Source organism: Ambystoma mexicanum, chromosome 8 (genome assembly GCF_040938575.1).
Source record: "Ambystoma mexicanum isolate Mex_15411 chromosome 8, UKY_AmexF1_1, whole genome shotgun sequence".
Classification (NCBI taxonomy): Eukaryota; Metazoa; Chordata; class Amphibia; order Caudata; family Ambystomatidae; genus Ambystoma; species Ambystoma mexicanum.
The window spans coordinates 1,161,237,035-1,161,381,213 of record NC_090929.1 but is presented as its reverse complement, the minus strand read 5'-3'; the positions used below and the strand labels follow the sequence as shown (position 1 = coordinate 1,161,381,213).

General features: G+C 44.5%; 1 protein-coding gene across 1 annotated transcript; it reads right to left on the bottom strand.

Moving 5' to 3' along the window:
• Window positions 1-36,701: 36,701 nt before the first annotated feature.
• On the bottom strand, window positions 36,702-131,859 carry IPMK (inositol polyphosphate multikinase). Its single transcript, XM_069611237.1, has 6 exons — window positions 131,388-131,859; window positions 99,850-99,935; window positions 93,324-93,420; window positions 89,312-89,484; window positions 58,631-58,712; window positions 36,702-45,378 (listed from the first exon to the last, which is right to left on the bottom strand). Exons 1-6 carry the CDS (start codon window positions 131,533-131,535, stop codon window positions 44,744-44,746), a joined length of 1,221 nt encoding a protein of 406 aa, XP_069467338.1. The 5' UTR covers window positions 131,536-131,859; the 3' UTR covers window positions 36,702-44,743.
• Window positions 131,860-144,179: the final 12,320 nt, after the last annotated feature.

Genomic DNA, 144,179 nt, shown 5'->3' with positions numbered 1-144,179 from the left:
CACAAGGCCGAAAAAGAGACTTCTTCTAGGCCACAGACGACATCCTAGCCAACGATACCAAACGCACGTGCAAAAACACGAAGAAACACAAGGTGATCCCAACAGTTTGGAGACGGTTGAAATCTGAAGGGAAGCCGCGGGCGGGGCTATTTATACCAGGCGGCCTATTGGTGGGGCCTAAAGCACCCAAAAAGGACTTTGATAGGACACTAATGTGTCGAAGTTTTCCATAGGAAAATTCTAAATTAAAGTTACCTAGGTTTCCCAGCCTGACGACGGGGAAATATTCACAGCATAAAAATCCATGAAAGATCCAATGCTGGAGAATGAACATTGCTGTTATCCCGGGGTTATACGAAGAAATCATTATTGGCACCAATTTTCCAAATATTGAAATGTTACATCAGAACATGAACAAACCTGTATAATCGTCATACTTTCTGGAGGACTCTTGAATCCACGGAGAATCCAGTCTGGGACAGGAAACATGTCAAACCACTAGGAATATGGAGGAAGCTGAAGGCGAAGAAATAGAAAAGAAACCTAGACCAGGAGGACAGGTCTTTAGTGGAAGGGTATGTGATGAAACCTGTTGATCCCTCACTTAACCCCTCCCTAAAATATTCTCCCAGGTGGCCAGGGAAAGGCAGATGCTTCCTGCTCCTGGCCTTGGGGGTGGTGTTCTGTGGGAGGATCACCTGGGAGGAGAAAAGCCCAGGGGAGTGAGAGGACTCGGTGGGATGAGACACAGTATTTTTCTTGCTCTAGAGAGGATGTCTCCTTAATGCCAAGGTGTGGAATGGTTTGTTTTAATAATCATCCTTTCGTTCCGCAAGATACAGATATAAATAGGGGTGAATACAATCAACTTCTAGGCGTTGGGAGATATAAACAGCCATCCAAAATCCTAGAGACTTGTAAAGCTAATAGCCTCTATAAAACCCAAAGGTATAGTGAAAGGAAACTTATGAACAAAAACAGCCAAAAAGAAATGCCTTCCTTTTTCAATCAGGCTTGATAACTAATTCTTGTGATATTCCTCTTAATAGTATTGCAAAGAACCGACGGGCTCAAAAATAAAAAGCAAGCTCGGAAAACTGACTTTAGGGCATTATGGGACTTGAAGTCCCTAATGTCAGCTACTGGGACGAAGAAGGGGGCTGAAAAGGTACAATGTTGCAGGAGTTGACAGTTCATTAATTTTAATGACCCACACCTGAGGGAGACAGGCTTAGAAAGCTCCCTCAGGGGCAGGCCATAGAGAAAGCAGGAAAGGAGAGGAGCAGAGAATGCAAACAGTAGGAGCGTGGTACTTGCTTGCAGCCCAAGCAGAAGTTGGGAGACACAAGGACCACTGGACAGCAGCACATTTAGCTGTTTGCATGTCCCAGACAGGCATTAAGTTGAAGAGCAGCACTTACGTATGAGTGAAAGTCATCTGAAGTTAATTTTGAATACCAAACCATTGGAAATCAGCAAATGCAGCCCTCATGGGTGAGTGAAAGCGTTCCCCAAAGCAATTTTGAATACCAAATAATTGAGCAGCAGCGAAAATCATGTACAGCGAAGTCAATTCACTAGAACTTGAGACGTATAAGTCTATGGAAAACCCAGCCACCCAATGGGGCAATATTGTTAGAGGAGATGCCCACAAGTATTAGCCAAGCCAAAAATCTCTTAAATCAAGGCAGATACAAATGAACCTGTTGCCCATATGTTATACAACACTGGGTAAATGTCGGTTTAGACTTACTTTGCCAAAGCCAATAGAGAGGCAAAGTAAGACCCTATGCTTGTCAATGTTTGGTTGCCACTGTAGTGGGGAAACAAGAGTGACAAAAAGAGGCTGCCCTTCTGGAAAAAATATTCCAAAGAAGAGGAGCATTATTTATCAAAGAATATTTAAGAGCACAAATGTGAACTCTGCTTTCCCTAAAAAGTTGCTGAGTTTTCAAGCTGCAATTTATTCAATACTGAGAAGCTGTTGTGAACCTCTTGTCAGTTGACCTTAACCACAAAAGCACTTGTGAAACACTGTTCGGGCAGGGGAGAATACCCCCCGGATGGCAGATCTTTGGTGGCAGTGGGTCTGGCATGGGAGTAAACCAGGTAGAAGTTGAAGAAGTGCTACAAAGTAGTTTTGACAGACATTTGTTGTGCTTGTGCTACGGAAGAAAGGAGCGGTGTCAGTGTAAAGCTGCCAAGGAGTTTTGTTTCTTTAAACTCATCAGGTGTGGCAAATCATCCTGACCAATACCCTTATTCTTACTATTGATGAACTGAGAAGTTGTTCTTTGTCTGAAGAAGTCAGATTATAAAAGGAAGAAGAGCTTTTGTGTTTACTTTTTGTTGGTCAATTGAACTTGCAAAGAACTGTTTCAGACAAGGATTTTCTTATTTTTTTTTCTTGAACTGTGATGCAGATAGCTGGGGAAGGGGAATATCCCCAGATTCTAAGAGACTGTGTTTACCATCAATATTGTTTTGAACTGCTATGCATTTCCTTATTCATTTCTTTTATGTATAAGAGTGAGGGACAGATATATTTTATTAGAGTGTTTCCTTTAGTTATTAGAGGCAGGGAAATCCTCGTTTGGGTAGGGATAGTGAGGTGTTTATCCAACCTTGTTATAATAATAACATGGCATTTGTTGAGAAAGCTTTACAAAGTTGTCTGCCTCATATTTCTGACCCCCAACTATATATAGTACCATTTCTCTGCCAGTACTGTCATCAGCTTTACTGAGTGTCTCCTGCACTCTTCCTCTGTGTTGCTGCACAATAAAATGTCATCTACATATTCTATCACTATGCTGTCAAGTTGTACATTTCCCAAGTACATCTGCACGATTCAGAGACGAAGGAGGATTCACGGTATCCCTGGGTAACCAAGTATATTTTAGTCTAATTCCACAGTAAGTGAACGCGGTCAAGAACTGGGATTCTTCATGCAAGGGGATGGAAAAAAAAACATTCTTTAAATCAATCACTGTAAAATATTTATCTTTGGATGGGATGTTACACGATGTTGTAGCTGGGTTTTGGACCAATGAAAACTGCTTCAACAATATCGCTCAGGGGGCGTAAGTCCTGAATAAATCTCCACAACTCACCTGTTGCCTCTTTATTGGGTACACAGCCATGTTGCATGGCGATTCTGAAAGCACTAATATCCCCTGTTGCATTATGGTGGCAATGGTGTCATAGATAGTTTTATCTGCTTCTTTTTACATGGTATATTGTCTTACTTGAGGTAAAATAGCTCCTTGATTCTATTTAATTTTAACTGCCGCCACTTCTTTTAATAGACCAACGTCATATGGACTGCTAGTTCAAAATGTGGTTGGTACTTATGCCAAATCTTCCTGGAGAAAGGACGGTACCTTTTTTGCTAGTGACATGCTCTAATGTATCTCCCTATTTTTAATCTTTAACTGATATGAAGACTTATATTAAACATCACCTTCTCATCTGAGTCGCCATCTGTAAACAAACTTCCATCTGTCAAGTCAATCAATCAATGTCCTACATCAAGAGCTAACAATGTCCTCCAGTGTGTGCCTTCCTCCTCAACCTCATGTAAAATTACTCTGTCGTCTCGCACCATTGCTGCTTCGAATTCATTTGTAATGATGTGCCCTTCCTCCACATCCATGGGTATTTCTGGTCGAAATAGAAATTCTATAGGTAACCGCAATAGTCTGTCTTGTATTGCTGGCAGCCTTGCTAATAATATGTGTACCCCGTAAAGAAATACTTCCAGGTTCAATGGCACGCCTCTTTGTGCTTCCTGAAAATAGAATGCGGTTATGAATTCTTGTGCATTCACATAATGGATCCCTTGTGAAGAACATATGTCACGATGCCCGCTCCCGGGGAGCCGGCTCAGGCCCTGCGTCCCCGAAAGCGGAAATCAAGTCCCCGGGGAAGGTCCCAGCAACCCCTTATAGGGGCCCTTTGGACAGCGTCCTGGCGCCATAGGCGCCAGGCTCATAGAAGACGTCAGTCCTGGCGCCATAGGCGCCAGGCTCATTATGAAAGTGTTTGGGTGCAATTACCTGATGCAGACCATGCTGCATGCAGACCATGCTGCAGAACCCTGGCCTCCTTGAGGCCTGAAAGGAACTACTTTACCTGTGGGACTCATTTACCACCCGGGCGTGGTCGGGGAAGGATACATACCTGATTGGAGGAAGGCCACATTCTAGGTACTTCTTCCAAGGCTATTTAAACCACACCCGATCAGCCACACGTGCTTCGCGTTGTTCTGCATCTAGCACCTGGACGCTCACCGTGTCTGCTCCTGCATCTTGACTTCTGCCACACCTGCCAGCATCCTGAATCACCTGCAAAGGAAGGGAACAAGAGAACAGAAGAAGGAAAAGGCCTCACCTGCTACATCTGCATCCCAGAGACATTTCGCCGACAATCCTGAAAAGGAAGACATTTATTTTTAAAAGCACATCGCATCGATCGCTGCAGCGCCGCATTCTACTCACCTTTACAGGGCGCCTCCATGTTCAGCAGCGACCATCCGGATTCGCAGTCGCGCCCCCGCGCCTAGGGAGAAAAAGACAAGAACAAAGGTGAGAGAAAGAAGGGAAAAGGGAAGCTAAAACTCCATGTCAAGACTTACCTGTTGGGTCATTCCCTTTTCATTTCGGGTCCGCGCCGCATCCAGGCATTTTCGGACCCCGGCCCCTAAGGGGAAAAAGACATCAGCATTAATGAGTGAATGAAAAGACATTACCAAAACACTCATTAAAGACTTACCTGATTTCCACAAGGATTTCACCGCTCACCTCGGGTCGGTGCCTGTTCCCCGGCATTCCGTACCCCGGCCCCTATGGGGAAAAAGACACTAGCATTAGAACATTAATGCATGGACACAAGGGGAACCACTTATAGAAAAACTTACCTGGAAGCCAAGCAAGTTTGGTTCTCACCCATCCGAAAATCCACTGACGTAACTGGATACCAACGCGCCCCTGCATCAGAAGCAGGATGGAGAGCTCGTCCTTCCAGGCCCTAAGGTGAGACGCTACGGGGAAGCACAGAAGGGTTTTGAGGAGGGTGAGAGGGGTAAGTGGGAGGCCGATTGCATTACCCCGCAGACAGTTAACCCCCTATTCTCACCTACAGAAGGATACTTCTGCGAGTCAGACAAGCCAGATCTGGGGCCCGGTGCAGTCCGTCTTCCGAACCCTGCGCATCACCTTAGACGAGGTCACAGCAGCGCGAACCAGGCCAGCGCCCCCGTGGGAGTCAGGTGAGCGTTACACATATTATACCCTGGTTAGTGAATGATATTGTCATGTTTAATTTGCTCATCAGATCTCTTCCCACTATGTTAACTGGTGTTTTGCTGGAATATAATATTGACATGGACATGTTGTATTCTCCAATGGTAATAGGTAAAGAGTCTGTAAAAGGAACTGAGGTTCTCGCCCCAGAAAATCCTTGTGCATTCATGGCAATGCCTAACATTGGGAATTTCCCTTTTCTAATGCATAGGATCGAGACTCCCCCATATCTAATAAGGAGGAGAATGTTTTGTCACCAATGGTCACTCCGATCCTCAGTTTTTCTTGTGGGTCTGGTGTAATCGATAGGATGGGACACATCAAGACTTTCTGTAGGCTGTCCTATTTTGAGTACATGTCCAGTCCTGTGCCAGTGAAAGGCTTCCCTCCTACTACTGTCACACCCCTTATTCTAGGTGTAGGTGCCTGTGGAAATATGTTTGCCCTCCATGGTGTTACTGCATTGTTTTGCCTGTGTCTGTTTTGATACTTATTGTTTCTGCATCAAGGCGTGCTGTGTATTCACTGGTGCTTGCTGTCTTTGGGGTGGCATCCCTTGTTGTATCAGTTGTATTGCTGGTGCTTCTGCCCGATACTGTGTGTGATCTTGGACATAATATTCAGATGGCTCTGCAATATATGGTGGGGTAATGTGCTCCCCCTTCTTGGATCAGCAGCTTGCCAACCCCGTTGCATCCCTCCCAGGCTTCTGTATTGGCGTAAAATGTGCCCCATCTTCCCAACTGTCCAACACTGCTTTGTATGTCCCCCAAATCTGGCAATGGTGTCATAGATAGCTTTATCTGCTTCTTTTGACAAGGGATATTGTCTTACTCGAGGTAAAAAGAGCTCCTTGATTCAATTTAATTTTGACTTCCCCCACTCCTTTTAATAGACCACATCAGATGGACTGCTAGTTCACAATGTGGTTGGTACTTATGCCAAATCTTCCTGGAGAAAATATGCTACCTTTCTTATTAGTGACATCTTCTAAAGTATCTCCCTATTTTCAATCTCTTTAACTGATATGTAAGATTTATATTAAACATCACCTTGTCATCTGAGTCGTCATCTGTAAACAAGCTTTCATCTGTCAATTAATGTCCTACGTCAAGGGCTATCACTGTCCTCCAGTTTGTCCCTTCCTCCTCAACGTCATGTAAAATTACTCTGTCGTCTCTCACATTGCTGTTCTTATTAAATTGTAATTATGTGCCCTTCCTCCACATCCATGGGTATTTCTGGTCGAAAAAGAAATTCTATAGGTAACTGCAATAGTCGGTCTTGTATTCCTGGCAGCCATGCTAACAATATGTGTATCCCGTAAAGAAATATTTCCAGGTGCAATGGCACGCCTCTTTGTGCTTCCTGGACATAGAATGCTGTTATGAATTCTTGTGCATTCACACAATGGATCCCTGGTGAAGAACATATTATCCCCTGGTTAGTGAATGATATTTACATGTTTAATTTTCTCATCAGATCTCTTCCCACTATGTTAACTGGTGTTTTGCTGGAATATAATATTGGCATGGACATGTTGTGTTCTCCAATGGTAATAGGTAAAGAGTCTGTAAAAGGAACAGAGGTTCTCGCCCCAGAAAATCCTTGTGCCTTCATGGCAATGCCTAACATTGGGAATTTCCCTTTTCTAATGCATAGGATCGAGACTCCCCCATATCTAATAAGAAGGAGAATGTTTTGTCACCTGTGGTCACTCCGATCCTTGGCTCCTATTGTGGGTCTCCTATAATTGATAGGATGGGACAAATCAAGTCTTTCTGTAGGCTGTTGTATTGTGGGTACATGTCCAGTCCTGTGCCAGTCAAAGGCTTCCCTCCTACTACAGTCACACCCCTTATTATAGGCATCAGGGCTTGCTGTGTATGCATTGGTACTTGCTGTGTTTGGGGTGTCATCCCTTGTTGTATCGGATGTATTGCTGGTGTTTCTGCCTGATACTGTGTGATCTTGGACATAATATTCAGGTGGCTCTGCAATATATGGTGCGGGTATGTGGTCCTCCCTCTTGGGTCAGCTGCTTGCCAATCCTGTTGCATCCCTACCCTGCTTCTGGATTGGCATAAACCATGCCCCATCTTCCCAACTGTCCAACATTGCTGTGTATGTCCCCCAAGTCTAGGTTGCCCCCATTAAACCCTCCTACTTGTGGAGCTTCTAATCCAAACATTCTGTCTCTGGGTGCAAACCCTTGCCTTTGTGGGAAAAGGTAATGCTCTGCTCTTCCTGCAAAATATCCATTCACTGCTGATTGTACCTGCTCTGCCCCTTGTATGTTAAAATATTCTCCCCACTAGTCAATACTGCTCCTTCCACTGAGAATTTTAAGTTTTTTCTGAACTAATCTTGCTTTCTCAATCTTCCTGTCCTCCATTTCCTTTCTGTCTTTCTCTTGCTTTAATCAACAATGGGGAACAATTGTCAACTGAATCTCCACTCATAGTTTCCATTCCCACAATCTTTTTCAATTGTCTTTGCACTTCCTCGAGAAGACTGGGCATAAAATGTGATAAAAAAATAGTTATGTTTTTGTCCCATGGTTCTCTGGTTTCTCACCTCCACTTCTGAGTATCCAGAATATATGCCGTTGGATCTCCGTCCGCTTATGTTACACGAGTCATAATGGTGCTCATTTCTGATGATTTTATTTACTGAAACCGAAGTGCTCTCCATATGTTAGCTCGACCGCTATTAAAGGGTGCTCCGTCATGGTCGGTACTTTTGTGCAGTCACTCCAGGATAGCCTGCCTGTTTTCAAATGTCATGTGATTCCTCCCCCAATAGGGCAGCAAGAAAGCTTTTTATGTCACCTACTATTAAAGGTCACCCCAGCTGTCATTCTCTCCAATTCATAGATCCATTTACCCACCCATCATGCCAGTGATGGAAATTTACAAATTAAATAATTTATGGCCATTTGTGGCTACAGAATCTATTGCAGCAGTCCCCTCTTTTTCACTAATAAGGGGGATTGTGTGAACCCAATGCACTGTCTGAGTGCAGCCGCACTCTTGGTCTTTGTCACTGCGTCTGGCATAGTAATTCTCATCCCTCCTGGTAAAACCCTTAGTCTGTTTACGTACAGAATTTTCTCTTCTATACAATTTGATTGCATCTTCAGACATCTGGGATATTCAACAAGCTCTGGCCTCATCATGGTTAGATTTGGAAGAACCAGTGAGACCTCTTTCCCTATCACCCTGTTTGTAGAAGGGGCTTGTGCGGTCTCCTCTGCTCCGCTTTCCTCTCTCTATTCATCTTCAAGCATTGTATCATAGCTTTTATTGCCTTCATCGTCTTCTTTGTCTTCAAAATATAGTCTCCTAGGGGCACTCTTTATATACATTCCACTCATCACTTCCTCCAATACATTCCTTCCTCCATCTTGCAGAGATCCTCTTCTAATCCCCATCATGCTGTTAGTGCCATCCCTTCTGCAGGTTACAAATCCTCCCTCATATGGCCTCTTCCTCTCCATCTGGAAGAGTATTTTTTTTAAGAATCTAAGCTACTTCCTTGCAGTTTCTAAGCTCCTCTCGCTTTCTCTCTGCTTTTGTCTCCTGTCTCTCTCTCTCTCTCTCTCTCTGGGAGCGTACATTCCCTAATAATTTCATCGACTTCTATTAGTTGCCTTTCCCTGCTTATTTCCATTTCGTGTTGCCGTTTGCTGTCCCTCTCTTCCGCGTTCTGCATTTCTCCATCTCTTTCTTCTTTTTGTATCTTCTCCCTTTCTCCATCTACCTCCCACTTTTCTTTCTCTGTCATTCTTTCTTTCTGTCTCTCCTCTCTTTTGAGCCCTCTCTGTCCTCGTTACTTTTTCTCCTCTTCTTTGTCCTGACTTTCACTTTCTTTAAAATTGTCCATGTCCTTTCCATCTAATTTCAGCATTATCTGTCCTCCTACCAATTCATTCAGCACGATCGGCGTCTAATCCTTATTTTGTTTATGTAAACATATATATAAGCGCCCATGGGCATCTAGGTACTAGTTACGGTGGAACAAAAACAGTTGCAGAGACATACATGGGGAGCTGGTAAAAAAGCGGGTGCACATTAATTGAATAGGTGGGTTTTGAGCTTTTTTCTGAAAATGTTGTAAGGCTAATTTTGTAGCAGGGAGATTGTTCTAATAGACAGCGGCGCAGACAGGGACACTGGGGCCCCGGACCTTTTGCAATTAGATCTGGGAGTGAAGAAGAAATGCTTATGGGTCATTCTTAAGGGCCTTGCTGGGGTGTGTTTCTTAATTTTCTGAGTGAGGTAAGCAGGGGCATCGTTTGACAGGCAATGGTGGGCAATGGACAGGATCTTGAACTTGATTCTGTCCTTGCACGACAGCCAGTGGGCAGATTTCCTGGCTTCTGAGATGCCCTGCCTTCCTCCATCTCTCTGAAGCTGCTCCTAGGCTGCTGTTAATTTTTCCTGTAAATCGCAGCGTTCGTCAAATTCCACATGTGTGGATACTTCTTTGTTTACTTATTTTTTCACCACTTACAATGTTTTCACTACTGTATGTGGGTAGCACATATGTGGGATTAGTGTACCCCACCACTATGCCCACTTCGTCATGCTGATTGAGAATCCATTCTTTTTTGGGTGACTCCTCTATCTCTTCCCCATACATTTTCCACAGTTCCAGAATGGCTAGTTGATCTGAAACTGTTTCCCCTTAAGCGAAGCATGCAAATATGTGCATGTGTTGCAGTACTGACTTTTAATGAGTTAATGTGGCCAGGGCATAAACATTTTGCCTGGAGCGTCTGGCACCCACTAAGTGTGGTAATTAAGGATTTTGTCCTTGTACCGGGGTAACGCTTTGCAGAGATGAATGATGGGAGTGTCTCACATGGTAACGTATCACAGTTTAACTTACCAATACTTATCAAATGTTATCTCCATGCATGTTCACACTATTTTACCTCTCTTTCACACCCTTCCACAAAAATACCTCTCTTGTACTTCATATTTATGCGTCTCTCTGCAAGACCATGCCTCTCCCGTCAACCAGTACTTCAGAGCGGCATCACAAATGCCATTTGCTCTGAACAGCCACACCTCACTGTCCCCTCCAAACCTTCTAAATGGCACCACAACCGTCATTCACACTCTGAGCAGTCCCACTTTGTTGCTCCCACACTGCACCACACTCCTAGGCCACACCACAACTTCACGTCCTCTGCAATGTAAACCAATATGCACTAAAAGTTAACTTCACAAAATCTAAATGGCCTTACAACATGAGGCTTGCTCTAGCAACTACTACACAAATAAATACACTACGGCCGTCTTCCCAACACCTGGAGAGGTTATCCTTTTCTTATTATTATTACCCCATAATGAGGTGTACCAAGTGATCTTTTCTGACCCTTGTGTGAAGATATCTCTTTACCTCTAATCTTTTTATCTCATCACAATCCCCCAAAATACAAAGCAATCCCTTTCCCCCATTTTGCCAGGCCAATGTCATACTTACATCCATGGTGGATATGCTAACAGTCTTAAGTATAGAGTCTCCATCAACGGCCAGCTGACGTCCGTTCTATGGGAAGTCCAGCAGGGACGGAACAGGATTTTTCTCTAAGGGGGCTCCTGTCGATCTCTCTCTGCCAAGCACAATACCCCACTTCCCAAAGGTCACCTCTGTAATCTTTGGGCTCTGGTAGAGAACCCTCGACAATCCGAGTATTCTAGTGAACCATCACCTCTGCTACCATCTGTTAAGATGCCCTGGAAAGTACCAAAATTACACAAAGGGTCTGGGGCCAGATCATACCAGACTCAATTATGGAAATAGATAAAGTGGAAGGCAAAAGCCAGCTTTATTAACATCAAATAAAGTAGGCACAGTATAGAAGCATAGAATTGTGTCGCTCTCAACAGGGTTTATACACAATATACTCACAGTTACCAAAACCTACGGGATGATAAGTTAATAGGAATGTCTACATAAACATTATATAAGGGTTCTTTTCCTAATTGGGTAATTCTTATCTAATGGCTCCTCCTGGTACCACCTCTAAATTAATAACACTAAAGAGACATAATCTCTGCAATAAACTATTGGTTGACTTAACATTGGGGGTTTTGATTAGTTGTCTTTCTACTGACCACCCTGGTCATCAAGACATGAGCCAGACAGGAGTAGGGGGAGAGAGGACCTTGGACTGCTTTCCCTTCTATTAAAGAAAATACCATACCTCACTTCTAGGCCATGAACCAGGGCGATCCCTTTGTAGTAGGCCTTGTGTGGCATCTTGTGTCCGGGGATATGCGCGAGGAGTGAGGCAGGTGTCCTATTTGTAGAATTGATATTTTATTTATATTGTGCTCATACACAAGTGTTTATGAGCGCGGCAAGGCTAGGGAGGGGAACAGGGGAGAAACAAAAACAACTAGAACCAGTGACATTGAGAACACACAAGTGCATGGGAAGGGAAAAGAGGAAAAGTGCATGGAAGGGGGAGAAGTGGAAAAGTGCAGAGCAGAGGAGAAACAAATACAATAAATAAATAATAAGGCAAGAAGCAGAGGTAGTGCAGCCAGCAAGTGGCAAAAGCGGAGTTTAGCCGACAGGGTATGCCTGATGAGTGCAGAAGAAAAGAAAGTGGGGTGGGGGACTGCATGGATACAGATACAGACCCCAGTGCAAGGGGTGGCCCAGAGGCAGTGCAGGAAGGTGGCAGGGTGAGCAGGTACCTGGGCCCAGAGGACCGGGTGTGGCCAGGTGCACAGTTCCGAGAAAAAAATAGATCGGCAGGAGAGAAGGGGGGCAAAGGCAGAAGCAAAGAGGAAGGGTCTTGAGGTGCTTCCGGAACCGGAGATGGTTCTCCTTAGGTTTCAGAGTGCCAGGGAGGATGTTCCAAAGGGAGGCCCCAGCCGAAGACAGATCTACTCCCAGCTCGTTTCTTTGAAAACCGACTGACCCTCAGGGAGTTAGAGGTAGAGGAGCAAGGAGCTCGAGAGGGGAGGTATTTACAGAGGGATAGTTGAAGGTATTTTGGACCCAGGCCCCAGAAAGCCTTGTGGACAATGCAGAGGGTTTTGAATTTAATCCTTGCATCCACTGGGATCCAATGAAAGGATTTCAGAGCTGGAGAGATACAATCCCAGGGCTTAAGGCTAAGGACAAATCTTGCAGTCCTGTTCTGGATACGATGTAAAGGGCGACGAGTAGAGGCGGGTAGATTTAGAAAGAGGCTGTTACAATAGTCCAACCTAAAGAGAACCAGTGCTTGGGAGACAGTGAGCTTCTGGGGGAAGGGGAGGAAGGGCAGAGTACCTCTGTGGAGGTGCAATAGGAAGTTTGACTTTTTAGAGATGTCAGAGATGTGGGCGGAGAAGGAAAGTGTGGAATCAAAGATGACACAGAGGTTCTTAGCCTCGCAAGTAGGGGTGGGGAGAGGACAAAGGGAGGCCAGCCAGAGAGTAAGGGGAAAGGATGGTGAAGTTGTGCCAATGAGGAGAATCTCAGTCTTGTTGGCATTTAGACAAATATCATTGGCGGCACACCAATCTTGAATGGCAGTTAGGCTATCAGAGATGAGGGAAGGAGAGGAGGTGGCCGAGGGCAGCCTGAAAATGAGTTGAATGTCATCAGCATAGCACTGGAAATGTGAGCAGAAAATGGCAATGCAGTGGGCAAGAGTTGCCAGGTATAGGTTAAAGAGCCAAGGCGAGAGGTTAGACCACTGGGGAATACCACAGGTAGAGGACGATAGATGATAGGAGGACCCCAAGTTGGACCTGTGAGTGTCAGAGAGGAAAGAGGTCAGCCAGGCCAGAGCCTGATCAGTGATACCCAGGTTATCATGGAGACGGTTAAACAGGGTGATTTGGTTGACCGTGTCAAAAGGCAAAAGAGAGATCGAGTAGGATGTTGCTAATTAATAAACAGTGTTCTTCAATTATGGGTCACGTGTGATAAGACCTTGTTTAGAATTATTTCATCCTGCATTTATTGGGATTTTAGATAATTTTAGTGCAAGTGTTATGGTTCCTTTTACAACTACGCACACTCTTGAGTCATTGATTGTAGGGTATTCTTAGGTTTATGGTTTGCTCACACCAGGCTCACAATGGTCGGTTGTGCTCTTCCATACTTTTATTAGATGGGGAGCATTCTTCTTATGTCCTGGTAATTGCCATCTCATGCTTTCAGTGCAACGTTCCGACCCTCCCTAATTTCTCAGTAACCTTGGCTCCGATTACCAGCTACTGCCTGGACTCTGCATGGTTCTGTTGTGTGTCAATTTAGCATTGAGGCCTTTCGTTTACTTAGAGGCGTGTTGCCATTTTGGAAAAGATGGCTGCCCATTACTCTTGCGTTTCTATTTTAGTGAGCTATATTTTCGTGTTGTTCATGTTGCATTCATCTTATGCATTGCTTATGTTAATATTCTTCATGTATAAATGCATGTATTACGTAGTGTTTGCATTCTTTATGTTGAGTGCACATTTGCTTGGTGTCGAATGCATGCACATTTAATCTTGCAACATTAGTTTGGTTTTACTTGTGCTATCTTCAGCTTAAATTGAGTCTATGTCCCACTGTACCTGCATGGGATAAGGGCGGTATGGTTGTCTTAGTAACACTTCTCACCTGTGCGGTTCTGGGCTGAGGGGGGTATAGCTATGGATAACCTATCCATTTGTCTATCAACATTTTAGTCATAGAAAAGGGAGTAACATAATAGTTCAGGTCCCATTTTCGTGGTTGCCATCTTAGCATGTGCAATATACTTGTCATAGCGTGTATAAAGTATGCATTTGCAAAGATGACCACTACGTTTAAGAATGATCTTCCATTAGTATTAACATCTAATTAAAGCTAACATTATAATTGGCGACATTGTTATTATTGTCATCTTACAATATGGATTGCAATTATCAACATGTGGTATTCTCAAATAATATTCAATTCAATGCTTAAAGGGGTAATTCGGTCAGAAATGTTATTTGCCCAATCGATCAGGCATGTATTTTTTACAGCATACATCGATCGTTCTTAAAAATATTTTAATTTCAACTGAGAGTTTTTCTCACTTTAACACATACGAAAACGACGGGTCGGGTACCGTCATATTGTGCTAATCTTATCCATTGATCCATCGCCCTATGTTCAAGTGCCTATGCGGCACTCATTTCAGACCACCCGCCCCCACCATTGACATCACTAGACACTCGCACCATTTCACACCCCCAATGCACGTCTCATGTCATGTTTGCATGGAAATGTCAAGATGCCTCATTACTCGATAAGTGTAAAAAAATCTTTCTGATCACACAACGTTGGAGTTACTTTTTCGTTCGTGTCGGTGTATTTCATTTTGCATTTCCCTTATTTCTTTCTACTCTGCTCAGCTATCTGCCAAGTACGAAACACTGCGAACTGGTACTTATACTGCCTAAAATGAATTAACTCAGTAGTTGCTTTTCATTTCTTATATTATGGACAAATGTCTTTACCAAGCCATATCTAAACATGTATCCTTGCAAACTTTTAAAGTTTGAGCCTATTAACCTTGCCTTTTCACAATGTGTTTTTGTAACATGGCTGTTTCTTCGGTTGTCTTTCTTTAAAATCCATTGTTAATGGGAAGCCCCTTTTCTTTTCATGGATACAAACAAAAACATTTTTATTTACCTCACTGTTGATTCTGTGCTTCTTCACTCTTCAGGAACTATGGTAACAATTCAGCCATACCCATACGAGCCTGAATATTCTGAAGAGGAAATCCTTGAAAGAGGAAAAACTTGAGACTATGTGGAATCAGATGAAAGTCATGAGGATCTATCACAGGAGCCTGAGCCCAAGTAGGGTGGAACATGTTTCCACCTGGTGTACCTGCCATCATTGTGAGCTTATGCCAACTCTGGACAAGAACTGCTACTGCAGAGAAAACTCTGGCTGCTGTACCTACATTGCTGAAGAAGAAACACCACCGCTATGCATTACCAAGCTGCATGACTTCAGGGCAGCCTGCCTTATAAGCCATGTTATATATATGTTGTGTATTTGACAACAGAGACCACTAACATATTATGTTGTTCCCATACAACAAAATAACTTAGATGGATTGCTGATGAACGAATTTGTCTGTAAATTGAATAAATTACTCATTGTAATCTGAAAACAAAGTGTTCAACTTTAGATTTATCATCCGAACAATTAGGTTTCTTTTACTTGGAAGGATCTCCCAAACTGTTTTTGCTGGAATGTGCGTTCACGTTTGTAATTGATCCCTACTTGAAATCAGAAGTCGTGACAGTACTTTGCACAGAAAGGTACGTTTTAAAGCATAAAAATACCTTACATTTTACAAGGTAGAGTAAACCAAACAAAAAATGGGTTCATTCAAGTAAACTATTTCTGTACCTCTTACACAGGTGGTACACACTTGTGGAATATCGTGCCTTTGCATGGTGGAGTCATGGAAGACTGGGATTTCGCGTTTGACAAGTAATACTTGCCTGTGTGGTTCGAGCCATTCCTGATGCATTCTCCAGTGACCACAGACAATACCATGGATTTATACAGACAGTACCACAACTGCAATAGTATAATGTGTAGTGTCATTGCCCTCCACTTTACCAAACTAAATAAAAACATTAAAAAATTAGTTAGTTAATCTGAACAGTTGTTAGAAGGTTTTTGTAAATCCACAACACATCCAAACATGTAAGAGTATCATACAAGATTGGTGTGCTTTAACAAGTTCACTAGCCTATCAGGCTCCTCTCATCCACATCCATCCCACTCCGCTATCAATGGCTGTTCGCACCTGTGGGAACGTGCTCGCAGGGGGGCTGGGAATGCTCAAGGTGCCGAATACCATGTACACCACAATGTTTTTTTTTGCATGGGGACCCTTATCCACATGTCAACCACAGACCCAGTGTCGCCAGACTCCCCTTTGAAGACCCCATTCCTGCAATCAACATATGTCTGTGCCTTTGACTGTATCCGTCAGGTCATCAATTTGATTTTTAAGATCTAGGATGGTGGTTTCTGTCCCGTGGCCTGGATGGAATCCTGATTGCCACAGACCTAGGAGTTGGTTTGCTTCCAGGAAGTTTTGAACTTGTTGGTAGGTTGCTTTGTCCAAGAGTTTTAAAAGGAAGGGCACTGTAGTAATGGGCCTGTAGTGGGACATTTGGGTCCAGTGTAGGTTTCTTCAATAGTGGACGTTCACAGGCTTCTTTGAGGCATGAAGGTACAATGCCAGATGTGAAGGATGCATTGATGAACGTCGTCAGGAAAGGGGCTAGAGTGGATGCACAGTCCTTGATGATCTGCGCTGGGCAGGCATCCCCTTTACGGTTTGATGGTTTCATAGATTTTAGGAGAGCAATGACCTCGTCTTCATCAACTTCTTTAAAGGAAAAGGAAGGGGGTTTGTGGGTGGATTCATATTGTAGGTTGGCCATTTGTTGACTGAAGGCTTGTTGATGGGCAGTTATTTTGCTTTGAAGAAGGTGGAGTTTGTTGATCATGGCCGATTGGATAGAATTACACAAGTCTGTGTTTTTGATGATAGCCGGTGGCTCAGATTCCAGCTACCTAAAGATGGTAAATATTTCTTTGGAGCTTGATTTTGTATTGGCAATTCTGGTGTTGAAGGCATTACTCTTGGCCTTGATGATGCCCGCTTTTTACTCTTTGGAAATATTTTGAAAGGCTGCTTTGGTGGCTTCACAGGGTTTGGCGACCCAGGAGGAGAGTGAGCGTCTTTTTTTGGAGCGCATCTCAAGAAGATATGCTGTGAACCATGTGTTAGTCCGATTGTTTTGCCTGGCTTTCTTGAGGCACATTGGGGCAATGGTCTCTACCGCTTGGGTAATGATGGTGTTGTAGGCAGCTGATAGGGTATAAGGGCCATTGGAGAATGGTGCCTTGAGGGCAGGTGATTGAAAATATGGGATGGGCCGTTCCTTGGTGAGCTGCTTGGAGCTCCTGTATAACACTGATGGAAGGGGATTCCCAGAAAGTGGTGACACTTCGTCAATGGTTAGGGTGAAACAAGTGGCATGGTGGTCTGACCATGGAATTGGAGAGATGGTGGTGATACTCGGGGTACAGTTATGGTGTGCCACCCAGTCTAGGGTACAACCTTTTTTGTGGGTGGGTACTTTCACAGTTTGCTGGAATCCTAGGGATGTTACTGCTTTGTTGAAGGATGTGGCTTGAGCCTCATGGGGGTAGAAGAGCCCCAAGTTGAAGTCCCCCGACAAGTCAGATCAAGGGACTGGGGGCTGGTGCACTAAATGCAGGGCGATTGTGCAGTTAGCAGATGGGTTGACTTTGATGCATAAGTAGTCACTGTTGAAGCCCATGTCTCCTGCTGGAATTTTTCTGATGGAGAGGGACTCCTTTGCAATAAGGGCGACCCCTCCTCCTTTCTGGATAGGGCGATCCTGCCTGAAGATGGTGTAGCCTTGTGGGAGGGCCATTAATACGGCCGGACCAGAGGCTTCATGAAGCCATGTTTCACTGATGAATAGCAGTTCCATGTTGGTCAAGTGGCACAGCAAGTAGAGCGCTCGCTTTGACATCTGTGCAGAGCCTGCTAACGCAGGTTTGAATCCCGGCTGGGCCAAACTCAGCCTTTCATCCTTCCGGCTGGGCCAAACTCAGCCTTTCATCCTTCCGAAGGTCGATAAATAAGCACCACACACCGTGAGTAATAATAAGCAGCGCTCGGATACCTGAGGGTTCGTAGCGCTATATAAATGCCAAATTATTATTATTATTAATTATTTATGTTATGGCTTGTAATGAAGTCATGAATATCAAGCGCATGAGCTGATATTGAGGGTGCGTTGATGAGTGCACAGGAGAGAAGGAATGGTGGTGATTTATTGGGATTGGGGAGGGTAATGGGCATAGAATTTGGTCGTTTGGGAGGGGCCCCTGGATTGGGAACAGAAAAGGTGGCACTCATGGGCAAGGCAGTGGGCGCAGCCTGCATGTCAGACAAAAGCAATAGAGTAGGCATAGCATCAACAGTAGTGGGCACAGCTAGTAGGTCACCAAGTATTACAGTGGACATCACATCCACAACAGTGGGCACAGCTAGTGGGTCACCAACAGGTTTAACAGTAGATATAGCATGGGTTTCAGTGAGAGGCACAGCAGTGGGCACAGCCAGCGTGGCATACACAGGCCTTACAGTAGGCATAGCATCATGAACAGTCAGCACAGACAGTGGGTCACCAAATGTTACAGTGAGCATTGCATCAACAGCAGACACAGGCCTTACAGTAGGCAACACATCATCAACAGTGGGCACAGCTAGTGGGTCATCAAGTATTACAGTGGGCAACGCATCAACAACAGTGGGCACAGCTAGTGGGTCACCAACAGGTTTAACAGTAGATATAGCATGGGTTTCAGTGAGAGGCACATCAGTGGGCACAGCCAGCGTGGCAGACGCAGGCATTACAGTAGGCATAGCATCAACAACAGTAGGCACAGCTAGTGGGTCACAAAAATGTTTAACAGTAGATATAGCATGGGCTTCAGTGCGCGGCAAAACCGTGGGTACATCCTGCCTGGCATACGCATGCACTTCAGCCGGAACAGTGAGCAGGACCCCTGTGGAGCGCTGCATTGCGTTCCATAGTCTATGCAGAGGGTGTCTTTTAGTGGTCTTGGTGGCGATACACTGTGGGACCCAGCGTTTCAAAGAATAAGCAGCAGCAGTGCTGCTGGTGCAGAGGGGACCGGGAGAGGGTGGAGCCTTAGAAAGGATCACCCGCGTGTCTGTGAAGGGCAGACTTGGGTAAAAGCGGGTAGCAAGCGGCAGCATAGCACAAGTGAGCAGTAGGTCATAGGACCTAGAGCCTAGCCTCCGGTTTCTTATGTGTGAGGGTGGGGGCGCGGCAGCGAGCGGTGCACAGTAGGTACAAGCTCTCAGACGCTCATTCCTCACGGTAAGCCTCGTATGAGTGGGAAAGGATGCAGGAGGGGCAAGGTGGTGGACAATGCTACGAGGAGCAGTCGTACCTTTCGATGTAACAATTCCTGCATGACGGGCACCAGGCAGCCTCTCCCAGCAGCAGAGAGCTGCAGAGAGTGAGCTTGGCCTTTTCTCCTGGCCTTCGCTCCTCTGCGGCTTCGCCTGTCGCTGCACCTCCCCTCCATAAAAGACAGGAGGGGAGGGACGGACAGGGCCACAGGACCAATTGCAGCCTGTTGTGGGAGCTTGCTGATTTCGGGGTTCCCATGGAAACCATAGCAGCGGCCATCTTATGTTTTCTTTCAACCTCGAATCGATGTGGTGTTATGTATTTTTATTTTATGGTGCTTTGTTACCAAAACCAAAGATGTCTGAAACACAAAAATCGACCACTGAAAGAGCAGCATTAATGCTGGGAGGTTTAAGAATGTATCATATATTGCAAGCCGATACACTTGTAAGCTTGTATGGTACCATGAAGGCTGCAAACTATTAGTAGGTTGGAGATTTTAGAATTTGAATGGACTTTGGTGTACTTCCTAGAATCATCTCAAAGTTGCACTGGAGTGAATAGCACTGCAGCACCTCTCTGGCTGCAGATGGGCGAAATGTATGTAGCTTAACTTCACTGAAAGTGTATGCTAATGTGTGTGCACGTATGGTGCAAGTTGGGGAAATTAGTAAAGTAAAATCATCTGGGTGCAGGAGACTGATTTTGATGATTTGTCTTTATATTCTCTTGTTTAAACCCTTAAGTGCCAAGGACGAGTAAGCTCGTCCGTTTTGCATAGACTTGCATAAACTATATTTCTGCGAAATGGGAGTAGCTGCATATTTTGGTATTGTTTATTGATTTGTCATTTTATTGATCAGTGCAGGAAATTATTAAAACCTTCTTGTGATATTATGTATCAGACTATGTTTGTATAATGAACTGCAATGATTAGACATTTATTTTCAGTCTCCATGAATTTGCTAAAGATGTAATTTTCCTGCCATTTCTTTTTCCCTGAATTTTATGAATTGTCAAAATTATGTTATTGTATATTGTTAATGGAGAAATTCGATTGCATAAATAAACTTACATGGATTTGGAGCTGTAGGCTCTTTTTTTTGTTATCTTATTCGTGGTACGGTATGGGATGACCTATTCATTTAGTAGGTAGTGATACAACCAGGAGACCTCCACATGAGTGGTTTGTTTAAGGTCTAGATCAAAAGAGTAAATGATGTGAAGTGCATTGACTACTTTGTGGGTGGGCTTGTTTATCCAGTGGTTGAAACCCAGTTCATTCACGATATGGTTGCATAATCTTGAATTCAGATTATCCAGTTGGTCGGGTTGTAGGTTAAAATCCCCAAACATTTTGCTTGAGATGGCTTGCATAGTCACCAAACGAGTGGTCCAACCACACCAAATGTGATGAATTGAATGGCAGATGTCGAAAAGAATGCAATGCATAATCCGCTTCACAACTTCACAACACAATCCAATTATTCACAAACTGAGATGAGTTAAAGACTCATGGAAGAAGCGCGAGTGGCAAAAAAAAAAAAAAAAAAAAATAATCAATGTAAGATCTCAAAAATGTTAAATATGAAAATAATAAAAATGTATTTGCTAAATACTACTAAAAGGTTAAGCTAAAACCAGTAAACAATTGAGAAAAGTAATGTAAAATGGCCAAACATGGAATAAAGAGAACTACAACAAATTCTTATTTTGCCTTCGGAATATGCAGTTTGTAGAAACAGGCTCCACAAATCTTGGAAACAGGAGCAAAGCAAGGTTGTGCTGCAGGCGAGCCAAGCCAGTGTGTAATGGGAAAGTGGACATATTAAGAAAAGTTACCTTTACACGTGTGCTCATGTAAGAGCAGTTAATTATTCATCCATACAGATACACAGTCTTTGATCAGCCCAACATAGCCAGGAGATTAAAACAAAAAGCAACATACTCCGACTGCTGAACGAGGGTAAAATTGCACAAAGAGGAAAGAGAAAAAGAATAAAACATTGAGAAAGAGGCCAAAGTGGAAAGAACCAAGGAATACAGGAGGGAAAACTAAAGGAAACATAAATAGTTTCCCGAAGTCATTTTACAAGATTATTTATACTTTGTTTTCACACAATGTAAGCTAAAAAGTATGGAAAAATGGCAAATTAAAATAAATATTTTAAAATCAAAAATTGCTTAAAGACACGCTTGGCTTTATAGTTAAGGGGAGGACAACTGGCATGCAACATATGTGAATACATATATGTAGGGATGGAGAAATGAAAGAGAAACATTTGGTGTTGCAAGGGCAACATGTAGGACTGGTTCGGGTAGTTGTAGCTAACATGTCCTATACAATACTGAGAAAAGTTGTGTAGTGTTCATTTTTTAAATCACTGGGATCCCTTGAGCGGTTGCCCTGCTCTGCTTTACATTTTGTTATGTAGATAGGTTTTCTCTTTACAATAGGTGTCACTATTAGAACTGATTCGCTCCCGTAGATAGTTCTATATGGAGTTATTCACTTGGTTCAATTTATTTTCCACATTTTAGGACATAAAAACACCAGTCTAAAAATAGGAATCCATGTAGGGACTGGTCTCTGTGTGTGATTTGTTCTCCAGAACATGCCAGTTTCGTCTGGCCTTCCATTGTATGCTGCCAATCCTGGAGAAACAAATCTAGTAGTCACCATATGTACATCCTCATCTGATTCACCTTACTGGTTTGAAGCTATTCCTGCAGCTCACACTAAACAATATTCACATTAAAGCAGAAAGGTGGCCCAGAAAAACATTTAGCAAGTTAAGTTTAATGCAAATGTACAATTTGTAATACTAATCTCACCATGATGAAAATGTCAGTAGGTCTTTTATGCTAGATATCTTTCATACTGAACCAAATCACTTAAATTGTTTCAAAACATGGAGGCTTGATTTTCTGTTTGATTATTTATAATGCGTGCCAGACCAGAGGGTATCAGGGAGCAGAAAAAAACAAGAATATTTTCAGCTTAGGTTACAGTGCTGTACAGGTATATACAGTGGTTATACATGTATATACAGTAGGGATAAAGTCAACAAATACAGTCACAGGTCAAAAATAGGAGAAAGAGATATTAGCAGCTCTAATTAGTTTACAGGTGTAAGCAGTGGCAGAGGCCATGGATTTGACCTGTTTGTTGAAGGAGAGGGGGCATCCAAGTAGAAACCTAATGTTTTAACTTCTTTGGCAACTTTGATAGTGTTACCATCTATAGTAAAGCTGGTGAACTTGTGGCCGAGTTTATTGAGATTGTGGGTGGAGCCGAGGATTATGAACTCAGTTTTGTCATCATTCAGGCATAGACCGTGAGGGCCCATCCATGCCTGGATGATGAGGTACACCCTATTCACCAAGGCCAAATCCTGGTCATAATCTCCCGTCAACAGTATGAGGATCTGCATATCATCTGCATAGTTAGTGTAGGTGATACCAAGACCATCAAGATCATCGAAAAGGGGCTTAGTGAATATGATGTACATGGTAGGAGAGACATGAACACTGTGGTACCCCGCAGGTGATGGGATTGGGGTCGGCCAATGCTGAGGGAGAGAAGACACGCATGGACCTATTATTCAGGAAAGATGTATCCATCCTATAGCTTAATGCAGAAAGCGTGCGGCCGAGTCCAGGTGGTTGCAGAGGACTTTGTGGTCCACCAAGTCGAATGCCGCTGACAGGTCAAGAAATAGTAACAGGGCAGCTTTTCCATTGTTCACAAGTGAGTCAATTTATGCCTTGAGGTCTATCAGTGCAGTTTCAGTCCCACGTTGGGGCCTGGTGCCTGACGGACTCCAAAGAGATGGTTTTGTTCCAGATATTGCTGTATTTGGAGGTATGCTACCCTGTCTTAAGATTTTGAGCAGGAAAGAAATGTGGTGATGGGTCTGTAGTTTGTAGGTATGGAGGGGTCCAGTGATTGCTTTTTGAGAAGTGGGAGTACCCAGGACTCCTTGAGGTTGCTGGGGATGGTGCCGGTGGAAAATGAAGCATTAATTAGCTAAATAAAGATAAAAGGTGATCGGTCTCTGGCAGTGTCTTTAATAATTTGGGCTGGACATGGTTCTCCATGGCAGTTAGATGGCTTGAGGAGGAGGATAAACTTTTTCGACTTCTAGGATGGTCACTTTGGAGAAGCTGAAACGAAGTGTGCGTTTGTGTGAGGAGTACGGTATGCTAGGTTGTGGTGTAGAGTTTTGGAGGTTTTCTTTTTTGTTGGCTATTTTGGCCTGGAGGGATGTTACTTTATTAGATAGGGCTTTTTTAATACTAGCGCACCCGGTTTTGTCCTTCATGCAGTTGTCTGGCACAGGGATAGGAGTTTTGAGTTCTTTGAGGTTTATTAATAGTTCTTTTATGCTAGAGTTGGCTTGCATAATTCTCTTGTTTTAGGAATCTTGTTTGGCTAGGAGTATTTCTTTCTTGCAGTGGGAGGAAATATTGCTCAGGTTGGACTTGTTGGCGTCTGATGGAGAATGTCTGCATATAGCTTTGCTTTTTCTTTTTTCGAGTCTCAGTGACTTGAGGTCTGGAGAGAACCAAGTATTCAGATGCATTTTAGGTTTGCTCTTTCTCGATTTTAGTGGAGCAATGGAATCTAGGGCTTCAGACATTATTTTATTGTATTCCTCAACTAGGATGGAGGGGTCGGTGGACTCAGGTAGGGAGTTCAGTGTTAGTAGTATTAGTATTTTTCTTTTTGTTTTAAATTGCTCCTGCTAGACATGGAATCCAAAATAAGACTAAATAATTCATTTGAATAGCAGACGATATATGCCTAATTTTTGGGTTGGCATGCACCTTTTAGCAAAAAAAAAAAAACACTCTTTTGCAACAATAGACATGGCAGTCTACGACTATTGATAGGGCAAGTTTTTCTTTTCAGCCTGTCCCGTCACTCCCTGACGAGGACTTCACGGAACCTTGTTTGGAAGGGCAAGAAAGACGAGGGCAACACATGTTGGTGCACTTCCAAACTTTTTAGAAATGGTTAACCTGTGTGGTTTCTCGGTGTGATAACAGATTTGGGCAACCCACAGGAGGTAACCCAGAACAGTCCCATCTTGTTTTGGGGAATTTACTAGTAAATGCCCTAGCGATGGGCTGGTGGCTTTCAGAGTACTACTCTCAACGAGACGGGGTGCTTTTGGCCCTTTCCGCTGCTGAAACAATAGCTGCGACTCTCGTGTAAATTGGGCAGCTGTATGATATATTTCGACATGCCCGTTGGCGTCGCCATGGTTTGTCGTCTCTGCTGAAGCCTTAGGAGCCGACGGGCTCTTGGACAGTATGTTGGCGCTGATGTGTTTTTTTTTGAGGGAACGCCTTTATGAGTAGAATGCCCAGTTGCATGCCGAGAAACGGTTGCGGGGAGGGCGCCAGACTGCAAGGCTCGGCAGGCACCGAAGTCTTCAGCGGGCCTGTAGGCGTTTGGTGCTTCTTCGAAATATCTGTCGAGGAAACTCTGGGGGTTGTGTGCTTTTCCTTGGGTGGTGTGTGTGACCCTGCCGCCGGGGTGTGAACTCCCCATATCAGTACCGGTGGTCTGTTGGGGCCAGGGAACGGCAGCAGGGAACCAGAGGGTTATGCTAAAAGGTCTATGGACCCCAGGTCAGAGCCATGGCTACCGCTAGAGTCCTTGTCGTCGGAGGCAACCTTGCCAATGGGGGGGGACAACTTTCAGCCTGCATTGCGTAGGGCGCCTACGTTTTAACGTCTTAGGACGAAAGAGTTTGCAGGATTTAAAGGAACGCTAGTCGTGGTCACGAGGTAAGCACCTATTGCATTTACGATGGGTGTCTTACCAGGGGTATTTTCCATTACATGATGGACAAAACTTAAATGGAGTCCTCTCCACGGCAGATGTGAATGGAAGCAGCCAGACTAGAAAGAGTAAAAGGGGAAAAGGAAATTAATTCTTAGAAAGAATCAACCCAGGGCCCCACTCTCCCTACTGTAAGGGCCTGGCCAGAGGGCCGAGGCCATGGCGTCGACAGACGTCAATCGGTGCACCAGTAGCCGAACAGCAGTGGATGTCTTCGGCGTAGGGGTCCAAGATGCAGTCGTCAAAGAAGTAGTCAAAGACTAGACGAACATCAGTCGTGGGAAAGCGAAAGAACTATTTTGCAATATCAACTTTTGCAAGCTCTGCATAAGGTGACAAACTAGATGGGCGGAAAAAAAAACAATCTGAGGGACCGTAACGCGTGAGGGATTTTGGGTACACTACATGTCAAGTTAGGGATAGTGCTACATTCACAGCCATGTTGACGTCCCCTTTCGATCCTCGAAAGAAAGAGGCAATACTCTGCGATTACCACTAGATGTCGGACTATATACACAGCATATGATTCTAAGCAGATTAAAAAGCATCGGAAAGGCGCTTTATAAATAAAAATTACCATACCAGTGAAGAGTTTTTAGGGAGGAGTAATGCACTCCCTGGGCTTGAGGCCAAGGATAAGACTTGCTGCCCTATTCTGGGGTCATAGGGAAGAAGAAGATAGAATCAAAAGAAGACTATTGCAGTAGTCTAGCCTAGAGAGAACCAGAGCTCTGGTAACATTGAGCTTCTGGGGGAAGGGAGATAAGGGAGAATTACTTTTAGAAGGAAGAGGTGAAAGTGGGACCTCTTGGCAATGTCCTTAATGTGAGGGAAGAAGGAAAGAGGAGTCTACGATGACTCCAAGGTTTCTGGCTTCAGATGAAGGAGAAGGGGGAGAACCCATAGGGGATGGCCAGATTGAGGGTAAGAAAGAGGGAGCAGGAGTCCAAAAAGTAAGGATCTCAGTCTTGCTGGCATTGAGGCAGAGATCGTTGGAAGTGCACCAGGACTGTATGGCAGATAGGCAGTCTGGGATGATGGAAGAAGCAAGAGAGTCAGCAGGAAGTTTGAAGAAGAGTTGTGTCTCATTACTAAAAACAATGCATAGCTGTGTGATAAGCACATGCAGCGCTGAAACAGATCCTTAAAACAGGTTCACATGTATTGCTCGAAAGTATGTGTAATCCCGTCCAAAAACAAGCTGTAGAACTGTAATTCTAGGGTTGTCAAGCTTAGCCGTCAAGAGTAGCCCTGTCAACAATAGCTTGTGTGACCGGACATTATAGATAGATGCAAATAGGGCAAGTATAAAGGAATGGGCCAGATAAAGTCTGGTACCTTTTTGTTTGCAATGCTCTGGTGATGCGAGCATGTATTTGGCTCAGGGTTGGTCAGGTTTTGAGGCCTTAAGCACACCTAGGTCTGTTGAAATAATTTGCAACGGTACATTAGATCAAATGACCTTTTACTTACACCTCTGCCCTTAAGGGCCAGGTTCTAAAGACAGGAGAGCTGGGAGGAACTAGAAGCACTGAAACACTTGTGTATGAGCGCAATATAAATAAAATATCAATTCAATTCATTTCACTGTTAGAGGGTGGGCTTTGAACTGTGGTTCCTCTGTAAGCAATTCCCTGGACCAGGCTGCCTGGAAGTTACTAAGACCTGATAGAAGCATTATGAGGATGGCTAAGGGTGTGGGAGCATGGATTCCACTTGGGCTGAAACGGGTGAAAATTCTGCTTCCCAGATTATATGTGTAGGTCTGTGGTGTGATGATCCCTTACATTACCTTAAAGTGTATTATTTGGCAGTTGTGGAGTTTACCAGTCACCTTCTAGGTTCTTCAAAGTGTTTTTCAGCCTTCTATAAAGCAACACCACAGTGAGAAATATAATAAAACATGATATAACATCATAACAATCAACAGGGACATCAAAACTGGCATTGTGTCAAAAAAAGGTGAAGAGATTAATAGACAAAAAAATAGAAAAAGCTGAAAAACAACTTGTAAACTGAAAAATTAAATTTGGTTACAATACTGAAATGGAGAAGCGAAAATTAAACATGGTGGGACAGCGTTAGGTGGAGAAGCAATGATGGAGGAAATGCAATCTGGGGGTGAGGAGGGGGAACAACATGAATAGATCCATCAGACCAATGTAGCACAGCACATAGTTTATTGGGTTTGGTTTGCTATGCTATATTGTGCCATACCTTGTTAAAGCATGGCATTTCAAAGCTGGGCTGAGTAATGAACAAAGTATAGGGTAACCTAGCAAAGTCACATAGCAAAAACATAGATTAGTTTACTGTATCTGATAAATGATACTGGAAACTTACCAAAAGAACACTGAAACAATGGAATACTCCAAATGAGATATTAGAGTGGATGTTGGAAGGTGTCAGTGTAAGGGAGCCAGCAAAAGTCCAGGAGGACATGTGGACCTATAACAAGGCTAGAAACTCCAAAAATCCATGAACATTTTGTGACACTTTCATCCCATGCCCAAATACAATAGTGGCCACCAATGTCCACATAGACAGCACATGCACTCAGAAAACACTGCTCTAGACTACTCCATTTCAATTTCAGGCCTGTTCCTCTGTGGTTTAGTTGTCAAAATAAGAATGGAGACCTGTAGTGGACAGAAGGGAAAAGCATTTCACCCTTGACCCCTCATCACTCCTGCCCTGATGCAAATTGCTCTTCCATTTATATAGAGGGGTTTCCTATCTACATGAACACATGTAGGGCCCTTTTTCTATTTTCACACGAGAGAACCTGGCAATGGAGGCATATTATTACTTGCAAGAAAAGTGGGCTTATGAATAATTTGTACAAAAATGCGTTACAAAATTTATTGAAGAATAATTTTATTTGCAGTTGATAGCCAAACATACAGCTATTTTTATTCTAAATGTAAATTACAAAATTTTCATCAAAGCATAGTAGATTATTTCATAAAATAATGATCATGTTTAGCACGTAAAACACTGCATTCTGTTTAATTTAAAAAATAAAATCTGAATCACAGTCAAAACACAAATCAAGACAGGCGATACAAAAAATACATAGATTACACTTTTTAATAAAATATTCTGAAGCTAGACCTGGTACATTCATTAATCAAGTAGAATAGATCACATTACATAGTTATGATCCACAGTTAATGTTTTAGGTGCAGTTTCAAATAGTTTTGTACACTTTCCAGTCCAGATCCAGGAAAACTAAAGTGTCAATGTGCGGTCTACTTTCAATACCCAGGAGCAAATGCAATCAGATGCTGAAAAAAGGAACTCAATCTTTCAAGCAAATTTAGTTAAGGTACTATTAAGTAAGGATGGTATGCTGAAGACCTAGGCAACCTCATTCCTGTATTATTCACACTTGTGGTAGAGTGGAAATTGCTCCCAAGCAGTTTATAACAAGGAAGGCTATACAATGCTCAGTGCATAGTTTCAGTGTTCCTTCCCACTGTAATACCTAAAGTTGAGGGCATTGAGGGGAGACTGGGGGGAGGAGGGATGTCGGTAATGTACTACAAAATCACAATTTAGAAAGGGATTGAGAGTGGGTATTGGTAACACAGGAGAGTCTGCACTCTTATAGCAATGTAATTTCAAGCCAGGGATGCTGGGAGATTGACCATTAAACAAATCTGATTAAGTCGTTTTAATACAGCTCCATGACTAAACCATCATCTGCCAAGAAGCTTTCCTAGAGCACTTAGTTTACAAACTTCTTGCCATTTATCCCAGGGCCGCTCAACATCTATTAAATATTTTCTATCACCACTGTGAATCACCAGGAGAAGAGCAGAGCTGTAAACAAACTCCCTTGTGAGGAAGCCATCGAACCGGCCCATTTAGGACACACATATGGGTTTGAAGTTGTGCCTACTGGTGAATTCCAATATGGTTATGGTGTTCAATTTCTATTTATGAAGACTATTGAATCTGCAGGTCCCTCAGATTCCAAATTCTTCAGTCCTGCTATATTTATAGTGAAAATGGGATCAAATTCAGGCAGATTTCAACTCCCCAAACAATAGATACCCCCTGCTTATAAAGGCAATTCTAAACCATGGTTGTTTAATATACAACGAGGCCACTTTCAGCTAAAGCAGCGAGAAGGAAGATTATGAATTTTCAGAAATAGAGATTTGAACAAAACACGTTTGTGGGCAGTTTCTTAGCATTCTTGGAGTGGGCCCATCATTCTGAAAGTGGCCATCCAAGTATCCAGAAACCTGTGCCATCGTCATGAGCTAACAACGGTTAAACTGAGGACAGATTTCATAAAGTTGTTCTGGTTTTAAACCTATTCCAGAGGGCTAGGTAAATAAACGAAAATGTGTAAGCAGCATGCAAACTTAGCACTGCACACATTGCAGTCATTATCAAGCTGTGAAAAGTAACACTGTGTATTAATGGATATCAAGGTAGCAAGGAGAGTGCACGAACTTGCATTTATTTAAAATAACGGTCGCAAAATGTCTGGTTTTACCACTCAGGTGAATTTTATTTTTTATGCAAATGATATCAGTATTTCAACTTTAAACAACCAATCTGCTGGATCAGTGCAAGCTATTTAAGGGCTGTCATGACAGTTGTGAACATATACTTTTAGATGTAGCTACTTCATATAAAAGAGAAATGTTATTTAGGAGAAATGGTAGGATTTAAGTGTTCATTTGCTAGCAACGACCTGTATAAAGTGATCCTTACATTAAACAGTCAAGCAAATTATAATTTATAATTGTTCTATCATAACGCGCCTAAGACCGGAGACCAGTTACTAAGTGCGAGACCGGGATTCAAACCTGTGTTGCTAGCATTGTCTTGCTTACAAGACAAACGCGTCGCCCCTGAGCTATCAGCCCATTGGGTGTCCATTAACTCTTAGGGAAAACCTTCATTGAGTTAGCGATTGAAAAACGTACCATAAGCTAACCCAAAAGTGATTAAGAGATTTCAATTTAAAAATCCTACAATAACCCATTCTATGGCAAGACTGGAGGCGAGCATTATGCTTCAACTTCTTTTATTACTACTCTTCAGCAGTTTCAACAAACTATAACAGAAACAACAACTTTGAAATGTCCCAAGTGACTTTTCCACTTTTTGAACTACAAACCCCTTAGTCTCTGTAGTCCTTCACTCTCCAGCTCAGCTATGAACACTTCCTGTCCCTGAGCTCCTCCTCTTCTTTTACTGCTCTTCAAGCAGATAAGTAGCGTTTTCTTTACCTCCCTGTATACCTATAGGAGAGCAAGTTTTATATATCATGTCTTCTTATTTGAAAGGAAAGTATGTATAAGACAGGTTATGTAGAGCTTAGCATTGTACAGCGCATTAGACTCGAATTGTGCAGATAGAAAGTATCACACGCACGGCCGACCAGCGTTAATTTCAGTGCGTAGTGACCGTAAGAGGCAGCATTTCTGCCCGCCCGGAAAAGATTTGGTTAGGACGTATCATAGAATTTAGGTGAGCGCCAGCGGCGCTTCGACCCCGTGCCATATGACCGGCACCTCAGGGGTTTCGCCGATTAGCCTGCGGAGAGCCTAGTGCGTTCGGTCCCCCTCCCTTGTGGAGGCGGAGCCAAGCACCGCGTTCGTAGCAGGCCCTCTGTAGAGGGTTAAAAGACGCCGAGCGCTCCGGCCCCCACATTTGCGTAGGCGGAGCCAGATCCCAGTGTGTTCAGCTCTGCGTCGCATTCGATCTGAGACGTTGAGCCTTACATGCCGGAGAACACTCACGTGCGATTTTAATCTGTTAAGCTGCAAAGGATCACAAGAACGTTGTAGAGCTCATGCAGCTCGCGGATCATTAGAGAGAGATCCTACTCAAAGAGACTTGAAGCCTCAGCCTCACAGGGAGGAAGGCAGTCAGGATCAGTACCCATCATCAAGAGCAGTCATTTTCCTGTGTATAAGAGACATTAAGCCTCACACTAAAGAAGGAAGAGGCATAAAAAAAATTTCAAAGTTCGGTGCAGCCACAAAAAAAAAAAAAAAAAATAAAAAAAAGAGAAAGAGAAAGGACACTACGGATTTATCCCAAGTAAGGTCATCTACTATCGAAGTGGGCGGCAAAGGCACCTTCACCAGGTACCCAGGCACACACCACACTCATAACTATGTCAGAGTTTGAATGGAGCGAGGAGGAGAAGTCATTAGACTTAGCCGCCAGCTTCAAGGAGGTGCTGGGGAATTCCCTAGTATATGCTGTGGCTCAAGGGGTCAGACCCCTACAAGAAAGACTGCAGACCTTAGAAGCGATGCTTCACCAGCCAAAAGATAGCACCACGAGGACAGACCGCACACCCACCGAACCCTCTGGAGCAGGGTCTAAGGGGAGTAAGACCCCCAGGGCCCTATGGATGGGGCGGAAGTTAAGGCCCCGGAGGTTGCCGACGCCTTTGCAAAGCTTAAGGAGGCCTATTTGTGGCATCAGGCAGTGCCAGACCTCACGACCCCCACTCCTGGGGAAGACAATGAAGGAGAAAAAGACCTGGGCTCGGAAGAGGAGCCAGCAGAAGGGGACCTCTCCCCTCAAGAATCAGAAGAGCCAGTCGAGGAGGAATGGGCAAAGCCCCGTGGGGGGAAAAAGAGCCCGTAAGCAGAAGCATCTCAAGTAGGAGCAAGATGACATGTTTGATCCGGAGAGCATCTGTAACCCGAGATCATCCGACCGGCAGCCATCCGCAAGGGTGGCACAATACATGACACCAAGGCCGAGAAAGGCTTTAGACAAGGAGGTTAGAAAGCGCCTCTGGGCGGAATGCCCATGTCCAGACCTGCCTGGAAAAGTGGCAGAGACCCCCGAGCTAGACCCCAAAATGCTTACCTTTGTTTCCAAGACCAGCAAGGACCCACATAAGGGTATAGAAGATCATGGAAGAGTTGCCAGAAGAAAGTGCTAGAGCTAGCTGGCCCTCTCGCTAAGATCATGGACCTGGCAGAAAGAGCGAGAGACACGGGGGAGGAAGTAGATCCAGAAGCCCTGGCAGGTTGGCAGCAAAGAGCCGTTTGCCTTCTGGGGAACACTAACTGCGCCATTGCATCGGAGAGAAGGAGAGGTCTACTGCTCAAGATCGACCCGAAGCTCAGCAACCTAGCGTCTTATGAGGCTGGAGAAACAGCTCAGGGTCTCCTCTTCTGAGAACTTTTCGGCAAGGAGATGGGCCGTTTCGGGGGCACTTACATCGCTGGAGAAAGCCCAGGCATCCATTTGAAAGATCTTCCCGCATAGAGTTTTTGCTGGGACCGGTCGTTACAGGGGTCGCAAGACCGGTCGCCAACAAGGTGGGAGAAGACCCCCCCCCAATCATAGAGCTCAATACTGGGAGAACAGGCAGCAGGATGAGTTCTTCCCAGCCAGAGGCCGCATCACCAGAGGGTGCAGAAGCAAAAGGTTTCAGCCGAGGACAGGGAATTACACCAGGTAAGAGCGATTGCCTACCCCCCAGTAGGAGGGAGGACAAATATGTTCTGGGAAAACTGGTGCGCTTTCCAGCGATGCCTGGATTTTGCAAACCGTCAGAGGTCTGCAGATAGAATTTATGCAGACCTGAGTACCCCAGCGCCCGTGCCTAGCAGTAGCAGAAATCTCTAAATATCGAATTATCGCTCCTAGCTAATAAAAGAGCCATAGAAAGATGTCCAGTAGCCCCCCCTCCCCATCCCCTGGGTTTCATAAACAACATGTTGCTTGTTCACAGGAAGGAGAAAGTATTACCGGTAATACATCTGAAAGAGCTGAACGGATGGATTGTCTATCATCATTTCAAGATGGAAGGGATCCACCAGCTCAGAGACTCCCTGGAGAGGGGGGACTGGCTGACGAGACTAGACTTAAAGGATGCTTACCTGACAATCCCAGTGCAGAGGCAGTTAAGGAGATTCTTTGTTTTTCCCTGGAAGAAGCAGCTCTGGCAATTCAAGAAGATGCCCTTCGGGCTTGCGTCAGTATTTTGGGCTTTCACCAAGTTGATGAAACCAGTAGCAGCAATCCGAGGGAAAGGTATAAGATTAATATATCTAGACAACCTTTTGCTCCTAGCAGAGGATCGGGGAGCGCTAGACTATCATACGAAGTGGGTCCTAAACCTACTGCAGTCGTTAGGTTTCCAAGTAAACAGAGAAGTCAGATACCAAGCCAGCACAGAGGCTAGATTTTCTCGGCTTCGTATTAGACACAAGAGCTACGCTGGAACTTCCAGCAAGGAAGATTCGAGATATCAAAAGAGAGATCAGGATGTGTCTGAGGAAGAAAGTGATTTCACTGAGGTTCCTTGCGAGAATAGTGGGCCTCTTAGCAGCCTCCACACAAGCCACATTTCTGGGTCCCTCGCACTATCGAGCCTTACAAAGGTTGAAAATAAGGCACCTTCAACAGGGGCTGAAGTACCATCAATTGATACCATTAGATCAGGAGTCCACCACAGAACTGGAATGGTGGTTGCAGAATATGGATGCCTGGAACGGGCGTGCCATTTTCAGAGACCGACCAGACCTGATCACAGAGTCGGACGCCAGCCGTTTAGGCTGGGGAGCACATTGCAGAGAGTTGCAGACAGGGGGCAAGTGGAGTGAAGAGGAGTTAAAGTTACACATAAACTGCCTAGAGCTTCTAGCGGGCTCCTTTGCAATAAAGACATTCACGAGAGACAAAGTGAAGTCATGCGTACTGCTGAAGATGGACAACATCTCAGCAGTTCGTTACATAAATCACTTCAGCGGAACGAGATCCAGGATGCTAGTGGAGCTAGCGAAGGATTTTTGGCACTATTGCCTGCAGACAGGAATATCAGTGACAGCAAAATACTTGCCTGGACCACTGAACGTGGTAGCAGACTGGAATGCCAGCTACCTCACAGACTCCAGCGACTGGAAGCTGGATCCCGCAGTATTTCAGATACTGGATTGGAGGTAGGGTCTGATACACACTGGTCTGTTTGCATCTCGCCTCAACGCACAGACAACCAGTTACTTCAGCTGGAGGTTAGACCCAGACGCAAGCGGGACAGACACACTCCTGCAAGATTGGTCAAGCGGACCCCATTACGCATTCCCTCCTTTCATGATGCTGAGCATATTACAAGCGAAAGGTCGGAGGGAGAAAGCGGAGCTAGTGATAGTAGCACTGTTGTGGAAATCGCAAGTGTGGTTCCCAACGCTGATGGAACACTCGATAGATCTGCCGAGAGTCCTCCCCGAAGGAGAGCGACTACTCACGGACCCAGCTGGACAGTGTCATCCTCAGAGTGAGAGGGACACTCCCACTCATCGCGTGCAGGATATCAGGAAACAATGGGAGCTACCAGGCATTTCGATGCAGGCTGCAGAGCTCATCGCAGAATCCTGAGTTCCGTCTACTAGGAGGAGCTACGAGGCGGCTTGGGCCAAGTGGACTAGCTGGTGTAGAGGGAGACATTTTCATCCCATTTCAGCACCTGTAGTAGCTATACTGAATTTTCTAGCACAGCTCCTGCAGGACGGGAAAGCATTCCGCACCATAGGAGTGTACAGGTCAGCGATCTCAGCGGGGCACTTACCAATCGACGGAGTGCCAGCAGGAGAACATCCAGCAGTAATTGGGCTCATCAGAGGAGCTAAGTTTAAAGTACCTTCTGAACCTAAATACAAGGTCCTATGGGACGTGACAGTGGTGCTGCGGCTATTAGAGAGCTGGCAAGCAAACAAATATCCATCTCTCAAACAGCTTTCAGGCAAATTAACGATGTTGCTGTGTCTCATATCTTGTAAACATGTATCGGATATCAAAGCATTGGAGATCAATAGAATGATATTGGGCATGAAGGTGTGTCCTTCGCGGTAGTGCAAAGGACTAAGACAGGCACTTCAACAGTGCACTATCCGTATTTCCCGAATAATATCAAATGGTGTGTAGCAAGCTGCATCAAGGTGTACGAAGCTAGGACAGCAGAAAATAGAGCAGAGAGTACTACTCAATTGCCAATAGCGCGTAGGAAGCCTTTCCATGCTATAAAGACAGCTACCATCTCGAGATGGGTCAGAGAGGTAATGCAAGCAGCACGGATGGATTTACAGAAGTATGGGGCTCACTCCGTAAGAGGAGCGATGGCATCTAAAGCATATACAACAGGAGTACCTTTACAAGAAATCATGTTAGCAGCAGACTGGACTAATGATCGTACCTTTAGAGAATTTTACTTTAAGCCTTCTGAGAATATAGCTGTTACAGTATTGGAGCAGCTTTAAACAAGCATAATGCTCGCCTCCAGTCTTGCCATAGAATAAAGACTACCCCTGCTAGCTGCGCAGGGAGTATTCATTCTATTAAAGACTAGGAGGCGGGCATTAGTTCCCACCCACTGTTATTTGTTAATCATATGTTCTGTATGCTTATTTGGTGATGATATGATAACAAAGCTGGACACCACCCTGATATTCTATTTTGTATTTTCGATAGAAGAGCAGAATAGTTAAGTGAGGTGGCTAGTAAGGAGAAGGCGAGAGAGCAGCTTGAGGAATTGGAGTGGAAAAAGTATTCGCTCTGTTGGCGGGACGAGAAGTTTAATGGTTAAGTGACATTCAGAGCAGGTAAAAGAGGAGCAGCTCAGGGACAGGAAGTGGTCATAGCTGAGCTGGAGAGTGAAGGACTACAGAGACTGGGATTCGTAGTTCAAAAAGTGGAAAAGTCACTTGGGACATTTCAAAGTTGTTGTTTGTTATAGTTTGTTGAAACTGCTGAAGAGTAGTAACAAAAGAAGTTGAAGCATAATGCTTGCCTCCTAGTCTTTAATAGAATTAATACTCCCTGCGCAGCTAGCAGGGGTAATCTTTATTGGTTTGCCTACAAAAGATATTGAACCCAGTCCCGCACTGTTCCAAAACCAGGGTTGAGAACATCTAAAGGGGAAATGGAACAAATGTTTCTAGCTGAATGACTTGACAACATTTAATGAACAGAGTAAGCATGTAATGTTTGGAAGAGTTCTATAGTGTGTGAGGTGATACTATTTAACAGATGGAAAAATACTGTGTAGAGGGAAGGACTTTGGCGTTTACTTTTAATAATCATATCCAATAAGGCAGTTCAGATCAATAAACTATGTTGCACAACACTAGATAGCCATCAACTGCTCTAACTCCACTCATCTCTGATGTAGCTTCTCTATGCTATTTATAAGAATATATTTTGTATTTGTGAGAAACCCATTATTGTGATCTTCGTTACAACCTTTTTCAGCTTTAAGAAATCCTAAAAATAGCAAATATTTATCCAAAAATTCTAGCTTGGACAAACCTGATTGTACAACTGCATTTTCCACAAATAAAGTAATTGATCAAATAACTTTAAACAGAAAATTCATGACACTAACATCTATTTACGAGATCAAAATCCTGTTTAAACAAATATTGAATGTTGCTTCTTGTACTGTCACAAAGGGACCCCATGCAAGAACTAAAGGTACTCCTAACAGCAACACCAAAACATTGTAACACAAACTGTCAAAAATAGTTTTAAATTTTACAGTAAACACGAATATTGAAACTTAGGACACATTTATCGGAAGCGGTTTATATATTTGAACCAGTTAGCCACAGGAATGTTTAAACCTTTAAAGGCCATCTGTATTGCCACGTGCACTTACTTTCACTTCATATTAAAGGCAATTAACATACAGTCAATGTAATTTGAGAAGCATTTGATACAAAAAGTTCAGTCTTAAAATATAGGAAATTTAAAGCATCCGTAAAATATACAGTATTGCACAAGTCCTTCATCCATGGTTAAACAACAATGTTATTGTATATGAGCCAACATCATGAAACAAATTAAAGAAAACTAAAACACTTTCTAAACGCCAACAAATTAAAAACTGAAGATTTTACACAAAAATATGAGGTAACTTTTTTCCCCATATTCACAATGATGATGCAGAAACAATGTTAAGACAGACTTGTCACATGACAGAACATTTCACTGTTCAAAAACTCAAAGTGCAAGTAGTCAATGAAAGCAATTCAACAATTCCATTATTTAAAAAAGTTACTATACCACACAAAAATAAGGAGTAGGTTAACAGATCCGTTGGCCCTCTGTGGAGGCAGCAATTATGGCAGCAAAAGGATTTAGGTGGTTCATGAGAAGTTAGTATACATAGCATGCAATACACTTTAGGATACAGAAACAGATGTGGAGACATTGTTTTATGGGGGGGTGGACGATTATGGGATTAGCTGTGGCCAATCACAGAGGAAACATGTGTGGCCAATGTCTGGATGTACAATATAGCCATCTAGTAGACTGTCTATGTGGATATATGCGGAGGACATGTACCAGATTGGTTGATTGGGTCTGTTTTGCAAAGTCAATACAAAAGGAAATATACAACATCAAATTACAGTGAAATGTAACCGCATCTTGAAAGTAGCTTCATCAGCAGAAATCAAATTCAGAAGATAACATTTAGGGCAGTAAAAGATGTAAATAATGGGCATTAGACACTTTACATATTAACGACGTAGGACTTGGGTGGAAGATCAAATGTTGGAGACCATCAGCAGCCTGCCGCGAGTGTGTTTTTTAAAAGAAAACGGTTTTGGAAGCAGCCCTGGCTGCAATAGAGGTGGTGGGTCAGAAAACTGTCAGATATCCTTCAAAGTTAGTGTTCCAAATAATTTCTCAAACTGTCATGCTCAGTCAAAACAAGAACATACGCGATTTGTTCTCTGCTTCCAAGACTAACGTGTTTCCCCTGAGCCATCCTCTGGTATGTTGATTTTAGCTGTTGCTCTTTGCAAACCATCTCCAAATGCTTACCGATCATATGGGGATGGTCTTCCAGAGAGCCTTATTCTTTCACCTGGGGAACTATCAAGTTCCAAAACCGGCCAAACTTATTGAGATTGGTGTAGCCCTACTTTCACAGAGTGGGCTGGGATTGCCAGAATCTAATCTGGACATTAAGGGGAAGAATAGCACGCTTGAGAGCTTGTTGGCCATGAAGCGAAGCCCACAGCTGAAAGGAAAACATGTGCTGCTTTGATAAATACCTGCCTAATTAAGGCGACGCATCAGAAGCCACTACCTCTTGAAAGATTTGGGGAGTTTAGGGGCTTGGTGGTTGCCCAGTGGAGTTTAAGCTCCTTTATGCTGACTCAACATCGAAGTGATTCAGTGACAAAGCACTACGATCTTTGTCTACAGCCTTCTTGATAAAAGGACCCCGACTACAAAGAAAGCTTGCGACTTCTGTTGAGGCACAGACACCAAGGCGGACGCAATATATAGCCCATATCCCATGGAGGAGTTCAGATTAGCCCAATTCATACTGGAGAAAGTTAGAATGCCTCTCACAAAATGTCCTATATGGGATGGGATTGTGCTGTTTTGACTACAAAGTGAAAAACTGTTGTATTGTCCCCTTCCATATCATCACAAAGCTTAGAGCACATTTGGAACAGAGAAGCCATTAAGACAGATCAGAAAAATAGGACTGTTCCAGAAAAACAGCCAAAATGTTGTTGTAAGCACTTTCTCCAGGAGAAAGCCAGAAACATATTCAGCTTGTTATGTCACAAGGTTTTTATACTATGCCAAGTCACCACCACAGTAGTCTCAGCGTGCCTGCGCTTCTTTGGAAATCTGTTAAGTTGTGCAACCACTAGCGGAGTCTCGCGTAAAAAAAAATGAAAAATAAAATTAAACAAAAGGCTCAGGAAATTTAACAGAGCTGGCAAAAAGGAATGTCTTCTGAGCAAAATCTACAACAGAGGTTCAGGGACCCTTTCGTAAGGAGTATAAAACGAGCAGGAAATTAAAAAAAAAACATAAAAAACAGACCAAGAGTGCAGAGTTCCAGAAGAGAATTATGGGTCGCCACTGCTGTCTGCTTCAAAAAGGCAATTCCCCTCTGTTAGTGATTTCACTCTGTGATTGGTTCAAATTAGATGAGAAGTTTTAAAATTGTTTTTTTTTTTAAATACAAAAACATGCCCGGGACAAACAATGATTGGGAAGAATCCAAAAGGTGAAGAGAACTTTGCACACCTTTAAAAACAAATGCTCAGTAGTCCGATGTCCTGTAGAGAGTAGAGCACAGGAGCATTGTTGTGCCCTCCGAAGAGCCAGTCACCACTTGGCAGAACTAATCGAAATAAATATGTTTAGACATGGTTCACAAGCATATCTTTCAGAAACACTTGCCAGCGAAATGTGCTCCGTGGGAGGAGAATTTGGCTCAATAAGTACATTCACATTTAACCATTTCAGTAAATGAGGGATAAATTATGGCTTCTGTGGTCATTTCTCTTCAAGATGACAACAGACAAATGGCAGCTCTGTTATTTAGGGTCTAGGATAAGAGTTGTCATGTCCACAGTCCATCGATGCATTGTGATGCATTAGCTAGCTCTCCTCCAAACATCATGTTGGAACAAGGAATTTCAGTGTGTTGGCACTGGAAACCACTGGCCTGGATAGTTAGTGGGAAAACTGGTAAATGGGGCAACCATATATGTAGAGACAGCAAATGATTGCAAGACATAATGGAGGAGTGAAGGAAATGGTATTAGCACCCTTATGGGGGGTGGCAGCCAATCAGGTGGCTTGGATCACGGGCTGAAACGGGCGACCTCTGGCCACTTTCCCTACTGCTTGACTGCCGGTTCCCCTGCCGCCATCTCTTCCCCCTCCCCCACCCCCCGCCATTACCTCATTTCGGCTGGGGTACTCTTGGGTCCCGGAGGCTGCCATGGAAAATGAAGAGGGGCCCCGCCTTCCCTTTCCATGGTGGCCATCTTGGAATAGTATTTTCCTTCACTTCAAGAAGAGGGCTGCCGCAAGGTGTCCCGTTCACAGCAGGAAAATACATTAAATTAGCCCCATCCCAGCATTTGGAACGGGTGCTAATGGCGTTACTGGTTCCAAGTGCTGGAACCGGGGCAACGGCCAAGCTGCCTGGCTGTTAACCCACCCATCCCCCGTTCCATTCCTAATACCACAGTAAATGTTTTAGCCGCATTAGAAGCAAGGGACTCCTGATGCACAGATGGGCCCTATTCAACATAGATCCATGGAAGAGAAACTATACAAGCGGAAAGATCCCATCCCTAGTGCAAGAAGTAATTAATAGTGGATAGATGGCTTTCAGAGCGGTCTCAGCACAGTTGACCTGGTCCAGCGGCTATCCTTGATATTGCAGATGTACACTGTTAAAATCCATGAACATCTATGCAGTCTTCGTGGATATGAAGACTGCTTTTGACAGTGTACAGAGGGCAGGCCTGTGGGCCCACCAGTCCAATTTAGGTCTGCCATCGGGTATACTGGGTGCAATCCAGTCACTGTACTGTAATAATGAAGCAGTTATTCGATAGTCAGGGGGTGGCCAGGTATTCTTTAGAATAAGAATTGAGTCTGGAGTACGGCAGGGATAAGTTCTTGCCTCCATTTTCTTTTGCCTCTTTAACAACAGAGTGATTAAGTTGCTTCTTGCTGAACAGACAGATGCCTCATCTTTGGTGCGAAAATCCCCATTTTGTTATTTGCTGATAATGCAGTTCTGCTTTCCCTGACTGGCAATGGGCCAGGGAAGCAATTAGCTATTTGTGGCATTTTGCACAGCCAATGGACTCGCAATCACTTTACAGAAAACTCAGTCCATGGTGTTTTGCAAACCCCGTGCTAAGAAGCACCCACGCCTGAAGTGGCTTTGAGTGGCGGCCCCATTGAACAGATTGTGAGCTTCGATTATCTGGGGGTCCGTTTAACGGCCAACTGTGCTTGGACGGAACAGGTAAAGCTCCAGGAACAGCATGGCTATATCAAGATTCACCCAGGCGCACGGGTGGGTCTGGTCAGTGTAACCTTGCATATCTACAAGAGCCAGGCAAGGTAGGCAGCTCTCTATGGGGCTGAGCTGTGGAATATCTGCAACCTAGCGCATCTCCAGGCCACGGAACAGAAAGTCCTCAAAATCGACTTTGGGGCTCTCTGTGAATGCATCAAATGCACCCGTGGTGTGGGATCTGCACCTGCAGAGTATTGGGTTTATATTTCTGCTGAGGCTGGTGCTTCTATGGGCTAGACTGCAGTCCAGAGGTAAATTGGCCCGATATAGGAGAGTCATTGATGTTTTGGTCGCCCAGGTGGCCAACCCTACCGAGGTTCTGGGCGAATCGTAGGGAGCTACACGCGGTGGGCTTGGAAGGTTACTGGCTGCAACCTGATTCTAGGAACTTCAAAGAACTATTCAAGAAGGCCTTCAGGGTTAGATGGCAAAGACTAGAGCGATCCTTGCAATTAACCACAGGGTTTGCATGCATCTGGATATCATGCCCCCTAAATTAATGAGGGTCTTGGTACATGAAGATGTGTATTTGCATACTGCCTTTGGCCTCTCTTAAGCATTCTTGGAATAGGTCTTATTCAGCCTTTTATCCATTTTACCCTAGTGCAGTCAAAAGCATTCAGCACTATGCCTTTTTTTGCACAGCCTATAAGTACGCTATCGGCTACCCTTAGTTATGCTCTCTAACTTTAATAGGGCATCTTTGGTGTTGCGCTTTTGTTTGGCTGGCGATCCTAGTGTGCTTTTTTGGCATGGGGCACTTTTTGTTGTCGGCATGGGGGGAAGCGACTCAAGTGCTTGGCGGCTGGAGGGCCCGTTTTATGAGCTGTATCCGCAATGTATAATTTTATCCTACCTTTTTTTTAATGTGCATTGTTTTTACTCTTAGCACGCTTGATATTTTATCCCTGGTTTTATTACATGATGCATTTTATTGTCCTGCTTGTGTATTTTCATGGCTTTTATATCCCTTCACTGGTCGAAATAAAGTATTGAATTGAGAATGTATAAAGTACAAAAAAAAAAGTTCCCAATGTTTTTCTTTTTTGCAAAAAACACTGCAACTTTCAAACACCAAGACCTACCCACTTGCCACAAAGCACTAAAATGTGTGAACAGAAGGAAGATAAAGTCACACGTGCAAGTCTATAGGTCCCTGAAAAACCTGCTGAATTCCACGAGTGTACTGCAGGGGCAGGGCACAGGTAGCATTGAAGGACTAAATAGTTCAATTTTGAACGTTTGAAAGAGGAGATCTGCAAAAACTAAACATGCATTTTTCGAATGATACTAACAAAACTGCCATTACCGGTTTGGCCTGCTTGCCGGATAACATTTTTTGCATGTGATTAGCTTTGTTCACCAATCTGGCAGCTGCAAAAATTCAGGAAGGAGAAAAATAATGCCAATGGGAGAAATGAAATGGAGTCCAAAGAAAACCAGTTCAATCTGTGGTAGCAACAATTGCAGTCTGACAAAAAAAAATCCTGGTGAGGTGTTGATATATTTATGTCTGGTTCAGGCAGAAAATCTCCAATTGTCAATATTTTCAACACATTATGATCAAAGAGGCCAAGGGAATTAATAGTTACTCCGACCCTGCCGTAATATACGGTGACCCTTTTTTGGTTCAGTTTTCTCATCAAATTCTTTAGTTTGGTAAATTTGTGGACAACTACCAAAAAAGAGATACCGTCTAATAGCAACATGCTTCTTATTGCTTCTTTGCCCTTGGATCAAAATGTATACAGCACATACATACCAGCACTAATACATTATCCACATTGATCATAGTCAATAAAATAGAACCTGAACCAGATTTTCATATTTCATGCTATTGATATAGATATAATTGAACACAATTTAAAGCAAAACAAACTTTAAAGTTTTACTAATTTAGAGAAGGCTACTTCTTTAACTTGATTTGGACATTTTGCGCATGGGGGAGGAGGGATACATAAATCTTCTAGTGTAAATAATTTAATTGGGATGATTTAATGCAGACAACCGTTGCGTTATTCTGTCCAGAAATGAATGTTCATGCAATTCCCAGCTATGCAGAGTGCACGAAATATTCATGTTGTGGTAATTAATTTTGCAGATTATTTATAGTAAATTGTTTAGGAAGTGTTCTTTTCAGAATTGTACTAGTGCCCAGAAGCCATGGTAATGTCAGTGTGCTTTATAAATACTGTTTAACATTATTTTCAAGTCTTTCATAAAATGTATCCCTTAAATGCAAGAGTAAACAAGTAGAACAGGCATTCAAACACCATTATAAAAGAAGGACCTGGGAAAGAATATAGGAAAACGTTTACTCAAAAGTAACTCTGGCCATCTTTTGGCCATTTTTAGAAGTAGTTTATGCTTCTTCAGAAGCAACTTTTGCTAAGGTATTACTTTTTTTATTCTTTTAAGGTCTCACGCCATTTTGTACTATACAAGATTAATGACATCTTTCACGTATGTAAAACTCAAACAAAGACGAAGGGTATCTTTTTTTGGAATGAATTGTGAAGGTGACCTGATCAGGAGCATCAGAAGAGTCTCACAGCCAGTAATAGAGTTAGAGTTGGCACAGAACATATGAAAAATGTCACCCATCAAAATCATGCAGCAAAAAACATTGCAAGTGTTCCAACCATTTGTTTAAGTACACAGTATTTAGGCTAGAGGAATGCATAGACTCAGAGGGACGCCGAAGCATTTACTTCGGAGGACTTCAACAAGAAAATGCCTTCATTGTAACATTCTCATTCGAAATGTAGCTTCCCTCTCCATCCCCAGAAGACCATGCTGAAATGGCCAAAAACTAGATGTTCGAATGTAAAAGTAACACTGTTTGCACAACTAACCTACATTTGTTAGAAACATGCAGTGCGATTTGCAATACAACAGATCATAGCTCCATTTTAAAGACTGCATTAATAGCATAACACATTGCAAAAGGTTTGCATCATTAGTCTTAATCATAATTGCATCATATGCAATGTAAATAGGTATGTTAATTCATATTTTGGACAACTCCAGCTCTTGTTTGAAGTGCTTTATCAACTCAAGCATGGCCATACACCCTGGTATATGCTGTGAAAACGCAATGGATTCTTGATTTTTACCATTCTACTCTAGGCACACAGTACCTATGGCTCAAGGATTCAGATGGTTTTCCTTGCCACTTTAAAATTGGGAACCATCAACCAAACCAATGTTTCTTTACGGTTTAAAAGGTTATTGGGTTCAAATGGTTTCAAATCAATTACATTTTAATATGCTACAATTGAAACCAGTGGCGATTTTACATTTAAATGAAATCTATTTCTCCCACAGACCAATCTATCATATTAATATTTCTAGAGGAGATGCAGGAATATTGAACGGCCTAGCTCTTCCTTTTGAACAGGTCAGACTCATAGAGAAACATAAAAACAATTCTCTACTGGAACCATTAGTGTACAGATAAGTTAATTTTAAATAATTTGGAGCCAAGATGTTAGACTACATCAACAGTTCTGTTGTTCAAGGCTCAGTTTTCTCTGCTGTTTTTCCAGTTCAGACAAGTATAACTACCAGTTATTTTCCTGAGTAAGACTATAAAAAGTTATTTTCTTTCTAAGAAAAAAGTATAAAGGTAAAATGTAATGTAGCAGAATCACAAAAATCCACTTAAAAACAATTACAAGTGCATACATCATTTGTGTTTTTGCTGCCCAATATTGGCCCCTAACAAACAATGTAGGCTCAGTAATCACTGATCTAAAATATTTTGTAGAACTGCAATTAAATGCTTAAGCCCATAGATGTATCCCTCATCTATTGTACTGCTAGGAAATACGTGAGCAAAGTCTATCATCCGCACTTCAACCTCTTGTCTTTTCTTGAGATCCGTGGGCATATGACAAAATACATGTTCCAGTTGTGGTGCAAGATTCCCATTCAGACGTTCCTGCGTAAGGCATGCATTGCTTTTCCATGAGTTGTCTTGTTCCAGGTTTTCTACATTTGGAGTGACCTGACTGTGATTCCTTTTAGAGCATGCTTTTTTATGGAGTGCATACATCTTTGATAGACTTTTACCAACTGAAGACTCTATAGTTCCATTTTCCGGAGTACTTCGTGCACGAATGTTGTTGTTGTACTCCCGTCCCTCTCCATCTAAAAGAGGTCCTTTGAGCACCCCTCTCTTTTCAACCAATGTCTCTGTACCCAAACTTGTAGTCATTTGCTGAGATGAACCTTCGTAAACAAACAACAAAGAACTTGCATAAAAGTGAAGCTTGTCCTGACCCTCAAACCACTGCAAAATGTCCTGTATTTTCTGAATACTCGCAGCAACAGCATCTTTTCTCAAACAGCAACCACTATGAAAAAATCGAGACACACCTAGATAGAAAGAAAAACGTTTTAAGAGCAACAAAGTGCAATGTCACTTGTAGCATTAGCTGAACAATTAAAGTGATGTGTCAGGGTTGCCATTTTGCAGAAGAACCTGGACTCTTCAATTACCAGTTATGGTTAGGCAGCACTACGAATGGTTAGAGCATATTTCCTAGAAGGCAGATCCCTACCAAGTGTGTGGACCGATCACTAGCAGCATATAACCAGAGAGGTTCTACTGTGAAGGCCACTATGGTCCAAACATCCCTTGCAAATGGTACTCGCCAATCAAAATCTACTCGACTATGCGAGTGGGTGAAAAAAAGTTGCAATCCCTGGATGAGCATCAGCAAAATGTAAAAGGTTAGCTGCATGAATGGACACAAATAAATAGGGTTCCATGTCTTTACAACGATTTTTCTTTTTTAATATGGGGGGTCCCCCCTCAAGCCCCTTGTTTCTATTGCCTTTTTACCCTCCCCCTACTACACCCGCCCATTTTAATCCCTTAACCCACCCCCCATATATACTTTTACTTTAAAATTGTTGTTACTTTGTTTTCGTTATAAACACTGGATACCATAAATAGATATTATAAAAAGGATCTGAAAACAGTTTGGCCAGCTATCTCCTACAGGTGCTAATATATAATACAATCAATCATAAAGCAAAGCAAATTCTGGAGGCTATCTACAGTGTATAGTAGCGCAGTAGATCTGTAGATTTACAGACTGGATGGAACTACTGGGAGCGAGCAGAGTGTTCCTGCAACTTATTTCTATTGCAACATTGCGAATGATCAACCTGGAAATCTTTTTCTTACCTGCACAGACCGGAGTCTGTCCTCACTGGCAAGCATTTCATCAGGTGGAGGAGCACATAAACTCACGGCCTCGGCAGAGTGAGCAGAGGGTTCTGTGTTACGTGGGAGGTGGTGATGTCGACTACAAGTAAGGCGCTTTTATAATATCATTCAAGCTCGAATGACAAGCATATTCATTCTTGTGGTAATCCGGCGACATCTAGGTGGTGTGACGCAGTGTGGTGGTGTGTGCAGTAACCGATCGGGGAGCGGTCCTAGAGTATGAATTCCTCTCATTGTGTGGAGCAATCGTACACCGGACCCCTGCATTAACAAGCAGCCAGGTCCAGACTGTAACTAAGCCCTCTAAGAAGAAAGGAGTGCTACTTTTTGTTTGAGTCAGTTCTCAGAGTAAGGGTCTGGTGTTCAATCTGATGCATGTACCACCTCTTTATTTACATCTCCACCTCTCTCGTTTCAAACGCTGTGTGAAACCTGATATTGTGCGGTGAGACCTGCAATCGAAGTAACCCCCAGTAACAGCTAGTATTCTCATTGTTTTATTTGCTAGCGTCACGAAGGAGCAAGGCAGTGGGGGCTGTGGTAACAGATAAGGCCACGATTAACGTGTGCCTACACTAAGAAGGCCATTGAGTGAAGTCACTGGAGCGTGGCGAACTTGGGAGAGCTGGGAGCGCAGCCGACGGACCCTAATAACGGTCTTTTCACAGCCCTTACAAAGGTGACACATTGATAAGATTCGTGTAGTGGATCAAATAATCAACAAGTGCTATCCAGAGATAATAGTTCCACTGTACAAAAAAAATAAGAAAGGGGGAGAATCCCTAAATCCCAAACCTCAAAACAGTAAAAGAGAAGAATTGACAATTGTCATGCCATTGAAATACATCTTGTGCAGTGGAATCATGACGGACGATCCACGTGCACCAGAATGGGAGGGATCTTTCATTTCAACCACCTAAACACCCTCGCTGCCTGAACCAGAATTGGAGCAACCTATGCCTTTGGAACAATAAGTAATTACATGCGCCCAGGTGCATGGCTCGGACACTCTCAACACCCCCCTCGCTCCCCAAATCCCGCCCTCGCCCCTGGAGAATCGACTACAACAAGAGGCCCAATTAAATGGGCCACCTTTTTTATTGTGGGAAAACAAAGACGACACTGGGAAGAGGGGGTGACTTGGAACAAACGCAGCTGCCAAAAAAAAACATTTAAAGTTGGCCCCCATTTTCTGTCGTGGACAAACGCTTGAGAAAGCGACACTGTCAGAAAGCAACAGTACCTCAGTGCTTGAGTCACATGAAACACAAAGACGAAAATCGTCAGGCAATGGGTCCAGAGAAAGTCCTTCATAAAAACTCTGGAAAAGGGTCCAATGTCGTAGAGGCAAGTGACCCGCAAGGGGACGCGAGAAGAGTCCTTCTAGCATCTCCCAATAAAATACAATCACCCCTCATGGAAGGAACTGCCCCTTTTGCAGTACCCAGGCTATGGCTTAAATGTGTGAAACACTCAACTAGCTATATATCACTGAACAGAAATATTATTCTGTCTTTCTTGAAGAGAATACCAGATTTATATTTGTTTTGAAAAGATGACCTAGAATCTGTGAAGTTCCCATTCTCGCATACAACCTTACTAGCAGAGGTGTGACTTAAATCCAAGACTGGCGTGCTCTCTAAAGAGGGATTGGAAATCTTCATCTTGCCCAGAAGTAGACTTACTTGATCAAGGTAAGGTCACAGAGGGGAGAAGGGAGTAGTAGGGTCCAAAGAAGGGAAAGGTGAATTTGGGCACTATCGGTACTACAAGGAGGGAATTCAGCAAAGATCAACAGGGAAATCTCCTCACAATGCTCAGCGAGATTTTAAACACAAGTCCTTCAGAGTTTGGGAGTAGGAAGGGAGTCTCTTTAGTTGGGACAAGTGGCATTTTGTGAGCTGGAATACGCGGGGCTCAACACCATTGAAGTTAAAAGCTTCAAGTGAGGCCCCTCTCTGACAATGATACGATCTTCCTCCAGGAGACATGGCTATTAAATCCATTTCTTTTAGAACGGTTTAAAATATTACATCAGCCAGCATCAACGCAGGGAAAAGGAAGACTGTCGGAGGCGGGGGGGTAGAAGGGGGAGGCGGGGGTGGTCTCTCCATAGCATGCACATCTACATTAGTTTGGGATGCACAGAAACTATCCACTGTGCAGAAGGGACTCCTTGCGGGAAGGCTCACCCTGCATTCAGATGAATGACCCCAAACACTGATAGCAATTAATGTTTACTGGAACCCCGCCTGTTCAAAGCTCACAACTTTTCTTGAATCACTGGATACTTTGTTGTTGAGGGTAAGTTTAGATTTCCCAGGTATCCCGATAATAATGGCCAGAGACTTCAAGACACAATGTGTAACATCAACAGTAGTGGGAAGAGGGCTAAATGAAAAGAAAACATCTCAATTGGGCAAAAGATGACAAGCCTTCTTTACTGAGTGGGACATGAAGATTCTAAATGGCTCCATCAAAGGGGATATCCCTGCTGCAGTAACATGGAGCTGGGGTAATTCCTCTTCAACTCTAGGCTACATCCGTCTCTTTTCACAGATCTTCGAGATGTGTACGCAACTGGAGATCAGGGAAGGGGGTACGAGTGATCATAAATGTCCAATATCAGAAATGTCTTGGAGCTTTACAAAGAAAGCTCTATACTGAAATCAAATCACTCATATTGAGCAATGATAACAACAGATTGATGAAATATAAGAACAAGGGGAGAAGCTTAAACAACAAAATAGAAGATGCCCAGAGCACTACATACATCAAACAGGGAATAGAGGGACAATTGTAGCCCCTTAATTTTTCACGATTTCCTGTGGTCCCTTGATCAACCGTCTGGCCTAGACATCAGTAAACAGAAGTTGCACCATCATTCATTTGATGAATCCACGTGGGTTAAAAAAAAAGAATGAGACATGCCTTTAGAACCTTAAAGCTTACTACCCTATCAAGAGATGAATATGAAGAAAAGGCTTGAAAGATTAAAAGATCTTATAAAAACTGGTCCCGTCAACATCGGCCATTACGCCTTCAGAAGGACGATGAGAGAATCAATGAAGTACTCCATGAAAAGAATTCTCGCAACCTTTGGTCAATCATCAATGGAGAGGCGAACGCCTTAAACCGAATTTTAATAAACTGAGTAGCTGAAGTCAATTGGATGGAGTACATGACGTCTCAATAAGTTATAATACCCCAGACATATCAGGTTCTCAAAGGAATGAAATCTATGGGGGAGGGTCCTCACCCAGTTTAAAGAAATCCTGCTTAGTTGAGCACTCAAGTCCTGGACCTCTTCGATCATCATTCCTATATACAAGAAGGGCGACCGGACATCACCGGCAAATTACTGCCCAATAGCCCACTTGCATGGGGAAAGTAAGTGGTTTGTGGGTCTTGTGCTTGGGGAGCTAAAGAAATTGGCAGAGGAGAGTCGAATCATCCCCAAATTTCAAACCGGGTTCTGGAAAGGTTTTGCCACCTCACTGAACGTGACCATATTATCAACTCTAATAGGGAAGCCAAGCTGCAAGGGGGCAGGGGGAATGATCTGTCGAAGAGATCGTCTTTGGGCTAAGCTGGACAGTTGGGGGATACCGAAACCACTCCTATCTATTCAAATCACTCTTCATAGAGATAACACACTCGGAGTAAGATTGGATGGGGAGGCACTCTCTCAGACTATATTAAAGTGCAAAGAGGAGTCAAGCAGGGTTGTCTGATGGCACCTTTCCTCTTCATCTTATATCTGGCAGATATGGGAAGGAAGTTGGACGCTTCAGCCTTGATAAGTCTGAAGATTGGTGCTAGTGTCATCACTTGCCTCATATATGCGGACAATAGCATCCTTTTTGTATAGGACTGAGGTAGGTTTGCAGAGTCTGTTGAACTCTCTGGAGACCTACATTTAGGATAATGACCTCATAATTAATCCAAGCAAATCAAAAATAGTCACCTTTAAGAATTAAAGTAGGCAGGGCCTAAATTCATTTGGACACTGGAAGGACAAGTGATTCCGGTAGCGAAGGAGCTCATTTACTTGGGTTTTCCCCTGTATGCGGGCCCTAGTCTGGCCCAAAGTGGCCAAGACCTAATAGGGAAAATATCTCAATTAACCACCCAAATAGCTAAAATCAAGAGGAATTACTTAACATTTTCAATCCTGTCTCTTATCAGATATTATACAGCCAAAGTCATTCCAATCCTTTTGTATGGGTTGGAGGCAAAACCATTGGCGTGGGACTTTAATTGGCAACGCTTGGAGGGTTAATTATGGAAGAAAGTTTTGGGTCTACCACAGAGCCTCCTGATGGTAAGTCCACAGTACGAGCTGGGGCTTACATCCTTAAAGGTACAAGCAGTCCTGGAGGCTCACTTTGCTGTATCGACAGGTTATGGCCCCTCAGATGAACTCCCTCTACGAGGACCTGCAAATCCATCTGAACCATCGACAGTCGCCTATCCTGTCCAGTCTGCAGCGATTGGTGTTGGAACCCCTCACGGACTGGAATAGTGACGTGGAGACTAAAACCAAAAGGGACCCTTATTCATTTGTATTCATTTGCAGATGGAATGGATTCACACCATATATCAAATGTGGAAATTAGCTCTGGCAGGCTCACTTTCCCCTTATAATAAAAAAGGGGCTCTCTCTCAAGATATCTGAGAAAGTTCCCAGATCCTAAAGTCAGACAAAATTACTTGAGATTCTACTCGAATCTGCTATATATGGGGGAAGTTTTATTCTGCTGGGGTCGTGGTAATGAAGGCATAAAACTTGGATCCTCGAAAGCAGTCTCAAAAACATCTTATGATGGAATGTGAAGGCACCTGGGAAGCAAGAAAGAGTGGTTTAGGTCAGCTGGTTGAAACTAAGCAGCGTCTTCTTACAGAAATGTTTTGGGATAGACTCATTAGCGGGCCACGAAACACTGGCTATTATCAATGTTATCAGGGTATTGCAAACGATTGGGATTATCCCTTCCGTTTATTGTTGAAAGGCTTATAACACTTCTAACTGGAATGAGATACTTTAAGTGGCTTTCTGCGTCTCCTTTGGTCTTTTCAGTCATTTTATGTATTTTGGCCTCCTGCTTTTTTTTTTTTTTTTTTAGGCCTGGATCAATTTGTATTGCTTTGTTTTAGCCACTGTTTTATTAATTATTTGATTTTATGGATTTTGTGTAAAAGCCGAAATTACAGTTATTAGACACAAATAAATAAAAAGAGATAGAACTACTGAGGACTACTTTGCATAAACATATAGTTCACTTTGCTTAGCCTCTTTCCTGCCTCTTACAAAATTAATACTAAGAGTGGATGGCGTAGCAAGCAGAGAACTGGGCATACTAGGTGGAATATTACAGTTTGTGGTCATGTAGCTTTCAGGGGAGCTGTTATGAAGTAATGGGGTGATAATATAGAATGTCAAGGAGTATGGGATCTCTCATGGGTTGCGCACCAGTTGCACAAATGTATGCAACCAGCAAGTTACAGAGCTAGGTGCCATCAAAAGCATTTGATCATGTACATTTTCAAGAGTGTTCACTTGTCAATATGATTCATCTTCCCCAACAACATGAAATATAGTTGACACTATGAGAATTAGATACACTAACCTAGGCTTTACTGTAAAGCATGGGGATGCTGCAATGTTTTGCAGCATCAATACAGTTATTAATTTGCACTATGTGACAACTTACACTTTAGGAATGGAAATGCACGACTGTCCTAAAAAAAAATATAAAGTTAACAATACTGGTCTTTGCCAGACAGGACATAGAAAGCTTAATGAAAGTATCACTAAAAGTATCATCCCGATTAAGTCTGGTTTTCAATTATTTGAACAAGAAAAATAAATTATAGCTTAGCACTCCGACACAGGACTTTGGCACTTAAGAGTGGAGGAGAGGATTACTGCTGAACCTTTTCTCCATTAGCACTTGAAGTGAGCAGAGAAAGGTGGGTGGAGAGAGCACAGAGGGCAAGAGAGGAATGCAGGGTGACCTTTGCTTTCATTTGATAGGGCAACTTAAACAGTTACATTTGCTACACAAGTGTCAATTTGATTAGCATACCTACAGAATTGTATAGCAAACTGCTATGTGACATTGCTTATTTTATGCCTCGTTATGTGAGGTTTTATTTTATAATATTGAAATAGTTGGAGGTAGGGTGTAAGGAAGGCATGGTATCAACAGTAAGATGGACACAAGTGACCACAGTTCAAGGGTGTTTATTGAACTCTCAAAAAAGGTTTGAAAAACGCCTATCTAATACTAAGTCTAAAGATAGGAGCAAGCTACGACCATGAAATAATAATAACGCAGTCCTAGTGATGTCTTGTCAAAATAAAAGAGCCTATACTAAAACACCTTACCTCCAAGTACAAATAGTGTGGGAAACAATGTCATGTAAAAGAAAGAAGTGTCCAAAGTAATGAGAAGTCAGGATATTCAGGCCGTGGGCCTCCCCCACATTTTCAGCACGGGACAAGGTGCCACACGAGCTTAGCACAGTCTCTGGCTTCTCTAGTACGAGGGTGCAGTTCTAACATTAGCATCAGGGCCTTCCATGCCCAAGCCTCTTTGCCTTTCAAAGTCTCTTCTTTCAGAAGGCCTGATGCGACAAACAATACGTTGTTTTTCCTTGCAGGATTTCACACGCACTCAATTTCTCAGGTGTTTCCCTATTCAATTTGGATCCCCCTGAGCCGGACTCAAATCCTCCAACACAAAGCTTGCAGGATTTGTAATGTACCCAATTCCAATTGTATCCAGTCTCTCGGGTGGTACACGGTTTACCCCGGATCCCCCACCGTCGGGCTGAGATCCACTTGACACAATATCAATCAGTCTCCCTCTGCCAGGCTCGGACCAATTTTAGTTTACTTTAACACAAACTTGCTTTAACCCAAAGCACTCAGCTGATCTCCCTTGTTGGGGCTCGGAACAACTAACTACTCTGTCATCATTTGTCTTTACTCTATCATCATCAAAGACTTTCGATTGCGCACAGGATTTTGCTTGACCCATTGTAGGACCACTTCCGATTCACAATCCGTTGTCACTCTGTCACTCTTTCACTTTGGCCACATCTCAGTTGGATACCTTACAGAGACCTTCGAATGAGCATGCATGCGGTGCTAGACCACTGTCAAAAGGTATTGTATCTTGGTTTCAAAGTTTAATCACTCATCTGTTGTCCAATTTCACTCGAGTCAGTTATCACATGCGTTTCATACACTGTTCACCATACAATGTTGCTGCTTGCAACCTTGGCTTCAACACAGGCCAGTCTGGCATCGGCCTCCCCAACTCACTGGCTGTGGCGATTTCAATGGCGCTGCTTGTTGTAGGAGTCAATGACAGTACCATGGCAGCGGGCGATTCTACGTTCTTGATTATCGATGCAGGAGAGAGCCGGATACCTCAGACACGCAATGTAGGATTCTTCAGCTTGGTTTCCTGGTCTTACGGTTTCTATTCAAGGTTTCAGGAAAGTAACAGTATCTTGTCGAAAAGGTCAAGGGCATTTCCCTTCTTGCGATCCCCTTCTGTTTTTCGTCTCGTATTAAATTGCCATCCAGGAACTGCTGCTTCCTCATGTGCTTTGCTCTCGTGTGTGTGCTCTCGTGTGTGTGCTCTCATGTGTGTGCGCTCGTGTGTGTGCTCTCTCGTGTGTGTGTGCATGTATATAAAATTGCCCGACTATTGCATTGGGATATGTCAGGTATACGGCTCGTGTGTTAGTCCATTTTCTCTCATAGCGAGCTGTCGGTGAGAAAGTGTTTGTGTTGTGAAGGGGGCGGGGGATGAGTTCCTCAGTATCTTACCTGGTAGGGTGAGATATGTAACAGGGAAGGGGATAATGTGTCTCGCCATCCGGTGTCCCACTTCCACGCCACAAAGACCCTCACCCAGGTGATCCTCTGGCACTGGTCCACCCCCAGGATCTGGATCCAAAAGCTCTGGCCATGTCCTGGCCACCTGGATGACAGATCCCTGGGGACTAGCAGGTAAAACCCCATTCAGGTTTCTCACAAGGGGTAGGAGTAAAATAGGCTTATAATATGGGTTAGGTTAGCTGTATTAATGAACCACAGTTAGGCCATGTCTTAGCAGGCCCCGGGTAGACTTGATAGAAGCCAGTAATATTTAGTGTTTAAAAGGTCACAGCACACAGTAACATTGAATTTCTGCTGACACAATGAAACAGTGGATCATCTCATCAAGGTTGAGGAACGCAGAAGCCCACAATAGCTAATTGTTGTCAAATGAACGGTTTCTCATGGAAAGGAAGCTCTAGTCAGGCCCCAGGTGCAGCCACGTGATAACTCTAGAGGGCACCAAAGGCCCTGGCAACGAACATTATAGCAACATAGAATTAAATAGGAGAAATAGAAATTCACCAACAGTGTCCTACAATTTTTTTTTTTATAACTAAAGCTGGGAAAATGCAATGGAGGAGGGGAACGAATCAGGGGTCTGGGACATTGTGTTCCAGTGGTTGTAACAAAATGTCTGTAGCTCGTGCCATCTCGAAACACAGAATCAAATTAGTTTGCAGCTATTTTCTATTTGTGTGTCGAACTGTGGCAGCCAATTATAGCTAAAAGTTTTTCTGCTGCTCAGCTTAAGTGATGTAATTAAGGGGCAGGATATTTTAATATCATAACATCATAAAGGGGTGTTGGAGGGTTTTGTTCCAGGAACTCTTATCCAATAGAATTACACCAATATATGGGGCACTATGGGGGCTGACAATGTTTCACCAATCAGCTTGTTTGACTTGCTTCAAAATGAAATTAATATTTTACTGCATAAATAGTGTGTCAGCAGTGGGCAGGGTTGAGAATTCCTTCACCCTGTTCAGTTCCACAGGATTGTCTGAATTTCTTCTCCCAGATGTGTTTCCAATAACGCAGTGTTTTCTTGCACGGTGTACACTCGTCTTTGGATTACTTCTTTGTACTTTATTTGGATTACTTCTCAAGAATCCCAGATTTACAGCTCTGCCCAGTTGATCCTGAGACAAGTCCCTCTTGGCCCCCCAGAGAGAAGTTAAGCTGCCAAGGCACAGCAGCCACGCTGTGTCGACAACAATTAATTGAGTTCTGCTGCAGAGCTCTGAGGAGCTGGGAAAGGAATATTGGGTCCAGGGAGGAACTGCTATCTGACTGCTATTCAGGCATGGTACGCTGCTAACTATCTCTGCCTTAATGCCAGTAAGACCGAGATCCTTCTCATTGGGACCGAAATGCAGATCACAAAATGGTACAGATTGCAACTCTTCCCCTTCACATGGGGCATAGTTAGGTTATCAAACTGCGACAAACTAACTGTGCTGTAAACAATGGCATCATGGCATAAGCAAGCCATGGTGTTGGATTTATCCTACAGGTGAGGTCAAAGACGCAACCAGCCTCAGTGAAGAAAACCAGGCACCCGCAAGAAGAGCTCCAGCTGCAGGTTTGATACCATAGCCATCTGAGAGGGATGGTAGCAGAGCAGGAAAAAAAGCAAATGGAACACAATGATAATATTTGGTGAGGAGACCTGCAATACTCCACTACCCCCAGACGCAGGGGAGATGCAACAATGATTCCAAGGAATAGATCAGAATCTGTAACACTGACAAGTACAGTGCCAGTCACTGTGTATAGGATCCTGTAACACAGGACTATTTACAGGCCATGGAAAGAGATCCAGTACCTGGGAACTTGACTCCTCAAACAGCAATGACCCAGACAGATGAAAAGAGGAATCCCTGTACCCAGGAGGTCGACCCACCAGGCAGACGCAGCAGCAGCAATAGGGAAGGCACCAGGAAGACTGAGAAACCGACCAAGTGGAACCGGTCAGCTGAAGCGGGAGCAAACAGCCATCAATTAACAGTCCCATGATACGAGCAACAAATCGAGGCAGGCACAGATGGAGTTGAGGTGAAGTAGTGGTCACCCACCACTCATCCAGGCCATGGAGACTCCCCCACCTCGAAGCACATAGTTAAAAAGGATTCTGACAGGAGACTACATAGCAACATGGAACTGGCAATCCCACCATCATGGTTGACTGCAAATATGGTCAAATTAGATGCTCAGAAACAGCTGCCCATCTTCACAGTAATCCTCCATCAGTTCCATTAAGCAATACAGTGTCTCCGATTGAAAACTCATTCACTGAAGTCAGCCCTCCAATCACACCAGCCAGGCACACAAAGGTGTTTGCAGCCAGTCAACATGGCTGACCCCAAAAGAAGAAAAACACCAAATACACTGGCACATCTACAAATGTATACTTGGCATTTCTAGGGCCGTAAAATTGGGACAACCTCTTTTGACGCACACTAGAGGGTGTAGGACTAAGCTCAGTGCAAGCAGACATCAGCACAATGGGCATTTTGAAGGCATCCCATGGTCCACACCCATAATGGGGTGGCCCAAATCAGTAGCCTGGGAGAGTGCCTTCGATGTACCCAACATTGGGGCACTGGGCTACAAATTCACTAAAAATGACTGCAGCCCTGGTGCTCCACAGCACACAACACACTTGTAGGGTGGTCAAATCAAACTGTGGCAGAAAAGGTGCACTTAAGTCATACAAGTTACCAGGGAGCACATCAAGGAAGGCTAGAAGTAAAAAAAATAATCGGGAAGCCAGAAAAGAACACAATTTTCAGGGGAATGCGACACATCCCAGGATGTCGTACCTGCTTCCCTGCAGGTAGCCCCCTTCCATGAGGTCAGGCCGCTACCCAATAGTCCCCTGGGAACTAGGTGGGTGGATTTCATGGTAAGGGGAAACCCCCCACACGTGCTGTGGGACTAGGGACGACTGTTCTGGGAGAATATGATACACTCAAATTACATCCACTCCTCCCTCGCTGTCATACCCTACTCCAAACCCTTTAGTCCCCATACCTACATATAGACCTGTAGGGTATAAGCCGCATCAGATATTACTGGGACGAGGGAAGAGTAGGGGCTGTTTTTGTGAAGCATGTATAAAAACTGAGACGAAGAAAAATCACAAAAAATACACTTGGAAATAAAACCACTAATACTGAGACGAGGAGGAGGTACAGAGCAATGTAGAGTACTCCGCAGAATCAGCTTGAGTGGTACAGACAATGGGAGACCAGCCAACAAATACAGAGAATAAGGGCATGGTAAGCAGTCAGTCCCTCCCCAGAGGAACCGCAAGTAAAAAGGACATTCGGATTAGTAGGGGAGAGAATTCTGGCCGGGACCTTAGAGTTGTTGCCTAGACGTCTCTAGTCGGTCTGCAGTCGACAGACCGGCAAGAGAACCTGAGGAGCGAGGTGAGAGCAAGTCATATGACCGCTGGGGCATGGAGAAGTCTCCATATACTCAGCCTCCTTGGCTGCAGAGCCACCATAGCATGTGCAAAAAAGACAGCCGCAGGGTAGCAAACAAAACAGCAGAGGCACCCCGTGCTCATACTCAAGACCCAACAAGAAGTCAGAAGGTACGAGAGACGTTGGGGAAGGCACGGGAAGCCAGAGAAACACAGTCTGGGACCCATACGAGAACCTGGGAGGTCCAGGAAGCTGGAGAAACAGGGTCAGGGACCCGTATGAAAGCCAGAGAGGCCCAGGAAGCATACGAAGAAGGGTCTGGAACTCACTATTCAGAGAGGACAAAGCCATAGGCCTTCTCCTTCATCACAGTGTTTGTCAGGTTAATGAACCAGACATGTTATGCTAAGGAGGCCAAGGGAAGAGCCATATCCCCCTAGCATTGTGAATCGTGGAAGCCTGATAAGGACAAGGGAAGAACCATACCACCTGGCATTGTGAAAGTCTGAGAAGGCCAAGGGAAGAGCCATACCCCTTGACAGTGTGAATACCTGAGAAAGGTTTTGGCAAGGGGCATACCCCCCCGACATTGTGAGTTGTGCAGGGCAAGGAGAAAACAGGGCAAAGGATAAATCCCCCTGGTGTTTGAGAACACTGATAGAAATCCAGGAGAAGGAAAGGCATTCTCTTGGTGACCAGTATTCAAGTTGGAACTTTTGCATTATTTGGGAGGAGAGACTTTATTTGCTAATCTGGAACTTTGTAGCACTTGAAAAGAACTATTAACTGGGGAAAGTAGTCTCTCACTCAAGAAATAGTCCTGAGAGACTGATGGCATGGTATTTTGCATGCATTCTTGTACTGGGTTTATCATTGTTGAAAAGGGGTGTGGATAAAAGTCCCATACAAGTATCATTAAATTAATCAATACAATCCTCATTCAAATTATATTTTAATAAGATTATCGGTAATTGCAAGCAGCTTTGAAGAACAACAAAATGCATATTAAGGAAGTTGTCTTAACAGGACAATCAGGCTTTTAGAAACAAATCTTCACCTTACCATCTTTGACAGTTTCTTTTGTTAAGCTCCGTCCATAGTGCTGGTTTTGTGTCTCATAGCAGTCAGAATTTGCATGGTATACCTGAAAAAAAGAAAAATTGTGTTGCTTTCATGTCAGTATTGAATATCTATAGCATGTGGAGGGCCAGAACAAAGACACTCTTGAGGATATGCTTCACACCTTTATTAAAGTAAAGTAGAAGGCCTAATGTTCCTGATCACTATGGCTGTCTATGTTAATAACTAAGGTGCTCATCAGTCCGTCATGTATCTCCAAATAAATAAGTCTGCAGTCCAAAACTACCCTTAGCTGATACTACAACTATGAAAACTAACTTAGGTCGGAAGGAGGACTCCATTCTCCTGTGAATACGTCCAGTACCAGTCTGCAAGATTTGCATCAATAATGAATCTTCAAAAAGTCTCTTGTGATTTCTTGAATCAGTTTCTAACCTTTCAAAATGGACCATTGCTTTTTCTCTCCTCCTTGGGATTTCCTTTCGAAAATCTTGAAGATATTATGCCGCCCAATAGCACAGCGAGTAGAGTGTTCACTTTGACATCTGTGCATAGCCTGCTGATGCAGGTTCGAATCCCAGCAGGGCAAAACTCAGCCTTTCATCCTTCTCAAGCCAATAAATGAGCACCACACATTGTGGGTAATAATAAGCATTGCTCAGATACCCGAGGGTTTGTAGCGCTATATAAATGTCAAATTATTATTATTATATATGTATTTGTGACTGCTGCTTTCAATGTCGGATCCTTGGAAATGATTATTTCCCTTATAGGCTTTCCCTCCTGGGTAATCATAGCCCAGCCTATTCTGGTCTGCTTGACTTTGTAGATATTTCAATGACGTAGTTCCTCCAAACTGTGGCTCATCATGTTTATCCTCCCTTCTATAATGTCCCCTTTCACAGGAAATGGGAGTTTCTTTCCCCTTTTTCCAGGGTATGGTTGTCCATCGTTCTTTTCTCTCAACATTTAGATTTTGTAGCAATTTGTTCTTCTGTATACAAATGTTTTAAGTTAATCAATTTGAAGTTTAACTTGGCCTCCTTGCTTGTGCTGAGACGAGAGGTTTGTGCGTTCCAATGATTCTTCTGGGCCTCCCATTCTCCCTGTCAACTTCCACAGTGAAAGAACCTCCCTGGGAGCCCTGTTCTGCTCGGGCCTCCTTTCTTGTCCTACACCGCCAGTGGTTTATTCCTGTTTGCAAGGTCTCGGTCTCTTGATGCCTGACCGGACACCCTGCTGCTTTACCCTTGCGTTGGTTTGTGGACCGGCTGTCCACCACAGATGCCTTGTGGTCTCGCCACCACCTTCCTCCAGGCTTCTGTCCTGTTGGCTTTGCGTTCATGCGCCTCGCCAAGGCTCTGGGGTCCTGTTCTTCACATTCGTGCAAGTTTCAAACTCGCAGGTTTCTTGGCTTCCGATTGCTATGTCTTCTTTCTCTTCAGATCTTATGCAGCTTTGGGTCTTCCTGTGCCTGCGTGTCTCTCCTCATTCTTGGCAGTACACTTTTTTAACATACTCATCCCAATGGATTGGATATCTTGATTTAAAGGGACATGTTCTTATTTCATGTGATAACATCTCCTAAATGCTTCTTCATCCCGTGCTTGGTAGTTAAATGTCTGACATTTTAGAGCATCCCATGTAGGCTACAGTGTGCACAGCTTTAGGGAGTTCCTCATGGGAATGGGAGTCCTTGTCCCCCAAGCAGGGGAGTAGGGTTTCTCCTGGTGAGGTCCCTCTTGCCTCAACCCCTATGGAGGGTGTTTCAGAGCAGGCTCACCTCCCTAGCCTCACCAGGGTTTTGAGGGGGCCCTGGGGAGAAGGGACACATTTTTAACAACTGATAAAGTTAACCCATCTACCCAATTTATCTGCACATATGAACACCAATTTTTCAGAGATTTATTTTTTTGCAATGTGTATTTTAGAGTCTGGATCCTACAACAAATGTTTAACTTACTTAACGCTGAATGGAGCAATTAACAAGAGTGGTGCACTATCCTTATTTTATTTATTGGATATTTGTAAGGTGCCCTTACAGCAAAGGGGATTTCAAGGCATCACAAGACTAAAGGGGAATGTGAATACCTCCACTCACAAAGGGAGAATTCTCGATTGGATTGCCAGCCACAATTGCAACCTCTCCAATCACCTCCATTTCCCCCCCCAAATATGGACTGACCATTACCTAATTGCCTTCACTTTCAATACTAAAAGACCTACTGCACCTACTCCTCCCCCCCAATACCTACCTTAACTAGAAACAAGAAAAACATCTCAGTTGACAATATCTTACCCCATATCCTCCCTAATCTTAACTCCCTACCAGACCACACAGACCCAGGCTTTCTAGTGGAAGAATACAATAATGCCATGACTACTGCTCTTGACAGCATTGCTCCGCTAAAACTTAGGAATATCAAACCATAAAAGCATCTCAATTCTTGGTTTACTCCTCACTTAAAAAACTTAAGACTACAGAAAAGAAAATGCGAAACGGCCTGGAATCTACATCACACTATAGAAAATAAAACCAATCTAATAAGGATCTCAACACAATACAAAAAGGATATCATCACGGCCAAACAAGAAACGTACAACAACAGGATTACTCAAGCTAACTCCAGCATGAAGGAGCTCTTCTCCATTCTAAAACTGGAAACCCCAATTGCAGTACAGGATGACTCTATTAAAGATAAAACCTGGTGTACTGACATACAGTTGGCACTCACCAACAAAGTGGCTAAGCTCCAAAACGAAATAGCTCTAAAGAAAGCCTTACTATCAGCCCAAACCCAGGCTCCCACAAACAAAACACAGAAGCCTAAACCCATAGAACATACACAATTCAACTTCTCTAAGGTCTCAGTTATTGAGGTAGAGAAAACGATTCTTGCGCTTAAACCATCCAATTGCAAAGGTGACCAATGCCCAGCACAACTGATCAAGGACGCTGCTAGAGATGTAGCCCCCTTCATCACTAAACTTATTAACGCCTCCTTCACGACTGGCACCGTCCCGCGTAATCTAAAGGAATCCTGGGTACTCCCTCTCCTGAAAAAACAAACACTGGACCCAAACATACCCACCAACTACAGGCCCATCACCACGGTGCCATTTCTACTAAAAATCCTAGATAAGGTAGCATACACCCAAATTCAGAATTTCCTTGAGGTAAATCTACTCTTAGGTGCCCGCCAATCTGGTTTCCGACCACAAAATGGCACAGAGACAGCCCTTATCGATTTAAAAGCCCAAATAGACTCACTGAGAGATGAGGGAAAACTAGCACTTCTTCTATTAGACCTTTCAGCTGCCTTTGACTTGATGGACCATAAAGTCCTGTGCAGTCACTTGGACTCAGCGGCCCACTTCTCAAAGGAAGCTATAGTTTGGATACAGTCCTTCCTTAGCGACAGGACTATGAGGGTTTTCTCACCTTTCGGCCGCAGCAGACCCAATACCCATTACCTGTGGGGTGCCCCAGGGATCATGCGTCTCCCCAAGTCTCTATAATATCTTCACCAAGCCACTCTTTGACGATCATGACAATCTGGGCATCACCTATACCAACTACACAGACGATACCCAGATTCTCCTACCACTTACGGGGGATTATGGGGAAGATCTGGCCTTGGTGAATAGAGTCTACAGCATTGTTCAGGCATGGATGGCTAACCATGGCTTGTGTCTGAACGATGACAAAACAGAGCTCATCATCCTGGGCACCGCAACTCGCATCTCAAAACTCAACCCTAATTATTCGGCATTCATCATTGATGGGAATACTATTAAGGTCGCTAGAGAAGTCAAAACCCTAGGCTTTCACCTCGACTCAACCTTATCCCTCACTAAACAGGTAAATTCTTTGGCTTCATCTACGGCCTACACATGTAAACTAATAAGAGCAGGAAAACAATTCCTGTCAGTTGACAGCTGCTTAATCCTTTCTAGAGCGCTCATCCTATCAAAACTGGATTATTGTAGCGCTCACTACATAGGGGCAAACAAACAAACCATTAATAGAATACAAGTGCTACAAAATAATGCTATCAAGGCTGCCCCAAGCATCCCTAGAAGAGCACACATCTCTGAAATAAGAAGGAAACATAAATGGCTCTCCACCCAAGAAAAAAAACTCTCTCAAATCAGCTTCCCTCATCCACAAATACCTAAATAACAAAGCCCCTCGCTACCTAAAAGAACGACTTATCAGAAAAAACTCCATCAGGCCGCCTAGAATAGCCAACCCCAACTGTCGTCAAGTACCAAGATTCACTCTGTCCACCATTGGAGGGTCCAGTTTCCCAGTTAGAGCAGCACATTTGTAGAACTCCCTGCCACACACAATCAGATCTGACCAAACAATTATCAAATTCAGAAAGAATACAATTAAATGGCTCATAGAGAAAGATATGTAACCTACTGTCCCCTACCGCACTAACATACCCTGCCTGCATGCATTTGTTGTATTTTTGTTATATTGTTGTTAAATTTGTAAATATCTCTAATTTACGTTTTGCTGTCTACATTCATATGCCTCGATACTTGTTCTATGCTGCTTACCTTCATCCTGTAACACGGAGGTAACGTGTCCTTACCTTCGCGCCTAACTTCTGTAACTAAGCTGTACGTTTTCTTTTAACTGCGCCCCGATACCTCTGGCTCCGGCCGCAACACAAATATATAAACAAACAAACAAAACCTGCGAAGGTCGGTCAGAGAGGAATGCGGTCACCCAGTCAAGTGGCAAGCCTGTGATGCCAAGGCTGTCACAAAGCCGATTTGTCAGGGTGGCATGATTGACGGTATCGAAGGCAGAGGAAAGATCGAGAAGAACAAGAACGGAAGGAGAGTTGAAATCTATATTTGCCACAGTCTTCACGGGTGTTCAGAAGATCAGTTTCCGTGCCTCTGGCTGCTCTGAAGCCAACAACCAACAGATTCAGTGTGTTGGATCAGTTGGGAGATGACTAGCTTCTCCATGAGTTTGCCCAGGAAGGGGGTAATGGAGATAGGGCTGTAGTTAGCCGAGTAGGAGGGGGTCGGCAGAGGGCTTTTTGAGGAGAGGATGCACAAATGAGGGGTGAGGGGGCTATCATTTTTGTCGTTTTAGGGGACAAAAGGGGTCTGGGTACAACCAGGGTCAGATCTCATCCTGGGGCTCTCCACAGAACCAGTCTTCACAGGGTTTCCAGAGAGGCCAGAGAAGATCTTGCAGCAGGGGCAGATCCTCCTCTTCCAGAGGTGGATCTACACCCCTAAAACAATGACCACCCGCTACAGGTTCCCTCCCATACCACACCAGTAGGAGGACACAACGCACTTTATCCACATATGGGATGGAATTACCTCAGACAAGTGGGTGCTTTGAACCATAGCGAGCTGTTACTGTATAGAGCTGCTCCAGCCACTCACCTACCATCCCCCCGAGACAATCATTTCAATCAGTGTGAGGCCTGGCCCTGTGGAGAGCCCTAGGACGAGCTCTGACCCTGGTTGTACCCAGACCCCCTTTTGTCCCCTAAAACGAGCAAAGGAGTGATTACAGAAATCGGTCAGGGTTGGCGCAAGGGAGGCAATGTTGTCCTTTATAGTTCTGGAGGAGCCTTTCATAGAGAGAACTGGTCTAGAGACCTCATCCGGTGCCATGGGCGAGAAAAAGGAGAGTAAGAGGGAAGGAGAGAGAGAGGGCCAAGGGAGGGCTCAGAGCAGGGGGGGGGGGGAGTAGGAGAGTGAGTACAGGATATCCCGAGTCTTGATTAGGAAGTGGGAGGCCAGTGAATTTCTGAGTGTCAGGGATAGCAGGGGAGAAGCGGAGACTGCAGTAGGATTGGAGAGTTTTTTGCAGATTTTAAACAGTTTGCCAGTGTTGCGAGTGGCCTCAGAGATGAGGGTTTAGATATGGGTCCTCTTTGAGCGGATGGAGTCTGTATTGCCTTTGGAGCAGGTGGCAGGCCAGTCTGTCGGAGGAGGAGGAGGTGCCTGATCTCATGGAAGGTAACCATGTTGTCAACAATGGTTGCTTGATGGAGAACACAGCAGTATAGAAATTTGGCATGGTGCACAACCAGTAGGGCAGCAGGTATTGTGGAAACCTGAAGGTGTCTCACCTGCTAGTCCCAGAGGATCTGCCATCCAGGTGGCCAGGACACAGCCATCGCTATTGGAACCAGCTCCTGCTACTGGGTGGACCAGTGCAGGAGGATTACCTGGATGGGGGGTCTTCAGAGAGTGGAAGTGGGACACTGAAGGGCGAAATGCGGTATCTCCTTCCTTTTAACACCCTTTCCCCATCCTACCAGGTAGGATACCTAGAAACTCAACCACACTCCCCTTTTGCAACACAAACACTTTCTCATGGGCAATGCATTGTGAGCAGCAAAGGAATAACATCCGAGCTGTATACCTGACATGTTCCAACACAAGGGTCAGGCAATTACTGATAATTACACACACCCGACTTCCATCACACGGATAAAAGGCGGACCACGAAAGCACACTCTGAACAAGGCCAAACGGACAAGGAAGCAGCAATTCCAAGACAGCAGTTTAAACCAAGGAGAAAGGCGGCAAGATCAGAGAGGATGACAAGGAGGAAATTACCCTTGCCTTTTTCAATCCAGAACCGCAACTTTCAAGAAGCCTCAGGGAAAAGAAACATAAGACCGGGAATTGCAGCTGGCGAACGGTGTAGCGTTTGTCAAAGGTACACAGGGCCCTCCCGCACTGATAGCCAAGGCGGGGAACAGCAATTGCCACAGTGGAACTGTCCTCGACTCTGACAGCAAAGCAACGCCAACGGGTTCAGCACAGCCGGCCAGTTGGAGAAACTGAAAGCCGACCGGACTGTGTTGTGCTCAGGGTTACAAGCAGCAACATTGTATGAAGAAAGAACTGACATACAATTGATTTTTGTGAAACTGAAATAAGTACCAGATACAGAGTGGTCCGGTGCCACGTGGGTGCTCACTCGAAGGTCTCGGTTTGGTGCCCCTCCCCCCTTGAACAGAGACAAATTATTGATCTTTGAAATGGAAGTGGTCCTGCAGTGGACTACTGTGAGTCCTGTGCACATTCGAAAGTCTTTGATTGTCTGAAAACTGAAAATTGGTCTGTGCCCAGCTGAGGGGGACTAATTGTAGAAAAGGGGTCTGAGCCCGGAAGAGGGGGATCCTGGGTGAACAACACCAGAGAAGATTGTAGTGGCAAATGTGAACCCAACTGAGGGATGCTTACAAATTTAAGTTGGTCTGAACCCGACAGAGGCTATAGGTGAAAGAAGGATCGGAGGGCAGCTGAGTAAATCGTCTAATGGGAATATTGAGAAAGGAACTTTTCTTTATTGTTTATGAGACATCAGGTCCTCTGATGGAAGATACTTTGTATTAAAGAGACTTGGGCACAGAAGGTCCCAATGTTGGTGATGGAACTGTAACCTCGCGCTGGAGAAGACCAGGAGTGTGCTGTGCTCAAGTGACCTGCCTTGTCCCGTGCTAGAAACGTGGGGAAGGGAGACCCTGGCCTTAACACCCAGACTTATCATTACACTTATTTCTTTTTGTGAACATTATCCCACACTATTATTTTGTAGCATAACGGTAAGGATTGGCAATAGTTTATTTTTTTTAGTATAGGTACTTTTGATTTGACTAGACTCCACTAGGACTGTATTATTATTATTATTTGATGGTCGTAGCTTGCTCCCATCGTAGATTTAGGGTTTGATACAAGTTTTTCACACCCATCAGAAAAGTTCAATAAAACACCCTTTAACTATGATCACTTGTGTCGGTCTTACTTTGATACCATGCCTTCTTTACAATATTCACATGTGAAGAGGGACATCTGGGCCAGCACATATTTGTACTATGGCTAAAAAATAAAAGGATAAACATATAGGTCTTGCTGAATCAGACGAGCAAAAGGGGAGCATTCTTTCTTTACTCAGTAACAGGTAAGAACAAAATACAACAAACTACCTTTCCCAGAAATCCAGAGCAACAACTGTTAGGAACTTAAACCTAAGTGGTCCACGTAGCCAACGCCACTCCAGTAGAAACTTAAAACTGTTCCCATTCCAGTTATTTCTTTGTTGCTAGATCAAGAAGTAAAGTGATTCTTCACTAACTAAGACTTCGGGTGCACAGTTGAGGTTTATTTTAACATTGTGCCTTATATTTGGTTGTGCATATTGTCCTCGATGCTTCCTTTACGATTCATTAACTTTAGGTTTGGGCCAGCCCAAATGTTGGTCTACCGCAGGTTCCCGTCTTAGCTTGAACTTTGTTTCTGCCATGTGCTGGTAGCGACCGCACATATTGCTGTGAGAATTTACCATTCAAAGGACTACGCCTCCAGCAATTGGGATAAACATCATATTAATCTCACAGTGACAGGTAGAGATTCCATATTCAAAGGGGCTAGGGACATGTTTGTAAAAAGTAGGAAGCTGGAGTCAGATTATCTCATGTTTGATTTTAAAATATGCTTTTGATAAGGCTTAAAAGTGTTGGCCAGGATCCAGCCTGCCTACACCCACAAATTATAATGGGATCAGGGGAACTGAGCTAGAGGAATGTTCACAACTTCGTGATGAGCCAGGTTTGAAAAACTGATCTGCCAATGGGGGCCCTTTTGGGTGAAAATTAATAAGCCATAATTAAAAAGGTAATTGTAGGGTGCTGGAGGAATTCTTAGTTTACTGTGAGGCCAGGCCCTACTTAGGGGCAAGAGGAAGAGTAGGAATTACTGCACAGTCATAGGTTGACAGATGGCAACATTTGGGAAAGAAGAAGGCTTGCTATATCGTGGGAGATGCCTCTTCTCAATTACTTGTGACCTCCACTATCTTGAATTAGGGGTGAGGAAAATAATGTTGCCTTCAAGAAAATGAAATTAGGTCAGTGTGTGGGAAAAGCAAAATGTGTACCAGTTAGGGATCAGTTACAACAGGGCATTAACCTTAGCCATAAAGTAAGCATTGATACTATGTAAAATAGCTCAAATATCATGCTGGTAGCACTGACTTGTGGCAGTTTGAAATTGGGACTTCAAGGAACCTTTCCTACAATCTGCCGGACTGCCAGCTTCATCTTCTGTTACCAAAGTCGGATAAGCAAACTCTCAAATGCTTTGCCTCAAACCATGGGGATTACAACAGACTTAAAAACCAACCTACCCAGCTGCTGGAAGTTTTTCCAAGTAGCGTCTGGTTGAGTTGGAGGTTTCAAGGACCACAGGATCCATGACCACCAAGTGCTTAGAAGGTTCAGAACCCCAGTAGACCTTTGTGAGTGGTTACGAAGTACACCGACAGGTCTGAGGACACATTCTGGGCATTTCATCAACAAGCTAGTGGCAGGAATTGTCAAGGACACAACCAGCACAAATGTATCTCCACAAGAAGAACCCGCAGAAGACTGTCCTTAAGTCCCTCAGTCTGTACAAGAAAGACAACCTCGCTGGGCAAGTGGCTTAGACCAGTCAGATCTTCATCAGCCACAAAAGAACTGCTGAGCATGAGGTAGTAGAAGAGGTATCTGAGGTTGAGGAGCCCTGTCCAACTACAACTTCACTCTATGGATCGTGATTTTTGAGTTAACAGCAGTAGACAACGAATAAATGTTCCGTCCTCACAAAAGCATGTAAGATCCAAATTAGCTTGGGAGCAATTCAATTCATCGACCTTTTTCGTTCTGGCCCAGTGGCAGAATGTGAGCAACTTGCACCAGTCCCTAAACTTTGCTCTAGTGTGCTGCTTCCAAATAGGCCATACAGTTTCCAGGTTACCCTTGCTGAGATGAGAGGAGGTTAGGCTAACAGGACCATAAATCACGACCTCCGGAACCATGTTATGTAATGAGTATTTATTAAGCGCATGTTTGCAAAAGGCATCATGGCGCTAGGAGGGAGAGAGGCCAGTATGCATAAAAGCCAGGCTCCTAAAAAAGATACGTTTTCAAAGCCTTTCTAAAGGCAAGGTGGTTATCCACATTTTTCAGATGAAACGGCAGGCCATTCTTTAGTCGGAGTGCAGTGACAGAGAAAGCTCGCTCACCAAGCATTAACGCTGAAACACTGGGGTGGCAAGTAAGCCAGCTATAGCTGAACGCAAGGACCGCGTAGGTAGCATGTAAACATAGCACACAGATATTCAGCCCCCTGGGCCTGAAGGGTGTGATGAACCTAACACAAGGTTTTAAAAACAATGCGCTGGGCGACCAGCAGCTAGTGCAAGGACCGCAACACTGGAGATAAGTGAGCAACATATGGAGAGCGGGCGGCGACCCGAGCAAGCCATATTCTGTAGCCATGTGGCTACATTACGTAATTTGGGGCAGTTGGAGTGCCAGCCTTGTAGCAGATGTCCCTCCCACCCCTAAGAAAGAAGCATTGGTTTGTATACTAATTCCACCAGGAGGTCCAATAGACAGTTCTCATTCGTTAATAAGAGGCCACCACGAGGCTACAGACAAACCTGTGACAAATCCATCGGGAAATTTGAGTAAAGGGTTTGTGCTTTTTCAAGGCATCACTCGGGCACTTTGTTGGTTGCCTTTTGAGAGTCTTCTGCTGGGAATCTTTAAAGCTGAACGATGCCCAACATCAAAGTTGTTGAGCTATTTTATGAAGGGGACATAAAACCACTCTGGTGTTGTGGACGTTTGCCAGATGTACTAGGCTGGCACAAGTCACCATTCCCATGCCACTGCTACCCCACATTGCTCCATTGCATTACATCAGACCCAAGACATGTTAAGTGAAAATTAGCAGGCAGCCATTATGGGTGAGACCCTGTTGCTCCATCAGCCCAGATTCCCAAATGACCCCCCCCTCAATCAATGATCTTATTCATGGTCTCCAAGTATCCCACATACCGGGTGTCCACTGAAAATGGCAGGAAAGGGCGCTTGTTTGGCCAAGTTTAGCCCTCCAAGGACCTCTACCAACACTATCCACGCTGTAGGCCATCCATGACCACCACACCACCCATTGTTCCATGCCACCTCCCAATGAATCACCCAAATGGCATATTGCACTACCAGGGAGTAACATGTGCTTCATTGCAACGGTTATTGCAACTGAATTAGTGCAGTCATTTTTACTACATTTCGTCGGCATCGGGCTACTTCCATATTTTTTATTTCTGTTACTGCTACTGGCCTGTTTTGCACTTACTTTCCTAATGTACCATGCATCCACACCTACCCTTACTGATGACTGACCCCCTCTATACCCATTAAGCCATTGTTTCCCGTTTCCCTCTATGACACAGTTAACCTGCCTTCATCTTCCCTAGTTCCACCACATTTCCTATCCTCATTCTTTGCAACCATCACAGAAAGTCCCAGGGCTACCAATTCTGCTCCACCCTCCTATATATCTCCCCTCTAACACTTTATGCGGTTCTTTATTCTCCTGCACACTTTTTACTTTCAAACTCTGGATTGACCAATTACTTTCCAAAACCCCCTCCCATTCCTGTTTGACCACCAACTTCAACAATCTAAAGATTTCAGCCAAAAGAATACAACTTTGATCACACCCCATGCCACTGCCACCCCTCTGATCTGCTACTCTACAGTCTGACAGAAACCGCTAGCAACACCTGCAGAAGTACTAAAGGGGGCTGTGGATTTCCCCTTCTGATCAAAACAATTGTATGAGGAAAACATAAATGGAAAGGAATGCTGTATACAAGCCAAGTTTAATGTGATCCATTGTCACGTGGCCATTGTATGCACACACTAGATGGATTGCACATTGCTAGTTAAATATTGCAATTAATCAAGCACAGTTAAATGAGGAAGCACAGTGTCAAATTAGTTGAACATTTTCTGGTTGTGCAAGTTTACCTTCCAGGGGAAGATTTACACTTGCATTTTTTTTTTGCTTGGGAAACGCATGTTCTGATCAAGACACATTACAGTGTTCTCTGGAGTATAGAAAGCACTTGACCTCTTATCAGTATGGCAGCCGCCATACTAAAGTGGTAAGGTATACTAGTATTTCTGAGTGACAATTCGATTTGACTGAAGCTGTCCACTACTTTTAGGTTTCAATATAAATAAAGGGTTAGGATATCAGAAACTGTCACTGAATTTAATGGGTTGGACACATGTATAATATATGGCGATAGGATGTAAATAGTATTTAGTTGTCTGAATACGTGCGCTGTATGATCGCACAGTAATGTCAATTATGTATGGTGGAACAGAATTACATAGCACGTTCAGTAAAGTGTAAAAAGGCCACATGAATGATGACATGTACTTGTGCTTTCATATAAAACCTGCAAGCAAGCTCCAGGTGGGGGGCGAAATAAGTCACAAAATTTTATGTATTTAACGTGCTGAAATAAATTGTTTGGCATTATTTAAGCTTTGAAGACTTTTGGGTCCATTTGTTGCAAGCTTTAATGACTGGTGCTCACATTGGATTTTGTGTATATAATAGGAAACTCCATTTGAGGCAAGTCACACATTCCACATATATGAAACCCGAAAAAGGACGTTGACAGGGTGTGCCAGTAATACTATCCCTAGTGTGACGTCAACAATACCCATGGTCCTTCACGCATCAAGGTCCTTCAGATCATTTTTATTTCCGACATGAGGTTGCATGAAGTGTAGCGCGAGTACAGGTGTAGTAAATTAGATATGTATCAGATCAGGCTCAGAAAACATCTACGCACCTTCTACTCCAAGGGGAGGAAGGGTGGGTGCATGTGAATCTAAGCAGATACAAGCATCAGAAACACGATTATGGTGAGTAATGTATCTCTTCAGAGGCTTGTGGAATCTGCTTAGATCACATGCTTTGCATAGATTAGCAAGCAGTGTGTGGAGAAGGTGGTGGGTTGTGAGAAGGTACAGCAGCAAAAAAATGTTTTAGTACCGCTTATCCCAACCTGAGAATCTGCTTTAGAGTATGTGTCAATGCAGTAGTGCTAAGTAAAGGTATGTATTGAGCTCTATGTAACTGCTTTGCAAATGGAGTCCAGTGGGATGTTTGCGTTAAAAGCCAAAGTAGCTCCTGTACCCCCGGTGGAGTGAGCCCTTGGTGTAAAATGCAGTGTTTTGCTTGATAGCGAGTAGCAGAGCTGTATGCATCTGACTATTCATCTGGAGACTGCATTTCCAAAACACATTTCCAAAAACGCAGTCGTCTTCCCTGCCTGGTGCTAGAGACAAACAGTTGGTCTGTTTTTCTTAGCAGCCTGGTCTCGTTTACATAGTAAAGGACCGCCCTCCTTACATCTAGTGTATTGAGTTTCTTCTCAGCTGAGCTGGTTGGGTTTTGAAAGAAAGCCGGTAACTCAATGGATTGATTGACGTAGAATTTAGAAATGAACTTAGGAGACATCCTAGGATGTGTTCTTAATACCAATTTATCTTTGTGGATAACAAAGAAAAGGTCTTGCACTGACAAAGCTTGCAGTTCATGGACTCTCCTTATGGAGGTGATAGCCACCAAGAAAGCCAGCCATCTTGTACGGGAGGTGTGTAAGGCTTGATTTATGCATGGGCTCAAAGGGGGGGGGGGGGTCCCATGAGCTTTGCAAGTAATACATTGAGGTCCCAGCCTGGCGGTGGGTTTGATATAGGAGGGTGGAGTCTCTATTCCCTCCATGAATACCTTAATGACAGGAATCTTCCACCATGACACCGTACTCAGGTGTTGTTTGCGGATAGAGCCACTAGGTGGACCATTATTGAGTTAAAAACTAACCCCGAGTCCAATGAGTGAAGCATGTAATGAAGAATGTGAGATGGAGTACATTCTATTGGGTTCATTTGTTTTGACTGGCACCAAGTTACAAATCTTCTCCACTTAACATTTACGTGCCTCCCTGAGGAAATCCATGTACCTTAGAGTTTGGACATCTAAATCCACCTCAATGACTTCAGGTCATTCAGCTGCCACGTTCAAAGAGTGAGGTTGTGGGTGTAATGTTGCCCCCCCGTGCTGGGACAGCAAGATGAACGAACAAGGGAGCTTGATCGGGTCGCACATGGCCAGTTTGTGCAGATGTGGATACCAAGGTTGTCTCGCCCACATAGGAGCAACTAGGACTAACATCATCTGTTCTTTGTGAATCTTGTTCACCACCTTGCTCATTAGTGGCGTTGGGGGAAAAGACATAGGCAAATTTCCCTGACTAACTCATCCACAGGGCATTCCCCTTGGAGTCTAGTGAGGGGTAACCTCTCTGTGTAAAAATGTGATCTACGACATTTCTGTCGAGCTGCAACTCGTGATCATCTGGTAGTGGATCTCTGCTTAGAAACTCTGCTAGAGTGTTGAGTTCCCCTGCAACATGTTGGGAAGTTAGGAATATTACCCATTTGAGTGCCCATTTCCATATTTTCTGTGCTAGTCCGGACATATTTGGAGAATGTGTGCCCCCCTGCTTGTTGATATACAACATTGCAGTGGTGCGGTCTGTGAAAATGTGCACTGACTGATTTGTCAGTTGTGCTTCGAATGCTTGGAGAACTTTGAGTACTGCTATAAGTTGCAGCAGGTTGATGTGGTTCTGCGCTGTGATTTGAGTCCACAGACCGTGTGCTGTGAGGTGAAGGGAATGAGCACCCCCACCCAGTGAGTGACACGTCTGTTGACAATCGCTTGCACTGCCGGGTCGTGGAAGGATTTTCCCTTCAACAGGTTCTCCTTTGTCTCAGTGTAGTGCTTGTACTAGTGTTGGTGAAACGACCACTAGATCGGCCCACTGAACGCTTGCCTGAGACCACCGTTTCACCAACACTCCTGCATTGGGCGCTTGTGGGACTAGGTAAACGCATGATGTCATCATCCCGAGAAAGCACATTGCTTTGCATATGGTTATCTGGCTAAAGGCTAAGTACTGAGGTGTTTGCAGCAGTATGTTTTGTACTCTTTCCTTTGATGGAAAGACTAGACCTTCCATTTTTATGACAGCTCCGAAGATCTGTTTGGTACAAGACTTTAGCATTGATAGAGAAACCCAATTGGAAAAGGTCGATTGTTCTTTGGGTACTTTGCTTGCACATTTTGGGGGTTTTCCCTGTGATCAGCCAGTCATCCAGGTAAGGGTACACTGGGATGGACTCTCTACGTAGGTGCTCCACAACCACTGCCAGTACCTTGGTGAATACCCTTGGAGCGGATGCTATGTGGATAAAGTGCGTTATGCGCCCTCCTACTGGTGTGGTATGGGAGGGAACTTGTAGCGGGTAGTCATTGTTTTAGGGGTGTAGATCCACCTCTGGAAGAGGAGTATCTGCCCCTGCTGCAAGATCTTCTCTGGCCTCTCTGGAAACCCTGTGAGGACTGGCCCTGTGGAGAGCCCCAGGACGAGCTCTGACCCTGGTTGTAACCAGACCCCCCTTTTGTCCCCTAAAACGACAAAAATGATAGCCCCCTCTCTGACCGGAGGGTTTATTGGTAAGCTGGCCCAGCGACTTTAAGGGGTTGTATTCTTCCTTGGCACTTTTAAGTGCTTCTTCTGCCGCCTTGCCGAACAAGACATTAGGTTTGAATGGAATGTTGAGAAAAGTCACCCGTGTCTCGAGTTTCAAGGCTGAATGGCATAGCCATGTGTGGAATTGATTGTGCCTTCAGCAGTTATCCTAACTGCATATCAGCTGCATCTGAATTATTCTTTAGAATGCAGTTAGCAACCGCCTTCCCTTTTGACACAGCAAGAGAGAGTTGGGATTTAAGGGGCTCTGAGGCTGAAGCCATTCATTCGGTTACCTCGTACCATTTGTGGCAGTTATAACTAGCCAGCAGGGTGGTATTATTGGCAATCCTCACCTGATGGGCTGCTGAGGTTGCAATCTTCCTGCTGAAAGTATAGATCTTTTTACTCTCTTTATCAGGGAGTGCCTGTGACGAGGCTAGAGGTGTTCCCGCTCTTTTTCCTGTGGTGGTGACAACAAATGAGTCTGGCTTTAACTGACCCTGATGTAAAGTGGGTCTGAGGGGCCTGGACGGAAGACCTTTTCAATACGCGCATTTACTGCCCGTGTTAGGTTATGTGTTAGCAAAGAGGGTTGGATCCGCCTTTGTACAGACTATGTTATAGGGATGAATTGGGTTGCTGATTTCTTGTCTTCCAAGATGTTTTCAACAAAATCTTTGTCTATTTGTGTTTCCTGTGTTTCTTTTGGAAATGATCAGCTGCCTTTAGGAGCATATCATTATACTGGACCTGGTTGTTGACAGATGAGTCTCCTACTGGTGGGTCTGCATGATCCAGCGACAGTATGACGTAAACGTCTTCCTTGACGTCGTCATAAAACTAGTCTGCTACGTCGCCCTGGTCCTCAGAGTCTGTATATGCTCCAGTGTCATGGAAGCTTTGATTGGGGTCATAGTATGAAAGCTGCCCTGGGTCCTGTTGATGGGTGGCAGCTTGGAAGGTGTCTGTTTATGCCCTCTTGGAGAGGGGTTGTGTAAGAGCGACCCCACTAGCTGGTGGCATAGCCTGGAGATTTTCTAAAATCTTGGCTGTCAAAGAAATTGGACAAAGAGGACATGGGTCTCATGACCCCATTTCTTCTGCAGACCACTGAGAAGAACCTGGGAAAACAGGTGATTGAGTGGGAGTTGTGGGAGCTTGTTCGTGCGACGGGACACTCTTGTGTTTCATAGCCCCTAATATGGTACCCTCCCTGGTAGGGAGAATTCTCAGATATATGCCAATTCCTCTCTACTTCAGAGACCCCAGCTCTTTTGCTGGAATTTAGGACTTACATTTTTTGCCTGGAGAGAGTGAGACCCTTTTTTCCCCCACTCTCTCGTGTATTTTAATGTGATTTTGAACTCTGGGTTTCTTTTGGTTTGAGTCTCACAAACTCCATGGGTATCATCTTTTACACTGCGTCACACAGCACATTCAGTGCAGTGACACAGGGAAGTTTTCCAGATTTCCCAAAGGTTTAAATACCTTCTCTTGGATAAACTACTGTTTCCAAGAGCAGTAAAGTGATATTGACTTTACTTACATTTGTAACTTCCTAGCCCAGCACACACTAGCTCACAATAGGGAGCTTGAGGGGTTATTTAGTATCCCCTTTGGCTAACTCCTCGTGTAACATTTTTTATGTTACCCTTTCCTCGATGAATGGGTGGTGGCAGTGGTTTACTTTTAACTACTGTGGTGTGCATTTACCACAGGCTGCGTTCGCAGCTGCAGTAAAAGCACCCAAGGTTGCCATTTTTGTCAAAATGGCCCGGTTTTCTTTTTTCGCCATTTCTTTGTGGAAACGTCCTTCTTGAGATTTACTCTGCGCACCAAACCAGATTTGGTCCCTTTGTTCATTTTGTCTTTGGTGGGATTCACGAGTGAAGGCCGCCTCTGACTCCAGGGTGTCTGGCGGGGGCAGGAAGCGAGGGATGTGCTCGAAACTCCTGTGCTTAGTCTCCTAGGAGGCAGGAATGCACTCTTAAGATGATTGGCCGGCTGGCTGTCCAGCAAGGACAGCCACCCTGCTGGGTGACTGACAGCTAGGCTGGAATGAATGGGAGCAAGCTGCATAAAAGGCAAGGCTTTTTGGCTTGGATGGCAGTCGATCACTGGACGAAGGAATCCGAAGACTAACTTGAAGATGCCTTTTGCAACTCCTAGACCGTTGGTTTGCCCGGTGAAGCCCTGCTGCTGTGCTGAAACTACAAATTCGTATTGACAGAAGCCCCTGCCAAGATGACTTCTCCCCTTGAGTAACTCCAAGGTAAGCCACCAGGACATCCTCTCGGAGCTGGTCGAATTCCACTGCTGTTGCTGCTGGAACCGAATAGCCAGGGAGAGGAACACCAGATCGTGTGTGTTGCTTTTAAGCTGGTCAAGAGCTCCAGGAAGATCCTCTGGATTCCCAGGAAGCAGGACTGACCAAGCCTGAGCCACCTCAACAGAGTGCTGGACCCCGGATGCAAGGAAAGCCCATCTCGACAGCTGGGAACCGCAGCGTTCCTATTTGTGGTAGACGCGAGGAGCTGAAACACCGAAGTACCACTTTTTTGAAGGTTGCGGTCTATGACCGTCCCATTGCAGTGCAGGAGTCAACAGACGTCCTCCCTCTTGTCCCCACGACTGAGGCCGAGGAACACCAGATCTGCAGAGCTGCACAGGAACTGAAGTCATCTGCTGCCCTTTTTCTTCAACCTAAAGGTACTGTACAGTCTAAGTACTTACCACTTGTTGTATAACTGAACATGTTCTCTGTCGGTGAGACCCGTTGTGGTTGCTGATAGCTTCTTTACTTCACAAGTCTAAACAGCTTCTGGCCCTGCTTTGAATTCTTCTTTTCTACTAAGACTGCTAAAATATTGTGGGAGGGGCGGGGGGAGAAACCCCAGGTAATCCGTGACCCTCGACATGAGGCGCCGGTATGAGCATTCGGCATGTGTGCTAGGCTCCGGCCGCCCAAACTCCACCTCCGGAGCGGAGTCTAGACCACTGGCGTCGTGCAGCGACTGACGCAGGTCCTCAAGTTGACTATGACCAGAAACAATGTCATCAGGAACCCCTGCAGGAACCTCACCTTCCTCAGACCCCTCATCCACCTCAGAAATATAATCCATAGGCTGGAAGAAGGGTACAAAAAAGGCACAAAGACATGTTTAGCCTTGGCCAGCAACTTCCTGGGGGGTGCCACCGTGCCACGGGGCACCTCCGACAAAGCCACCTCGAAAGGCGTCGATGGAATCGGCGTCAACGTCGAGCGCGGCACCGACAGCATCGACACAGGCCTCGAAAGTGTCCGTCGACGACCTTGGCGTCAATGGCTTCCTCGAAGACATCACAGGTTCACGCGGTCTCTAGGGCGTCGATGACCGGGACCTGGAACAGGCATGTCTAGAGGGACCATCCTTGTCTGACCGGGACCTCGAAGGCGCCCGGGGGTCGTGCCGACTGCTCGAGCCCAAAGGCAGACGAGCGGTGTCTCTAGCACGGCCACGACCGGCATCCTCAGACGGCGCGGAAGGACTGGAGCCCTGCGATTGAAAAAAAAAAAAATCATCTCCTTTCGGAAGGAATGCCATTCCTCAGGAGTGGAATGCTCGTTGGGACAAGCAACCCGCAGGGTGGAAGAAGCCAAAGACATTATACAATAGCAATGAAGAAACAGGTTCGAAGAACATGTTTCAGTAGAATCAAGGCACGCCGACATCTCCAAAACGAACACGTTCGTGGAAAAAACGGAACTGAGGCTACGGGCGAACTGTGCATCCTACTTATAACATCCGGTGACGTCGGCTCGACGGAGGCCCTCGAGGACAGCGCATCGACGCAGGATGCAGAAAGATTTCCCGAAGCAGCACAGCTGTGGAGATTATGGTCATAGATATGGAATACGTCGCAGGACCCAATTCCCTCGAAATTAGTTTTATGGTTCAGTTTGCATTTGGTTTGCCTGATAAGAACAAATAATAAGGTTACTCATCGTAGTGACCACCTTACTCCTAGGCCATAGTCCCCTTTCCTTCATACTAATGGGACATTCCTCCGTCCTGTGGGACGGGACCAGAGCACTTTGTAAAAAGCATCACATTTTTCAAAAATGTGCTTCCCCTCTTTTTACGCGGGGTACCACATGCGGCCGTAACCCCGCCCTTCTTAGCTCCGCCGAGCGCATCGCCCATCAGTCCTTTTCTATCGCCTTCAAGCAATAACAGAGGACCCTTATTAGAGGGGACGGCGGGTGATTGGAGGAAAGGGGACTATGGACTAGGAGTAAGGGGGTCACTACAGTGAGTAACCTTATTATACTCCTACATCCCGTCCCCTTTCCTCCATACTTATGGGAGATTCCAAAGCACTCCTCACAGGAATTACAGGTGGATGGAAACTCCTTACTGAAAAAGGTTTTTAAGCACAGCCTGGCCAAACTGAGCATCAGACCTGGAGCTCAGATCCAAACAGTAGTGTTTACAAAAGGCCGATGGAGAGGACCAGGTAGCCGCTTTCACGATGGTCTCCCAGCGGAAATACTTTTGAAAGGCAACAGCAGGTGCCTTGCCCCGTATCAGATGTGCATGAACCCCTTTTGGAGGTTGAAGACCCTGAACAGTGTAAGCCTCCACAAAACAGGCAGCAATCCATCTGGAGATGGTCGCTTTCGAGGCCGGCTTACCTTGCGGATTAGCAAAAATAACCAAAAGCGTTCCTAAACTCAGATGTTCTGTCCAGATAGAACTTAAGAGCTCGTCTAACATCCAGGCAATTCAAAACCCTCTCAGCCTCTGTCATGACCACTGCTTTCAAGGAGTCAGGACCTACCCAACACCCTTGGAAACAGGCTCATAACATGCCTTATCGGCACCAGCAAGTCCCAATAGGGACCTTTTGGACCTTGTCCTGGCACCGGTGGTGCCAGGCTCATAGTAAGGACCCGTCCCGGCACAGGAAGCGCCGGGCTCATATCAAGTGTAAAAGTGCTTGGGTGAACCTACCTGAAGCAGACCATGCTGCTTACTTACCAGCCAGATGATGCTTTACTCTCTTCTAACAGGGACTACTTTTCTTTCTGGGTGGGGCAGGCACCACTCCCTGGATCACTGATGCTGGAACTCTTCTGGAAGCAGGAACTCTTTTACCTGGGCGCGGCTGCGGTGGAAGAAGACACCTAAGTACTCCTATGGGCTATTTAAACCACACCCGATTGGTACCACATGCTTCGCGTTATTCTGCATCTGCAGCAGGACGCTCACCGCGTCAGCTCCAGCGAATCTTCAGCTCCGGATCCTGTAGTTACGAAAATTACCTGCTGGAACCAATCTTCAATCTTCAGCAGCTCCTGCAAAACAAAAGGCACAGGTTAGACAAAGGCAAAGTTAGCGCTTCAACTCACCCGAGCCATCGGCAGCATCCAAGTCGTTTTCTTTTCTGCATTCCGCGTCCGGCATCGGGCCTGCAAAGACAAAGAACATTGGTTAGTAACGTTCAGTTACAATACTGCTTACCTGGGTTGCGCTTGCTCCAACTTTGTTCGCGCTGCATTCCGGCACCTGTAAAAACAAAAGGGGACATTAAGGTGCATTCTACGGCCCTAAAGCAGTCTTCCTACTTACGTGCCTTCGAATTCACCATCTTCTTGTTACGCTCTCTGCCACGAATCTGGGAAAGCATCTTCTTTGGCATCGACAGCATCCTAAAAGCAAAAGACATAGACATAAGGAAAAAGACATTTAAAGAGAGCAATCCAAGGAGAACTTTAATACTTACAAGTCACGCTCGTGCAGCAAAACGGCGGCATCGCTCTCACCTTCCCTCTGCAATCAAGAGGCGGAACTCACATCCAGTGAAGTAACTGGACCCAGCGCCCCTGCACAAGACGCAGGATGGAGAGCTCAACATTCACTTACTTAAGGTGAGCACAACAATCATCTGAGTACCACGGGGAGAAAGGGAGAGAGGGGCTAGAACTTCTCCCATCCTTCCAGCCACTAATACCTTGATTTTCCACTTGCAGACACCTCACTCTGCAGGTCAAGCTTTCGGTGAGCAAGGGGCCAAATCCGGGAGCCAAACGAACCCTACGCCTAACTTTGAAGACGTTTGCAGCGCCCAGCCCAAGACCAGCGCCTCCGAGGGAACCAGGTGAGCGTTCCAGAACGCGAAGCCTCCCAAACATTTCCCGCCCAGGCGCAATGGAGACTTCAGACACAGACCAATTGGCCCAGTTGCTCGGGGAGTTGAGAGCAGAAGTACACGCAGCACGCCAGGAAACAAATGCCCTAAGGAGAGAGCTAGTGATTTCCAAGGAGCGAACAGACGACTTGGCTAGACAATTGTTACAAGCCCAAGCGGGACAGACTCCTCTGCCTACCCCTGGTGGAAGCCATGCCCCAACGGCTTCCTCTAATCCGGTGCAAATTAATCTACCAGGAAATGTACCTTTGGCTCCGCCCGAACGCTTTTCAGGTGATCCGAAAAGGTTTGCTGTGTTCATCAATCAGTGTCGTTTGCACTTTCTGTGTAGACCTGCCGCTTTTCCAACAGACCAGGCTAAGGTAGCCTTTGTGCTCTCATATCTTAGTGGCAGCGCCGCAGATTGGTCTATTCCTTTAGTGACTCAGGATAACCCTATCCTTTATAATTTCCAGGACTTCCAAGCTAGTATGGAAAGATTGTTCGCAAGGCATTCTCAGGGACAGGCTCTGGACAATGAACTTCTTTCACTACGACAGGGCAATCAAGATCTTCTGGCCTACATTGCATCATTTAACAGACTAGTGGTTGAAACCGGATGGCCTGAGGATAAGAGAATCACCCTTTTCTATAGAGGCCTTCGTGGAGAACTTAAAGACGTTCTGGCCCAGGTGGTGAATCCACCACAAGACTGTTCCGAATACATTGATCTGGTGGTGCAATTAGATCATAGGATACAAAATCGAAAAGCCGATCGTTCCAGGTTTGAAAATCGAGTTTTTTCAAGACCACAGAGCTCCGTTAAAGGAAATGATACCGTGGAACCCATGCAGATTGGGGTGGTGAAAGGACCTCTAACCCAAAAGGAAAGAGAAAGGAGAAGACAACTACAATTGTGCCTCTATTGCGGGAACTCAGGGCACTTCCTCCAAGATTGCCCAGTGAAACCAAAGAAGAAGACAGTAGGAGCTTCCGATAAGGGTGCTAAAGGTTCAGAGTCGGAAAACGACCTCGCCCGACAAGTGTAGAGGTCCGCTTGCCGAGCGTAAAAACCAGTTCTTTGACCTCGCATTTTACCATGCCCATGGTCCTCGTGAGTCCGGAACAACCCAATCGTATGCATGCCATTAAAGCATACATTGATAGTGGCGCAATCGGCAATTACGTGGACTGTGAATTGGCCGCCAGGATGAATCTGTCTCTTTGTCCCAAGTCGGTGAAAGACGTCATCACCACCGTGGATGGTACGGAAATAGCTTCCGGACCAGTTACTCACACCACCATGGAAGTGACGTTGGTAAGCCAAGATGGACATCAAGAGAAAATCGTGTTTGACGTGATCAAGGCTCCACAGTTTCAAGTTATCCTGGGAATCCCTTGGCTGGAAAAACACAATCCTCAAATTGATTGGCGAGCAAAGACAATCCGGTTTCCAGAATGCGCACCTACCTGCTATCCGCAGCCCCCCACGAAACTAGCTGCAACTGCTTCTGAGAGTCCTCACCTGCCTCCTGAATACCGGGAATTTCAGGATGTCTTTCGAAAAGATCAAGCTAATTCACTGCCTCCTCACAGATCATATGACTGCCAAATAGACTTGGTTCCAGGATCCACTCCTCCATGCAGTCGAATTTATGCCATCACAGAACCTGAAAATCTTCACCTAAGGCAGTATTTGGATCAGTACCTGGCTAATGGATTTATCCGTCCCTCGAAGTCCCCAGCCTCTTCAGCTTTGTTCTTCGTGCCAAAAAAAGAGGGAGACCTAAGAACATGCATAGATTACCGTGCCTTGAACCAGATTACGATTAAGAACAGATATCCGTTACCATTGATCCCTGAACTTCTTGACCAAGTTAAAAGTGCCTGTATCTACACAAAGCTGGACCTCAGAGGAGCTTACCATTTAGTACGAATAAAGGAGGGCGATGAATGGAAGACGGCCTTTCGTACTAAATATGGACTGTTTGAGTATCAAGTAATGCCCTTTGGGCTTTGCAACGCTCCGGCAGCCTTTCAGTATTTTATGAATGACGTCCTCAGAGAGCTCATTGATGTATGTGTAGTTGTCTATATTGATGACATTCTGGTCTACTCGTCCTCTGAGGCGGAACATCGAAAACATGTCACCGCAGTACTGGAACGGCTCCGAAAACACAGACTCTTTGCAAAATTGGAAAAATGCGTTTTTCACGTCACGGAGGTCGAATTTTTGGGATTCATTTTGTCACCAAATGGAGTCCACATGGACTCAAGAAAAGTGGACGCTATCATTAAGTGGCCCTCACCAACGTCAGTGAAAGGAGTTCAAAGCATGTTGGGCTTTGCTAACTTTTATCGAAGATTTATCCCAGATTTTTCTCGAGTTGTCCAACCCATTACAGCCCTCCTCAGAAAGAATAAACGTTTCGAGTGGTCTACAGAGGCTGAACAAGCCTTTCTGGAACTAAAAACAAAATTCACCTCGGCTCCAGTTCTAAAACATCCTCGCCCGGAACTTCCCTATATCGTAGAGACTGATGCTTCCAGTCTCGCAATGGGAGCAGTGCTTTCGCAAAGAGACCCGGAAACAAATCAGTTACACCCAGTGGCATTTTGGTCCCGCAAATTTTCAGCTCCTGAAACCAACTATACCATTACAGATAAGGAACTTTTGGCGATTAAGTCCGCCTTTAAAGCTTGGCGGCATTATCTCTTGGGAGCCCGACACACTGTCACCGTCATCACGGATCATCGTAATTTACAGTACCTTAAATCAGCCAAAGCTCAATCCTCTAGACAACTTCGCTGGGCATTGTTTTTCGCCGAATTCGACTTTGTGATAACTTACCGACCAGGCAACAAGAATGGTAAAGCAGACGCTCTCTCCCGAATTGGAGTAGATGAACTCACGACCAATCTTGAACCCGTACCTATAATTCCGGAACAGAGAATCCTGGGTTTAATAGATGCACAATCCATTGAAGACATTGAAACTAAAGTTAAAGATCTTCTGACTCCAGCAGAAGTGCAAGACTGGCAGCTCAAGGGAAATGATTTCACAATGGATAAGAACCCATTATACTTTCGAGGAAGATTATATCTACCATGTACCGATTTACAAAGACAGGTGATCTCTTGTTACCATGACTCCTTAATGGAAGGACATCCCGGCATTACCAAAACGTTGGAAAAGATAAAGAGACATTTTTGGTGGCCATCTTGGAGAAAGGACATTAAGGACTTCATTAATTCTTGTGGCGTGTGCGCTCAAAGCAAAAGCCAGAAGGAGAAACCAGCAGGTCTCCTACATCCAATAGACATTCCTCCACATCCATGGCATACTCTCTCCATGGACTTCATCACGGATTTACCACCATGCTCCGGATTTAATACAATCTTAGTGATTGTGGACCTATTCTCGAAAATGGCTCATTTCATCCCATTGAAAGGGTTACCTACAGCTCCAATTTTGGCCCGAGAATTTCTCGAAAACATCGTTCGGTTGCACGGCTTTCCTTCAATTTTAATCTCAGATAGAGGGAGTCAATTTATTTCTCACTTCTGGCGGAGTTGTTGTCGTCTAGCCCAAATTGACATAAGGCTGTCGACCAGCCACCATCCCCAGACCGACGGGCAGACGGGCAGACCGAGAGGACCAATCAAACCTTGGAACAGTATCTACGCTGCATGTTACAACAATCAGAGGGCACTTGGAAAGACATTCTCTGGATTGCGGAGTACGCTTATAATAACTCAGTCCACGCCGGAACAGGAAAAACTCCGTTTTTTCTTTCATATGGAATCCACCCTCGCACCTCAAATCTTGACCCACCTCAGACTCTTGGAACACCCGCTGTAGATCATCTGCATTCGACAATCACTCAAGCCTTTAAAGGAGGCCACATCTCACCTTAAGCAGGCCAAGGAACAATATAAAAAGAGTGCGGATCTACATCGAAAGGAAGCTCCTCAATATCTTGTGGGAGATCAGGTCTGGCTGTCCACCAAACATTTACCCCTAAAAGGACCGCGTACTTTCAATCCACGATACCTGGGGCCTTACCCAATCACTGCCATAATCAATCCAGTGGCGGTAAAATTGGGCCTACCTGCTCATATGAAAATACATCCAGTTTTCCACGTTTCACTACTGAAACCCATGCAACCTGGAACCCGTTTGACAAAATCTCCAGACCCTATTCTCGTGGACGGAGAACTAGAATTCGAAATACAAGACATATTAGACTCCAAGATTTCCAAATCTAAATTATACTATTTGATTGACTGGAAAGGTTATGGCCCCCAGGAACGATCTTGGGAACCGTCGGAACATGTTCATGCACCCCGTCTGGTTAAGAAATTTCATCGAACTTTTCCTGATAAACCAACACCCCCGGAGGGAACAAATTTGGGAGGGGCCTTGAGGGGGGGTGCTGTCATGACCACTGCTTTCAAGGAGTCAGGACCTACCCAACACCCTTGGAAACAGGCTCATAACATGCCTTATCGGCACCAGCAAGTCCCAATAGGGACCTTTTGGACCTTGTCCTGGCACCGGTGGTGCCAGGCTCATAGTAAGGACCCGTCCCGGCACAGGAAGCGCCGGGCTCATATCAAGTGTAAAAGTGCTTGGGTGAACCTACCTGAAGCAGACCATGCTGCTTACTTACCAGCCAGATGATGCTTTACTCTCTTCTAACAGGGACTACTTTTCTTTCTGGGTGGGGCAGGCACCACTCCCTGGATCACTGATGCTGGAACTCTTCTGGAAGCAGGAACTCTTTTACCTGGGCGCGGCTGCGGTGGAAGAAGACACCCAAGTACTCCTATGGGCTATTTAAACCACACCCGATTGGTACCACATGCTTCGCGTTATTCTGCATCTGCAGCAGGACGCTCACCGCGTCAGCTCCAGCGAATCTTCAGCTCCGGATCCTGTAGTTACGAAAATTACCTGCTGGAACCAATCTTCAATCTTCAGCAGCTCCTGCAAAACAAAAGGCACCGTTAGACAAAGGCAAAGTTAGCGCTTCAACTCACCCGAGCCATCGGCAGCATCCAAGTCGTTTTCTTTTCTGCATTACGCGTCCGGCATCGGGCCTGCAAAGACAAAGAACATTGGTTAGTAACGTTCAGTTACAATACTGCTTACCTGGGTTGCGCTTGCTCCAACTTTGTTCGCGCTGCATTCCGGCACCTGTAAAAACAAAAGGGGACATTAAGGTGCATTCTACGGCCCTAAAGCAGTCTTCCTACTTACGTGCCTTCGAATTCACCATCTTCTTGTTACGCTCTCTGCCACGAATCTGGGAAAGCATCTTCTTTGGCATCGACAGCATCCTAAAAGCAAAAGACATAGACATAAGGAAAAAGACATTTAAAGAGAGCAATCCAAGGAGAACTTTAATACTTACAAGTCACGCTCGTGCAGCAAAACGGCGGCATCGCTCTCACCTTCCCTCTGCAATCAAGAGGCGGAACTCACATCCAGTGAAGTAACTGGACCCAGCGCCCCTGCACAAGACGCAGGATGGAGAGCTCAACATTCACTTACTTAAGGTGAGCACAACAATCATCTGAGTACCACGGGGAGAAAGGGAGAGGGGGGCTAGAACTTCTCCCATCCTTCCAGCCACTAATACCTTGATTTTCCACTTGCAGACACCTCACTCTGCAGGTCAAGCTTTCGGTGAGCAAGGGGCCAAATCCGGGAGCCAAACGAACCCTACGCCTAACTTTGAAGACGTTTGCAGCGCCCAGCCCAAGACCAGCGCCTCCGAGGGAACCAGGTGAGCGTTACAGCCTCTGAGGCTGTGTTTGGAAAGAAGACAGGCAAGGAGATTGACTGATTCAGATGAAAATTAGAGACCACTTTTGGACGGAAAGAAGGATTTGTCCCCAGGACAACCTTATCCTTATGAAAAACCAGAAAGGGATGCTCCACCGACAAGGCCTGGAGCTCACTCACACGTCTTGCCGAAGTCACAGCGACCAAGGAGGACACGTTCCACGAAAGGTGCTTAAGGTCTACAGTAGCCATTGGCTCAAAGGGCTTGTGGCACAAGGCCGTAAGGACCACGTTCAGATCCCACGTCGGATGCGGTTTACGAACAGGAGGGTAAAGACGCATGAGACCCACAAAGTGCCCTTCAACCACTGGATCTGCCAGTGAAAAAGAGCACTGATCCGTGGATAGGTATGCGGCAACAGCCAAAAGATAAGTCCTGCATGTCAAGACATGGATACCTGACTCTGCTAGATGAGAGACAAAGGACAGCGCTGTGTCGATCATAGCTCCCCTGGGGTCCAGCTGTCTGGCTAAGCACCAGTGGCAGAACCAAAGCCATTTGCTCCTGTATTGAGATCTCGTCGAGGGCTTCCTGGTCGCCTGAGTAATACGCATGTTATCAGCGGACTAGTTGAGGTGTTCTAAAGATCTGAACTCAGGCACCATGCCGCCAAGCTGAACGATTGTGGGGAGGGGTGCCACAGATGCCGATCTCTCTGGTGAAGCAGGTCGGGAACCAACGGAAGCCTCATCGGTGCACACGCCGACAGATGCTGAAGCTCTGAAAACAAACCTGGCCGGCCACCACGGTGCTATGAGCAGAAGAGAACAGTTCACCGTGCTCCTCAGCTTGCACAGTGTCCGATGAATCAAAGGCAGAGGCGGGAAAGCATAGGCTCTCATGTTGAGCCAGGGAATTTCGAGGGCGTCTCCCAGAGAGGAGGCTCCCAGCCTGTTCTTGGAGGCATACAGGAGAGGTTTCCTATTTGACAAGGTTGCGAAGAGGTCCACTTATGGAGTGCCCCAACACCGGAAGATTTGCAAGAGGACCTCAGAGTTCAGTTCCCACTCGTAGCTGACCATTGTACGTCGGCTGAGGGCATCCACAGTAACATTCAGCTGACCCGGGATGTGCACTGCCACCAGCCAGATGCCATGCTGAACCACCCATTCCCATATCTGAATGGCAAGATCCACAAGAGGAGGGGACTTTGTACCCCCTTGCTTGTTCGATATAAAACATGGACACCAGATTGTCCGTGCGGATCCAGACTACTTTGTTGACCATGACAGGCTGGAACACTGAGCACCAGGAAGATTGCCAGGACCTCCAAGCGATTTATATGAAGGAGTTTGTCCTGTGGTGACCAGAGATCAGATCAGAAACCTGAAGAAGGTCCAACGTCACACCCCACCCCAGAAGGGAAGAGTCAGTCGCGATTGTCACTAGCGGGCTGGGGTCCTGAAAGGCCGCACCCACCAACAAATTGCTGAGAGACGACCACCACACAAGGTCCGCTCTCATGAAAGATGAAACACTATTTACCATTGTTTGCTCATTGCTCATGCATTAATAAAAAACTGGCAGTATTGATGGAGTCTCTCAGTATAGATAGTGTGCAGGGGACGGGAGTATCCTCCAATTTAGGATACTACTTCTCTTCCTCTACCCTTTGGCAACAAAACTCCAGCCTATTTTGCCTTCACTCACAAACACGTGATCACTGCATCAATGCAACTTTCAAACTGCATGCAAAATGAAGACCCGAATACACTCTTCAACCAGATTTGAAAACCGGTGGTGAAAACTTAAATACAGGGCATTCTTCTGAAGCAACAGCTGCTGGCCCTGTAGTGGATAGAAATAAATGGAAGACTCATCTACAAACACTCCTTAAACATGGGCCTCTGGGAGTTAATCTTAATGCTAAAATCAATGCACAAAAATACTTTTCAATTTCCGTAAACAATGCAAGTGTTGCCGTTTCCAGGATTCGTATAAAAAAGAAAAATGTAATCAGGTTCGGGGGTAGGGGTAGATATTTATGGCGACTGACGTGCAACTCGCACTCTTTGGGAGTCATTTCAGTTGGCATTACTTACCAGATTAGGACCAGCTTTCGATAAATGTCCACTGGGTGGCAGCGTTGCAACATGCTGTGAACGCAGAAACTGCATACAAGCGTATAGGGATCAATATAAAAAGGACAAATCCAAATCTTTACCCATTTTAAAACCGGAAAAACTGCAGCAGTTGTACTCTCCCATCACGTAAAATTGCATTTTCTGTTAGTTTTGCGGATTTATTATTTTTAAGTGTGCAAAAGTGTGGTCTGCAGCCAGGTACGCGTATACAGCTGTAATATATACACTGGATTCGTCACAGAAACTGCATATGGGATAAGACACACTCTACCATACCTTATAAGGATACTCAAAGAGTTGCATGGCCAAATAGAGGAACAATAATGAAGGCAGAGTTTCTTTATAAGGTCACAGAATGCTTGAAGTGACTTGCAATATCCGTTTTACGTAGGTAGATAATACTGTTAATTTTTATAATACATGGTCATGCAGTATAACCCCCTATATATCTTGCCTCTAGAGTAATGTAAGAGATCTTCCAGTTGCTGCTACATGTAATCTGTGTAGAAACTATATTTGGATGAAAAACGAATATTCATTGCACAGAAATTGCATGAGCAGTTTAATAAAATGCCTCCAAAAAAGGTTTAGTTGCGTGCTTGAAAATAATTAACCAGCATATTCTTGCGCTCATATTATATACCATAGCAATGCAAAAAATAAACTATCATAAATAGTTCCTAATCAGTTAATAAAGTGTCAAGGAAAGCTATGTTAAAGGAAAGGAATTTGAAAAGCTTGTCTTTGTTTTAATCAAGTAATAACAGCATGAATTCTACTATACTATGTGATGGCTCAAGCAACAGGCACTGCGACATCACAAATGCTGCATAATAACATATTACAGAGCAGTAGTGATGTCATTTTCCCATTACAGGTCAGTATAAATGTCACAACTATCCTGTGACAAGAACATTATTTGCAGGTATTGCAAGTTGTCATGCATTATAAAGCTTCCTTGCAGAAATGGTACATCTACAGTGCTTTGTTAAAAATACTCAATCTCAGTGATCGCATCCACGAGAAGTTAAGACGTCTAGTGCTCATTTTAGATTACAGAACAAAATAAAACAAAGTTTAAATGAAATAGAAATGCTCTCACCCTCATGCCAAGCAGCAAGAAGCCAACCTCCTCCATAAGTGGATACTTGCTGATCTGCTGTCGAATCTTCTCAATGGAAGCATATGGATCATAGCTCTTTTGCCCTATTTTTACATCCATTATACACGGTTTAGCAAATTTGCGGGTCACATCTTCCAGTTTTAAATACAAATCTATAAATAGAAACAATTTAAAGATCAATATTTTGTGAAGCAACAGAATGCGGAGCATGTACAATTGATACATAGCCAACGCAAGACGCTTCTGCTTACCCCCAGTGATCAACTGAAAACACTTCTGTCGAAAGCTTGAATCCCAGCACTTCTAAAGAACAAATTACTGACCTCTCGGTAATGTGCTTTCAGATGGATGTTGTAGGATGTATTAAATCAAGCTCAGTGGAATTTTCCACCCACCCCTAGTAAGGCGCGGCCAATTTGCATTTATTTAACAAAGTTCCTCACATGAATCTGGGACATGTCAGTTTAACAGTATCAATTCCCTACAGCCTTCTTCCTCTTTCGGGACAAGGAAAACGCAGGTGTGGCCAGAAGGACTAGTATTAAAAAAAAAAAAATAATAAAATAATCAAACCAATTCAAAATAAAAAAAATTATACATCGTTTCCATTCTATATGAAATACTAATGTCAATGGTTACTACAATGATGAATGATGAATGTCAATTCAATTGTCAAAGCTCAGACACCGAAATTAATATTAGATAAGTAGAAGCTAAAAATCAGCTCCTGGGTATCCCTCACCATGGGGGAACGAGGAGCTAGTATATAGCGGTCTGCAATTATAACATCCAAATAAAATGCGAGCATACCATTTTGTCTATCATTAATGATTCCTTAGGCTTTAAAATGTTGTATAGATGCGTCCTAATGTTTATAGATTTTCCCAAACGCACACAAGTTAAATTCACAGAAGTGTGTTGGTTTGGTATCAGTTGGCTTGGGGAGCCAAAAGTAGTCCCTGCTAGCTGTTGGCATCAAGGTAACCGGGCTCTTCTTGGCTACAAGCAGGAGTTAAATAGCTCCCACCTCCTGTCAATTTCGAACCCTGAAGTTGCATGCTACTTTAACGTAGACTTTTTAATAGCACACAAGTCAACACATACGTACATTTGGTTTATCCTGAGCGCACAGTCACCATGCACTGAAAAGTTAATCAGGACAAAAGCTTTAATTTTATAGAAAACAAAATGAAATAAGAACATCTCTGCCCATCTAAATCTCACTACTTAGCATTTATTAAAAATACCTATGTTCCAATGGATATGTTAGTGTTTCAAACAGCACTTTCGAAAACCCAAATTAAAGACAGACTACTTGACATTCCTGCATGTAAATCTCTTCCAAAAAGCGATTTAATGTGCATTTTTGCTAGATTCCCTTCAATGGAGCCTATATTGCATTACTGTGTATGAATTGCACATTTGTCATTCTTCAATGGCGAATTTAAAGTGAAAAGACTGGTGGGATTTAACAGCCCATGCCCTTTTTTCTTGTGTAGTTTGGGGCCAATTACAGGACTCGCTGATATAACAAGGGAATCATTTCAATTACATTATTTTCCTAGGCATGTGCAAAGTGAGATTATTTAGCTCCTAGTCTGTACATGACCATTGCACAGAAAAGAAGTCAAGGATCACTGAATATACACAATTTATGGGTCAATTTTATGAAATCCAAGGTTTCCAGAAGCACTTACGCTTTAATCCATTCCCCTCTAGATTGGAAACTTCCTGTCCAATTTTCAGAGAAGTGTGGTGTTTGGAATACTGTATGAAACCTTCACTTCCTCCACAAATGGACCTCATACACTGCTGATATACTGGCATTAAAGAAGCCCATCATATGCTCCCAAAAGTAGCAAGCCACTAGAAGGTTCCCCAAAATGATCCATGTCAAAATACAATATCGGGAGGATTGACCAAATCCAGAGGCTAATGTATAGGCCAACATACAGAATAACATACCCCAAAACTCCAGACTTACAGAGCAGAAGGGACAAGGGCAATACAAGTTGACTATGCACACCACCCAGAATGAAACAATACAATTATCAAATAATGTAAACATCCTTCAGCCTGCAACACCTCACGGACCACATTGCTTCACAATACAGTGACAAAATTCTACCGAAGACCACCTGGAAGAAGAAATGCAAAACTACAGCAACCAAACAAACAATGGAATAATTGGCCAGCAAAAAAATAGTACTGGAAGATAGCATCCCTTGTCGATCCATGAATTCACACGCACAGTCAAAGCCAGCAGCTTAGCAGGATCAGTCCAAGACTTATGCACCCAAAACAATTGCAAACCTGAAAAACAACCTTTTGTAGTTAACAGCAAACAGAGGTTAGGAGAACGATGAACGCCAAAGGCAGCTTTGAAGAAAGCTGTAGGTTCGTTCTGTGCCGAACACACTCAACGCTGCTCGCAGCAGGGCGGCGTCGACAACAGAGGGATCTTGGCTGTTCAGGCTTTCAGGAGCTGCGAGTCTCACTCCACAGTCTCAAGGGCCAAGGTTTGTCCTTTTCCCGGGCTCCCAAACACGGGGGAGGAGGCCACACACCTTCAGGGATCCTGTAACATGACAAGGTCCTAGGCAACAGAGCGACTGGCAGAGATGCAGGTCTTGATCCAGCAGCAGAGTTCACCCCCAGTGAGGCCCAGGGGAAAGGGCGTTCCCTGCGCTTACCAAGGAACAAAGAGGCAATCTCCCAAAGGCTACAGTCCTGCAAGGAATGAGCCTGGTCTGGAACAAATATACACAAACCTGCCACCGCTGAATAGGGCCCACAGAGCTGACACAAGTGTGATATTAATTTAATGTGGCTGGTGTTAACTATGTGAAATGCTAGAGATAACCTAGCACAGGTATGGCTTATAGTTACAATTTAACATGCTAGCAGGACATAATCCTCAATTACACAGTTTTTGGAACAGCAGTGCATATCTTAAATGCAGCCCCTGCACTACAGAGACGTGGCCGTCAATGCAGTTGTCAAGAGGGTACCTGTGTCCTGAAATGGCTCTCAGGCACGGGTAGAGCAGGCACTGCAAATCAGGATACTGATGCAGTAGGACACAGATTCACACTATGTTTGGCATGGAGCTTATGAAAGGGGAAATCAGATCAGCAGATTACCCTTTCTGTGATGGAATTACCTGCATTTTGTTATTTAATAAAAAGCCAGGGCTTTACCGCCCTTGCCAGATGGCAATTCATTACACTCAACCCATTAGATTCTCCTGCAACAGCGACTTGCTTTAGCAATTGCTTCCTCGCAATAACTCAAAGAATGAACCAGAACATGAATGTAACCCATTTAAAGCAGAAACATTATGAAGCAAATCTTGGATAAACCTACTAGAGGCAGTCAGAGCTGGGGCCCTGGTCCCGTTCCAGGCTCCTATCATTTGGCACATTGATCTTTAAGGATTTACAACCCAAGACAGGCTTTTCTGGAATTACAATTCCTGCAAAGAGCTGCAGAAGCCATCTCGATTATTGTCCTGGTAGGGCATGGCAACTAAATACTTATCCAGTGGTCTGAGTTAAGATCATTATCAAAGACTCTGAAATGCAGTTGCTTACATCAGAATGCACCTAACTTTAAAGATCGCATTGCAAACACTCTGCACAAGCTTCACATCAGTGTAATATTTAAAATAATGTACAATCCTTATTCTTGTCCATTGCCCCTTTAATAATAATAGTGCCCAAAACGTCCAACTACAGGCATTTTTCCATACATTTTAACCCTTTCTACGGAAAGCTTCAAATATAAAAACACATTTTTCAATAGAATTCAAACACAAAGAAGCATTACTCAGTTGATTTTTAAATGTTTTTTTTTAAACATTCCTTTCTCCACATATCCGTATTCCATGCAAACCAACACTGGAAAGGGTTTGTTTTTCTTGGTTCTAGTCTTGATAATGATCTTATGGATAGCAAACACAGGTAATGGTATTTATTTTTGAGGAAATTACCATTTGGAGAATTTGGAGGTGACCAGGTTCCATAATATTTGGGAAGATATTTCTGCAGCTCGAGAAGATCACGGTTGCCACAATCCTCAGCAAATACCTGGAATAGAACAAGGACTAAGTTACAAAGATTCCAACCTCAAACTACAAAGACTGCATTCGTAGGGAAAATTCATAATGAAAAACAATTTGGGTGCAAGCAAAAAAGACAGGCGCTATAACGTTTCCTTTGTCAGTTTGTGTAAAAGGGTTATTTGCACAGAACAGTTCCCTTATCTCAGTTACCGCTGCATGCATTTTTCTGCAGTGTTACCCACAATTAGCAATATATGACACCCAATTAGCAGTAAATGCAATCACGGGGAGTATTGGCACTGGCCGGGTCATACCAAGAACATGACCCGGGTTCTCTGCAGTAGATGGGGTTGGGGGAAGAGGCTGTGTGTATGTTAATAGAGGGGCTAGAAGCACGGGTACAGTGAGAAATGGTCCCAGATTGCATCCTTTTAAAACAGAAAACGAAATGGTTAGAGAATTTCCTTGAAAGCCCTTAGTTCCAGATGAGGTTCTTATGGTCAAAGACATTGCAACTACCTCTCCAGGAGTGGTGAAGTGACTGAAGCCAAATTTTCATCAGAGGAAAGAGCCACATGGGAAAAGGACAGAGGCTCTAGCCATGTAATTAGAGTACAGTAGGTGCTTGGATCCGTAGGTATTGGGAGAGTCCTGGAGCAAATCCACTGAAGAGCCTGTGCAGGGATCCAAGGTCATGCTTGTGGAGCACAGAAGAGAAAACCAGTATTAGGGCCTCATGTCGTTTATTTGCACAGGGTAGGTGGAGTGCAGTTCGGCTTCATTGATGGGGAGAACGGTTCCACTATTATAGGGCCCCCAAGGGAAAGGGCAGGTGGAAGGAAGGATGGCCATGTTGAAAGAGCGAATGTGCCAACGAATGTTTACTAAAAAGGGAACATTTTGACATCTTACAAAAGTGAAATGTATTTGCATACCCCCCTCACACTCTAGAAGGAGAACCAAAATCGCCATGGCGAACACAAGAGTTCCCTCATGTAAGATAGCCCCATCCAAGAGACTCGCATATGCACAATACAATAGCTCTCGCATATGCACAATACAATAGCCAACATGGCCACAAACAACACGAATGGCCCAATCTTGTAATGTGAGCCTAAGACACCAAAACAAAAGAGCACCAGATGAATAGACGCCCTTGTGGGGATTAAAAATCTTTAAAATCAACAAAAAAAGGTTCAAATTTGTAACAAAAAATCCAGGATTGGAATAAATAGTTTTTGCGCCACCTTCAATTCTTTAGACTCCTTTGCTAATTAAATACCTTTTTTTGTGGAAACAAATGAATTAATGCAATCTTACATTTGTGTCATACAATTATTATTTTTCTTATTTCAAAAAATGTCTCTCAAGAATGTCTCTCAAAACTATCTCTCTACACATGTTTCACCATTCGAATTTGTTTTGGAATGGATCTTCAGGAGATATTTTTTAAACAAATACATTTACGGTGCCTGGAGTTACTCAGGCATCCCATGCGGATAATGGTCAAGCTTTTGCAGAGCTGGCCCCGAGAAAGGCACTGGAAATTTGGGGATCCGAGATGCGTTTTTTCGAATCTGTTTCTTCCAGAGACCATTGGTTTATTAGAAAGCAGTGGAACTCCATACCCACTTCCCTGATGCCAGACCAAACCTACCCACACTTTAGACACAATATCATCAAAAGGATTAAAGAAAATAACTGCTAAAACGTAGGGTATCCATCCACCTGCTTCACTCCTGTACCCGGCATTGTGATGCTTTTTGTAAATACCTTACTTCAGTTTGTTATGCTTTTTTGTAAACACCTTTTGTTAGTGTTGTGCCCATTTGTATGTATAGAATATCTAAATGTCTTGCTGACTGTATAGAACATGCCGACTTTACCATTGCTGTATATATCTGCGCAGCTGTGCAACCTAAGCTGAAAATATTCCTGTTTCTTCTGCCCCCGATACCCTTGGGTCTGGTGCGCACTACAAATAAAACAAACAAAGGGGGAAAATCACTCCATAAAGTTGTGCCTGACGAAATGCATCCTTTCAAGGGAGGCGGAGGGGGTAACTGGGTGGGCCATGTGCCACTTGTAATAAGAAGCTTAAATAATTGACCATGCCTACCTCTATGCAGATTTAAGATGCCATTTGAACTGGTTTGGGAGAAATATGCTCACGCCTCCTCTGCAAAAACGTCCCAGTCCCCTATCCAGACAAGAGCAACTAGTGGCAGCAACGCTGCTGAGGGACACCCTCCAAGTGGAAGCTGCCAAGGCCACTTATGACACCACTCTTAATGCGGGAGACTGGGTCTTGGTGATGATCCATGACAATCTCCATTTGGCCCTTCCTACAGAGCGGCATTTCAAGTAATCAGACTGAAGGGTTCCAGAACAGCTGATCTGCCTGTACTACCACCCAAGAGAGGCACCACACATGTGTCCGTGGGTCACCCAACACCTGCTCCAAATGGTTACCTCAATGTTTGTTTGGGGGAAAGGCTGAACATGTAAAGCATTTTAATATCCTTTTAACACTATCCATCGTTATAGTACTGCTTTATTCCCATTGCTGTGTGAGCCCTGTGTTCTAATGTGCACGTTTCAACCTCGAAAGCTTTAATGCCTGGTACCTAGCAGAGCTCGCTTCCACAGTTCTTGCCTCCGATGGGTTTCCCTTATGGCACACAGAAGCATGTTGTAGACTGTCGCTTTACTAGGGAAGGTGACTTTAGCAGGAGGAAGTTATCTAGTAGGCAGGATCGCCTGCCCCGAGCCGTATGTGAACTGTAGAAACAGCCTGCACAGCAGCACCCAGAATGTATCACTGTCTCCATCGTGATCAGGTCTTCCACAGGGTGGGAATGCCACCTGTGCCCAAGACTTGTATGCAAAGATGCTGCCCTTGCACCAGATACATTGTTTCTTCCCAATGTCTTACTAGGTCAGAAACCTCAGTCTCCATTGAAAGGCATGGGTAATGTAAGGAAGGCATGGTATCAAAGTAAGACAGACAAGTGATCACAGTTCAAGGGTGTTTATTGAACCTTTATCAGGGATTTGAAAAACGCCCATCTAAACCTAGAATCTAAGATGAGAGCAAGCTACGACCACCAAATAATAATAATAATAATAATAATAATAATACAGTCTTAGTGGAGTCTAGTCAAATAAAAAGGGCCTATACAAAATATAAATAAAAAAACAAAGTATTGAGTCTCGCATTGCTGACACCTCACAAAAGGTACACCTTATTTACTTGGCCTGGGAGGCCCAGAGCATTGCTTGCTCAAGTAAAACTGCCATAATACGCACCATAGACATGGTTTGTGCAGCCGCTGGCTTCGCTTAATTACAGCAGGATTATTGTGAAAGATGATGTTGGGCAAGCAGTTAAGACAAAGCTGTTTGCACGTCCAGTAACCTTGGGTCCCTTCTTAAACGTTCAGATAGATTTCATGCAGCTCCCCAGGTGTATGACAGACTCACATTGCATCCGGATTGTAGATGTGTTTTCCGGGTGGGTGGAAGGCTTCCTGTGCAGGAGGGCTGATGCAGTAACTGTTGCAAAGAAACTTCTTACTGAAATAATAGCAAGATTTGTGTTGCCCCTTCTTATAGGTATTGATGGAGGTACCCATTTTACTGGTCAAATCATTAAGGAAGTGTGTAAAGCACTAGGTATTTTCCCAACAGTTTCATTGTGCTTACCACCCCCAGTTGAGCGGCTTTGTAGGACATTCCAATCGGTATCTGAAATTAAAGCGGACCAAGGTGTGTCAGGAAGCAGGACTGAAGTGGCCACATGTGCTGCCCCAGACACTGTTCGCCATGCGTTATCATTCCTAATCCAAGCATGGCCTGTAAACCCACGAGATACTTACAGGGCATTCCTTGCGAGTAGGGACTGTGTTATCAAGTATAGAATCATGTGATATTTAATGGGGATCATAAGCAAACCATTAACTATTTTACTGTACAATTTACTAAATCTCCCAATAATAAGTTGGTTATATGGAAATTAAATGCATCCCTTCTTTCGTTTAAAACAGAGGTTGCATATCTGGGCCTCAACATTACTAATTTCTGTTCAAATTAGCACCCTTTCAAGCTATGGAAAATAAACATCCCTTTTAACTTTCAAATTAAATGGATTCTTCCTATTACATGGTGGTTATTCTATTTCTCCACTAGTATAGTTATATATACACAAAAGGTGGTCCTTGTTTTTCCTTATGGTATTACGCGTCTACCAGAGTTGCTTGGGAAGCTATGACTTGGCAATGGTTTTTAAATTTGCCAAATAATTTACCTATACACACACACAATTCGAACCAAACTGGGTCCAGCCTATTTTACAGGATGCCAATGCTGACGAGAATCAGATTTAGAAAAAGAGGTGTGAAAAACTCTGTTGGCCTTAGTTTAAAGACTTTTATAGGGCTGGCAAGCTGCATTTATTTTAGAACACATGAAAGACTGAAGCCTAAACAAAGACATTGGATATGGACGATGAAGACACAATACATTATTCGAATGTCGATCAAAAGGAACACATTCCTCAATCTGATAGGGCAAATAACTACTAATATCATTGAAGATAAAAAAATACTTGGTGGAATTTATAACCAACTTACCAAAATTTGCTGTAACCCAACTTTATTTAAAAACAATTCCCAATCACATTTTTTTTAAAGGCAATGTATGCTTTTTTGCTTCAATCTGAAGCCTATAAAAGAATACTTGAATCTTGACAAGGGTTATCTACACTTTCTGAACTTTGTAATGGAGCAAACAATCTGATTTTATTCCAACACTTAAGCATATCCCTTCACAATATAAAACGTTTGTGTTTTAGTAATTTAACTGTGACATGTTGGAAACAAAGGACTTTTTGGAATACAATGATGTCAGGAATACAAATGTCACTTATTTTAGCTTTAAGTTTTTTATGTTTTTACATTGAACACCTAATAATGTAAAGGATTGTGTCTGCTTATTTATATTTGGGAAAATTTGCTACAAACCAAAAACATAATTTTAAAATATTTGCATATTTAGAAAGGCCTGCAATTTAAATATTTTTATCATAAACGCATTCCATTCATCCTTTTAGGGATTATAGTACAGAAGAGGAATACAGAACTGGAGTTAAAAAAAACACTGAAATGCATATTGAGATGTTAAACGTAGGGGAGAAGCTTTCAGCAATGTGTTTCATTGCAAAACTAGCTTAGCTGCATGTATAAAAAAGGTGGATGGTTTTGACTGACCAGTTCTTTAAACGAATGGCAATCTGGCATTGACCAATTTAAGAAATGCATTTGGATTTACACTGCCGAGCTCCCATCTAGCACAGGTCGTGAACATGTGGCTCATTGTCACAGGTGGCGTCAAGAACACACCAACTCTCAAAGACTGTTCAAGTGTTTTTGTGAAGGGTTTTAATAAGGGCCATCAGTCTGTGTCTTCCTCATCTTCCACGGGTCACCCGAACAGTGGAAGATAAAAATAAAATAAAAAATAATTGAAATGGGTCTGAAAGATCCAACACTGGTAAATGAAACAAATGTATATGTTCCCGCTTTACGATCAAGTGAGAGACCGAACGCGGAAAACAGACTCAAAACACATGGACTTTGTTACTCTTAGCTGAAGTTCTGTTGTAGCTACCATCGCGATTAATCATTTATTGTGAACGGAGGATGATAGCACAGGTGCAACGTGCTGGTCTTGGAAGCAAGACCCAGCAGAGGAACAGAGGTTTGAATCCCGGATCCGTGCTTAGAAACCGAACTCGGTCATTAAGCGTGTGATAAAACAATAAAAATTAAATTGTTCTTAATAAATATATACGTGTTCAAAAAGATACTGCCCAAACCTCTGGTGGAACAGGCTATTGCGCCCTCATTTCACTCAAAGCCAAGCTGCAAAAAAAAGGCTGCTCTTCCAAAGGTTAAATTGATGACAGTACAGCTGGCCCAACATTATTTCAGGGAGCAATGCCAGAAACTGCACATGTAATACATGAACTACACCTGCTTTTGAAAGTTTTAGCAACAAGCGGATGCCTTATAAATCTGTTGATTGAGCTACACACTTGGACCTAGATGTTATAATCCCTAGCGATGGCACAAACAGTAAAAAGTTCAAAATATTAAATCGCTTTACGCTGTATTGCGTACTTGCACCACTTCTTAATGTATACATATTGGTTTGGACAGATATAATAGAGGAGACAAGTATTCCTCCCAAAAGACTAGGTAAACGTCCACCACTATTTATTTACAGAGATGGCGTGGATTTTCTGGAGCAGGATAATGGTGGAAATAAATCACTTGTTAGCAACGCTCACTCAACAGAACAATGTAGGTGCCAAGAGTCTCAATGCAGCTATTAAAATACACACTGCAAAGCCCGTTTAACAAAATCAACTTTCTTGCAGCGAAGACAATTTTACCTTGTTGTAGAAATCAAGCTCCCTGGGTCCACGGGGAGGTGGCTGCAACTGTTTCAGGACTGTGCCATCAGGATGCTGCAAAATGCCTGCAAAACAAGAGACCACACATTGTAATCAGTTATATTCTATTCTATACAAGGTATGGATTAAACATGAGCATTGGCAAAGTGAATACATTTGCATCTAATCTGGGGTATGAGGCCAGAAACCTAGGGCGCAAGAGACTGGGGCACAATAGAATGAGGTAGCGAGAGAAGGAAACACAGGAAAGAGTTAGTGAGAGCAGAGACGTTTTTATGGCAGGGCAGAAGGGGCACTTGCCCAGGGCCCCACTTGGAGGCCCCCCCACAAGGCCGTCTGATCTAAAGAAGTCCGATTCCATTGTTCGCCAGACTTAAATAGCACATGCCATTAGATTTCATGGCATACTGCTGAGGCTCTAAACCTATTGCCTGTCTGTTTTGACAAGTACATTCTGCCCTGATCAATTAATCATTTAATGCTTTCTGTGTTCACTGTGGAATATATAGTTTGTGTGCTTCGTACGGCACAACTCCTGTAGCATTCTTTCCTTCCTGTGGGAATTATGTTGATCATGTGCATATTAATGAATTGAGCGCCACAATGGTTCAGAAGTTAGCTCAGTGTGTTAAGCATTCATTGCAGAGATATGTCTTCAAATTTAAGATCACAAGAGGATATTCCAGCAAGGCTGGCTGAACCCTTCCTATGTCTGAAGTTTATAAACCTAGCTGTATTTTTTTTTTTTTTTTTTTTTTTTTTTTTTGATGCTGTAGTTTATTTGAAAACTTTTTCATCGTATAGTTAAGTTGGATCCTTTTTTTTAAAAAAATTGTTTGTCCAGTTCGAGTATAGAAGATAAAAAGAGGGCAATTGTGTAAGTGTACTTGTTGTTGTGGCCGCTGAGTAGAGCGGTCCATCTTTCTTGCGTACACATTTGTATCGATGAGAGTTGATAAAAGGCACCAAATTCTTTGCGTTGTGGCGCGAGTGCATTACATTCCATGACGAGGTGGAATATGGTTTCCTCGATTTTTTGGTCTTTACAGAACCTGCAGTAGTTGTCTTCCTTTTTGATTTGTCTTCTTGTAGCTAGGTGTGCTTTTGTAGGGAGAATGTTTAGGCGGATTTTCAAAAATGTTGTTCGAATGGTTGGGTCTGGAAAGGTTTGCAGGTAGGCCGGTGGTTCATGGATTCTCCTGTTGTCTTTTGTACAGTGTAAGTTCTGTTTGTAGGTATTTTTTTGTTGAATGGTCTTTATCCAATCATTATGTAGCAGTTTTGTTTTTGCGTGTTGTGGACGAAGTGTAAGTAATTCTTCTGTGATATTTTCACTAACCATTTCTTTTCTCATTGTGGCTTTCCATTTTTGCAGTATTGTCGTGTTGAAGGTATTTTCTTTATGTCGCAGTATTTGAATTGCTGGGGTTTTCCCGTCTGTCAATATTTTGCGAAAGATGTCTAGTCTTTTCCACTGTACGACTGATTCAATTGATTGAGTTGCCAATTCATAACGTATTCTTGGCATTGGAAATGTTTGTGGGAGGCGAAGGACTTTGCGCCAGAAAGTCGCTTCATATTTTGTCCAGTTGACTCTCTGAGCGTTTAGCATTGCTTCGGTACCATAGGTGAGAATCGGGATGTATTTGTGTCTGTAGTAGGAGATAATTGGCTTGAAGGAGAATTTGCCGTATTTTCTGTGAAGGAGGCAGCCTTGTCTTGATAGCGTTTGGGATGTTTGTTCGATTTTGTCCAGCCACTGCTCTTCTGATTTAGACTGGTTTATTGTGATCCCAAGGTATTTAAACTCAGTAACATTTTCTAGTTCGACGTTGTCTATCATGAATGTACGTTGGTTTATTCTTTTTTTTTTTAGTGATTTGGTTAGGGTCATTATCTTTGTTTTTCCCGTATTGATCATTAATTCATTTTTTTTCATGTACTGGCTTAAGTCTGCCAGTGTTGTTTGTAACCCAGTCGGTGTTTTGTCTAGTATCACGATGTCATCGGCATATGCCATGACTGGGACTGGGATCGAGTTGATTTTGGGGGGATTAGTTTTGTCTGATTTTAGATGGTCTTCAATGTCAGCAGTGTAGAGGTTGTAGAGTGTCGCTGCAAGTGGACAGCCTTGTTTGAGTCCGTTTTCTGTTGGTATGGCGGGTGTTGTAGTTCCTTGTCTCGACAATCTGACTTTTATCGTGGTTTTTGAATATAGTAGAATGATCGGTTCTAGGATGTCGGTTGGGCAGTTCCATGTTCTAAGTTTCGACCATAATTTTTCTCGCGAGATTGAGTCGAAGGCCATTTTTAGGTCAATGAATGCTGCGTAGATTGCCGAGTTGGAGTTGATAGCTTCATGTTTGATTACTTGGAGTAATACCAGGTTGAGGTTTGTTCCAACATTGGCTGTAAATCCTGTTTGTCTGGTCGAGAATTTGTTGTTTTTTGTGGCCCACGCAGTGAGTTGGTTTAATAATATTGTTGCAAATAGTTTTCCTAGCGGATCGAGCAGGGCGATCGGACGGAAGTTTTGAGGGTCTTCTTTAGGGCCTTGTTTGTGGATTGGTACGATTACTGCTGTTCTCCAGGAGTTAGGTATTCTATGCAGTTTATTGATCAGGGTTGTAATATGGCATAGAAGGGTTGCCCAAGCGGTTGGATCTTCCTTGATCATGGCATTAGATAGTCCATCTGGGCCTGGTGCTCTAGAAGTGTTGAGTTTATTAATCAGGCAGATGAAGTCTTCAAATTCTGCTTGTACTTTCCATGTTGAGTCTGCTGTAGTTTGTGTATTCTGATGAGCTGTTTCTCGTAGTGCGTAAATGGTAGTAAAATGCGTTATCCATTTTTCTTGGGTTACATTAGCTATGAGTTTATGCTGTTTTTGTTGATTGTCATTGAGTAGGTTCCAAAGTTCTTTGGTATTGTGGGATTTGTGGCTTTTCAGTATTTGTTCAGCATCCGCTTGTTGAATGAGACTTTTTTGCGATTTGATCCAGTTTCGATGATTGTTTTTCAGGGTTTTGATCTGGTGTGAAGTGTCGGGAGCTGGAGTTTTCTTTAGCTGTCGTATTATTCGGTTTAGGTCTTTTTTCCTTTCGGCAATTTCCTGGTTGTAGAAATGTCGGTGGTCTTTCTGCGGACGATTTTTTCTGGTTTGTTGGAATGGGATTAGTATCCATTCATAGTCGATTTTTATATCATTTGCCAGTCTTGCCTGATGGAATTGTTCCGGCAATGAGGTTGAGGAGGCTTGCGGGATTCTCAGTCTTGTAGTTGTTCCATTTAGTTCTAATGGAGGAGGTGGTAGTGCTGTCACTGTTTTTTCTGGTTTCGCTTCTGAGTGTGCGGTAAGTTGGTTGTGATCGCTCTTGTCCGTTGATATCGTCTGTGCGTTTGTAACTGAATGGTGAAGGTTTTCAGATAGGAATATATAATCGATGATTGCATGGGACGAACCTCTGCTCCATGTGGGTGTATAGGAATTCAAAGTGTTCCCTTGGCTTAGAAGGAGTAGGTTCCGCGTTGTGGTTTCTTTTATCCATCTCTTTGCATTTGGTGATAATTGTGAGTGCTTTAAGAGGCTACCGTTTTTATCGTATAACTTGATGTTCAGATCGCCACAGATTATTGTTTCTGATAACGGGTATTTAGCTAAGGCCTCGTCAATCGAAATGAAGACTCCATCTAGGAACGTGTTTGTAGATATTGCTAGCGGGTTCCAGTAGAGGTTTAGAATTAGGATTGTTGAGTTGTTTTTGTCTTCTCGCTTTTGCTGGTGTTTTGTGGATGTTATTATGGTCAGTTGCGTCCAAGGGTTTATATTCTCGGAGAGTATTACTCTGATGTATGGGTTTATCTTGATCAGGGTGAGTAAGCCTGAAGCAGGTCTTCCTTGTTTTTGTACGATAGCTGGGTTTAGGAATGTGATAAAGCCATCGCATGCCGGTGGGTCGCTGAGCCAGGTTTCTTGAAGGCATATGAAATGATATTGCTCTAATTCAGCGGTTGTGTCCGTGAATAGATGTAAATTGCCTCTGGTGTTCCACGAGCACAATGACCAATTGAATCTATGGTTCATTAATTGTTATGAGTTTGAGCTCATTGAGTATTCTGTAGATTCTGTATCTGAGAGGGTGTTTTCGTAGTCATAGATTCTTCTGATTGCATCGGCATATCTGTCTGGATGTTGGCTTCTTATAGAGTATTCTGTAGATGCAGTGTCTGATGAGGGAGTTTCAAAGCTAGTTCTGTTGGGTTTGTTAATTCTATCTGAGTCTGCTTCTTTTGAGGCACGATTTGAGTATCTATCGTCAGTTGTCTGTTTTTGATTCCTCTGTTCAATGTGTAGTTCTTCATACCTTGTGGTTGCTTTGTCTTTTGGTTTGCTTGGTATTCTTGAGGATGTTGATGCCCAGCATGAGAAGCCTAATTTGTGTAGTTGTTTTCTTGTTGATATGATGAGTTCTTGGTTATTTTGGTCTGGGAGCTCTATGACGATCTTATCCAGGTTCCGGTCGTCTTTGAAGGTTATCAGAGCAATATCTTTTGTTGTGAGTTTGTTCAGGCGAGGTATTACGCCAAAGAGGCGTAGTAGGTTTGTTCTATTTAGAATTACCGGTTCTTGGTTTTTATTTGCATTTTCAATATGGATTTCATATGTTTCATTTTGTCGTAGTGGATTGACGAATATTGGTCTGGTCTGTCTGTGTTGACTGTGATCTTGTGGTGGTGTTGTTATCGAGGTCGACGAGATTGAATCATACGGTTCATCTCTGGTTGTGAGTGTTGAGATGTTTTCCATCGAGATCATTGAGATTTCTTCTAGGGAGATTTCAGTAGAATTGTCTTGATTTTGGTTCGATTGTTGTTCAAGTATTGAGGCGTATTCGTCGATTATTATGTAGCTTGTCTGAATTAGTGGTTGTGAAGATTGTTGATTGTTTTCTAGTGGTTGTTCTTCATGGGTGGTGATGTCGAGCAAGTCCTCGTCAATCAGCGATTGTGGCAGGGTAGGTTGCGCTAGTTTGGGTTTTATCTGGGTTAGCTGAACTTGAATGCTTTGTGTGTTGACAGCTGTTTGTTTCTTCTTTGGTTGATGCGCGATTTGGGTATTCTGGGTTATATTTCTTAGAAATGCTCGCGAGCCCGTTTGTCGTTTTTTGTTATTTTTCTGTTGGGTTCCTTTTATTCCGTTCGTTGTTTTTTCTTTTTCGAAGATTTGAAAGTTTTCCTTTGGATTCTTTGTTATGTTGCTTGAGATAATGGTTTCTGTTTTTTTGTTAGTATTATTTTGAGGTGGTTCTTTCAGTGTTTGTTGGGCAAAATCTGTAATTGTTTCAGGTAGTGGTTGTATCTGAGTTGGGGGTTGTGATGGTTTTGAAAGCGGCGAGGTTTGTAGTCGTTGGTCGTTGGGTCTGGTTGCTTGTTGCTGATGGTGTTCTTTAAGCATCTGTAGTAATTCTCCTGTAAGTTTTGTTTTTTCTTGTCGGTCTCCTCTTGCGATCTCTGCTAATCTTTGTTGCCACCGGTATGTCTCGTCTGCTTCTATTGTCAGTCTTGATTCCACTGTCGAGACAAAGTGTTCGATGTGTATCTGTTTTGAATGGATTAGTGCTAAAAGGGTCGCTTGATCTTTTATTGAATCTTTCAGGTCTTCTTGTAGTTTCAAGAAGGGGATCATTGATTGGGAGAGTAATGCGATGAGCATATTTTGTAAGTCCAACATTGTTGTTGGGATTCTTGGGTGCATATCTTCTTCATCTTGTACATGATTGTCGTTTTTCTGTTGTGGGTCTTTTGGTTTTTGGTTCTTGATTATTGGGTCTGGGGTATAGTAGGATTCATCCGAGTCATAGTTGAATCGTGATGGGACAGTTTTACGTTCATCCAATTCTGGTTGTCGTTCCTTTTTCATCTGTTTGTTTTGGTTTCCATAGGGGATGCAAGGGGTTGAGGTTGATTGTATTTGATTTATTTCTGTTCGCTCTCCAAGTACTTCTTTTGTTTTTTCTGCAGTAGACATGATGAATTCTATTTCGGTGGTGTCCAGTGATAGTTTTGGTAGTTTATTTCTTGTTTTGGATGTTGTTGGTTCCACAGTGCTGGCGGATTTGGCGGAATTGTGAGTTTTAAGCCATGCAAGGCGGGCTAATCTTGCTTTTTCTTTTTGCTTCAGTTGGTCTGGTGTTGGGATTGCTGGTTTTGTGGTTAGGTCTTGTGTTCGTTCTGTTTGTTGGCTGGTTGCGGTTAGCTTGGAGGCGACAGGGTCAGCTGTGAGTTTTGGTTCTTGATTATTAGTTATTTCCTGAGGGTTGCTGTGTATTTCGTGTAGTTTCTCCGATTTCATGGATTGTTGATTCTGGATTTGTTTGTCTGATATTAAGTCCTGTTTTGTGGTCGTCTGCATCTGTTTGGTTGTAAGTTCGATGGGTTCTTCGTTGCTGGTTGCAAGGTTTGTCAAGGTGTCTTGTATCCCGTTGTTTAAGGGGTCTTGTTTTGCGAGCTGGTGGTTTGCGTTCGGATCAGTTGATGAGTTGGTCAGTTGTTGTTCTAATTCGAGTTGGGAAGGCAGTAATGATGGCGCGGACATAATAGGTTGTCCAGGTTTGGTAGTGTCTGAGCTGTTTAGTTCAGATGAGATTATTTGGTGATTTTCTACTGTACTGTGTGAGTCTACTGATAGTTGGAGTTCCACTGTGCCGACGGATTTAACGAAGTTGTTGGTTTTCAGCCATGCAGTTGGATTGGCAGTTTCTAGGGTTTGGGCTCTGGAGTCTTCTAAGTTCTGTTTATAGTCTGAACACTGTGTCTGGGACTTTGGAATTTCTTTGTACAGTGTCACTTTCTTGAAGGATTGTTCCAATGTTAGCTGTAGTTGGTCTCTCTCCGTGGTGTTATCGGTCGCGTTCTTAGTTGTTTGTCTTGTTTTTGGACGTTGAGTTGGGTTTTGTTTATTAGTGCGAGTTGTGGCCATTGTTTCCCGATTGTAGAATGCTAGGCTTAGGTTTTGCAAGATTTCTGTTTGGTTTGTCAGAGTGCTGGTCTCCTTTTTTTTTTTTTTCTTTTTTATCGGGTTCGCTTTTAGGATCCAAGGGACTAACCCTTTCGGTCTCCTGGTTAGCAGTGGCTGCGAAGATGTATCCTTGTTTCGGTTTTCTCTGGTGGATCAAATTGCGCTTTCAGGATCCAAGGGTCGAACCCTTTCGGTCTCCTGATCGGTTATTTCGCGCAGGTGAGTGTTTGATTCGTCCTTCTGTAGTGGCGCGAGTTGCGCTTTCAGGATCCAAGGGGCAAGCCCTTTCGGTCTCCTGGTCAGCAGGGGCTGCGTAGGTGTATCCTTGTTTCGGTTTTCTCTGGTGGATCAAATTGTGGTTTCAGAATCCAAGGGTCGAACCCTTTCGGTCTCCTGATCAGTTATTTTGCGCAGGTGAATGTTTGATTCGTCCTTTTGTAGTGGCGCGAGTTGCGCTTTCAGGATCCAAGGGGCAAGCCCTTTCGGTCTCCCGGTCAGCGAGGCTGCACTGGTGAATCTTCGTTTCGATTTATTGTAGAAAGTCAGGTACGCTTTCAGGATCTAAGGGCGGACCCCTTTCAGTTTCTTGATCAACGAATGGAACGAGGATGTATGGTTGTTTTGTTTCTCTGGAGCGGTTGGGGTTGGAGGATTAGGATCCAAGGGCGAAGCCCTTTCCGTCTCGTGATCGACGAGGGTAACTGGAGATGCCAGAAGTTAGAACGTTAAGTAGCAGGGGCGAGGCCGCAAAAGCGCGGGCGGTAGAGGATTCTATTCGGTGTGAGGTGGGGTGAAGACGCGTGTACAGTAGGCACAGGCAGGCTCCGGCGTCAAAGATGAATCGCTTGGTTACAGGCCAGCTGGTGCGAGCACACGAAGGGACAGCAGGGCTGTCAGCGGTCGCAACTGGGCTCAAGGCGATCAGCAAGTTCAGGGTCAGTGATGCAGGGCGTGGATGGGTGGTAGGCGAGGAGCATGTAACGGGTTTGAGATCCTGCAGGACGGGGAGCGATGCTTTAGGTGTATGTAGCGTGATGAGAAGTAGGTCACTTACACTATTTTGGCTGTCTTTGGCTGTCTTTGGGTGATTCAGTAGGTGGATTTTTCTGGGGGAGGCGCCGCGGAGCCTGCAGAGCCTAAAGACCAAAAGACTCTGCAGCAGACTCCGCGGCCGCTCCGCGGTGTTCTGGGTATTTTAAAGTCACCGGGTGGAAGTAGGCAAAACAAAGGTAGGACAAGAAGCAGGTCCTCACTGGGTTCAGGAGCAAAAAGCTGTAGAGTCCTCTCACAACCGCAACCAAAAGACTCTGCAGCAGACTCCGCGGCCGCTCCGCGGTGTTCTGGGTATTTTAAAGTCACCGGGTGGAAGTAGGCAAAACAAAGGTAGGACAAGAAGCAGGTCCTCACTGGGTTCAGGAGCAAAAAGCTGTAGAGTCCTCTCACAACCGCAACCAAAAGACTCTGCAGCAGACTCCGCCACCTAGCTGTATAAGTACTTGGTTTTGCAGCATAACAGGTACTATTATCAGCAATTTACCTGCACCAGATAAGGGTTGCTATAAAAACGAACATGTCATTCGTATGGTGAAGGTTTAGAAATTGGTTCGGTCAGATGGGGCGTTCAGCATAAACTATTAATCCAAGAGGTGAATAAGTATCCAAATTCAAGACTGTGGAACCAAAGTGTTCATGCTTGTATCTTGGCTTGGCCAGCAGACGATACAGTGATCCTGGTCAAATCATCTAATATGTCTTGCATTAGTCTCGGGAGGATAGCTCAGGGGCAACGCGCTTGCCTTGGAAGCAAGACGACATGAGCACCACAGGTTCCATCCCCGGGTCCGCGCTTAGAAACCTCTGGGTATTAAGCGTGTTATAAATAACCTATCAGATCATATAATTACTGTGCTGCCTTCTGTGAGGTTTTCCTTCTTGCATGTTGGTGGCATCGTTAAGCTCATTTCTTGATCTATATTCTTATGTAGGCTATTTGAGTGGAAGGGGTGGTAGACAGGAGAGAGCGGACCAGATGTTGTAGGCTTTGGCAAGCATATTTTAGGGTTTGCTCGTTTGACACAAAAAACGGTTTGCTTTTTGTATAAAAAAAAAGGTACAAGGTTTTTCTGTAGGTTTATGAATGACAATTTCACAAGCCATTGTTTTGGACGTATGTAAAGCTTAAAAATACAAAAAGAATTCTGAAGGGCAGTGTGTCTCTTTTCAGGATTTCTAAAATTATCATGAATTTTCCTTTTGTAATTAATTGTTTGCAAACGAATTGTTACAAGTAAAATAAAAAAAAATAGACATACCTAGATTAAATCTGTTAAATCACATCAATGGGTATGCTGGTACTTATATACTTCCCTTGATGATGGAGAGAATGAAGCTATAATCATTCCCATTTTGTGTAACGCTCTTCTATAATATTTTGGTTTTAAAAATTGTCAGGTTTGGAAATATGATGTGTACTTTGCGTGTACGTTTTATAAAATTAGATTGTTTTAGTAGATGCTAAGAGCTGGAAAAGAAAATGTTCAAATGCAGAAATTGCAGAGTTGGCACAAATCCCAGCTTCACACCTTAAGCAATGCGTGATCCTGGGCATCTCATTTCATCTTCAATTGCCTAACCTCTCAGAAATGTCAGTCCCTAAACCTTTCAAAATCGTCACCCCTTGAGTGATTTCCTACTCAGGTTATGATCTTCATAAAAGCCTCACTCATGTTTTAACTGGCTATAGGGTTGCTTCCACTATAATAGTGAGCATTGATATACTGCACTCCACAGGCACCTTTTCCCTTGATCTCTAATGGCAACAATATTTGAAAACCATGTCCCATTTCTAATCTCAGTCTGCCTGGATAGAGACACCTTCCTGGTAGCTTCTAATGTGCATCCACTATCCATACTATGCTATGTGTAGCTTTCTCCTTCCTTACAATTGGTCTCCTCTATCCATGCTTGAGGACTTGTGCATTCCCTGAGGCAGCTAATGTGAGTTATCTGCCTATTCTGGGTTACATGAACCTTTTACATACAGTCCTGCATTAATACTACAGTCTGCATATCTTCCAGGATGCTATTGATAAAACAAACCCTGTTTCTATACTATAAGAGAAGTAATCTCTTCATAGATTGCGAATGTTGGCCTTCAAATGCTATTTGTTTATCATTCTGATTAGAGCAAGAATGAAGAGGGTAAGGGGACTTAAAGGGAGTAAACATGATTATTTTGAATGCTGCGATGCAACATATCAGCCTATAGGTTAGGATCACGATGGGGAGGGGCCACCAGATATTCTTGATCACTTAATTCCTTTGGTTTGGTGGAGGGGGGGCCCCAAAGATGTCCATTCCCAGGGCCCCAAAAATACTTAAGATGGCCCTGAGCGAGAGCATGAGGGAGGCACACGCACTGGTGGGGTCCATGAATAGGACTTTGAGCTTGCCTTGCACTTTTCTTCTGCTCATACATGCCCTTTCTAATTGGCACTCATTCAGTAACACACACTGTCAAAGCCAACAGGTCTTGTATTTTCATGTAAGTGGATAGCTGGGTGGGTGAAAATGGTTGTATGGATTGACTGGTTGTTAAATATATTTTCATGGGTGGATAGATTGACGAACGGAAGAATATGGTTGTATGGGCAAAATAACTCACCATACTGACTACTGTGGCCTTGCTCCATAGTCCCATGCTTTTGAGAGCTCCCCAAACACTAAAACCTGAAAGGAGGATGGTACGCAACTGGCTTAACACATTTTGCTGTATGGCCCGACTAAACTGTGCGTCAAACCTTAGTGTTTGCAGAATGCCGATGTAGATGCCCAAATCGCTGCCTCAGCAATGACGTCCCAAAAGAACAAGTAGCTGGAAAGCCACAGAAGCAGCTAGTGCATGCACCGCAGGAGCATGACGCACTGTAAGAGGTAATCGTTTGAACAGAAAAGCTTTCCAGGGTGCAGTAGAGGACCCACCCGACAATAGAAACCTTGGCTACCCTTGTTAAGGCCTTCACAAATTACAGTTTTTCAAATCTCCTTAAGTTCTTTATTCCGTCGATATAGAACTTCAGGGTTCTGCAAATATCGAGTGTAAAGCACATATTGTTCTTCAGAAGATAAATTAGCGAAAAAAGTTGGTAAAGAAATGTTTTGGTTCAAATGGAACACTCAAAAGAAACGGAGGATATGTCCTTTATAACAGCTTGTCTTTATGAAATCACCAGTTTGATATCTGAAGCCGTGGGCTTAAAGCTGAGAAAACCATGAGGAACCACTGAGAGGCTAAGGTGGTGAGGCTGCTCTGTAAGACCCTCCCTAGGAGTCTGGGCAGGTGGGACCTCACTAGGAGGGACTCCCCTCTAGGGGACAAGGAATCTCAATCCCATGAGGGACTCCCTATACCAGCAACAATATCTGCCAATATGGGATTATCTTCAATACCAAGTCAAATGTCTTCTTTTCTATTGACTTCAGGTAATGCTAGATCAACTAAGAAGTCTGAAGCCAAACGGAATGCCATTTGCAGTCTGACGTAGTATATATATATGTAACTCAGATGAATCGGTTGAGAGAGCCATAGCCGGGGAAGCGCACTGACTTTGCAATGCCTTGGAGGGGCATGAGGAACCTCAAAACCTGCAATTGTCAGCAAAGGAGAGAACACCAGCCAAGAGCGCCAGAAGGAGTCAGGGAGACCGTCCAACATGGGGGGCGTGACCACAGAGGTTCCGTGGTTGGCCTGGGGCCTGATGAACGACGCAGAAACCAAAGGAGCCGGAAAAGCGAAATCTCCTGCCAGATAATGATGCTGAACAGCTAGCGTTAACTAGACAGTCGGAGCAACTCTGCGACAAAGTCAATAAGACAGCAGCAGAACCAGAGAGAAGATGCTTGGTCTGGATGCCAGAACCCCAGGAAACTGAAGCGACCGGGGTAGAGTGAGAGAGTGGGGAGGGAGGCAACCGACACTATAGACTAAACATAAAATTAAATGTAATAATGAATGTAAACCACTGAGAAACCACAAGAGTGTGTACTCTGAGAAACCCAGGAAGTTGCCAAGTATTACGCTTGTCAAACGTTGGAACATTCTAGGAAAAGGTTGTGAAAGCCATTCAATATTAATGTCAACTACAAAGCCCAGACTTAGAAGAGAGCAAGAGGATGGTCACCAGAGTCATGTCTGACATGAGGATCCCGCCCAACCAGAATAAAGAAGGGACTTGAGGCCCACACTTCTGCCCCCAACCCGCACGCAAGCAAGCCGAACCCAGCAACCCCCCTAGGAGTGCCAAAGGAATGTTATGTGCAAATGTGGAGGAAAAAGGCCCACAGAGAGCAGAGATCTCCTCGTTGTACGAGGCTCCAGGTGCTGGGGACTATGGTGCCCGCCCCACAGCTCCACACCCCCTGCAGTGACTGTGGACGGGACCACGCAGCGACACCAGGGCTGTGTGCTGGTTTGAAATGTGCTTGTCCCCCAGCATGGAGAGTCCCCTGCTAAGGGAGGGTGGGGGAGGGGGGCACTGCTTGTGTATGGCTTGGTACGTGGTGGTAGCGGTGAGGAGGAGCTACCTGGTGCCTGCCGCCCCATCACCAATATGTGCATGGGGTCTCTGACCCCTCCCCCCCAATCGCCAGAGGATCAGCATCATCCACTGCCCGCCCTGAAGCCTGGGAGCCCCATGTGAGGCAATGTGGATGTGCGGCGTGTCAGGGATTTAGCCTGGGAGTGGTGGAGGTTGGGACCTGCGGAGACAGCCCAGAAGAAGAGACCCGTTGAGCACCATATTCGCGCCCTCTGTAATGGAGGTTGGCAGAGAGTTTAAGGAAACACTTGGGCTCTATGAGCTGGCCTTAGTGGGAAAATCCACTGAGGCTGACTGGTGACCTCGGTTTATCTATCAGAAAAAGCAGGAAAACATCAGCTGTGGACTAGGATTGGGTCAGGAAGAGCAGAGAAAAGCCCAGCAAGGAGGAAGAAAGAGGCATACAGTGTGGGATAGGGAGTGCAACAGGGGGACCAAAGGAGAGAAAAGGAGGCCAATAAGAACAAGACCCGAGAGGGGTGTGCTGCTCTTCCCAAGGCGGACTCACCTCTGGTGTCACAAGATTGCTCGAGTGTGAGAAGGTGCCCCACGGCTACTGAGGGCTACTAATTGGGGCCTTTTGCTCGGCTTTGTGTTTGCGGGGGCCAAGGGGCCGGTGGTCAGCACCTGACTTGAAGTGGGTCCCCCTTAGATGAACAGCTGTGTTCCACAGGGTATACAATGATAATAAATAACGGCATGTTACTTAGTTTAACAATATAGGTCAAAACCATTTCCACTAATAAGCGTTAAATTTGAATGCAATTCAATTTTCTACCAGTAGGTATCACTGCTATAGTACTTTTTTTCAATGTACTGTGACCGGAAGCATTACAGCGCTGTTTTTTCGATCCAGTCTTTGCGCTATCGGTCCCGTTTCTGCTGAGTTCCTGTTTTGGTTTGGATTATTTCCTTTTTCTGGGTTTGTTTCATCTGGATCGCTTCGTTTTTGGATTGTTGGATGTGTATTTGTATGTGTTTTGCAGGGTTCCGGTTCACAAAACATATTTATTTTGGATTTTGGCAACTTTAACAACTCATGGATTCGGGGGCGTGGCAAGCCGAGGACCGAGTCAGATGCTTAACTCAGTGAGCACTGTATTCCGTGCCTTCAGCAGGGCCCAGAACCCCCTTAAATTTGATCATGAGACACCCAGAACCATGGAGCAAGGGTCGGAACCCCTTGGCAATACCCTATGGTCCTGGGAATTCAAGCGGAATCAGGGCTCCCGAGAAAGGAAGCATTGATAAAGCTGCAGCGACACACACCCAAAATGGCGGGCGCACAGATGGCAGAGATCAAGGACAGCGCCATGCGAATGAAGAGTCTACCCTGGAAGTGAAATCAGCAAGCCGCGAGGTGTCCCGCAGGCGTGCAGTGGTCAACCTGCAGGAATCCAAACGCAGACGTTGGCAGAGGCGAAAACAGTGCGGAACATAAGGCAGGGCCGGACAGAGAAGCAAGATCCTTGGAAGCAGTGAGCAAACGAGGAGGGAGAGCTGTGGGGGCAGGACTCCCTCTCCGAATCCCAGATCAGGATAGGCCAAAGCACTGGGAAGACGCGGTTAGGACCCAGAACGCGTCCCTTCCTGCACAAACATTCTGCAGAAACAGGGAGGGAAGCCGCAGAGCCGTCGCAGTGAGTGGAGGGGGCTCAGAGGCACTGTTGTGAATCCACAAAATAATGCAAAACACATGGAGGCCCAGCAACCATCAGGCTACCAGGAGGGGAAGAAACACGGGACACTCAGGGTTTCAACTGTAGACACATAAGAACGGATAGTTCTGGCAGGGGGGAATCCCCATCGCTCCCTCACTCCCCGGGTACCTTTGTAGACCTCTCCCTGGCAGAGAGGAGAAGCAAATTGAAATAAGTACGACCTAAACAAAGGCAGGTGGAGACTTCTAAAAGAGGCTGTGAGACCCAGAAAATTGAGAATGGCAAAGCACCTGAGCAAACTGAAGGGCCCCCTGAGGGCAACATCAAGGCCATGATGCAGACCCAAGACCCCACAAAGAGGCAACAAACTACAGCACAAATCCACTCGCCCGCGTGTTCCCCCCCAACCCCCCACGAGGCACTCGGAGCCCAGGAATTGCCAGCCCAAATTAAGAAAGAAATAAGGGATTGCGCAATCAGTCTCACCAAATCCATCACAGATCTGGACGAACAAACAAGTGCTGGCAATCGAGAACAGGGTGGAAGAGACGGACACAACACTTTGTGAGCAGGGATACAAGCAAGGGGAACTGGCCAAACAAATGGACTCCTTTGAAACAAAATGGAATGGGTGGTAGCCAGGCAAGAGGAGAGCAAAAACAGATCCCGAAAGAATAACAGAAGGCTTAGGGGATACCAACGGCGGGTCCAGAAGCTGAACTATACGACTATGTCCAAGCACTATTCCAACAGGTGCTGGGAGAATCCGCGGGCGAGATAGTGGTGCTGGGCTGAACACACAGAATATACAATGCCTACCAGCTAAAGAAACATCTGGTGCCGGACGTCCTCACAAGGGTGCACTTCTTTCGGGTGAAGGACAGATCATGAAGGCTGCACAAGGCGTAGAACCAATCACGTTCCGGGACTACCACATTACCCTCTACCAGAATATGGCCCAAGCTACACTAATGAGACAAAAGAGTCTTCGGGTAGTCACAAGTTGGCTGCAAGACAAAGTGGTGCGCTACAGATGGACTTTTCAGTGTGGACTTTGCTTTCAATACCAGGGCAAGACATACCACATAGCGAAGGAAGAGGAAATGGTGGATCTGATGAGTAAGGATGACACCCCACATTCAAACGACCCGTCTCCAGAGACAGAGTCTGCAAAACTTGCTGGTTGCATAACTAGGAAGTAAGGATGCCGACAGGGGCATCCTTATCCAAAAGGGAGAGGGAAGGGCTTAAAGCATAATGACACCTGAAGGGGACTTAAGGTGAGGTCCACATAATCATAACAGAGATTTAGGGGAACAAAGAAGGAAGCAATAAAGAGCTCTAAAGAAAGGTTCCGAGAGGGCAGGATCTGGGGGTTCACTGGTTGGTAATGGAGGGGCGGGTAAGTTGGACGCGGGGTCGATAGAGACGCCGATTGGTTCACCCAACAAGATTAGTTATTATAACGGATGGTCTATGCAAAAGAATACTAAGTTGGGAATGTTGGGGATGGGGGGCGAGGGGGTTTGGGTTGTGGGATAGTTACATGGCTCAGATCTTACTGAGGACCGGAACGAAATCAAGGAGCAATGGCAACCAAGAGCTCTACGACCCTTTGAGTATGGCTGACATAAAATATGTCCAGAGTCTAAATTCTCAGAGGAAACACTTCTCTATATTGAGATGGCTGTCAGAGCTTCGGACATCTGTGGTATTCCTACAGGAAACACACCTCCTACCTAAAGATGGGAGAATGACACATTGTGCCTTCCCCAAATAATATTTTGCATTAAGTGAGACAAAAACAAAGTGTGTGGCGATTCTGCTAAGATCCTCGCTGGCATTTCGGAAGCAGTTTTGTTAAGGGGACCCAGAAGGGAGACATTTGGTACTAAAGGCACCTTGGGAGGCAGAAAATATACTTTAATAGCAATTTATGGTCCAAATGAAAAGCAGGACTACTTTGTGGGTACTGTGTTCCAGAAAATAGGGAGATGTGCGAGGGCCAGGTGGTAATCGGAAGGGACTTCAACTGTGTCATGGACCCCAGACTAGATAAAACATTGCCCTCCACAGCTAAGGACAATATAAACCGTCACGTCACAGGAAATGTTTCAGAGACTTTTGGAGCTAATAAAAGCTTGGAGATTCTTCCACAAAACCGAAAGGGATTATACACATTACTCGGTAGTGCACAAGGTATACTCGAGAATAGATAAAGCCCTGATCTCGTCAATGCTAATCCCGCAGGTGACGACAATAGACAGCAGGGTCAAATATCTCACAGACCATGCTCCGGTGATATTACAAATTGAGATGAATGGGGGTGAGGGGAGTGTAAAACTGTGAAGCGTAAACAATGGCGGCTGAATGAATTAATCCTAAGGGATATTGCTCTTCGGGCCCATATGAAGAAAGAGATCACAGACTACTTTAAAGAGAACAACACTGGGGAAGTGGATTGGTGAATGGTATGGGATGCAGGGAAAGCAGTGGTACTGGGGAATTATCTCTCAGGCCGTGTCATACATAAGATGGAAGGAAACATTGCCGAAGGAACTGGAAAGGGAGGATCAAACAACAGAATCACAACACAAAAGTAAGCAATCACACAAAAACACTACGAGCATTGCGGAAGCTTAGAGTGCAGTTAGAGGCACATATGGTGGACCGCTCCGATCAAAACTTGTTGAATACTAGCCAAACATACTACCAAGGCTAACCAAATGCTAGCAGGTAAACAGCTGAAGCAAAAAACCCATAACTCATCACACAGCTACAAGGCACTCTACATACTGCAGACGCTGATAAAATAAGGATCATGGAGCAATTCCATACGAGCTTACTGAAAAAGGAAGAAATGGATCTGGGCCTCCAAACAACTTACATTGGAAATGTAGAGCTGCCCCCGTTATCCGGGGAGGAAAGGGAAACCTTAGAAAGGCCCATCATGGCAGAAGAAATCAACAAAGCCATAACATTCTTACCGGGTAATAAAAAACACCCCAACCGGATGGTTTTGGGAATGGATATTACAAAACCTTCAGATCCCAACTGATAGCCCCACTGGCATGCTTATTTAAAACAATTAGAGAAGAAGGAACTGTTGCGGAGCATATGCGTAGATCCACCACTGTACTGATCCCCAAACCAGGAAAAGACAAGAACTCATTGTGCCAACTATCACCCCATCTCCTTACTAAATAGTGATGCTAAAATCTATGCCAAGTTTCTGGCAGGGAGATTAGTGAGAGTCCTACCGGGAATAATCCACAAAGATAAAGCTGGATTCATAATGGGGAGACACACACAAGACAATATACAAAGGCAAATAGACATAATAGATTTGGGAACTAGAACGGAGCAGAAATTCTCTAAAGCGGCCTTGGACGCAAGGCAAGCCTTTGATAGTCTAGACTGGGGGTTTCTAGAACGTGTGCTTGTATAATTTGGTTGCGGACTAGCATTCAGGTGGATGGTACTCGATATCTTCCAATAACCAACAACGGAATTCTTGGTGAATGGGTAATTTAGGGCACAGGTCAAGATTTTGAGAGGTACACGCCAGGGACGCCCGTTGTCACCATTAATATTCGCTATGACAATGGGACCATTGGCGGGCATGATCAGACAAGATCAGGAGATTCTGGCAGGAGAAAGTGCAGGGGGGGGGACACACAAAATAGCGCTTTACATTGACAATAGCTTACTATTTCTGAGGAACACTAAACAAACACTGCCGAAAGTGATGGCATGACTAAAGGAATTTGCGGCAGTCTCAGGATTCTCTATCAACTTCAATAAATCTAAAGCCCTTAACATAACAGATGACCAGAACGAAATACTGGAGCTGAGCAAAGGCCATCCACTGACCTGGGAAGACAAGGGCATAGACTACTTGGGTATAACTTTAACAAAAGAAAGGAGCTTTATCGGGCAAACATACCTCCTCTGTGGTAACAGTTAGTAAAGGACCTCCATAGGTGGGATACGCAGGAACTCTCATGGTTCGCCCGAATAGCGGGGCAGGGAGTGGTCAAAAAGACAATTCCCCAATTGTTATATGTAGCTAGCTCACTTCCTATAGAGATACCAAATCGGATGATTGAACCCCTACAGACAGAAATGATTTCCTTCATATGGCATAAAAAGAAACCAATGATCCATAGGACGGTTCTCCTCTGATCAACATGGATGAGGCGGATTGGGAGTCCCAGATGTGACAAGGTATATTTTAGCAGCCCAAATAGCGCCTATGTTAAGGTGGTCAGAATCCGAAACACACAAGGGCTGGGGCAAAATTGAATAGTAAGTTACCTCCATCACAATGAGTGCATTGCAGTCCCTGAGAAATGGAAATAGGGGAGCGGAAGGCCAGCTACTAGAGGCAACTAAAGCGTCACTTCAGGGATGGGATCAGACACTAAAATGGGGGTGGGGAAACAACCCTGGGATTAGGGCGCCATAGCCCAACGAGCCAAAATGCAGACTTCACTTCGGGGGATCCTCTTCCACACTCGATGGCTGATTGAAGAGACGCAGATATGAAAAGGTGCCAACGGTAACTCTTTAGTGGTCTCAGGACTCGTTAAGGGAGTGCGCCTTACGTTTGCAACAATGTATGCCCCTAACCAGTTGCGTTTTTTGAGGGCCACAACTGCAAAGCTCATGAGGGAATGTGAAGGGCACCGTATAGTTGGGGGTTGACCTTAACATGTGGGGGTGCAGACCGGTCCCGGGAGGGATGGTTGTCGAGCCCCTCGGTTGGTGGTGACAGCCTTGCGGCCTGTCTAGATGCTCATGTTTTATATAATGCGTGGTTCCTATTCCATCCTCACGAGCAAGGTTTCACCTTTTATTCTCCACCGCATGGGACCTATACTCGCGTTGACTACCTTTGTGTATCCAGAGAGTTGTGGGACAGTGCCGTGCACTGGGACCCCAACCGGCCCATAGAGCTGGGGGTTACCCAATACCACTTTAAGATGAGGCAGCAGCACCCGTGAGATGGATGGGGATGCAGATTAATATTCTCAGATCAAACCAAAAATGACAACTCAATAGTTTGGCAAAGGGAGTCCGTTAAATGGCAAGTACAAAAAACAGGGAGTTCATGAATATCAGCAATCGCTCGATCTTCATTTTCGCTTCAACTCCAATTAATTTAATAGAAAACACATCATTTATACTAAAAACTTGTCATCACTGACTTGTTACGCTTAAAATCTGGCATGCAATTCTATTGGTTCTAGGAAAGTAACGTTAATACAGGTTCTATATCTGTATATGGTAAAGTGAGGGGATTGGATGAACAGTGTCAGGTGGGGCATCTAAGCCCTTCCTTCAAAATGGCTACTGTATTCAATAAAAGTATGACGTCTCATTGGTTCTACTAACTATAGGACCCTAGATTACTTGGTCCACTATGATCGGGATGGCATCAACCGCATTCATACTTTTCCAGTAGCTTAGCAACGTGCAGAATAGCCGGCCAGGTGCAGGGAGTTTGTCTGCACCCCCAGCCTCCCTCCAATTATTGCAACAATCAATCATCACTTCAGCGGTCATGTGTCAATTATTTCTTTGTATTTTGGCCTCGAGACTGCTTCTTGGTCTGGAAAGGTTAAGGCAGCATGGCACAAGTCCATGCGTAGGTGTGAAAGTTTCATCCCTTCTGCTTGCTCGGTCACGCGATTGCGACATCGTGAAATTGTCTTATTCTCCATGCAAATTGTGTATTTGATTTAATTTTGCCAGCCATCTGTGGCTTATCTTGACCTTTCAGAATAGGATACTCTCTTCTTCTCTTCATTAATTGTACCCAATGTTGGGGTATTTCAGCTGGCACAACCGTGGCTTATTAGCATGACTTGCCTTCGTCTGAGTTTCTCTCCGTCTTTAATTCTCGATTTGTTTGCTGCAAAGCTCTCCTCGAGGCCTTTAGTCGATTCTGCTCTTGTGCATCGTGGAAGTATACTTTTATAAAGTGCTCCTTTTGGAGGTAGATGTGTAGGTGGCGCTTGTCGCAATCTATCTTACTACTAAGCTTAAGCAAGCTTCTGGCAGTTCCTTGCATATGTACACGTGTAAACTGGCTGAATATCCTCATCACTCTCATGGCAAAGGTTTCTGACATTTGACATCAATTATTTCACTTTAAACTCAGGATGTCACTTATCCATGGTGTTTTGTCTCTTTTCATCATTCACAGGTCGTCATATCTTCTATATGTGAGCCAGTCCGGCTTCTTATGACGTAATCATTCGTCTTCTTTTAGTATCTTCTTGGCTTCTTCAGGTATTGCATTTTGACAACCATCATTCTGTCTCCTCAATGGGTACCTCACTGTCCAGGTTTTCTTGGTGTTGGTACTTCAATAGGTGCGTTTATTCTGAGCCCCACTGCGGCTCTCTGCTGGTTTATTTACTCATCATGGGTCACATATTTCGGCGTCAACGTTCCTGGTACTTCAAAATGGGCGTTTGTAGAGGAGGTCACAAGCACAACCCGCACTCCAGTGCGCTTGGTAGTGAGATGGGTCCCTGATGGGGCCTCCCTGGTACTGCCGCTGAACTTGGGTACAGTCGACCAATAAAGGGAGACAGCGCCCAAGTCCGGGGCCATCACCTGAGACCATCCTAGAGGTCTGGCTGGCCTGCGTTCAAGCTTTTCCCTCTGGGACGGGATGGGGTCCCTGCTGGGGCCTCCCTGGACTGCCGCTGCACTTGGGTACAGTCGACCCACATGGAAGACAGGTGCCCAAGGCGTGGGGCGGCAACCCAGACCATCCTGGAGCTCTAGCGAGGCTGTGTTACAGGGTTTCCCTCCAGGGAGGCATTGGCACACAGCCAGGGCTCCATGGGACTGCTGCTGAACATGGGACAGTCGACCAACAAGGGAGACAGGTGCCCAAGCCGGGAGGCAGCACCACCAGCCGTCCCAGAGCTCAGGCTGCGCTGTGTTACAGAATGGGGATAGAGACCCTGGCAGGGCTCCCTGCCACTGCACTTGTGGACAGTCGACACTTTCTTTTCCCCCCAGGTAGGTGCATCCACACATGTGAAGTACCATTTTCGTCGGACACCTGTGGGAAGGTAGAACATGTGTTGTTGCTGGCGTGTTTCAGTGGTTTCCTGGTAGCAAATGTCTGAAAATTGTGTTTTTTTCCCCTACATTTTGGACTTTGCCCGGCATTGTGGGTAATACATTCTAGGGCGATTCGCACAAGTCAGACCTGTTTTTATTCCCACCAGTGTCTTCTTTTCAGAAATGCATGGGGTTCCCCATTTTCCTTGGTGGCTGCGACACCCCCAAGCCCAGATCTATGGGTGGTCCACAAAGGCAAATCCAGCCTTCCCCAGGGCGTTTGATGTGCCAGTGGTTTAGCCTTCTCCCTTTGCACCCAGGTAGGTGCACACACACAAGTGAGGCACCGTTTTCGACTGGACACCTGTGGGAATCTGGGAAGGTAGGACATTTGTTTGTTTTCTCTTGGTTTTGATAACGTTTTCATACATTTTCTACTGCACTTTGTTACACAGCCCTTTTATTTCCCAAACGTAACCTACATTTAGTTGCTACTTTAGGCACTGTACGCTTTTATAACCTGCACAAGTCACCTATACTACAAAAGGTCTGCCTGTGCTCTTTCAAAAATGGTATGCTTTCCATTCCTCACCACATTTGTTTTCCTTATTTTCAAATCAAGTATGCCTGTTTAGGACGTCAGCATAAAAATCCTATGTACCATGGCTCCGTTTTAGGCTTGTGGTATTGCTCATTCTGTGAAACATTACAAAAAACATGCGATTTCCTAACTAGAAGAGTCGGGGGAACGTAGTGGTGCATTACTTTTCTCAATATTCCCATTCAGCTTTCTCACCCTCCTCTTCCATTCCATCCATGTACGTCCCATTGGAGAAAATAAAAGGCAAAAAATCACCTCTCACAAAACTGATGGTTACCTTATACAAATATTTTCTTTTTGTTTCCACTCAACCCATTCTTTAAAGGCTGGAAAACGGCGAATCGGAACAGCAAACCATTTGTTCCTGGCTCTTACAAAAACACAGGCTTCTTTGTAATCATCATTTAATTGACATTTTTTCTGAAAAAAACACTGAAAAAAAGTTACAAGGGATTGAATGCGACATACCGAAATCTCCAAAAAGGGCTCAGCACTGGGAGGGAAAACCCTCAGCAGTTAAGGGGTTACTGTTCCCATGTGTCACTTAATTGATCAAAGGTGGATATTTATATTAAAATACAAGATCAGCCTTGTTTCACAATTTAATTGAGTAATCAGTTTAAGTCAACACCAATTTGTCTGCAAAAACATTCAAATAAATAGGTACTTTGTGAATCATTGGATGCACTAGAAGCAGGTTTCTTCACTCAACGCAGACAAAATGATTTGTAAAAGATAATGCTTAGTGACATCTAAATCAGGGGTCTCCAACCATTACATTAGCAAGAGCTACCTACCGGTAGTTAATGGAAAATAGGCGGGAGGTACTGGGCTGGTGTTGTCCATGAGTATGAGAATTTCTACCAAGATTTTTATTGGGGGGATAGTTTATTTTCTCTTTATATAAAAAAGGAACATATGCATTTACCATGATATTAAGAACTTCAAAAACATCTTTATTTCATTATTTTTGTATCTGTGCCCTAAAAATGGTCATCATATCAAAATGTAGGAAAACAACCGAGACATTCAATGTGTCATTGCAATGCATGCGATCCACCAGTGCTCGGTAATCTGGTGTGTAGCTTAAAAAGGATCAAAGATTTCTTTCTGGAAGTTCATGTCTGAAAAGGGCAGATCCGAAGAGAGAGGCAACCCTCCTTGCCATAGTGTTTGCACAAACTGCACACCTGAAAATAGCAGACAAATTCAGGACAGTTTTTAAAATCTCTTACCACAGACACAGTCGCGGGAGTCAATGCCCCCTTCACAACTGCCTCATCTGTAAAAGTACATTTGTTTTTAATCAAATACTAGCAACTTCGAAGGATGCCTCTGTGATAGCATTTGCATTTAGTTTACCAACTTTTTAGGATCGCACACAGCTTCTTTTGGAAAATGTATTTTCATAATTTGTGTGTATTACTGCAAAATGTCTCTTTCTACTGTAACTTGGGCACTATACATTAAGATGCAAAATATATTTTATGCTAGAAGAACGGTTCCCCCTCTGGATGGAAAGGATACATCTTTAGACTTTTGTTGGATGGTGTGTCTGCATCCAGCTTTTCAACAAGGGTAATTTGTTACAATCTGAGGAGTATTTTAATCAACTAATCAATGTGTTAAACGATTTTACAAAAATTCAGCATGTGATAATTTCTGCTTTGTCGAAAAATAAAATCCACTGGCAGTTTAGCATATCCCCAATTCATGAAAATTGCTCACATGCCAAGCCACAGAATTTAGCAGAGCAAAAGAAAGTCAAAGCCTACTTTTTTGACTACCCTTAAGAATGGTGTCAAAATAAGTGGCAAGGTAACATGTGGAAGCCATGTGATCAAGTTATATGCAAATAAAGTGTAAATCGCTGGTCCAAAATAACACTGTTTTATATTGATATCATGCACAAATCATATAACAAGACCAGACAATATATGAATCGTTATATTAACATTTTGAGCAAAGAGGGTATGATCGTACCAAGGGGTAACATTCGTAATGGATGGCGACTTGACACCTGTCTGGCCTTTATGAACAAAGCAGTATCGAAGAGAACAGCTCACAGGATCGCTGCCTCTTCGCTGGAGGACATTCTGATGCATGACCAATGGGCCATGCATGATTTGCACATTCAGCTCTCTTAGACATTGAGGCCGCCAGCATCACAAAAATGGTTCACAATGACATCAACACGTGTTTTACAGTACCAGTGCTGACATATCCCCTGTACCGTTTGTGGCCAGGCATCTATTGGAATGTGCCATGTGTTAGAGAATGACATGAACATTATTTTGCACATTTTTTTATTTGTATTTTTTTTTTTTTACAAAAACAGTGCTCTTAAACTGCCATTTCAACCCAGTAAGGCTGAAAATCACCTGGCATACAGGTTGCCCACAGACCACTGTAAATCTTCCGGTTTGTGTACATAGCCAAAGGAGATCAACCCTATTCATTGTTCCATGGCGGTCTTCAGCGTTCGCTCCCTGTTTTGTACAGTGCTCCGTTACTTAGTAACTAGGTTTTAGCTTTATTAAGCCGATACATATCAAAATATATGCATACAAATCACTGCTCACGCAATTACTTCATTTGTAATATAGTTTCCTAAAACATGCCTCTCAAATCATATGTTTTAAGTCCTGGCATTGATTGTACATCTCTTAATACATTCCTGTTTAGTAATACATTCCTGTTTAGTTCTATAAATGTAAGTGGATAAGCACCAGAATGCAGCGAAGCTAGTAGTTTTCCACATTCACTCAAATGCACAATTGCAGTTGGCAATTGAATTCCTGTATTGGGGCAAGCATAGAGGTGGGGTCCTTCACATCACAGCAAATTCCATCTTAACCTTTATGTAACGCTCACCTGATTCTCGCAGAGGCGCCGGTCTTGACTGGGCGACTACCGTATCTTCAAAGGTGATGTGTAGCACCCGGTTGGCTCTTTGGGCTGGACCTCTGTGCACTGTATGCCTGACTTCAAGAGTAAGATGTCTGCAGACAGAAAATATGGGATTAATGAACTGGGGTTATTGGGGTGTCCCTATCTCTTCCCTTTTTTGCTCTCCTGTAGACCCCCAAAGGTTAACGCTCTCACCTTAGGTAAGTGAATGCCGAGCTCTCCATCTGCCTCGGGGCAGGGTGCTGTAACCAGTTTCTTCACTGGATCGGTAGCGCAGGCCTCTTGACTTCAGAGGACTGCTGTCCGTCGTTTACTGCACGAACGGTAAGTTTCGAGTAATTCTATTGTCTTTAAAGTCTTTAGCAATGATGTCTCTTGTTTTGCAGGTTCCGGCGATGGCGGATGACGGGCTGAAGTGAGTTGAAGATGGAGTCCGTATGATGAATAGAAGCGCCTGGAAGCACGTAAGTAAGCGCTTGTTGCCTGCTTCACGATGCGCTCTAACTGTCTTTTATTTTGCAGGTACGAGTTCGGAGCGGCTGCAGGGTGCCGGAATACCCAATGGGGTTGATTTGGAAAGGAGTAATGGCACGTGAGTATTAAAGTTCCCCAATGTCTTTAAACGCACCTTGTTTTGTCTTTCAGATGCAGGATGCAGCGCCGAAGACCTCCGGAGCGCACAAAGAGTAGGTAAGCCTTTGTCTTTCAGATGCCGGAATGCTAACCTGTTCTTTCTTGTCTTTATAGGTGTTGCTGAAGACTGGATTCAGGATGGTAAGCCTTTGTCTTTCAGATGCCGGAATGCTAACCTGTTCTTTCTTGTCTTTATAGGTGTTGCTGAAGACTGGATTCAGGATGGTAAGCCTTTTTCCTTAGGCCCAGGATCCGATGCAGAAGACACGATGAGCGTTCTGCTGCAGAGGATGCAGAATAACGCAAAGCAAGATTCATCCACCGGGTGTGGTTTAAATAGCCTCCTGTAGTGCTTAGGTGTCTCCTTCCACAGCCACGCCTAGGTAAGAAAAGAGTTCCCGCTTTCCAGAAGAGTTCCAGTGTTCTGAATCTAGGGAGTGGCTCCTGCCCCACCCAACAGGAAAAGTAGTTCCAAACAGAAGAGGATCAGAGGCTCAGCTGGCAGGCAAGTAAGCAGCATGGTCTGCTGCAGGTAAGTCCACCCAAGCATTATGAGCCCGGCGCTTCCAGCGCTGGGACTGGGCACATTTATGAGCCTGGTGCCACTGGTGCCAGGACTGGGTCCAAAAGGTCCCAATTGGGACTGGTTGGCCCTCGGAACCTGGGTTATGGATCTGCTTCCAAGGGAGTTGGGAAAACCCTGACCTTTTGGAAGCAGAGATCATGACACTTTAATACAATTGGGGTACTGCTACCTTAAAACATCTTCAAATTAATAAATTTACAACACGTACCGCTAGATGTACCTTTCTGCTTTCAAGCTGGGTCTCACACAGATTGTGTTTTTTTTTCCCCCCACACACCCAGACCACAAAAGACTATTACAGCTGTAGATTTATTTTCCCTATTCTGATTCAAAGACTACAATGCCAGCATGCAAAGTAATGCTGACCAAAATAAATCTAAAGAAACACCGTGAAACTGAAACGATTGCAGCCCCAGCTTTTTCTCACATGGCCTGCCGATGTATGCCCCCCCTTTCCCTTTCTAACCAGCCATAATGAGCACCTCTTGGTGACAATGGCCACAAAATACATCTCCCATCTACTTTTGTAGTTGATAATTCTATGACAAGACAGGAGGCTCGCATTATGCTTATTCTTTCTTTAATACTGCCAATTTAACATTTTAAAAGTTTAACTTTAACTTTCTGTTTTTAGTATTTCTTGCATAACATCAGGAAAGCAAATGCAAAAGTTACAAGTTCCTCATCAGAACAAAATTCCACTAAAGTTCAGTGAACCACAACTCCCATGAACCTGAGATCCTTTGCAGTCCTGACCTCTTCGCCACCAATCCGGGCATAGGTCGGGGTATAAACTCTCTCCCCTCCCAGGTCCATGCCTCTTTCTTTTTGCTGCCACAGAAGATAAGTGTTTTTTTTTTTAGGCATGAATTCAAAATTTTACACATTATCACATTTAATCACACTTTTCATCAAATCGGGTGGGATATAATGCTCGCCCTCCTGGTCTTTAATAGAATGAAGACTTTCCTGAGCTATTAGCGTGGCAATCTTTATTAACCCCTAGACGGGACACTGCTCTGAGCCCTTCAAGCCCAGATGGAGGCCCTCCTCTCACCAAGCACACAGCTTTGACTGTTGGTATTTGCAGGAAGAGGAGAGGGAGGTGGCAGGGGAAGAGTGACAGGGGCTTCAGACACAAACATAAAGACAGTGCACATTTTGAGGTCTAATGCGAGGAGCTACTGAGAAGCCTCAGGCAAGCTACCAGTTGCTCGCAATCTACTGGTCTAAAAAGGTAGAATATGATGTGCCCGTTTTCTGTGAATCACAGCACACAGTGCCCCAGGTGAGAGGCACACCACCTCTCACACATACCTCTGCAGGTGAGAGACACAGCACTACCCCTCACACACACTGCTCCAGAGGAGAGGCCCACTACCCCTTCCCTTCACACACAATGCTCCAGCAGGTGAGAAGCACAGCAATGCCCCCAGTGCCTTAAGTGACATAGGAAAAAGAGCTGACACTCGTCAAGTGGGCGGGCCTAACAGAGTGGCCACCTGCCGCCAGTTAGGTCATGCCCCCTCAACAAGTCCCAGTGTAATGGGCTGCAAGCGACCCCCACCAGTCAGCCCCTTGCAGAGATCAGCACCCTCTCCCACTGAGGGGAGAGGGTGATGATCTCTGAATCTCTTTGATGCCTAGCGGGGGTCGACACCACCCATTTTCTTCCTTAATTGTAGCGTTGACCACTGCCAGGCAGCACTTTCCATGGTGCGAGGGCGAGGATGCCTGCAACCCTTCTATAAAAAGGGATGCCTGGTGGGGGATAGCACCACATTTTTTCAGCCTTAATGATGGTGCTGCGCATCGCCAGGCACTCCTTTAACTAAGAGATACAGCAATCACCCTGATCACTGCATCTTAGTTCAAATGAGGCCTGGCGAGGGACTGATCCAACCATTAAGGATGAAACAGTGAGGCTGCTGGAAGCTGGGGCCTTTTTTTCTGAAGCTCTCATGATTCAGCTAGAGCTTCAGGAATAAAAGGCCTCCGTTTCCAGCAGCCTCACCTTTTCTTCCAGAATGGTGGCACCGGTCCACAGGCATCTCATGGTTAAAAAGGTATGCCTGGCAGGGGCCAGCATCACCATTATGGGAAAAATGTATTTTTTTCCTAAAGCCAGACGCTTGCACATGAGCGAAAATCCTTTGGCTCTAGCGGCCTCATTGGCTGAGGCTGCCATCGGACATTAGGGAGCCCCCAGTGCAGTGCTTCAAGGCATAAAATAAGCAGAGTCGCATAGCAATTTTCTATGCAATTCTGTAGGTGTGGTAATTAAATCAACACGTGTGTAGCTAAGTTAGCTATTTAACTTCCCCTGTCTACTAAAAACACATCTCACCCTGAATTCCTCTCCGACTCTCAGGGATCTTGCCACCCTCTTCTCTGTTCAAGGGACTAATCGAGGGAGAGTGCAATAGTAATCATCTTCTCCACTCGAACGCCTGTGTGGCAGTACTAGCAAGATTTATTTTCCATTTCAAACAATTGAAAACCAGAAATAATCTGAATGATACTTTTATTAAGCCAACTAGATCCTCTTTGGCAAAAACCAGTATGTGTAACTTTATTCAAAACAGTCATGCAATTCTATTCCTAACAATTTAAGTTGTTACATAATGCAGAACTATAGTATTGCTTCTGTAAAACACTGCATTGTCTCCATGGTTTACAGTAAAGTTTAGGTTAGTGTATCTAAATCTCATAGTGTCAACTAGATTTTCTGTTTTTGTTGAGGAAGATGCATCACATTGATGAGTAAACACTATTGAAAATGTACATCATCACACAGCCAATTGCTTTTAATGGCAAATGTAGTTATGTGACCGGACTTGCAAGATGCATTTATCTGTTCAACTGGTGCTGAATGCACAAGTGGTTTTATACCACCCTGAAAGTGAACTACAATATTCCACCTAGTTTGACCAGTTGTCTGCCTGCTACACCTACTACACCGATTAGCCTTTTACTTACTTTCCTTTTACATAATGAATAAACAAGGCTAACTAGATGTTTACGCAAAAGAATGCATTGTGTATAGGTGCGTTACTAATGCCATATCATTTATCAATTGTTTCATCCATACTGTACATCGACACATCTACTGCAATGACACACACTGTAGTTATGATTGCATTAAATATTAGCACCTGCGGGAGAGAGCTGGCCAAACAGTTTTCAGAGACACTCACCACTTGCATAGTCCAGTAGACTTTATGAAGAGTGAGTGCCATTTTCAGGCGATGTTTGAAACTTTTGTAACATTTACTTTTTTTGCAGAAATGTCAAAGTTGTTTCACTGTACACTGCTGGATTCTGGTTGGCAGCAGCGTGCCAAACAAAGTGCGTTTGTGGTGACAAGCACCATTTTACAGAAAGCGCCTTTAAATTTTTTGTCACCCATTGCTATGGGCCAAGTGGATTTCTTTTAGGTTGAATAGGTAAACTAAATTACCTAACCTGCAGGTCTAGTGGAAGCTTAAAGAATTTACAAGGCATGATTCATCTCACCAATATCTTACTTCAGAAGTACACAAAAATGCTGTATTGATGCTCACTTGAGGTTTTGGATCTTCTGGTTGCATTAAAAATATTAGTACAACATTGCTAATCAAATGGATGTGTTGGCTAATCAAGATAATTTTAATTAGCAAACTCTGCTAATCAATTTATGCCATGTGCTTAATATGTGGGGGGGGGGGGCATTCCATGGCTCCGCCATAGCATCTTATTTCTGAGCCCCTACACTTATTGCCGATCATAGCTTAATTAGGTTGTGGTGTTCTGGGATATTTTAAGTCAGTCAGTCATAGTAATATAACAACTGTGAGCTATTTAGCTGTTACCTCTACCCTAGAAGAACCTGGTGAGCTTGAAACCAACAGCTACCAGGAACTGTGTTTGGCTCCCCAATCCAAGGGGTGCCTTACAAACATGCATATGACACATTAACTTTGAGTGTTTGAAAATGTTAGTAAAGAAGAACTAGGACAGATTTAAACATAATAGATCATCCATAGTAGCCAAAAAGTTAAACTGTGCATCTCATATGGAAGTTAAGTGTGGTGTGCTGCGTACCAGCTCCTGGTTACCTAGCCATTGTGCCTGCTTACTTGGTGATACCCGACACCCATGAGCTGGTTTTAGCTCCTGCCAATTGAACCTTCATTTTGAGCCCTGCAGTGTGCGCTGGCCTGGGTCTCTGCATGGGCAGGCCCATTGTTATTCATGCACACGATGACACAGGTTGGCATGGAGGTTATTTATACATTTTCACGAATAACAAGGAGTTGGATGGTGACAATGCTGGATGCTGATGCTGGCCATGTCCGCACAATGCTCCACTCATCCTGCATAACACCACTGCAAATTCTCTTCTGAAATAACCATCCGGGTGGGTTGACAGCAGGACACCCACCAGCCAGCAGCCCCAACACAGGGGCAATGCCAATACAGAAGAAGTTCCTGTCATGAATGACAACCTACATGAGGCAATCTCGCTGCAGTGCTTGATAGCCAAGTTCATCAGTTAAGAAATGATTTTGCCTGCATTGTCCACCAATTTACCAGAGGAAAGCATGTTTTTTTTTCTTCTTGTGGATAGATGGTTAATTTGTTCTACTTGCCACCAATAAAGATCAGAGAAGCAAGTTAACAGTGATGTGTTTTAAAGAGCAACACTTAAACATTTAGTTTATTTCAAGGCACAACTAATACGTTGTGTTGACTGATAAATGCAAATCCCACAGTGGATCTATCACCCTCAATGAACCAGTGGGAGTTGCAGCTTTAACTACAAATATGTTGACACAGTAAGGAGCAGCAGTGGGTAGCGTCAACAGTTGACGGGGAGTTGCCCAGCCCAATGTGTAACAGTCATGATAGAAAATATTTGGGGCCTGGCACTTATTTTCTTACAAATTAAGCACTGCCGCAGCAGGGCCCCATCACAGAACCATTTTTCTGAGACTGCCAAGGCTCTGCCCCGGCCCACTTAAAGTCCTGACCACCCCTCCCTGCACAGTGCCCAGAGCGAGAGGCACAGCATTAAACCCCTTCAGGTGTGTGCTCCGACAGGTATCTGGAAACACAAACCTGACCTCAGCAAAGAAGCGCAGCTCATAGCCTTATATAGGATATACAAGCTCATGCAACACAGATCTATCCAATGCCAAGTGGTCCATAGCAAAGAGTCATTATTAAGTTACAACATCCAAAAGTTCCCTCCCCTCCAGTCTATCAAGTGGGATAAAATAGTACTATTTATAGTAAACTCCACTATCCCTGCTGTGTTGGAGAGCAACGTCTGCACCTGTCATTTGGCAGATTGCATTTAGCTCGCCATAAGCCTTCAACCTCACCCATAATGCAAATACTTGGCTCTGTGGTCAGACAGCACTTTGCCAGCACTCTTACTCACCCACTCTGTCCTTCCCGTACATGTGTCCGGCCACCTGGTGTGAAAGTGGGACGCAGCCATTAAAGGTTCCGCGCTTGTCCCCCCAGGCAGACTCACAGTCCACCCTAGGCGGGGGGCTCCTGTTGCCCCGCGGCCCCGCCGCCTCCATGCAAATCTACCTCAGTTCCGTCTCCCCGACCTGCGCCTCTGTCAAAGAGGCGCCTCCCTCAAGGTGTCTCCAGGCTTCCTGCCCGAGGATGCAGGGGTAGTCCAGGTCCCATGACTTGCACGCCCCCTTCCACGGGGCGGGGTCTAGGATCAGCACTACCCAGCCTCTCCCTTAGGTTATAGAGAGGGAACACGGAGCTGGGCCCAGCTGCGTCAGCTCGAGGTATCACATAGTCTGCTCTCCAATCCACAAGTCCGCCGACTCTAATGACGTCACGCTCAAGGCACCGCCTGCCTTGGCCAAATCCTGCACGCAAATGTCGGAATCGCCGCGATCTGGGATTGGAGGGCGTAGCGTGGGGCATGTTGTTATTTGAGGGCGGAGTGTGGGCGTGTTCTGACCGGAGGGTACAGTGCGAGGAGGCAATGATTGGAGGACAGATAGTGGGTGGGCCAGGTTTGCAGAATGGCTGTAAACGGCCTGGGACTGGAGGGATATAACCGTAAACGTGAGAGTGAGCACACTGCGATTGGACTTCGTCAGGAGGCGGGCCCTCATTGAAAGGTAGAGCGTGGGCTGTTGACTGAAGGCAAAGCGCAGGCGCGGTTTTATCTTACGCTGGTGTGTGGCAGGAAATGTGATAATACATTCTGCCTTCGGTCCGAAGTCCTTAGAGAATACCCCTGTCGAATTTGGAAGAAAACACCCACTTTCAAGGGTGGGGTTGGAATACAACTATTATTATTTCTCCTGTGATCTCAATTGATATGATGATTTTTGGGTTGCGACATATACTAGTCTTTTGGTTGAGCAACAACTATATTTTCCTCGTTTGTGCTACAAAAAGTTGTTGTATCCACAGAAAGTTCATGCAGGGCTGGTGGAAAATTCGTGTGAACATTTAAAAATTATGCCGGGGGGGGGGGGGGGGGTGGGCTCATTTCCAACAAAGAACGGGAGCCAACGGGAAAACCCGTCCGATGCAGCTGTCTGGCGGCGCATACATTCTCATGATGTTAATCATTGGTGAGTGTCTTGATTGAAGGGGCATACATGTTTCCCACGAACATGGGGGAGAAACCTAGTATAATAAGGAAGCTTGAACCAACCAAGCAGGGTTGGTTGGGCTCCGCCAATAACATTTCTTTATTTTGGCTGAATTTTCAACATGATTAAAATACAATTCCAACATTTATCTTAAAACCATCATACATTTTTTTTAACTTCAATACAGTAAAACAACTTAAAATGTACACTTAATCATAGCATAAACGAAGAGACTATCTCCTGCATCCTTGAACCCAATTCCAAACTTTGTTGCTTGTAGAGTTCATCAGTTAATTTAAGCACTACCTATCTCAATTGCTTCTAAAAATCGAATAGATGCTAAAACCAATGGGGCATGTTCCCCACTAATAATCACCACCCAGGTCATTCCTGTGATACTTCTTTTAAATTCTCGATACTTCTTTTAAATTCTCAAAATATTTTTTAAAATATAATTCAATGCTCTGGGTTCATAAAGATTTTACATTTATGACATTCTTGAATTGTCTTGTACAAACCGATCTCCAAACTTTCTTTTTAGCATTATCAGACCTCAAAATTAGAGCTTCAAATTATATACCTGCAACATTTGAGGTATTTTGCCTTCCATCCTCACATCAACCCTGATGGGCTTTTATTAAAGGAATAGTGCGCTCAAAAATATTATTGTCCCGAGAGCTCGGGCATGTGTTTTTAAGCATACGTTGATCGTTCGTACAAACATTTCCTATGCACCTTACCGTAGTGTTCCTCGCTTGTACACATGCAAAATTAGGCAGCAGGGTGCGCATACATGCCAACATTCTGACATACATGGGAGGGAGATTTCTGCAGAGAAATCGGGAGACAACAATTTCCCCATAGGAATACATTAGGGAAATAATTATTTTAGGCGGGAGAACGTGAAAAATAACAGTATTTTTCACAAAAAAATCGGGAGTCTCCCACCTAAATCGGGAGGGTTGGCATGTATGGGTGCGGCCATCTTGTGCTAATCTTATCATTTGCTGCATCGCCCTAAGGTGATTTGCTGTGGCGGCACAAAATCATATCCCCCGCCCCTCATGCTAACATCACCATTCCTAGCGATATTCCCGCCTATCTCCATGATGTTACTGGGCAACGTAGCCAAACGTGCCCAGTCATCACCTACGTGTTGATGTTAGTTGACACAGAACCCGGAATATCAACACACATCCTCTCACAACACAGTGCATCCGAATTTTGAATACAAAACATTATTTTTAAAGGAAACCGCAATACTTTGCAATTTATAATGTGCTTTTATTTCACAATAAACACTCCATAAACATCCAGCGATTCCCATATTCAACCACATTGGTAATTTCTTTGCTCTCGATCCACAAGTGTTTATCGTGAGTCACACGGTGTTCCTTTTGGGTATAAGAAGCGCATTGGATGCACCGTGAATCGCAAGGCTTCGGCATCAGCTTGGCGCTAGGTCACCGTAAAGAATGTCAGGTTGCTCCTTATTGCTCGTACCGAGAAAGGGCATATCGGGCCCGAATGCAATCGTCCCAAAACAGCGTGATACTAATCCAGCCATTTAGGTGTATCCGCAACTGCCTGCTGAGGAAGCCATCAATTGGTATCTGGAACTGATGACATTCGCAGAATGGGAGGATGTAGCTGTGTAGAAAACATAACAGAAATGTGTCTCAGTAGCCATTCTTTTTTCTAATTTATCAATTTACCCATTAATTCTGGACCGTGTGAAAACTAATGATGAACACAAATGTGAAACAATGGAAACACAGAGAAAACATTGTGTAAAGTTGGAGTCCACGATGGCCTTGAGAAGTTAGTGCTATGGAGTACGTTTAGCTTGCAATGGGATGTGGAAGCTCACGGAAGAATTAGAAGAACACACAGACAGCATTTTAACAGAGTATTAGCGTAGAATTTGGCGTTGGTGGAACCTGGGGGAACCCAGATGTGGACTACATGCATTTCGGTGCTGGACTGCCCATTTGCCCGGGACAAAGACAAGTACACACACATTGTTTTTGCGTGTCATTGCAATATGCCACAAACAACAACCCATTACAATGTAAGCCAGCAATAACGGTCAGATAATGAAACCTTGACTCGTTCATCTATAAAATCATCTACAGTAAAACTTACATAATATTCTGCATTTCCATTCTCTCGGCGTAACACAGAGACTCCGTTCAGATCAACACATTTTCATAAAATGAAATTACATGTTCCTTTGTCCAGTTTTGGAATGGTGAACCTTATCATATTTGACGGTATTACACACCTCCCTTCATTCATTCCATTCAGAATCCTCCCTTTCTTCCAAGGACGAAAAACAATCGAACCTTATACTGTGTAGGATGCGTGGGTGTACACAGCTCACAGGCAAAATTCAAACGCGTTGACCTTCACTTCCAATGTGAGCGAATAGCCTTGCAGACCACAGGGCATCTGAAATATTTTTGAAAAACAAAGGAATTGTTTGCTGGCATCCACCAATGGCGTGCAAAATTTCTAGTGATTTACTTTTTTAATGAAAACATTTATAGTTAGTTTACTTCCAAATGCCTTATTTTTAGTGTCCCTCTGGTGAACTGCTCACTCTTCCAACGCCTCGATAGCAAGCACCCACCACCTGTCAGCTCAGCCTGTTTCCTGTTCTCAAAGCAAATCAGCTAATAATTTTTGAAAGTAGCGAGTCTCGAGCCCTGACAAAATGTGCTCGTACGAGAATGTCAAAGCAAGCCCTGCTCCAACCTTAGTATACAATCCGTCTCTGCTCACTGACTCATGCCATCTCCAATCCCCTCCTGCCAGGCCGCGGTCCCACGACCCCTGTTCCCTTTGAACGCATCTGGTCCCGAGACCCTACCACGAACCACCTCAACTTCACCTCCCATATACCTAATCAGGAGTGGTCATATATTTTGGTAACACTGACACCTATCTCCACTGCGTTTGAAATCGTAAGACTCTGAGGGCGGCAAATCAAAGATAGGCCCCTCTGATATGGCATCCGATAGCAACGACCCCTAACACATGCCCCCCTAAAAATATAGGTCAGAATGCACCTATTTCTCACCAACAACCCCCTTTGATGTGTTGTTTTGCTTACAGTCAGTAGTTCTTGTGTGCCAAGTTCCTTATGTAGCCTAGGTCTCATTCCTTTGTGGGACGTGGATTTATTCAGCTATTTGGACACGTGCTTGGTAAGGCAACTGCAGAACTCCAAAGTTGCTTTCATGCCGATATCCATCTGACCCTCCCCCGATCAGTGAAAGACCCACAAGAGCTCGACGAAAGCGGGAAGTCTGAAAGCACAGTGTTACTTTGTATGGCATCCTCCAAAAGGCACTTCTTGCAAAAAAATGGACAAAGAGGATACACTTCAAAAGACAATTTGGACGCTTTATTTGGACACTTTATATAAACATTGTTGAACAAATAAATAGTTGCTAATCATTTGAACCGGGAAGTAAACTGTTCCACGAGGTCTGCTTTCGGTGGACAGGGCACGTTGGAAATGTTTTGTGACAATGTATGTGTCCTAGGAACAAAATCATGAGCGATTCCATGAGTAGTATGTATGTCCAACACAGTCAAAGTGAGATCTTTCACAAAATCGAATTCCATTTCCTGGTATATTGACTTGACTACCCATTTTTTGCTTTTTTTTTAGTAAAGGCCATTGTGTAACGAAGCATCCCAAAGTTTCCTTCAGTCCTTGATTGTTCTCTCCCATGTTCTCGTTATGCGCTAAGACCTCTATTAATGTCCGATATTGCATCCCGTCTATATGGAAATGCAATCTCTTGGGCCTGTATTTTAGGCACATATTGTGGAACACCTCAAAATTTCCTGTGTGGCAGAATTCTGCGAGTCCCTTCAGATCTCTTGATAGAGTTTGATCAAACGCTATCTTCTCAAGAGCTTTGTGTGGAGGTGAAGATGGAACCAACCACTTCTTCTTGCGTACATGCTCCTCCGATAAAGGTCCCTGTGCACATTGGTGAGAATGTTGGTTCTCTGTCCGTGAGTGAACATTGGAACAGTGGTGCATCAATGAGCGCCATTTTTCAAGTACAATTTCCACAGACCCACCACAGGTTTTGGAGCTCCACGAAAGATGGTTGCTCAAAGACTGGGAACACTGTGAAATATTTTCAGAACCTTTTTTTTTTTTTTTTTTACCGGCAGCTGTGATTTTTTTTTTTTAATCGATTGATTTGACAATGTGCCATACATCAAATCTGTGGCGAATGTTTGGAAACGGCTCTCGCATGGCCTTGGCTATTGAAACATGTCTGTCAGTGGCTAAGAAGTCTATTTCCATTCCCCTTGATTGGAGATCTTCCAGGGATTTTTTAAAACCATTTTCTCCATGGACACTGAGGATTTACATTCGGACACCTGCACGACAACCAAACTCACATTTTTTTTGTTTCCCTGTCCTGAAAGTGGTATGCCCAGTACTTTTGCTGAAAATCTGGGGCTGTCACACTGTCCATCGCCAGCTAGCCTGAACCGTTTGTCAAAGAATGTCCTTTCAATTGACATTTGTTAAATTTTCCAAGCTTTACTAATAGCAGGGAATAAAGATTCTCGTTGATATTTGATGTACTGCGTTTCAGAAAGGAACTGGAGTCCCACAAATTGACAGAAACTGGACAATTTACTAAAAGTACAGCCACTGAAAAGTAAAGCTGCTGCACACAGTAGATTTCCAGCGGGCACTTTGCCCTGCATCGGTTGAGCGGACCATGAAAATGTAGCATGCAGCAGGCCACAGGTGGCTTGGATTTTCAGGTTTGTGCCTTGTGATACACAGTGTCATGATTCCTGCCCCTCATGTCCCCAGCCCTCCAAGATGTCAGGCTGGAGCCAGGCCACAATCACCTACATGGCCCTCAAGGGCCTCTCCATCCCTCCAAAGACCTTCTTGGAGTCAGACTTGGCACTTGTGGCACCAGACTCACTCACTCCCATAGGATAACATTGGGGATTGGACTTGTAGTGCATTGATGGGGACAAGATGGATGCCCCCACATATTTCGGTTCCCAGAACTGCATGTGCGGTCTAGTCTTTTGGGTGTGGTTCGGCCCAGAGACACCTAGGATACCTAGAGACTATTTAAGCCACACCCAGGCTGAGAAACATGCTTTGCGTTTTCTGCACCTGCAGCGTGACACTCGCCATGTTCGGATCGGTCTCCAATAGGCCTGCATCTTTCTTCTGCTCTCATCTCCTGCAAGAACAAGAACGCCGTTAGGAACAGCCTTACCTTGCGGCGCTTCTGCCCATCATTCATCTCTCCTTCTGTTCTGCGGGCATCTTCGGCGGTGTCATTCCCATCCCGGCACGCCGCTTCCTAAGGAAAAGGGAAAAGAACAGAAAAAAGGCATTAGTAAGCATTCTGCAAATCTTCGTTTATTTTTAAATACTGTACGAGCTTCAAACACTTACCTGAATCCCAGCCGCTCTGGGGGAACTCTGTCTCCGGAACTTCTCATCCATCTGCAAGAGGGAAAAGACACTCCAGGTTAGCTTGGAAACATCTAGAGGCGCCGCATACCGGGATTACCCACCACATTTGTTCTTCATAACTGGCATCCACGCTGAAAACGTCGCGGCACCTAAAAGACACAGAAAAATAACTCAGTTCAATGCAAATAAGAAAGGGATGCATCGCGCATCGCGCTCTCACTCACCTTCAGCGCTACTCATCTCGGCAGCACGCCGCCATCCCCGGATGCCGGCCATCATCTAAGGAAGGAAAGGAACGAAGTTAGAGAACTGTTCAAAAGACTCATTATACTTACCTGTCGGACGCTTGCCAGTGAAGTAACTAGGCAGCAACGAGCCCGCATCAATCAACGCGCCCCTGCGCTGAAAGCAGGACGGAGAGCACACTATCCAAGAAAACAAGGCCCACTTCAAGGTCATAAGAGGTCAGAACAGGCTGAGTGACGTCCCCGTGGATACCAGGTGAGCGTTACGAGTCACATTCACCAATGGCTGCCTGCATACTACCCCCCCCTCACTGGATGGACAAATTTCAGCATCTGTATAATCTGTACCAGGCAGCGTCGAATACAGTGTATTTGTGCTCCTTTATTAGACAATTGTCCTGCATGAATGTGGCTTGTGACTCAACTGTAGTGGACATATCGGTGTGATAGGGAATCAGTAGCGGCCGCCCTAACAAGGGATGAAGATACGGAACTGAACAGCCTGGAGGGGTATAAGCCAGTCATCACACAGGACATAATAATGTTAAATATGAGGGAAACGAGCAAACAAATAGAGACACGGACTACATATCCCAGAATGCCTCAGCAAAGACCTCATCAGTTTAAAAGCCAGAAAAGGGGAAAAGAAATCGGGCAAAGGAGACGAAAAACCGCATTTCCCTATTCAGGTGGACTTCCACAGTCAGGGTTTAACACTAAAACTCACTCCACGAGAATCAAGCAGGGAGGAGAATTAGCATCAGGTGTGATAACACTGGGGATGGGAACACCCAACTTTAATTACCAGGGAGGAGGGGCATGCAGGTTAAAAGGCTTACAAAACAACTCCAGCTCTATCTCTGTTTTTAGGAATGGAAGGAGGCTGACGGCGGAGGCACGGAGTGGAACAAGGCCAGTCCCCAGTACCGATGGGCTTACTAGTGAGAAAAGGAACACCCTCCGGTGGACGCCTTATCTGCCCGGCAGGCACGCCCGTCTGCGGAAGGAAGGAAAACTCCAGATGGAAAAGAAGCTGGAAAAGAGGTGAAAAGTGGCTTTAGGAAGTTTTGTTTATTGGGTGATTTGACCCGAGTTGGCAGAGCAGTAAACAATGTGTGTTTTGGCGGGCATGCAGAGGAAAAACGCCCTAATCATTATGAACTGCATTTTTCTCAAGAGACAGCTGCAATCTTTGGTTTCAGCTTAAAGACCGGCATTTTTTTGCAAAGTACGGCAGCCAACCTTACGAACTGCATTTATTTCAAGGGACAGCTGTACCCATGGTTTTCAACCTATGAACGGCGTTTTGTTTGAAGAGCTGCTGCAATTCTGGGTTCACTCATTGCAGTCTGCCTTTCAGTGAAGGAGGGGCCCAGAATCCTTGTTTTTGCCTTACGAACTGTATTCAAGTGCCTTGAAGTTAACCTACAGAGCCACGGTGAGCTGTACAATAAACCTCATTTGTTACCCTACCTTATAGTCTCTGGCTCACTATTTAACAATGGTGGCAGCGGTGGGATTGTGAAGAGACACGTCTACCCCAACAGAATGGAGGCAGTCATAAAGGCATTGGCCGAAGGGCAACAACAGTTACAACAACTGGTGCAGGTGCAAGGACATCAGGCCCAAGCAGACCGACAAGCACTACAACAGGCTCTGCAAGTGCAAACAGCAGCCCAGGAGCGGGAAGCCCTGAGAATTCTGGGGGAATCGGTAGCGGCACACAGGTCTCAACCGGCATTCCCCCTACAGTGCTTCAAAAATACCAGGCGGGAGATGATCCCAGTTTCTTCTTTGTAAATTTTAAACGGATAGCCCGTGCAGCACAATGGCCACCGGACCGATGGTCCTTCTTTTTGGCGCCACTTCTCACTGGGGTAATGCAAGGAGCCTATCAGGCGGCCAACCCTAACAGGAACACACCGTATGCGGATATCAAGAAATCAGTACTGGAGAGGCTAGGGATGGACGAGGAATCCTATAGGCTCCAGTTCCGGGAAACAAAGCTAAAACCTGGCGAAAACCCAAGGTAGTTGTTTTACAGAGTACAAGATTTAGCTGAGAAATGGTTGCAAACTAATGCCGCCACAATTGGGCAAATCAAGGAGAAGGTAATACTTGAGCAATTCATTGAAGCCTTGCCAGGTCCCATCCAACGATTGGTTAGGCAACATTACCACCTGACCCTGTCAGAAGCCATAGACGTGGCCACTGCATACCAAAAAGCTGGGACACCGCGCAATTTTGCAGCTCTGCCGGCAAGGCATCACAATGACCTTCCCTCCTGGCGCAGTAATAATCGGGGAGGCACACAGGAGCCACGGAACAGATCAGATCCTAAACCCAATACCGGAACAAGCCTAATGAAAGGGCAGGTGCCCCAATGTTTTGAATGTGAAGAATGGGGACACATTGCCCGGTTCTGTGCCAAGAGAAACAAGACCCAACCCATGGAAATTGGTACCCTACAACAGCACGGAAACAGGAAAAGGCTGCCCTATGTGATAGAGGTAACAGTGGATGGACATCCCCAACAAGCTATGATGGATAGTGGAAGCAGGCAGACGGCCATACAACCACATGTGAGCGAACAAGACCCCAGTCAGGTGAGAACTGTTGACATTAAATGTGTGCATGGGGACATAAAAGAGTACCCTACTAAAAAAGTGGTGTTAGGCTTACAAGGGAAAGAGATACCAGTTACAGCGCCATTATTCCCACCCTACCTGCTCCCGTCCTAATAGGGACGGATATTCCAGAGTTCGATAAATGGTTAAAAGAAGCCCCATTTGCACAGACCGAGATAAGAGGAATTGACAGAATAAAACCCTCCAAGAACCAGAAAAGGAAGAATAAACTGAATATTAAAAGAGAGGATATTGCTCTTATAGACTGGTGGGTGGGGGATCATCTGCCATCTTTCAGGACCGAATCCGGTCTGGATGAAACACTAAAAAGAGCACGAGAACAAGCATTAAATGTAAAAGAACCACCAACTACCACTCCCTACTTCAAGGAGAAACAAGGGCTTTATTATAGGGTAACCCGAGGTCCAGATAGGCAAGAGAAGGAACAATTGCTGGTTCCCCAGTCATATCGGAAGACTCTGATTCAACTGGCACATGATCATTCCACAGGGAGTCATTTAGCCGAACATATGACATGACTGGAAAGAGGGTGTTACAAAACTTCTACTGGCCTGGAATATACGCAGAAATAGCCAGATATTGCCAGGAGTGTGTCATATGTCAGAAAACGAGCAATCACACACCGGCCAGAGTACCCCTACAAAGAATGCCCTTGATCAAGGAGCCATTCCAGAGGATTGGAATGGACATAGTCGGGCCATTAGAAACCTCCAGTCGAGGATTCCGGTTCCTCCTAGTAATAGTAGACTACGCCACCAGTTATCCAGAGGCATTCCCTTTAAGAGGGACCTCAGTGAGGCAGGTGTGCGATGTCCTGTTACCCTTCTTTGCTTGAGTGGGAATAACCATGGAAATAGTGACAGACCAGGGAAGCAATTTCATGTCGGTTGTGATGAAGGAAGTGTGTAAAACCCTAGGTATAAATCACTTGAAAACCTCAGTGTACCACCCACAAACTGATGGGTTGGTGGAAAGGTACAATAAAACAATTAAACAGATGATAAAGAGAGCCACCAGTCCCACCGGTCTGGGGTGGGAGCGGGTTTTACCATGGGTGTTAATGATTCTAAGGGATACTCCCCAATCATCAACAGGATTCTCCCCTTTTGAGTTGTTGTTCGGTAGACAACCCAAGTCGGTGCTGGGTTTACTAAAGGACACTTGGGGGCAACAAGAAGAAACTTCACTCACAGACTATGTTCACAACCTGAGGGAACAACTGGGAAAACTGAAGGATTATGCTCAAGAAAACTTGGGTAGAGCACAAGAAAAACAGGAAAAATACTATGATCAGGGAAGCAGGCCAAGGTCCTTGAAGATCGGGGATAAAGTTCTGGTGCTACTGCCTACCCACACGAACAAAATGCTGGCTCAATGGCACAGGCCCTATCCGATCACCAAAATCTTAGGACCCGTGAACTATGAGGTGGAACAGCCTGAACGGAAAAACAAATATCAGAATTATCATATAAACCTTCTCAAGCTGTGGAAAGAAGGAACCCAGAGTGTGCTGTGTGCCGCCTTATCGGATATGTCCGTCCCTGAACAATTAGTTCCAAAGCACCCCAGTAGCCTACAGGATGTGCAAGTGGGGGAACAATTGAATGAGACCCAAAGAACTGAATTGTTTTCTACGTTGAACCCGGTAGCCGAGTCCTTTTCAGGTATACCCGGGAGAACCCATATGGCCACCCATGCCGTACCCACAGAGGAGGGGAAAATTGTACGCCTCAGGCCCTACCGGATTCCAGAGTCAAAACGTGGGGAGATCGCCAAGGAGATAGAAGACATGCTGGCACTGGGAACCATTGTACCTTCAAAGAGCGCCTGGTGTTCGCCAGTAGTCTTAGTGCCAAAACCGGATGGCACCACTAGGTTCTGTATGGACTTTAGGCAGCTGAATTCCATTTCCCGGTATGAAGCATATCGAATGCCCAGAAATGATGAGCTCATAGAAAGACTGGGTTCAGCCACCTTCCTGATCACCCTGGATTTGACAAAAGGTTATTGGCAGATCCCTCTCAAACCTGCTGACCAAGAGAAGACAGCATTTGCCACACCACAGGGCCTGTTCCAATTCACGGTTTTGCCCTTCGGGCTACATGGGGCACCAGCCAACTTCCAAGCATTAATGGACAAAATACTGAGGCCCCATGAACAATATTCGGCTGCATATTTGGACGACATTGTAATCTTCAGCCAGACGTGGAAGGAACATTTGTCACATTTAACCCAAGTAATACAGGCCTTAAAGGAGGCCGGTTTACACATTAACCCAAAGAAATCAAAACTGGCGACTCAAACCACCAAATATCTGGGATATGAGGTAGGGGGTGGTATCATAATCCCCTTACTGGACAAAATTCAACCCCTCCAAAAGTTGCGAATGCCTGAAACCCGGAAAGAAATCAGAGCCTTTCTTGGTTTTGTGGGGTACTACAGGAGATTCCTGCCCCATTTTTCGACCATAGTAGCACCCCTGACGGACTCACTGAAAACAAACCGTCCACTCCACATCACCCCAGAGGCAAAACAGGCCTTTCAAATCCTGATACAAATGATTTCCTCTAAACCAGTGCTCCATTGTCCTAACTTTGCCAAAGAATTCTACTTACAAACAGACGCCTCAGGATGTGGTCTGGGAGCAGTACTATCACAAGGTACCGAACAAAACTTGTGTCCTGTAGCTTTCCTCAGTAGGAAACTCCTTCCTCATGAGATCCCATATTCGACTCTGGAGAAGGAATGCCTAGCAATCAAGTGGGCGGTAGAATCACTAAGATATTACCTACTGGGGAGGCGATTTACCCTATTTACTGATCATGCCCCACTGAAGTGGTTGGCGACCCAGAAAGACTCCAACCATAGGGTATTAAGGTGGTTTCTGACTCTACAACCATACCACTTTATAACGGTACACAAGCCGGGAAGGTATCAGTTGGTGGCTGATTATTTATTGCGAGCAGTAGACCTGCCCGAACAGCATGGGTCTTTGGGGGGAGTATGTGATAGGGAATCAGTAGCGGCCGCCCTAACAAGGATGAAGATACGGAACTGAACAGCCTGGAGGGGTATAAGCCAGTCATCACACAGGACAAAATAATGTTAAATATGAGGGAAACGAGCAAACAAATAGAGACACGGACTACATATCCCAGAATGCCTCAGCAAAGACCTCATCAGTATAAAAGCCAGAAAAGGGGAAAGAAATCAGGCAAA

Bases quoted from the DNA above. Each gene is read 5' to 3' on its own strand.
- IPMK (XM_069611237.1), bottom strand. From the start codon at position 131,535: ATGGAGGCGGCGGGGCCGCGGGGCAACAGGAGCCCCCCGCCTAGGGTG. The intron at 99,936-131,387 runs GTGAGTAAGAGT...CTTGTTTTGCAG, and splicing joins GTACGGGAAGGACAGAGTGG to GCATTTTGCAGCATCCTGAT. The intron at 58,713-89,311 runs GTGAGAGCATTT...TCTTTTTTTCAG, and splicing joins TCTTGCTGCTTGGCATGAGG to GTATACCATGCAAATTCTGA.